The 127,257-nt window shown below is 46.2% G+C and overlaps 3 protein-coding genes and 1 long non-coding RNA gene across 4 annotated transcripts; 3 read left to right on the top strand and 1 right to left on the bottom strand.

Moving 5' to 3' along the window:
• The first annotated feature begins 10,289 nt into the window (after positions 1–10,289).
• LOC142768230 (uncharacterized) lies at positions 10,290–13,367 on the top strand. The gene is made up of 5 exons (XM_075870178.1): positions 10,290–10,299; positions 10,719–10,765; positions 11,469–11,660; positions 12,194–12,448; positions 13,254–13,367. The coding sequence occupies exons 1-5, from the start codon at positions 10,290–10,292 to the stop codon at positions 13,341–13,343; spliced, it is 594 nt and encodes a 197-aa protein (XP_075726293.1). The 3' UTR covers positions 13,344–13,367.
• Positions 13,368–25,244: 11,877 nt separating this feature from the next.
• LOC119165284 (sperm-specific sodium:proton exchanger) lies at positions 25,245–58,477 on the top strand. Its single transcript, XM_075870177.1, has 14 exons — positions 25,245–25,278; positions 32,125–32,214; positions 33,157–33,411; positions 33,994–34,188; positions 36,645–36,755; positions 40,783–41,044; positions 43,814–43,957; positions 48,693–48,858; positions 50,453–50,534; positions 52,021–52,310; positions 53,496–53,590; positions 55,101–55,161; positions 56,439–56,567; positions 58,466–58,477. The coding sequence occupies exons 1-14, from the start codon at positions 25,245–25,247 to the stop codon at positions 58,475–58,477; spliced, it is 1,926 nt and encodes a 641-aa protein (XP_075726292.1).
• Positions 58,478–60,048: 1,571 nt separating this feature from the next.
• On the bottom strand, positions 60,049–61,538 carry LOC142768430 (uncharacterized). The gene is made up of 2 exons (XR_012885281.1): positions 61,316–61,538; positions 60,049–60,207 (listed from the first exon to the last, which is right to left on the bottom strand). It is a non-coding gene; the product is annotated as an uncharacterized LOC142768430 (long non-coding RNA).
• A 523-nt stretch (positions 61,539–62,061) lies between these two features.
• LOC119183604 (sperm-specific sodium:proton exchanger-like) lies at positions 62,062–84,901 on the top strand. Its single transcript, XM_075870176.1, has 10 exons — positions 62,062–62,085; positions 62,574–62,759; positions 65,606–65,770; positions 68,034–68,159; positions 70,013–70,105; positions 71,722–71,910; positions 72,775–72,912; positions 73,949–74,143; positions 74,793–74,941; positions 84,595–84,901. Exons 1-10 carry the CDS (start codon positions 62,062–62,064, stop codon positions 84,899–84,901), a joined length of 1,572 nt encoding a protein of 523 aa, XP_075726291.1.
• Positions 84,902–127,257: the final 42,356 nt, after the last annotated feature.

Raw genomic sequence — 127,257 nt, 5'->3', positions numbered from 1 at the left:
AGTTGGTGTGTATTGTCACCAGGCTCGTACAGCGCATCCTCTGTTTTCACTGCCTGGGTGAACGCTCTCTTCAGGCCGTCAAACGCGCGCTTCGCCTCCACTACCGCTTGGTGGCGCTGTGTGAGTGGACTATATAGGAAGCAAACCAGTAAATTGACGGGTAAATACTTAGACCGATATGCGGAGAATCGGCATGATCAAGAAGTCTCCACTAGATATCTATTGAACTTTTCAGCATAAAATTGTCAAGGAAAGGATCTATAATAATACTCGGGGTAGCTCTCTACTGTTTGAGGTCAGGAGGGGAGTACTGCGAACAAAGGCATATCGGGCCAAATACGAAAGGGTGGACACGGTATGTAGTGCGTGTGGAGAGAAGAAAGGTACTGCACAACACTTGATAATGTTCTGTAAAGGGCTTCGCCCTGTAGTTAAGGATGATGGCGCAGAGTTTTTCAAAGCATTGGGTTTGAGGGACAGGGAGGGCAAAAGAGACTTTAAGTGGGTAGAATTAGCTAGGAGGAGGTTATCTGATTGGTGGCTACAGTCAAGGCACGAGTGAAAACACCTTCACTGCAAAGTACTTGTCCGCAATCTCACCATTTCAAAGGAAAAAAAAGATAAATATAGTTTTTGGTTCACTAAGTATTACGGCTTGGTGGCGCTAGTCACCACCAGATCTAAAGGGTGCAGCCATATCAATCCATTCATTCATCCATACGGGAAGCTGGTGCTGAACGGCCATGCGCTCGCGATTTCATCTTTTCACGCGAGTTCATTTGAATTCATGATTCTCGCCGGCTTTACGAGTACAGGGGAATGAAAAGCAACACGAACATAGCGGCTCGCCGTTTTCACCGGCCTGTGACATAGGCGGCAATAGAAAGATGCTTATGGTTTTTGTGACACATATGAATGTGTCTTTTTATCAATCATCCAGCTACAATTACTTAGAAATAAATGCAAAACCGCAAACGATGTATATATAGCACGTGCGCATTTCGTTTTGTACCCACTGTACGTATTCCGCCAGCAGTCTGTCAGGCCATGCTAGCAGTTCGATACTTGAATGGGAGCTTTACAACATTCGCGCTTCATTTGCTCTTTCAAGCTACAGCGACCTCATCATTTGCATGCCTCAGTGTACAATACTTTTGTACACCACCCTGCATATCTGACGGAAAAAAAATCACATTGTCTTTTTTTCTTTTTTATTAGTGATGACGAAAATACACTAATTTCCTCATGGATTCCCCATAGACTACAACAAGCAACAACTATCTCCTTCGTTTTCTTACGCGCGTATTAGGAAGCTCGCGGGTTCATGTTTTCACACGAGTTAACTTGCATACGCGTTTCTCGCCAACTTTTATGGGTACAATGCATTAAATGTCTCTTGCTTCTCTCCAGAATATTTCTGCGCCCACCATAGTTTCCTAACTGCCTCATGGAATGGAGACAAAGCTAGCTTTGTGCCCCTCGGGTCACGCGGCCCCCGTGATCCGCCCATTTCAACCATGCGAAGATGTGATATGATACCGTCAAGATATGTGCCCTTCAGACACGTCACAAAATTTTATTATCTTTGAGGTCATGTGGCGACGTCTTTACGTAATTTTTTGCGTCACTCAATCGTGTTAACGCCGCCGACGCGAGAAACTGGGGACGCTATCGGCGATCAATTTTCGCTTTTGATCAGGCATTTAAGGCGTGCTCCATAGCACAATAAACGCCTTCTCCTTAGCACAATCAAGGCGTTGGCACACTGAACGGCTGTCGTTCAGTGAATTTTCAGCAGCCACTGTTGTAAGGGCGAGAGTGCTTGCAGTACTTAGGCGGTATGAAGGCCTTTTTAATACTTAATACATATTCAAACTACACTCGAATACGTAGCTGCCATATACAACCGTAATATTAACCTTCACGTTTGCAAGCACGACAATACGTATCACTAAACACGACTGCGCACACGCGTTCACTTGTATCACATTGCCCACGGCCGACGCTCCATTATCGGTGGTTCGTATTAGGGATGAGTATTCAAGCAGTGTGCAACAAGCTGACCAGTGAAGAGCACGCGCGTATCACGCAGACGCCTTTTGCCGAGGGACCCTTCTCGTAATTCATGCAAGGCTTTAGCCACAAAGAAAAAAAAGAACTTGCAGATTTGTGGCACGCAGAACTAGCCAGTTATGGTAACAAAATATGACTGGTTATAATATATGAAATGAATATTGCAGCTAAAAAAACGTTCAGTTAGACCTACAAATTTAATTTAGAACTGCTTTGGTCTGATATGCAATGTTCAGCATCACCAAGGATTAATAGTAAAAACACATGGGTGCTGATCGAGATGGGGATAAGCACTGGCCATATTGCTCATGTGTCCTTAGACTTCGTCTGTGACGCTCCTTAATGTTGTAGGTTTTCATGTTTTAGGTGTGAAACACTGTCTCTGTTCTTATTCAGCGCGCATTTTATAGCTTTCACTAAATGATTGCATTACGATAGCTCTGCTATAGTATTGGTGCCCACATTATTATTTATTTGAAATAACGGATGCACATGAGTCAAAGCACATTACGTGATACTCGGTTCACAGCTGCGGCCTCGTATGACACTGCTTTTCCACTGCACTCAGGTAGTGCCCCAGGTGTTAGAACAAGCCCGCGCTTCTAAATTGCACGTCAATGTCGTAGCTTCAGTATACGGCAATAGTGACGATGCATAAATTCTCGGACGCCAACAATTCTCGCATAGCAGCGGGCAATACAATGACTTGCTTGCTTCCATTTATCGTTTAGTTGAATCACATGAATTATAAAACTATTAGTATAAATAAAAAAAGTTGCCGTAACGTGAGTAATGCCACTGGACGCTGAGTTGCAGTGGAGCTGATGTGGCATGTTTCAGTTTTTATTTTTTTGCTAATCATACGTACAGAATGTTTGGTGCCGGCTTACAGTCATAGAGGTTTTCTGTCTACCACATACGGCCAATCTTGGCCATCCCTGCTGGTCACGGTTTTTAGTAATTAATATTAAAATGTGAACTCTGCTATAACGTTGTGTCATGACATGAATGGAACAAAAAGTAAAGTGTGTTTTATATTTATTATTTAAATCAACTCCTATTTATTCCTACCCACTCAGCCTTCTTTTTCATAATTGTAGTGTAGATTGACATGTGGGGTTTAACGTCCCAAAACCACCATAAGATTATGAGAGACGCCAAAGTGAAGGGCTCCGGAAATTTCGACCACCGGAGTTCTTTAACGTGCACTCAAATCTGAGCACACGGGCCTTCAGCATTTCCGCCTACACCGGAAATGCAGCCGCCGCCACCGGGATTCGATACCACGACCTGCGGTTCAGCAGCCGAGTACCTTAGCTACTGAACCACCGCGGCGTGGCCATAATATGAGTGTAGATTTTGGAAATAGTGCAGAGTACCGATGAGTACACTGCCCTTGAGGCTTTAGGACGTAAATAAAAGCGTGGGTGTCGAACCTATGAGACCTACAGTGCGCGACCACGACGACGTGATGAAACTCGAGGTGGTAGAAAGACGGTAGGTAGTTATAGCGCGAGAACAAAAACGATGACACGGAGACAGGAAGGACACGAAGGACACTGTCTCTGTGTCGTCGTTTTTGTTCTCGCGCTGTAACTACCGTGATTCCATACCAACTAGCCCAAGCTGCCACACTTCCAAGTGGTAGGAAGATGTCTGCTCGCTTTTGCTTGCGCAACACGTGTGCGCACACGCTATGAAAATGCTATGCAGATAACGCAGCGCCGCCAAAGGCCACGTTCCAGTACTGAGAAGCCAGCTGTCGCGGGTGCCATCTCTGTTTTATTCAACAAGCCAGTTGGGGAAAGCTGTCTATGATGCTCGTCTCAATTCATCTGAGTAAAGGTACACCACGTTGATCTCTTACGCAGCCTCATTCGCAATTTACAAAAGGCCACTAAAAAGTGATCCAGTGCTACATTAACATAAAACGTTGAACTTCAAATCAGCAATTCGAGATTTAAGCAATTTTTTTTGTTTGTCAGAGTAAACAATGCCTGAAATTAACAGAGCTGCTTTTGCATGCAGCTGTAGCGCCTTGCCCGAATTAGTGTGCACACGTGCATGTTCACCTGTCACCTGTGCGAACTTGCCCCCGAACCACGTTTCGTAAAGAGTGTTCATTTCTTTCATTTCGCCGCACCGTCGCTGCAGAAAAACTACGCTGATCCCGAAACAACTTGCTCACTTATCCGTCTACGACCAACATACTTAGACAACCTGCATCAAACCGCACTGCTTATTATCTCTACACGCTGCCTCTTCACAATAGCAAAGCTATCCGACAATTATCCGAAAAGCCGCACTGCTCCTCTCCCCCCTCCCCTCCGGGCACGTCCGAGTTTCACGGCCGTCGGTACACAGTGGAGTCATGTTGGAGGGGGGAAGAGCGGAAGTGGAAACGGTGGTTTCACCTGGGTTGGGGAGAAAACCCTCCCGTCGCAGTGGCTGTCGCCCGTTCACTTGCACCCTTTCTGGCGGTGAAACGCTGAAATGCAATTCGGCACAGTGCACCTGCGTGGACGTGGGACGTTCAGCCAATTCGCCCCGTTACGCTTCTGCCGAGTCGCGGTTAAACAGAAGGACAGTTGGAACAAGAATTTTACCTGTCTAGTTTTTTTTTTCTCCTTTTCGCTTGACAAGTGAAAGAAAACACGAAAAAGTTCTAAAAAAAACGCAGAACTGGTGCAATAACTGAAATAACTATTAAAGTCGCACTCTTTGAAAATCCTCAGCACGTTCATATTGCTCTCCGGCACAATACGAAGAATGGCATAGCATTCAAGACGTGAATATTATATGTAAAACATGTAAGGTAGATTAACATGCATTGCAACGTGTCTAAGTTCTGAGAGATTGACACTCGGGGAGTGTAAATATGTTTGCCCTGGCATTATTTGTGACAGGTTCTCAAGCATGAGGAAGTCCCAATGGTCTTGTAGGCCCATGCAGGGCAAGGACGTTCGGCGTTCCGGTACCAAGTCATGAACAGCAGTGGTGGCTCTTCGACCCTGGGCAGTGCGATCAATAAGGTTTATTCATCCACACTTTCCTAAGGAATGTGTGATCACGTGGTTAACAAAAATAATTTTTCTTGCTAGGCCTACGTTTACGAAAATGACGACTTCAGTTACATGGACACAATAAATCAACTCATGAATTGATGAGGAGGCAATACACATTTACACAGATTTAAACACATTTACACTCACATACGAGTATTTCGTTATAAAAGATAGGTATACATATTCATAATTATTGATGAATTGATGAAAAACGCGAACATGTGCATTGTCATGCGTACAAGGCATTTCTGCCGACACCAAATAAAACATGTTTTAAGAGTTATTACCATGACTGATTTTTCATGACATGACATTTTTGCCGACACCAACCAAGACATCTGTAAAAAGTTGACCATACACTGATGTTGCATATGTACACGGCAATCTGGCCGACACCATCCGAGACAGCAGTTAAATGTTATGACTGACGAATTTTCCGTATTTACACGATACTGCTGCCACTATCAACCGAGACATCAATCAGATGTTATGACCAATGACCATCTTACCAAACATATGTTACATTTTATTAACTAATTTTTTATATCTACATGGCATTTCTGCCAATACCAATCGAGAAATCTGTAATAACAATCACCATGACTAATTTTGCATATTTTCATGGCATTTCGGCCGATACCAACCGAGACACCACCTAAAAGTTTGACCATGATTGAGAATGCACGACCACAACATTTCATTTCAGGGATGGTCATACCTGAATCACACCTATGGTATGACACCCCCTTTCTAGAGTTCACTTTTTTTTCTTCTGCCTCCAACGGGTGACACATGCATATTTTTACATATAACGCAACTTTGTATCGCTAATGACAAACAGAAATCATGCAACTAAAGTTTGCATGATGCCACTTTGTGACTGACCGGCAGCGCTGCCCCATGCAGACAGAAATCACAAAAAATCAGCTCTTATTCAAAATTTAATTCTAGTTTATGATGAAAATTTTAAAAAGGCAAATGTCGCATGTTTCCCGCAAGTGCAACATGAACAAACGCCAGTTGTTCCGTACACCCCACCATCCCCCTCCCCAAAAAAAGAAAAAAAAGCACGAACATAAAACAAACGATGCACATCAACGTTCTATGCTCTAACTCGTCTGAAAATTCGTACTCGCAGTCACGCAACGTCACAAATGATTCTTTAATACATGGACCACAATGTATTCGGGTCAGTAAGCTCGCTACCAGAGTGATTTCTACGTTTGTTCGAAATAATTACCCACTGATAGTCGGTGCGCACCCAGACCAGTTAACATGAGAAGCCAAATGAGCACACCTTAAAAATTAGTCCAAGCTTCAGGCTTGTCACAGTGACATGCTTTCAAGTAAAAGCCACACGTAATGTTGCACAAGCATGCAAGTCATTTTTTTTTCTTGTTTTCTAGTGCTTTTGAAGGGCGATGAAGCTTGTTCTCGCAAGGATTCCTAGGTGGTCTAGTTGGTTCATGAATATTGCAGTAGGAAAGCCTCTTCCACAGCCGTCACATACGCAAGCCCAGCCAGTGGCTTGCAAGAACTGCCGTGAAAAAACCTCATCAACATAAAGTTACAATTACACGTCATACAGCAGAAAACTGCTACATACGCACCCAGAAGTCGAAGTCGTATTTTCTGTGCCCCACGTATGGAACGCCTTCTTCGGAACTTGCAACGGTGAACAATAAAATAATCGACTACTACTGGGCCATCAGGCAAGAAAAAAATAATTCCTTTAAAACAGCGCCAAAGTGAGGCTCACACGACACTTTGACAGTACGTATAGCGTTTCAAGAAAGTTTCCGAAAATCATGAAAAATAAGGGGCATTGAAGACTTGCTCTCTGCACTTGCATTACCGTTTCATTTAGTGAAACACATTTCGTAATGACAAAAAACAGCTATTTAAAGACGCTCGACACATTCCAAACTTTCAAATTGTACACAATGTCATAAACCTGTCAGAAAGACTGGCAGTTGAGGCCGGGTTAAGTGAATATTCAGGTGATCAAGTAATGGCAGAAACCTTTGATAGCAGGACTATGATGTAGTGAACGACGCAACAAAACACGCACACGGGGCAAAACAATAGTCGTTTTTATAATTTAGAGAATTTAATAGCGGCAAGAAGTCACTATCGCAAACTTGTGACACTTTGAGCAGTTCTTTTTAGCAGACTTCCGTATTATTATTATTTTTTCGTGTCGTTGCCTTTCAGCAACTCAATACAAGATTTCCTCCACCGCTAACAGGTTTACGACTTATGCAACTGGAGAAGACTGAAGTAAAATCTGCCCACTTTTCACATCGACGCGCTTTGAGAGAAAGACTTGACCAGCGCCAACCTTGGGTATCATCACCCTCCCCCGATTACGTACGACCACATTCAGTTTACTGGGCTCTGCAGTGTTTACGGATTTGGATAAAAAATAATCATTTGCTCAATTGCTTTTCGTGCATTTTCACCGTAGAATGTTAAGTAGATTGAAAACAGTGTCGAATATTCTGACAGATCCACATAGCTATCGTTTTTTTTTTCTGGTCGAAGTCCGTCTACATTTTGAATTAGCCTTTTGACTTTCTGTTCTTCCCTGGTGCGCCCTTCCCTGCATAGCAAGTACGGATGGTGGCGCGGGGAAAGGAGAGGGCGGCTGAAATTTTTTTTCCCGCTACAGCAACGCGCGCTTTGAACGAGCTTCGGCGCCAGCACAATGGTCAAATTGGTCTGTTCGGCGAACCTGCGACTGATCCCTCCTCTGTCCAGAAAGCGCCGGACGCAAGTAATGCCAGCCAGACCCAGCCTTCTCGTCAGTGCGTTCTGCTATAGGAAGCCTTTGCCTTCCGCTGCCTCTCTTGTCAACAGGACGAGCTTCTGCAGAAGCGGGCAGACAGAGCCCAGAAGCATTCAGCGTCGTCGTCAAAGCGCTTGGAATGAGTCATCAGTTGAACACAGCACAGGCAGCACACGGGACCCTTCCGAAAAGCGCTTCTCGAAAGTGGTCGACCAGGCAGGTACTACTTCGCCTAGTAAAAAAAAAACAAACAACAGCGAGAACCCCGGCAAGCAAAATTGTTCTAATGAGCAAAGTAGTGGTGGAGGGGACGGTTAGTTGAGACGCCTTTCCTACTCTTTTTTTTTTTTTGTTTCCTTTCAACCCTTTCTAGATATCCACAGAAGATTCGACATCTACTTGTCCGCCGAAGTTTCGGGCGTTGCAATCGAGTATAGCACAGCTGAAAATATACGATATATATGAAACAGAACAATATACTTAGCTCACGTAAGCTATAAGAACGAGAAAACGCATATCTTGTAAACGCCACAGCTCCAACCTCACCAGCATCCCATAGTCTTTACCTGATCGTGCAGCGTCTGTGCAGTTAGCATTGTTTTGATGAAGTTGCCATTCTTACAAAAAAAGTCTCCACTGAATGATGGCAACTTTTTCAGGTTAATTTAAAGTTTTTTGAATGATGAACGACTTATTTTTAAACGATATTTTGAATCGGGTTTCTGTGGTGGTGGGGCAAGTCAGCAGTAGGAGTACGAAAATACTTTCCAAAGACATTTTATAGTGTTGAGCAGAGAAACACGTAGCCTACGTAAATTTTCCGCACGCCACGCTTTGGCCGCTTTAGGAAGGTACCGGTGTATTCACATATAGACCAGCAGAGAGCGAATTCGCTTGCGCAACAAAATGTTCAGTTGCAGCTGAAAACTAGAGAGTTTTTCTGATGAAACCTCCATTATGGTTGGGATGACCTTGTGGTGGTGGCATACTTCTATATTTGGGATGTTCAACGCTTACTTTTAACAAAAAATACAACAAGGTAGACATAATTGTACATTCGGAGGTCCCGAGGGGAAAACTGTCACGGTCGACCTCTTAACATAAAATGAGAGGGTTAGAATTATCTCGGCACGTTATATGTATTGAAAAACTTCAAATAAAAGTTTGCTCCTACGAAAGGCACGTTGTGCTCTTATTTTTTCGTGTTTCAGAGGGCGTCACGGGTCTTTAAACGTCAGCAGAAACTGGCACCTCTTTTTTTTTTTTTGCAATGCTGATCATACTTGGGAGGCTTCCTAAAGCTAGAAACAGTGACGTGGCGTACTTCAATGTTTGAAAGTCCCACAAAAAAATTGTTGAACTCTAAGGAGATTGAAATGTCACTTGGACGGCTAAAAAAATGCTAAATTGGGCGACTTTCTCCCTAAGCCCATTCCACTGTGCAGCGCTCTGCCTTCCGTTTAACGGCCCGCTGACGAGGGCTGCCCCTCAGAACCCTCTGCTTTTCCTTTGTGAGCACGACCATGGGCAAGAATAAAACAGAATAGTAAAGGAGGAAGGGTTCGGTAAGTGACGTGGGGGACGAGAGCTAAGTTTGTGGTCTTCGTTTGGACCACAGCTGCGGGGCAGGGATCAAAGAGGAAAAGTATGTCAAGAAGTAAATGGTAGGGAAGATTCTAGAAGAAGGCTAGCAAGCAAGCAAGCATCCTCCTCCTTCCTAAAGCAAACAATTGTATTCTCTTCTGTTCTGAGAGAGAGGGAACGAATAGTCTCACAGGTCCACTCCCCTTGTGAGAGTACTTAAGGAGGGTCCTGGTTCCGGGGCGCGTCATACGTTCACGAAAAAGCGAACAGTGCCGCTGAGTGGATTTTTTGTACTCCAGGTGAGTGAAGTCTCTCTTTCTTGCTACAATGAGTTGTGCGGAATTGACTAAAATAAGAAATGAACACCGCGTGAATTGTCAATCAATCGATAAGGCACAGTGGCGACAATACCTTTGTTTACAAATTGTACTGAAAGCATTGTCTTCAGATCCTAGTACGTATGCCTCATTGCAATGTTTCTGTCCGAGTAGCGTTTTGCCAACTTGCTCCTGTTCTGATTACCCTCGTTACATAAGTCAAATTTGTAGTACCTAAAATTCTCTTTGTGCAGGGAACTTAATGTCGGTGAGTCCCTACGCACCTGCGTTCTTTTGAACATTCTCCACTTATAGAGCTGAGATAAAAAAAGGAGCCTCTTTTTTATGCGTCCTAAACATTCAGATGTTACGAGATAAGCATGGTTTGCTCGGCTTTTTATATTCATTTTTACATATATAACCTTCATTCTTTTTTCTTCTTTTTCAGACTTACCTGCTACCATGAAGACCGGTGAGTGAATAATTTTTTTCTTACGAGGATGTCAGCCGAAGGCGTCAGGATATTATTCACCTCGGATGCGACTCTAACATGTCATGTTTTAAAAGTATCCGGGAAATTCAAACCATTTTCCACAAACTCCGCAATAAGGAGTTCCCGGGGCAGGCATATAAGGCGCTTCAACTGAGCGTTTTTTGTTTCGCTCACTTATGGGTCGAGCAAAGAGGCAATTTAGAAAAATGGATCGAACAGTCAAACAGGACTGCGTAATTGCTGTACTAGGCAAAGACCAACACTGGCTGTACACTGGTAGCGTAACCGAAGAAACACCCTTATTCAGTGAAATCGACTGATGTTCTCGTATCTAGCAGACAAGAACCCGAGTTGGTGCTGCCAGACGTTTATCTTTTGTGTCTCTGGCCTGATTGCAGTTGCCGTCATTGCGTTCGTCCTCTGCGCCGTGGCTGCTCAGCCTATCGTAAGTACACCCTCTATAACAATTGAGCATGCTTGATTATTCACTATTTCGAGGCGTTCTAACCGGACTACCTGCGACCTCTTCTTTTGCACACGTGCGTTAACGGGACTTTCTTTGATGATGTTTGATGTCTTGTGGCGCAAGGGGCATTTCATGGCAAAGAGCGACAGTTCATCATTGGAGATATGGACATTGATTGTAAGCGACTTAAAATTCCTCGCCCTAAGGCGGGTAAACAAATAGACGACTGGGACTTTCTTTAGACGAGGGGATCCGACAGTTATATCCGACATAAAAAAAATAAGAAAAGTAGCGTTTCAGGTAAATGCAGTGTGGTCCGAGCTGGGTGCCAATTTTACGTTGCTCCGCTCACCAGGATCTGCAAGAAGGTTCTAGTTAAAGATGAATATAAGGTGTAAATTTAGGTTATGGTGCACTGCTCGCTCATTAGCCACGAAATCGTATCTACAAATAAGTGCACTCACGATAAAACAATGCGTCTCTGGAACACTTACATCGTCCCAGATCGGGTCTGCGAGGTTGCGTCAGGCGCCAAGTATACCACGTGTATTAGATTGCCGTAGCCCAGCGTCCACGCACAATCTCGATGTGGTAGCGCGCCAGGCATATTCTGCTGACGCACACGTCGCAGTGAATGCTGGCCTTAAATCGATGCTTCAACTGCTCCAATACGCACGATTAGGAGCAGGGTCCAGTTCAGGCAGAGTCCCCGGAGTCTCGCTACCTGGGTCTTCCCGCCGGAGCGGATGGCATCGTTCGCAAGATCGACATCTCCTTCAGCTGCGCAGACCGCGAGCTTGGCTACTACGCTGACATCGGCAACGACTGCAAGATCTTCCACGTCTGCAACCCAATGGTTCTGAGCGATGGACAGGTGAGCACTTTAGTTGACCGCGTTGGCCGTTCACGGTAGATAAGTTTTCCAATGCATCTCATGCGTAGTTACGTAGATTAGCCCATGGTGGGTTTATCCCATTAAGGTCCAGCGGACCATGGTGCCCCATACTTCCAATATTTACACGTATGACTTCCAATATTTACACGTATGGGCGCTATGCTGGAGAAATTCTATGAGCCGACACTCGATGTTCACATGCGTTGACGTGTTGTATCGGTACAACGCCAGTTTTCACTGAGAGTGAAAAAAAATGTGTTTGGTGAGGCTCTCACCTGCAACTGGTAAAAAATTTTGCACAGACCTAACGTAGAAACTTGGATGAATTATCGTACTCTGCTTTCACTTGTTTGCTAGATAATTGCACATATGTACCCTTCAGTTCAATTAACGTGAGTGAGCTGTCAGAATTTGCCTTACGGGCTCTGTGCCAAATGACCTGCATAAGCATGCACTTCTACGATTCCGTACGCTGTTGCTTGAAATTTCTGTTCTCGTTTCTCTTCCTGCAGTTGGCCACTATGCAGTACAGCTTCGTGTGCCCCAACGGAACCCTGTTCGACCAGCAGACTTTCACCTGCACCGTTCCTCCCGGCACCGCACCCTGCGTCCAGGCTGAGAGCTTCTACTACCTGAACCGTCACGTTGGCCAAGCTGGCCCTGAAAGCGTGCCCGTCGCCTCACCCCCCGTCCAGGCCCAGCCCGAGCTTCAGCGTCCGGCTGTGGTACCAGAGCCCAAGCACGAGGCTCCCGTCCACCAGCAGCAGGTGAGATCATGTTCAAAGGCAGCTTTCGCTCGACGGCCATTGCTTGCAAGGCGGCTACTTGGGCTTGCACTACCGTTATAGTGTTTCATTCAAGGGTTCCCAGCCCTAAAGAAGGCCTTTCCTTGTCATAAACAACCTTAGCAAGTTTTACTTCGGAGGGTGCAATGCCATTTATTGTATTCGAAGCGCAGCTTGAATCATTCTGCAGAAACATTGTTCCGTTTCTTTTGATTTTCAAGTTTTATGCCAATTTATTTGTGATTCGTTGCTAGGCTGCGTGATAGATGCTCAAGCGATTTGTGCTCGCCTCATGAATCATCTGTTGCACTGTGTATGCGCTTACACCCAGCTAAAGCTTCCTAGTCTAGTGTCTTACGTGTATTTTTTTTTCTGTTATCTGGCGTGAACGGGCAAGTCTCCGTACAAGGACCTTCTCAAATGTTATCCGTTGTTATGATACGACTTCACGTGGGATGTGAGCGTTTAGTCTAAATCAAAGGTGAACATTTCGCAGAAGTCTGCCTTTTTGTGGGGGTAGGCAACTGCAATCGAGAATAGTAATCTGAAACCCAACGTTTCGAAGAGACGAGTATTTCTTTCTTCTACTAGAATCATTGTGTCGTCCAGGTATGTGCTGGTATGGGCTGGTAAAAGTGCTCGCAGCAGTAGGGCAAGAAAATGCATGTACTTTTTTGCCCGACTACTGCGGTGGTGAAATTGTTGATATATTCCACAAACAATAACCCGCCGCGCAAATCGCTTGTACAATGCGCCTCGCTCATGTCGTGTTTTTGCTTATTTACAGCTCGCCCCTCCTGCCCCATCCAAGCCTTCTGTTGGTGACAACAGCGTCGTCAGGCCCGCGTCCTACTACAGTGGCAAGAGCAGCAGCTAAGCAGTCAATGTTTTTTTAACACCCCATTGTGTACAAAAGATTTATTTGTACTTCACACTCGTTTGTCCAGCGCCAAACGAGCGTCAAGACTTGACGAGTTTCCTGAACAAATGTACGCCAAATAAAACTGATATCAATAACATCAATTGGTTGGTCATGTATCGCCTTTTATAAACCACAGGAGGCACCGTGCTGCCTAACATTTCCAGTAGGAAGACATGTACACAGAAAAAGTAGGATCACCCAAGTCCTACGTTATCGATAAAAGCCATATTCAGATATACCGGGTGTTCAAAATTAAGCTTTATGATTTTTTTAAAATTAGGCGCTCGAAGGCACGTGAGAACCACTTGTGCAAATAAGTTAAGCGGCCAGGGGGACAGAAAGTTAGATGATAATTATCGCTGTCAGCAGCCCAATTAACTAAAATTTAATAATTAACTTTTTACTGGCTGCGGTAAGTTGGCATGTTTATATTGAAAAAATGTAGGCAGTGGTGTTTGTACACAGTTTCAGTTGGAAGATTTTTTCTAGCACGCCTGTGTTCCGAGATATCCGGCTCCAAAGTTTAATTGTCTTTCGCACGATTACGCATGCAAGAGGGTGAGGGTCCGCGCAAAGCTCCTCCCTAAAGTGACGCATCTGTTGCGTGTGGTGTTTAGTGTGTGAAGAGGGTGGAAGCGTAGGCATAGGTGATAGCAATTACCCTTGCCCTCTTCGGCCGTCGAAATCAAAAATCGAAGAACGCTTGCAACCAGTGTCGTAACACGCAACTGCAGAGCCTCTAACGATAGTGGCAGATACCATGCCGAGATAATGGTGCGAGCGGAGAATCTGGATGCCAGTGCGCGTGCGTAATAATCACTAGAGAAGCATGCGTGGTCGTTGCCTGGGCTACGCGAATAGCGTGACTGCTGATGTCCGAGTACTGTAACTTTTATTGAAACAAGAGCAACAACTCCACCAATAATAACTGAAACAGTTTTATCCTTGCTAACGCATATTTCCTGCTGCTACATAAGCATATTTCGGTCATGCACAAATCTCATCGAAACTCTTCACCTCTCAAGACGTCAATGCCCCAAAAAGTGTTCAAAATGCCTGCCTTCGGCAGCAACGCAAAGCATGAACCGCTGTCGCGTCGACTCGATGACTCGGCGCAGTACTTCTGCAGGAATACTCGCACAGGCAGATGTTATCCTGTCCTTCATGTCATTAACATCGCTGGGCTCTGTTACGTAAACTCGATCTTTAACGTAGCCCCAAAGGAAAAAGTCGAGCGGAGAAAGGTCAGGTGATCTTGGTGGCCAAAACATCGCTCCTGCGCGCCCAATCCACTGTTGTGGAAAACGTCTGTCCAACCAGTTCTTCGCCCTGGTAGAAAAATGTGGTGGTGCTCCATCGTGCTGAAACCATACTTGGCGCAGGTCATTCAGGGAAAGACTGCAGACAAGATCATCAATGACAACACCTAATATTTCTTCTGTGTACATCTTTCCGTTCAAGTTGTCCTCAAAAAAGTGAGGTCCGATGATCCTGTCCCCGAGTATGCCGCACCACACATTCACACTCCAGCGAACTTGATGCTTGTGCTGCCTCAGCCAGTGTGGGTTTTCTTGTGCCCAATAATGGGCGTTGTGAAGATTAACACTTCCATTTCGGCAAAACCGAGCTTCATCAGTCCAAATTATTCTGTGCAAAAAGTCATTTTCTTGATCAGTTTTGATGAGGCCCCAATTGCAGAAGTCAACTCGCCTTTCAAAGTCCGCCTCATTTAGGTCCTGATGAAGGTAAACGTGATATGGATGGAACTTGTGCTTTCTTAAAACATTTGTGACTGTTCCGATGCTGCGACCGCACTGATCGGCAATCTGTCGGATGCTGAGCTCTGGCATCGAGGTTACGCACGCGACAACGTCGATTTCAAAGTCTTCATCGACGATTGCCTTCCTGGTCCGTCTCGGAAGGTGGACAGAGCCTGTTGTGCAGAAGCGTCGAAACAGGTTTGTGAAAGTGGGCCTTGTTGGAAGGGGACGGTGTGGGTGGCGAGACGCGTAAAGCTCCATTGCTAACGAAGCGTTGCCATTCATTTCAGCCATTGCAAGCACCACGTCTACTTTTACTTTGGTAGAATACCTCACGCCAGAAGCAGCCATATTAGCTCGAAAGGACTCCACGTGGATTTCCTTGGTAGACCTTCAATGCAGAGACGCTGTGCTCTAACCGGAGGCACCCTAGTGCAGGACGGTCCTGCTAACGCGTTCACAAGAAGATGTCTCAGTGTGATCTAAAGTCACGAAAAAACGTCGCGAAAAATGGTCTCCTGTTATCGCGTTCATCAGGATCATGCGTAAGGCTCATGGCGCACCGCGCTGTCACATTTTGATTTCGCCGGCCGAAGAGGGCAAGGGTAATTGCTATCACCTATGCCTACGCTTCCACCCTCTTCACACACTAAACACCACACGCAACAGATGCGTCACTTTAGGGAGGAGCTTTGCGCGGACCCTCACCCTCTTGCATGCGTAATCGTGCGAAAGACAATTAAACTTTGGAGCCGGATATCTCGGAACACAGGCGTGCTAGAAAAAATCTTCCAACTGAAACTGTGTACAAACACCACTGCCTACATTTTTTCAATATAAACATGCCAACTTACCGCAGCCAGTAAAAAGTTAATTATTAAATTTTAGTTAATTGGGCTGCTGACAGCGATAATTATCATCTAACTTTCTGTCCCCCTGGCCGCTTAACTTATTTGCACAAGTGGTTCTCACGTGCCTTCGAGCGCCTAATTTTAAAAAAATCATAAAGCTTAATTTTGAACACCCGGTATATTCATTCTTCGCATCAATGGTTTCTGCTAGTGAAAATAATTGGGTGAACGTCCCAATTTTTTTCTTTTGCAGCATGTCCACTGCGATTATAATAGCCTACACATAACAGTCGCTAATTCTACAAAGTAGTGTTTCATCAGCTAGGATCATGTAAGAATTCATCTTACTTTTAACATTTATCTAACCTATTTATGCACTGCTTTTCATTTGCTGGTGAATTCGAGTGATACAGGAATTGCAAGCGTGCGTTCTTCTATGGTTGTAGCAAAATGTGAGAACTTCTGTCGGTGAAAATGTTTTACTTGTTTCAACCGGACACATTTTGCTGAACTTACACATAAACATGGGCACGCTGCAGAATATTAGGTTAAGTGGGTGAAACAGAGTGAAACTGCCTCGCCTTGCAAATTATGTTCGGCACAAAAAAACAGCAAAAAAAAACAAGAGAAAGTCGGAGTATAGCTTCGTGTGCCCCAACCGAACCCTGTTCGCCCAGCAGACGTTTACCTGCACTGTCCCTCCCGGCACGCACATCGTAGAACAGAACGACGACGAAGGGACAAGGACACGAAGGACACTTTGTCGTCGTTCTGTTCTCGCGTTATAACTATCGTCATGTCATACCAACTGGCCACACTTCTAACCAGCTAGCCAACTAGATGCCACACTTCCAAGCTACAGCATAGCACCGGGAGGATCTGGCTCTTGCGTTAGCACTACGGCCATGTTTGTGTCTCCAAGCAAAGCAGGAAATGAATTTCAAGCCATTGCAGAAACGAGCGAGCGCGATATGACTACGCACCCTGCTTGATAGGAGTTTTTACCACATCATGTGCCACATTTTCACGTTAACACTTTTGCCCCTTCACTCGCTCTCTTTCCTCCTTTCGTGAGGCTCACCAGATGCCACCTAATAAACATTTGCAGGTAGTCATCGGTGGCATCTGTTCTAGTTGCGTTCTTTTTGCTTTGTTTTTCTGTGCATCCTTTAGTGTGCGCTTCATTACGTCCACGCAGCGCGAAGAGGAGTTGAAAAAAATTATAGAACGACTCCCCGACACCATGCGTCGCGAATTTCGCTCTCAGATAATTGGTCTGTCGCAAAAATCCACCGTGCCCCTCCCGTCTCCCCCGTCCAGAGAGTCCTAGAAACGCTGTCTCAATCGTTGTCGGCCTATGCACGTGGCTACGCACTAACCTCTTTGGGACGCGTGTCGCCTCGTTTGCTGAGCGGCTCGGCAGCAACAGCCCCGAAACTGATCGCTATCTACTCAACTGCCACGGTTACCATTCCCGAAGGTGGTTTCCCAGAAAAGTATCGCAAGACGAGGGCTGGTCTGCTTCCAAAGTTAGGTAATTTTTCTGACATCAGCAGTGAACTTGTCGGGCACAGTGTTACTGTGTAAACTTGCGAACCCATCATGACTGGAAGCTACGTCACGGCACTGCGAAAGCTACGCATTACGTGGTATCATGGACGTAGAATTTTGCCGTAGGGACTGCATAATGGCGGGTTTGATGACAAAGAAAGTACGGTTAACCTGCGTGCGATGAATGGATAACATTTTGAGAAAACTTCACTGCAACGTTTTGCACCCCCCCCCCCCCCAAAAAAAAAAAGGGTTTTGCTGGAAGAATGCATTACCAACCAGCCCAAGCTCCTACACTGACACACAAGTTGACAAATTTATCAGCAGACCTTCACGTCCATCAATCATGGTTTTTGCTCGCGCTAAACCTCAGCAATCACACTCATGTCGAAAGATCGAACTTGAGAATGACTCGTGAAAAAAGTTGCAACGATTCAAAAAGCCCCATACTTCTTCCTCTCTTGTGCCCGAGTATTCAGTGCCAATCTTTTGACAGGGATGCAAGTAAACTGCAGCATCCAGTATCATTGACCGCGTGTAAACCTAATTGAAAACTCATCATATACTTGCAGCCTTATGCTGTCGCGCAGGCGCATACCGGAAATGTTAACTACGAATTTAATTTGAGACAGTAATTAGGAGATGACGGTGTATGAGTATACCAACAGACACCTCAACCTATAGAACACCGTTTGTAGGTATAAACTATTGATTGATTTGTAGGGTTTAACGTCCCAAAACCACTATTTGATTATGAGAGACGCCGTATTGGAGGGCTCCGGAAATTTTTATTACCTGGGGTACTTTAACGTGCACTCAAATCTGAGCACATGTAGGTATCAACTAAAGTAAAACGCACCACGCTTGTTTTGTTTATCGTGCGGCGTCAGACAAGTGTATCTCACGTGCTAGGCAAGTAATGTGGTGAAGTTCACAGTCGCCCTTTTTAAAAGAAGACTGTATTTTCATGGGAAAAAATTGAATCATCGCGAAATAAAATCAGGCGTGTGCCACATTTTCTACTGTCTCGCTATTTTCCCAGTTGTGGATTTTCCCACACCTTACTTTTTCATCCACACTGCAGACATTGCCTCCCACTGAAGTTTCAGTAAAGAGTTAATATTTAAACTCTCACGCGTAAACAGATAACAAACCTGGCATCAGCGAACCTTTTGTCTCTTGTGTTAGGCAATTGTAACGTCTATAGACCATCTAGTGCGAACGACAAGGCTGAGGCGCTCATTCGTAATAGTATTACCACATTACCTCGCAAAACAAAAATATCCAAGTAGTAACATTCAGCATATTTTGTGCAGACTATGATGAGGTATATCGAAGCAAAACAGAAACATTGAGCAGAATATGAAAGAACTATTTCAATGCGTCCGCAGCAGTGGAGCAGTGGATATTTATAGTGCCCGGCTAATCACTAGAAGGTTGCGAGTTCGACTCCAGTCAGTGCGTTCTCGCTGTGTTTTTTTGTTTTGTTTTTGTGCGTGTTAAAAGATCACTAGTCAGTGCGTGTTAAAAGATGACCTGATGGTCAAAATTTTCAGAGCCCTTCAGTTTATATCGTGGTTTCGGTACGTAAAACACCTGTCCTGATCTTATTACGATGGTAGGAAAACCCAGTAGCACGCAATGTTGCCACAATGTATAGGCAACTTTCTTGACGTTGCAATCTTGAGTGCGACTGGGGAAAGAAAGTTTTCAGCCCACTAGCCGAGACGTACAAACGAATAAGAGCGTAATAAAGTGAAACGATGCAAATGATGACATAATTAGGAATTGGGCTTGCGACATTATTTTGAATCATTCATAACCCAGGCAACTGAACACACCGTTAATCGCAACGATAGCAACTTGTTGCCCAGTAACTGAAGTTCATTTTCAATTTGTTTCACTGCAACCTCTTCCCCCCCCCCCCCCCGTTGGCATTCAGCCATAAAACTCTTGACTTCAGCAACTGTTCTTGTTATCCACATATATGTTTTGCGCGTGTGTTTGTGAGAGTGTGTTTTAACCTCTCTGTCTTTCATTCCCACTCTTTAGGCACAGGCGTGCCGGAGTTGTTACCGTTTTTGCGTTCAATATAATCACAAACAACACTCGCATTCATTAAGTTGATGATGATGAGTTGTGGTGCTTTTTGGCGCAAGGGCCAATTGATGGCCAAAGAGCGCCATTTCAGTGACTAAAGATATGAACAATGATATGGTGCGTGGCTGTATAGGGGCCTTAAAATTCTTCCTGCTAACGCGAGTAAAAACATCAGTATTAAAAATCATGACAGTTGCGTGAAATAAGTGCAGTGAGAGAATGTCTAAGGCGATGATAATAAGACTACTGCGGCGATGTAGTCACCAGTGGTCCTGCTACAGATCACCTTGAAATAAGCAGTAAAAAGTTAAAGCACCCGGAGGTTCCTGCATTTCGCTGATGAGTCCCCCCATGACCAAGCTTGTAGAGCGGGCATGGCAAAGGGTGTTCTCGAAAACATGCAGGTTACTGTGTAACTTCGCCGCTCACTTCCGCCCGGTGCCTCAAAAAAAAAAGACAAACCACGTCGGCACCTACAAAGGCAGTGCAGCGTCCAGCTCGAGCATGGCTCGGCTATTTCGAATGGCAAGGACCATACGTCAAAAGAGTCGGACAAAGGTACAAAGTGGGCCTGCATGGGAAGCAAGCAATTGTAAACGACGAGAGCCTTGACGGGAAAGAATGTGAAGGGAGGCAGTACTTTGGGCCGTTTTGTCATTCGCTGCGCGGAAGGAGTACGCTACCCATTAGCCCAAGACTGACAGTCTGCTGCAGTGGTGGTGCCTGCTTGACCGTAGCGCCTGCAAGGCATCTACACGCGCTGTTCAGCCGCTGCGGCGATTTTATGGTTGGTACGAGCGTTTCCATTGTAGAAGGCTTCGGTTCCGGTAGTTGTAGGATGAAGGAAGATTATCTGGTGGCTGTTCCCAGTCGAGCAAAAAGGATTGACGAAAAAAGGAAATGTTGAAGTTGCGGCGAGAAGCGATGTCTTTTTCGACTCGTTCTCTTCCACAGGAAAATATAGTGGAGAAAGAAAAAAATAGCTAAAAGTGCGCTGAGAATGATAGAAAAATGCGTGCATGCACGATTCTGTTCCAAAAGTACCGTCTATAAGAGAAATAGAAAGAAGCGTGTTCTCTTTCCTCTCGTAATAAATTTCCACTTATATTCCAAACTTACTAACAGCTGTGGCTTGAACAAACTTGTGAGAAGGACGGACAGCAGAAGGTCAACTGAAACATTGAAAGAAATTCTACAACATGAGATGCTCGCACGGTGATGGCCACAGATTAGGTGGTGGGGCAAAAATAAAAAAAAATATTGCAAGGCATAAAATTTTATCACCTTGATCAGCGAAGACTGCGTGGGCTTGAATATTAGGAAAGCCTTCTCAGCGCTGAGGATGCAAGACAATTTGCTGACGATAAACACAATAATTAGAGTAGTAATCGCATGCCATCACAGCACATATCAGTGTGAACAAGATGAGTTTTCAGTAAATGAAATGAAGAGAGACGCACAAGCGGAACAGGTTTTAGATCGATTGAGCATTAATTAGGTCATAAATATTTCAAAAACGATGCAGTCGTGTTCTTGTAACGCTATACGAGGGTATCTTTCTTCGTTTTCTATGGTGTTGAATGTATAAATGAAGCTAGATTCCCGTTCTTAATTTTAGCTGCTAGTACCAAAATCCTTTTAACAACGTACCTTAGATGATGCCACGGTTGTGCCTTCTTCATGCTTATGCTTCTATAGGGCAATGCCAGGAACCAGCATGTCCATGTTGTGGAGGTGCTGACAGCCCCTGTAAAGTTGTTTGCGCTGCGTGGTGCACCTGTCTCGCCCAAAAGCCGCATTTCGAATTACAACCACCGGGCGTTAAGCGGTGTTGTGTTCGCGAGAGTTGGCCTAAGTATCACGGCTTGGTGGCGTTAGCCACCGCCCGATCTAAAGGGTACAGCCAAATCAATCAATCCATTCATCCATCCATAGGCCACCACTATTGTCATCATCAAGGTGTGTTTGTCGTGTTATTGTGTTTTTCATGTTTTGGAGTGCATCGAAATATTGTGTACGGATGCCCTAGCGTGTTTATTACGATCGAGGTACCGATTCGGCGCCGTCTAAATTAGTTAAATAAATGTATGTGGTTGTTTGTTTGTTTGCCCCGACCGCGTTTACTGTGTCCGTTCACTTCAAGAGCGTGGCGCTTGCTCGCCAATTAGAGACATCACGCCGAACGTGGGGCTCCAAGAGCCCCGAACGAGTATTCGCGGTTCGGTACAAGGTTTTGTTTTAGCCGGGGAAGAGTAGGCCTAGGGGAGGACTTCTTTCCTAGTGCCGGCGGTGTGCTTTCTTGAGAAGCGAGGAGATCGGTATTTAGGGCGTGTTTGAACTTGTTGGCACATGGAGTTTTTTTTTTCTACTCGCAAGTTGTTCTTTGGTTGGTGTTAGTTTTCAAAACCGTCGTTGAATTGGGGCGAGAGCCACGCGGTCTGCATCCTGGGATGAGCAAGGCCTAGAGCACTTGGTTTGTAGACCAGGCCCGAAGCGAGTGAGTAGGGAAGCTTCGTGGGTGGTACGATTTTCTATAAATAGCTTCTTCTATCTCTTTGGGTTCAGGGAGCCGGGCGTCGTTGCTGTCTTGTATTGCGGCTCAACGCCGGGGCGTCATGACACCGCCCGGGGTGTCGTGACACCGTCCGGGGCGGTGGACTCCGATCGCTCGGTAAGCTGCTGTGTGCTGCGAGCGATAGGGCCACCTCACAGAGTGGATGTCCCCTCGCGGCTGCCTCTTCTGCGCCTGAGCTGGGTGCTGGGTGGATGCTGGTTGTTGCCTAGTGACTCATTAGGCCTAAGGCTCTGCGCAGCCACCTGTCGCACGTGGCAGAACTAGGTGGATCGTGGCGTCGAGGTGTTGCACTCTTCTTCCCTCGCTTTTTTTTATCTTGCGATGGACGAGCTAGCAAAGAGTGATTTCTGTTTTATTTCGATGGGCGTCTCGGCCGCCGCCGATGTATTAGCTAGCAGTACTGACCATCGTACCAGATGGCTAAAAAGCCCGAAGCTCCCTTCCTTAAGCCCTGCTCCATTGTTTCTGTCGAGTGTTTTGGAATGTACGCAGCTGGAGTGTTGTGATCCACGGCTGGCTGTCTTCTGCACATCGTAAGCGCCGTTGGCCAGGAATGTGGTCGAGAGGTCGGGCGATAGAGATGCCTGGGACCTGGGCAACTGCCTGAAGTCCGGCGCCCTCGTGAGTGCGGGTCGCAACCGGCAGACGTGTCAGCGCTAGTGACGGTTTGTCGCGCCGATGGCAACGTTGCTATTGCGGGACTGGTACTGAGGCAAAGTCGAGTGGAACAATGCAGCAGTGTCGACCAGTGGCGGTGTCGTGCTGCAAAAACATTATGAAAGGACATGTGTCGATTTTTTTGGTTAGAGCTTGTGTTGCTGATTCCTTTGTTTTTTTCGGAATATGGTTTTAATTAAGGTTGGGGGGATGTGAGGGTGTTGACAACCCTCTGTAGAGTTGTGTGCGCTGCCTGGCGCACGTGTCTTGCCCAAAAGCCGCATTTTGAGCTACAACAGCCGGTATAGTGTACTAGAACATATACTAGTACACTATACCGCCGGGCGGTAGGTGGTGTTGTGTTCGCGAGAGTTGGCCACCACTATCTTCATCATCATGGTGTAGCACCGTCGGTGACCCCTGGCGGAAGCAAGCCTTGGTGGCGGGCGAGAGTTGAGCGAGTCTCTTCTGCGCGTGGCGGTTGCCGCGAACGGTTGTCTCTAGGGTGGGTCCTCGGTGCGTGGTTCCGCGGCCTGCGCGCCGGGGGAGGGGGGGGAGGGGCACGTGGTAAGTCAAGCGTTGGCGACGCCGCCTTGGGTATGTTATTGTGTGTTTGTCGTGTTATTGTGTTTGTCATGTTTTGGAGTGTATGGAAATAGTGTGCACGGATGTCCTAGTGTGTTAATTACGATTGAGGTATCGATTCGGCGTCGTGTGTGTGCGTGTGTGTGTGTGCATGTGCGTGTGCGCGTGCGCGTGCGTGTGCGCGTGCGTGTGTGTGTTGTTTCGTTTGTACCGACCACGTCTGCTGTGTCCGTTCACTCCAAGTGCGTGGCGTGGCGCTCGCTCGCCAATTTCCGAGACAACACAATGTTCTTGACAACTTTTGAAACTTACTGCAGAAAGTGGGGCTAGCTATAAGTTGGCGTGTGCAGGGCTCCCAATTAAAAAAAAAAGAGGGTGGGGAACGAAGCGCGAAGACTTATCTGAGCGTCGCTCCCCTGCCGATGGAATCCCAAGGGCATGTTTCACAATGTAAAAATAAAAATGAAGCCTTTGCAAGCTTCTGACAATGGTCTGCTTTTGGTCCCTGACATTGCTGAAGTAAAAATGGGATTGGGTTGCAAAATCGTTGGTCTTTGACTGCCATTATTGTAAAAAGAGTTGTGTGGCCATAACCCTGTTTAATAAAGAATGTCAAAACAAACCGACTGAATAACAGTACACGACTTTACGCCTCCCCTCTCTCCCCCCGTGCGCGCGAATATGCGTATATCTAAGAGACGGCTAATGGTGGATTCACACGAGGGAACAGAGGAGAAACTTTCGCAGCGGACGGCGCATCACGTGACGTGGTATCATCGAAACTTGCCGTCCACGCTTCATCCGCTCTTTTCCTCTCGCGGCACGGATGGAATCGCTTCGCTGCTATTTCGATCTGTCTGATGGTCGTCTGCCCTTGATCGAGAGGAAGAAGTGCCAAATCTGTAAACATTGGTCAGATTGGCGTGGCTAGGAAGCCGGCTGCCCGCTTAAAGAGCAAAGTGTTTTTTAGTTTTGTGGCAATGACCAAATGGGTTCCGGGTGACAGTGGAAGAGGAGAGTGGTTTTCGGTCGCATAAGCACGCTGCATGAGCATAGGAGTCGAAGTATGCACGAGGACTCCGTGAGCGTAGCTCCGCCTTTGTGCATGCGATGTCTCCGCTGATGCGCCGGCTTAAACTAATCGCGTGACGATTCGGTCCGCGGAACAGGATTTCGCTCTCGCGTCTGAATCAAGCTTAAGCTGCGAACAGTTTCTCAAAGAATCCTTCTCCTACTGCTTCGAGCAATGCAGGTAGCGAATGTGCACTTTTATTCAGAATCAGAACTTTCAACCGACGTTTTCTGCTCCCTTAACTTTTCACTCATGCCACTAGCCATGAAAAGATGTGGATTCAAAAGGTAAGGCTGTAAACGTAAACCCTATCCGGCGAGTACAGTTACCGACAAGCTAAAACCCTTATATTCTTTTCTATATGTCTTACCACCAACTGCACCGATATGTAATAAGTGGAGTGCGCGCTTGAAGTTTACGCCTTAAAAAAGTGTGCGGCAAGAAAAAAGAACGATGATTTATATGTGGGGTTCAACGTCCCAAAACCACCATATGATTATGAGAGACACCATAGTGGAGGCGTCTGGACATTTCGACCACCTGGAATTCTTTAACGTGCACCCAAATTTGAGCACGCGGGCCAGCAACATTTCCACCTCCATCAGAAATGCAGTCGCCGCAACCGGGATTCGATCCCGCGACCTGCGGATCAGCAGCCGAGTACCTTAGCCACTACACCACTACGGCGGGGCTGGACGTGCAAGAATGGTGGCCGAGCTAGAAGACTACGAAGGTGAAGGTGCGAAGTGCTAGAGCGCGTGGACGCGCGGCGAAACATCAATGAAATAAGAGGGAAGATATCCGATGAAAACTGCAGCATATCTATGGAGTGAATCATGATGATTGGGACTAGGCTCTGGAAGGTTTTATCGGTAAAGTGTTCATCGTCTATCCGTGCATCCATCCACCCGTCCATCCATTCGTTCGTTCATCTGTCCACGCCGTATTTGGGTACCATTCAGTATTCTTTCGTTTTTCGATGCAGAACCCATTGATATGGAGTAGCCGAGGCAATATAGATCTCAGCCTCTCCACAGCAAAACATTTATAACAGAGCAGAACAGGTAACTTGTGACATTACCTTCCTCGTCCCTTAAAGGTTAATTTCGGCCTGTGTCATGATAATGGTGCTTCTGTTTTTATTCACACTCTTGTCACGCGCCCAGTAGCTGAAATGCTCCACAAATTGGGAAATAATGTTTTCATTACCGAAAAACCACGCAACGGAAGCTGAAACCCAACCTAGTCACTTTTACGTGTGACGTGATCAATTTCCCGAACCTGCCTGACTGCGCACAATACCCGCCAGGTGGCACTACCTGCCCATGCCATCTAAGTTTGTGGCTGCAGCAATCGGCTGAAACGCTTAAGCTGTTATGGTGAATATGTGGCAAATTGTTTGTCGCCCAAAACGCTACACAACTTGCCACCTATCGCACGCCCACCAACACGTGAAAAGAAAATCACATGCTCAGTCAAGGAAGAGCTGGCAAAACTCACAAAGCTCATAGAAGACAAGCAGACGCTACAGTGGCACTTCAGTTCCGTCATTTCCGCAAGGCGAAATTCACCATCACACACAAAATGTTGCCTTTAATTCTGGCAAGTGAAGTGAGCCTATAAATTCAAGCTATAAAGTTCATTTGATAAGAATCGGTGAAACTCTTAAGCCTGAAAATTTGCATGAATGGCGCGAACGTGCAAATGAACGTACGCTATGAACTTCATTGAGCTCCATTGACCTCGAAAAATCGTCGGAGTTGGCCTTATTTGCGTACATATGATTTTCGCCTATGCACAAGTTTGCCTTGGTAGCGTTTAGACTTCTGCTGCTTGTCACAGCCTGCTCGGTGCTTTCGATGTTATACCTTCTTATGTCGGCTAAATGAATAAATTTCCACATAACTTTCTCGTGAGTGGTGACCATTGCAAGTCTTGGACGCTTGAGAAGGACCAGAAAGGAGAGGGATAAACTCCCTGGCGACGTTGGCTCTTGCTGTCCCGACTGGCCTCCTCAAGGATGTCGAATGCATCCTTCTAACCCATGGCCACTCGTAAAAAGAAAGAAAAAGAAAACAAGTATGATTATGTGCGATGTTTATTGGTGGATAGGCCATTTGTTGGAGAGAGAGCACCAGTGCATGATTAAGAGTGTGAAAAATGGTTATGTTAAGCGGCTATATAGAGGCCTAAAATTCCTCGCCATAATGGCGGGTAAAATATGTAGGGAATAAAATCCTGAGCATGAGCCATAATGTGTGCATTGAAATTGAGCAGCCAACAGTTATAAAAAATAAAATTATGACGGGATGAACAATAGCACGGGTACCTCCTCAAAGCCTTTGTGGTCCAAAGTGGGGAGGCCAGTGCTTTCTGTAATTGAGCCACCAAAGCAATTACCTCTGTTAGAGGTCATGCTGGGGATAACCAGGGTAGAGGACGTGAAACTAATGAGCGTCATTGAAAAACTAGAAGAGTGAATGGAGTTTAAAAAGCGGATCTTCAATAATAAATTTCGCGGGATGAAGAGGCATTTTCTTTTGGAGTAGTAATGAGAAAACGTTCTTTCTGATTTTGTCTTGTTCACTGAATTGTATCAAAATATGAAGCACAGTCAGTGATTTGCCACATTTCTCACACATGGGCGGGTCACCACCAGACAAAACGTATGAATGTGTTGTAAGTGTGTCCGATTCTGAGCCTTGCAAGTGTAACTTGTGTATGGGGTGACTTGGACACTGGCGGCCATTTACCAAGTTGCGGCTTGGTAACGTGTAGTTTATTTTGTGTGCGTGATTCTCACGTGCTCTGCCAGTAAGCGCTCAGCTATTTTCTAAGAAAAGGTTTTAAGTCAAGCGCAGGAAGAGCTGCAGACGTATCGGTGTTTTCGTTGGCGGATTCTGATCCACCAGCACGTTTTCTTGTATTTCGCGGTGCCCTGGCACCCAGCACACAACGACATGGTTTTAAGTGAGCAAACTGTGTACAGGAGTTCGTAGAACTAGGCTAGGATGAGGTTTTTGTGTTTTTTGAGTGTTTTGTGTTTTTTGAGTGTCTGCGCGTTCTTCTGTCTTAGGATTTTATGTTCTTAAAATTGTCGAGGTTCTCGACTGTCGGTGAGTTCTGAACCAACCTCCATGCTTTATTTCACATTTTCCGAGCATTTCGACCATCACTGTATCACCAAGGCAGGCGTCGATTGGCGGACAGTCCAAATTGTGGAATAAACTTTGTGGTAGCATCAATAAAAAAATAGTCGACAGCTGCATCTAAGCTTAAGGCACACAAGTCACTACAAATTAAAATTGCATATTTTTAAACTGTTCTCAATCTGCTTTCTCAATCTACCACTTAGGAACATGCAGAAAACATCTATTTCTTCTTGGTACATTCAAAACTTAAAAAATGGTCGCTTTTGTAGGAATTCGCAATAACTTTCCAATTGAGTTGAAGAATAAGAGTTGGAGAAATAATGATGAGGTCTGTAGCCGAGTACGTTTGATTTGCGAAGGAATAGTATGTTTGGTTCTTTCCTATTTAACCTCGCGCATCGCAGCGAGAATCACCCTATAGAGTGCTATGTGCGTTCAGGTACCCTGTTATTGTGCCTACTTGAAGAAGAGACTGCTATCTATTGTGCATATAATGAAATTCATGTGCGGGAAAGCATGGGGAACTTCTGTGGCCTCCATGCTACAGCTGTACAGGGCCCTATTTCTGGGTCCATTGCGCTACAGCTTGCCAGTACTGACTAACACTTTCAAATCCAATACTCATTCATTGGAGAGTTTGCAGGGTCAGGCACTGCGTATTTGCCTCAAACTGCCCCGATGCGCTTCTACTTATGCCACAATCATGCTTGCCAAAGACCTACGGTCAGGACATATAGAGTTGTGGATTGCCTCAGAGCGCGCATTCGACATGCTAGCCGTGTCCCTGACCACCACTTGGCCCTTCTACCCCCCGGAAGACCACGTGCTACGTTTTCAGACGTCATAGCCAAGCACCTTAACAGCATTCCATCAGGATATACGCCAGCTGCGAGAATGGCATGTCCTTTGTGGTGCCTCGACCAGCCGCAAGTACATCTAGAAATTCCGGGTATCCAAAAGAAAAGCAATCATTCCAGAGTAGCATTGATGCAAGCAACACTGCTATTATTACAGGAGTTGTACTTGGACCGAACGCAGATATACACTGATGGGTAGTGTATATCTCAGCTCATCAGGTGTATATCTCAGGTAGCAGCTCATCAGCTGCCGCTGTAATTTCGGCTGCAGCAATGGCAATCAAATTTAAGTTGTCGCATATGACTACATCTACGGCATCAGAGCTTGCTGCTATAAGGGCAGCTTTACGATATCTCGTTCAAGAACGTCCAGGAAAATGGGTCATATTCTGTGATTCGAAGGCAGCGCTTTAGAGTTTGCAGTCTGCCAGACGTAGGAGGAGTCATGACCAATTGGTACAAGAAATAAGACATTGCTATCTTGAAGCTCTAGCACGAGGGCATGATATTATATATCAATGGCTGCCTGGACATATCGGTATTACCGGAAATCAATTAGCCGATGATGCAGCCCGCTCAGCCCATGAAGGAACCCGTGTAGTCCCGATTCCTCTATCAAGGAATGATGCAGCAAGACAACTTTACCTGCTCGCTCGAGATCTCACACGCACGTTCTGGTTGTCTACCAGCTTCCAAAGGTGTCAATTTTATGAACTGGATCCTTCGCTCAGGCTAAAGCTACCATCACAACTTTTCCGCTCCGATGCGACACTGTTATGCCGCCTTTGGTTGGGTGTTGCATTTACAAAGGTGTACTACTTTCGCATTGGTATGGCAGACACTCCTACATGCGACTACTGCGGAGCTTAAGAGACCATCGAACACGTCCTGTGCAGCTGCGCTTGCTACGACACACAGCGATGCCAGCTCCGGATGGTTTTGAATCAACTTGACCCCGGACCATTTTGCGTGCAGAACATACTAGGACCTTGGGCATCTGCCTCAGTTGCGCAGAAAGCGACTAAAGCGCTGCTAAAGTGAGCGTTTCATGTCGAGGAAGTCATAAAATGAAATGTAAACGTGCAGAGAGACTGTGAGGCACTAAAGCCCTCCGATTTTTTTTTCTCTGTTTTCCTTATGTACTGTTCCTAGCACAGTTGTCAATAAATGAATTTCGGTACGTACACTACTGCACACTGCAATGTGTAATGTTTTTTGGTGAAAGAGTGACAGGCCTAGAGACATGGAATGTGAACAATGAATGTGTTAAGTGGCTATATATTGATCTTGAAATTCCAAGCGTAAAGGCAGCGCTAAACCATTAGTGGTAATTTCACAAGAAATATAGTGGCTGCAAGTGAGGAGTATCGAAAGCATCGCTAAATGCTTTCCTAATCATTTTCGACTAGAACAGAGCATGTTATCTTCTCTTACAATGTAACAATTACAATTTGACCACACAAGGAAAGACCAGTGCTAAACACAAGTTAACCCGGGTGTCATAGGTCTTTCAACCTGCGAAATTTCCATTTTGCTTGTAAGAAGTACATGAGAGGGAGAATGAATGATAAAAAATTTCAATTTTCTTACTGAATTATCATTGGTTCTTAAAACAAGTACATATAGTCTGACGCCCTTAATGACAGTCAGGTGATATTGGTTTAGTTTATTTTCAAGAGGGATATTTCCATACTTTATGCCTCGCCTTACGCACCGTAGGCCGATATACCACCCATTCGGTTAGAAATATACTGGATCACATTTTGGCCCAGCAACACAACGAAGCATAACAATATTTTTGTTGGTAAACAATAGTGCAGATATCATCGATAGGATACTTTTTATTTGCTTGGCCGATCCCCTGAGTGGGTATGTATCATGGTATCTAGGCTACGAACAAACAAACGGTGCAGGTACCGGGTACCAAATCTAAATTTCTATAAACACAGGTCTGCTCAGGAACTTTCGCCACTGTGCGTGTTCTGTGATGAACTTGAAACAATAGATCAGGAGGTTTAACACATTACAAAAAACCCTTTTAGGAATACCTTCACGGGGTATTGGTATGAATTTATCTGTGCCTGTCTTTTTGTCTTTTGGAGCTTCCATTTCTGGGTTCTCTAATGCGACAGTATGCGCGGCCACCCAAAAAAGACTATATTGATGAAAATAATAGGTTGACTATTCTGTTCCATTATGTTAACGTATCAACAAAGTTATATACGCATGAAAATCAGATTATTGCTCTATTCTAAGAATAAATTCGTTTTTTTCTTTAAATAATAAGATGCATTAGATCAAGCACCACAATTTTCTTGGTCATTGGTAATCTTTATATTATATCTCGATTATTCTAAATCTGAACAAAAACTTTTAAAACCACTCCATTCTTGGCCAATATCTCATAGTGGGTATGCGCCAGGGACAATAGGTGAACAAAAACAAGAATGAACTAGAGAACAACTGGTAGAAGAAGAAGAAGAAACCATTACTTGCTACCTGCTCGATCCCTGATCCCTGCGCAAGGTAAGATAAAGCGTTCCGCCTGGGTTTGTTAGGAATTGCTTTAACTGCCCTAAAATGTGCACCCACTATCCTCGTAGCCAGCATTCTCTTAAGTGCGTTTCGGTTTTAACTCTGTAATCTTCGCAATGGCAGCCTCGGGATGGAAGTGACTTGTCCGCCATTTTGGGTACCACACTTCCACGCCTTGAACAAAAGGGGATGACTGTATTGAAGTGTTTGTACTTTACAAGACGCAACTGTATGAAGCCAACAGACAATAGTACTAAGGAAGCATTATCCTTTAAGGTAATTGACGCGATGCCAATTATCGCATATATCCTATAGATGTTACGCGAACCCCATTTGAGAACCAGTGCTTCACTTAATGACCTAAGAGGGCTGTCACGTCAGTTGAACTTTTTGTTAAAGAGAGACAATAGACAATAATGCCACGGGAAGTATATGGGTAGCGTTATTAGATGTAATTGTAATGTAAATGAGAAGAAAGAAAAGTGCCAGACATCTTGAGCATGCAGAGGCGAAGAGCGTGAGTGTATTTTTCTCATGATAACTAATCAAGTGGTATATAACTTATACGATAAAAATGACATTGCCTGATTCTGAACATAATATTGTGTGAGGCTGCACGTGAGCTGAACTACTTCCCAACTTCACGCATTTTTTCTTCGTTTCCGAAATGTTATGGTTGGTAAGTTTGGTAACTGCTTTTAACTGGTAACTGGTAAGTAACTGCGTTTAACTGGTAACTGGTAAGTTTGGTAACTGTAAACGTCCCGCAACGATAGCCGATGATGGCATTCATAGCCGAACCAGCTAACCTACTGATCTTCCTCTTCCATGGCTCATATAGCATGGCCCAGCTTATACCGTAGCAACATACTAAATAAGCTCACAGCATGTATTTTGTTTGAAAGTTTTATATATGCTACCCACCCATATGGTAGACACGTACATTTTAATGTATCACGTGCCTTTCAAGTGTTGTTACTTGGTGAGGAGCTCTACTAGGAGGAATAACGCAATGCTTACGCAAATTCATTTGCATTGCAGAAATGGAGGATCTGGCTATTAGCACGGCAGCTTACGAGAGCCTTCCGGAGTACGGCACGTTGCTGATACTGCTCGTGGTGATAGTGTCCTGTAAGTTCGATACAGACCTCACATTGCGTAGCAGAGCTGCCCACTGAACAAAAAAGTTAGCAGTCACATTCTCGGGGAGTAATAGCTAAGGTAGTGATGATGATGATGTGTGGTGTTTCATGGCGCAAGGACCATTTGATGGCCAAAGAGCGCCAGGTCATGGGTCAAGAGAAGCGAATAATGGTTATGATAGGTGGCTGTATGAGGGCCTTAAAATTCCTCGCGCTAACGTGGGTGAAAACAAAGAAGCATTAAAATCATGACAGTGACACGAAACGCGCAATGAAGATCATAATAAAAGCATGGCGGAGATGTAGCCACCGCAGCAGTGACCTCAGTTCAAAGCGAGATCGTGCTACGGAAGGCCCGGATATATGACATGAATAGTAAGCACCTAGGTCTCTTAAAGATCCTAACAGTGATTTATGTGTAAAAAGTAGTTCCTTGCCGACAAACATTGCCGGGTGAACCGCAAACTTTTGGGGAAAGTGTTGTGGCGAAGGTGGCTCAGTGGGCAAAGTCAATAAGGGGAGACGCAAACTGCACACGGAATTTCCATGTCATGTAACTGCATTGTATAATTATTGAGTCTTGTAGAAAAGCTGTAAATAGGCAGCTGTGATTTAAATAGCCTCACGCAGCTGAGAAGTATTGCAAAATAGAAAATAAATAAGCATGATGATATGGTTAGCATTGTTTTATGGCACAAGGGCCATAAGTGGCCAAAGGGTGTCATGTCGCTTATGTGGTTCAAGTATTGCCAAATGAAAAACAAGAAAATTTCATGATAGCTAACTCTCAAGCACCTAAAGTATATGGTTTTTGAAAGGTAAAATTCTAGGGGAACGTTTGCGAGAGGTGCAACCATGAACAGAAAAAGGGTCAGGACCCCCTTCTCCACCCAAATGAGTTACGCCGGTGCTGGTCGTTCTACTCGCGTAGCGGTGCTGCGAATGGTGAAGCGAGTGATAAACCTGCCAGTGGTGGCCATCACGGTGGCCTGGGGATTTCTCGCCGGCTGGCTCGTCAACCGGTACGGAGACAAGGAGACCTTTCTGCCCGTAACAGACGCCAACGTGGGCGAGCTCCTGCACCTGTACATGCCCGTGCTGGTGTTCACGGTGACGCTCAACGTGCGGTACCACATCTTTTGGCGCTGCTTCTGGCAATGCGTGCTCCTAGGAGGCGTGGGGCTCGGTAAGCCTCGATATTTCATTTCTTTATTAGCCGAGCTGTTACAAAACATTTTCCAGTGGATCATTGCGCGAGTACAGCGAGAATCCAAGCGTCTTATAAATAATTTGGCGTATTTTCAGACATAAAACTCAACCTCTTATGGTTTTTATGGAGTCGCTGAAAGCATCGCTGCGCCCGTTAGTTACATAGTAGAGCTTTCGTTTTGAATGCTGATATGACTGATATGTGGGGTTGAACGTCTCAAAGCCACCATATGAATATGAGAGACGCCGTAGTGGTGAACTCCGGAGATTTCGACTACCTGAGCTTTTTTAGCGTGCACCCAAACGTTTTTAATGCTGTAGGTAACGGGTTCTCTTCTCAGTGCTTATTAGAAACCCACCCCTGTTTTCTAATGAGGTACGTTGTCAACCTCTTAGCCCAGGAGAACACCACAAGAGGAGCACACCAAACTGGCGCGTGATAGTTCACAAGGTGATGGAAATCTGTGAGGCGATTCATAGGATGAACCACAATACATCCACAGCCACAGCCCTCTCACACACGCCAAAGCCTGAGTGCATACACTTGATTCTCTTACAGTGCTTAGCGTGTGCATGTTCGTACTGTACATGACGTTCATGGTGCCTTCGAGCAAAGAAGGCATCGGTGGTCGGGACCCCTCGGGCAGTGACCGGGAGAGCCTCGGAGACAACACTGCCACGTCGGCGCTCATGGGCTTCCTAGTCTGCTGCCCGGAACCGATGTACTACACGGAAATTCAATTTCTGACCACAGGTAGGCGAATCATGCGGGCAATTTCCACGGTCACGCTTCCCCTTTGCATAATGAAATCATGCTTACCATCATATGGATGAATGTCTAATGTACATGTAAGATGTGTAATGATTTATTACACCGTTAATGGTATATTTGCAGTTTGCATGTAGAACAGAGCCCCATTTCAGTAAATCAAGCAGTTCTAGTGTACATTACAAAAAAGTAATGCTACTTTTTACCACTTACATAATCAAACATGTAAGAGGTAAAAATGGCAGAAAAGGTACCCTAATGTAAGGCAAAGTGCCAACCCGTCCCGATCATCGAACCACCTATACAGCAGAAATGTATACAGCATTTACAAGAACGGTAAGAACGAAGCACTCTAGTGCAGTTAGCCTGTGCCATCGTGTTACGCACAAGTGCAAAGAACGTTCTTGACGTCATCAACTGGAAGAGCCAAGATGGAAGCGAGGCGAGCCGGCTCGGAGAGACGCTGGTGTCACCATGTTTACCTGCGAAATGACCTTGCATCGCTGCTCACAATCTCGCTAACGCTTCCAAAACTGGCATTATCTAGCACAAATGACACACTTCAAATACCACTTCATTCAATCGGGAATAATTTCATGCCTTAATGGAATGTACTCGATGTTTATGACGCCGCCGCAAGCAGCGATGTCAGCAAATGCAGGCTCACTCCACTCCATCGACTCGCCTTGCGGACACTGATGGGAGCGGTGACAGGGCGATGGCACTATCGGTGGCATGATGACATACTTCTCCCGAGCTGTCATTGGCTGCGGTCATGCGACTTTTTGACGCGGTGACGAAAATACGTGCCTGACTTGATGCACGCCGAACATGGGACGTGGCATTGCGATGCCACGAACCGTAGTGAAGCGTCACATCTCCGGCCGCTGCATCGTCGCGCCACACGCCACATCACATGCAAAATCTTTCCGTTCGTTTCCCTCTACATGCTTGTTCAAGACATAAGCTACAACACGGCGGCTTCTGCGAAATACGGACGAAACATTCACTTGACGCCCTTCAGAGGACATCCTCACAAAACATCCTCTCTCTCGTCCACTTGAAATGTATAAAAGAATAAGTGTACTCGCTAGCGATACCGATACTTAGGCAAGTGCCTTATCAAAGCCTGCCCCTCCCATGATCTCCTCGGAGAACACAAACTCCTGTATTCGCTTCTAGGTACTCATGTTGGCTTTTTTTACATCTAGGCTCCTATTTACAGTGTTTACGTCATTTGGTTACAGAAGCAGTGTCGTCGAAATGTTTAGGAGTTCTTTTGAGGTACCTAAAAAGCGCCACAATATTCTCCCGCTTGTGCGAAAGTACAAAAGTAGCACAACTTCCTTCTTCAACAAAAAAGTTGTGATCGTGTTACTCGATTGATATATAGTGTCTTGGCGCAAAGGTCATGTGATCGCTAAAAAGCGCCAGTACATGGGGCAGAAGATGATGGCAATGGGTATTTTAACCGGCTGTATATGGACCTAAAATTAATTACACTAAAGGTGGACAAAACAGAATAAATAAAATCATAGGACTGGTACGAAATGTGTGCAGTGAAGATGAGCGGCAAACGGTTGTGATAAAACTATGAAGGGAAGGACAATACCATGGATACCTCCTCAAGCCATGGTCGCCAAAGGCTGGGAAGCAGGAGTGTGCTGTCATGTAACTGCTGCAGCAACAACCCTTTACAGAAAATCGTGCTGCAGGTTGCCTGGAGAGATGACGTGAAAACTATGTACATCCTTTAGAAATGCCAACAAAGATTCAAATTTAAAAAGTGGGTCCTTACCAATGAACATAGACGGGTGCATAAGGAATTGCAGTTGGTAAAGTAATGAAAAGTGCTCTTTTCTAATAGCGGGAAATTCATTGCACTGTGTTAGGATGTGGAGAACGGTAAGTGGTTCTCCACATCTCTCGCTGCTCGCTAGGTCACCACCAGACAGAAGATATATGCATGTGTGCTGTGTGTGTGTCCCATTCTTAACCTGATAAGTGGGTAGCGATACCTCGAAACTGATGGCCAGTTTTCAGGAGTTGGCTTGATAACATGCCTATTTTGTGTTTGTCCCATGAACATTTCCAGTATTTTCTCTGAGCTTTCGTTTTAGGAATCGTTCTAGGTCTTGTGCCGGGCCGCTATGGATCTGTTGGTAGCACTTTCATGGACGCATGCAACTAGTTAATTCGACAACACGTTTCCTTCAATTTTGCGATGACTTGGCACCATGAGGCAAAACACAGCCATACCACCGTAACTATCTTGTTGATAGACGGATAGTTATTAACGATAATGCATCTAACTGGTCGTTGGGCACTTGAGTTTCTTGGTTCACTCTTGCTTTATGTTTTGAAGCTGTATGTGTAACGATAGATAACATTTATTGCCCTTCTATGTTTGCGTATGTTTAATTCTTCGTTTTCTCGTGCAGCCAAATCCCACATCCTCGAGACTCTGGTGATGGGCGAGTCCCTGGTAGGCCTGTCGTTCTACTGGTTTATCTACAACACTGTTGCCGTCCTCAAAGAGTTCAGCTTCTCTAGTAAGCTTTACATCACTATTTAAAAAAAGTACAAGGTAAAAGATGTAAAGCATTTAGTACCCTCGGCACGTTTACCACATTCCGCGCACGTTTCCTCCCGTAGGCGTAGTAAGTATTGTAATATTGTAGCGAAATTCTATGTGGTATTAGATGCAACTATTCCCTACCTGAAGCTATAGTAATCTTACCACTTCTAGTGGCTTCATTAGGAAAAAAAATTGCCTTTTCATAATTTCGTTGCAATAAAAAATTCTGCCTCATGATGGACGTATGTGAACATAAGAAAGTATAAAGAAGCAGGTCCGAACATCAATCTAAATCTGAGTTGACGGTTAGCTATCTGTACGACGTATGCTACACCAAAGTAAGGCTATATGCACCTTTCCGGTTGCTGTTAGTACATATCGAATGAAGGCATTTCAAACCTTCTGGCGCCTCTATGAGTAGCCTCTTTCATGGTTCGGCCATACCTCAAAGTAACTTGGTATTTCTTGGCGGGTTGCATGAAAATGTATAAGGTCTCACTTTTCGCATTCAGCTTGTCGGGGTAGTAATGCTACTTTTTATTACTTCTTCCATGCTGGAAGTAACCTTAAGTAGTATTGTATAGTAGGTTTACTGATTTGACAGTTGCTGTCTAATTACTACACGCGTAGTAAATTGCGACAGGAGCATAACACCAGAACGTAAGTATACCACTGTGTATACCTTTTTTAAAGAGTGAAGCATACAAATACATACAGGGCGTAAAACGGAACTTATTAAAGGCGGTGGAGAGGCTGACACTTTGTTGTTTTATATGAGTGGATATGTGTCTGCTTGTTTGGATGCGCGTCTACCCATTATCATGACTCATGACCAAGTCAGGCAGAGGAAGACCAAGCAGCACACCAGCTGGCCCAGGATCGCGAGCGGTCCCTGTCTGCTTCCTTGCAAAGGCAGAGCTCGACCACTAAACTTTGTGGCTCAAGTCGCCTGTCTGTAGCCACGTGGCCCGTCGGCAGCGTGCATGGGTCCCTTCATCATAGGAACACTGTCCACGCTTCCTCGACCATGGACTTCACCACCCGATCGCTGCGGTAGCTACCCACTGAATCGATCGCGGACGGTGTCAATGCCTTTTCAGTGGTTCTAAAGTATGACTTGAGACAAACCCGTTCGCATCCAAGCAAGCCTGGACAGCGTTCCTTGGCGTACCCTGGCGTCGCTAAGAGGGTGCACAGCCTCCTGTTTCCCGGGAACGCTGTTCATGCTTCCAGCGGCAACAACCTCGCGCTAATCTTGACATTCCTGCTTATAATGGGCGCTACCACAGCTCCGCCTGACAAAGATCCCGTTCAAGTGAATACAGGGATTGTCTCCTTTTCCTCGGGCATACCCACGGGATACACGTGTGATTGGCTGGACAGCGCTACGCAGCTGTGGCGTACCATAGCACGATTATGCTCGCCAATCAACTCTTTAACGTCGAGCCCTACGCTGCTGATCCTTCCGGCTTTGAGTGCCGCCAAAGTCATGCTGAACGTTGTCCCGTCACATGATCTAGAGGCCAGCCAACCTGAGCAATGCAGAGAGCCCCGGGTGCAGTCATGCAGCTATCCAACCAGCAGGTCTACTTCGGGTTGGTTTCTCTGCGATTTCTCCTGGGGTCCCATCGTCACAAGTGATCACAAGAGTTCCACGGTTTCGAGAACAACGCTGACGACTGGGTGGTGACTGTCAACGCTATATAGCAGTGTTTGAGGCCTTGTGTAACCTCAGATATTGTCTGTAGCTGAAGACCACCTTCGAAATGGGGCCGCGGCGTGGTATAAATACGAAAGTGTGCGGCAGCAGTGCTAGACAGACTGGAACTGCAAGCTCAAGGCTGCCTTCGGCGGGATTCTTGAAGGATAAGTTAGACTTGTACGACTCATAAGATCCGGGGCTGTCCCTGTCTGCTTACTTACACCATACATAATTGAAAATTATGAGATAAATTTTATCCCCAACATTCCCTCCTGTGGTGATGACAGGGGCTATAGAGTTTAAAAAAATATCCGCACCAGAAGACGGAATCTCATTAAAAAGACTGCTTGTAATAACACAGAAGTCCTTCACGGTGTTCGGTATAATAGTGAAGTGGTCGACAAAGTGCTGCCATGTCATTCAGTATAAGCGGCAGCTAGGTGTCTTTTCTCACCAGAACTTCTCGAACTAGTCGCATCAGAAAAATGGTAATGTTCGCGGATACGCAACGTCACCTACAACAAATTCATTCGTGTCTTGATAATATCATCTGGGGTGTTACGCCCCAAAACTGGGACATGATTATTATAGATAGTGGAGTGATCCGGAAATTTCGACCACCTGGAATCCTTGGCGTGCCCTGACTTCACACACAGGGCCATCCCCTATCGTCTCCATCGAAGTGCTACCGAAGTGGGTGCCATCCAACCCGTGACTTGGGAATAACAGCCAACCCATCCTAACCTAACCGCTATCTTTGTATGTGTCAAGGTCTTGCTTTATCGGAATACGTTTGACAAGAGGCGTCATGTGCCACTCATCCTGAGCGTGCCATGATTGGGCGATAAGGATACAATACGCTACTACTACTTTATAATATTGTTTTATTGCGATAGCAATTATATGAACACTTCCGGCTGAATTTTGCCACCGGCGTTGGCGTCGATGTAATTCACCGTATATGTATACGTATCTATATATATGAAAACGCAAGAAAGAAAAAAAATCCAGAAAAACACTACGGTGCGCGGAATCGAACGCGACCTCTGCGTCTTGAAAACGAGGTGTTAACCACTGAGCCACCCCGCAGCACATCCTTCACTGTTCAAACGGCAAGCTACTTATATCTACCACTTACCGCTGCTCACGAGTATCTCTAACGGAATTGTGTTTTCAGCATTACCAGCAAGATGGCGCAAAGATCACATCGCGTGGTGGCGCCCGCTCTAATCTCCTACACGTAGTTCGCCCAGCACGATAAGGGTGCATGAAGGAGAGACGCTCCCCCACGCGCCCTTATCTTGCGGCGGCGAGGAGGGGAAGGTCGTACGCCTTGACTGGCCTCGAGCTTTAACCGGAACAAGTCTGCTGTAGTTACCTGGTGTACAAAGGTCACTGTAAGCATTGCAGTCTCCGTTTGCAAAAAGCGCGCGCTTTTCAGACACAGCGGAGTAACAAATGAGACGCTTATTTGCGTGCATCTGTACCTGTACGTTTTGTGCGTTAGGAACGCGGGGCATGTTTCGATCTGCTTTCAATTCTGCGCGTGATCTTTCAATTCGTTGCTATCGCGTTCATTGCTTCACTTTTCTGGCAAAGCTGTGACTTTTTGTTATCAATTTTTTCACCCCTATTGGTGCAGCATTGATAGAGAAGGTAACTCCAAAACCACCATCCAATGAACAGGGTCCTCAACCCGTGCACGTATACACATGTGACAGGAGCAGCGGTTCAAAAACAAGACGCTACGCAGAAATTAGCACCAATATTGAACTGAACAGTAAAATGCGTTCACTAATTACGGTTCATATGGATGAGAATAAGGCAGGTCATCCTCTATTAAAAATTTTCTGAGTGCGAAACAAGACATTCACAAGAACGAGACAGGACGAGCACCCATTCTGCCTGCCTTGTTTTTGTGAGAGTCCTGTTCTTCCCTCCTAAATTTCCCACTAGTTATGCACCACCTCGCCAAATTGCAAATATGAATTATATCATATGCAATACAGCGCCCGCCAGAAATAAGTCATCAACATAGTTCTGAATGAAACAGTTTTACATGGACGGAGACACATTGGTAGGTGCACAGACATAAGGTGTTATGCAGTCGTTATAATCGGAAGTGTTAATTCGAAAAGGACACCCACCTACACTTATAAGGTGACTAACCGATGTGGTAATGTACTTTTACCATTAACGGCATTTTAATCAGTCAATTATTCAATCACGCAATACGCTCTGAAGGGTGAAGAACTCTTACTCTGTGGACGTAAGAGCACGGGCTTCATTTCTCCCACAGACTTTGGCGTGTTCGTGCTGACCACTCTTGTTCTGGGCCCTCTGTTCGGAAAGCTCGTGGGCCACCTGCTGGCCTACCTGCTGATCGCGCTGTCTCAGGACGTTTCAATCACTTACCTGGTCTCGCTGTGCGCCGTCTACCTGACCTTTCTGCTGGCCGAGCACGCGTTCCTGGGCAGCGGCGTGACGTCGATCATCGCGCTCGCCCTGACCGCCAGCGCGCACAGCGCGTCCACCATCATGGACCCGATAGTGCTGCGAAAGTGAGGCCACCATCACAACGCTTGCCTGCCTTGTTCCACTTAAAATTGGCTCCGAAACGCTTTTCCAAGCAATCGTCGAATAGTCTCAATAGAAAAAAAAGGTTATTGTTTCATGAATCGTCTACCGCAAAATTTTCGGAATTCGACTGCTAGCGTAGTTACAAGATAGGTCCACGCTGCTAGAGCTTCCTCTCTCCTTTCATACGAGTATGTGCACTCGAAGCTACGTTCAGAGTGGGATCACAAGGGTGCAAAAAGGTTGACCCCTTTGCCTGCGCACGTCATGAGCCTGAGCAATTAGTTTTTTTATATATTTTTTTCAAACGCATGGCTTTCTCTCAGTGTGATCGTGAGTGCATGCTTGCACGGGCATGTGGTAGCATCACGCGGCGCCATGTGCTTCAAGACACTCAAATGAAACAACGGCCATGGACTTCTGGCTTATGGTGTCATTTTTCGGAAAAAGAGGGAACGATCTCTTGCTGACTCAGTTTCAGAACTATTTGAAAATTTCGGGCCGCGTGCTGCGCTGTACTGCATGGCTCGCATCTTTACCAAAGCGTCGACTACGGATCGGGGGCACTTTCTAACCTTGCTAAACAGGGGTTGTAGGGCCGCTTTATTTGAACACTAGAGTGAAACAATGAAATGGCCTCTATTGATAGATGTGCACCGAGTGGAGTGCTCGGTATTATTAGCGGAGGAGGTCAAACTTCAACCTTTTTTTAAATTTTGCGCCGATATTTACGCGCGTTACGTCAAAAATTAAGAAGGGTCATAAGTGCAAAATTGGAAAGTCATGCATGTAAACGCAATGAAACACACCCAAATGACGTGGTATCACTCTCTTTATTCTGGCCCCATTGGCTCCACATAATTCTCTCATATTTGGTGTGCTATGTCACGTGACAATTTAGTTCATTTCTACCGACTAGGAACTACGAAATACCTTATAGACACAGTCGAAATCTATAACGCCATGGCGTTTGATGCGAGAATTACAAGCTGGTGTCCCGAACAGCTTGTATATTTTTATTTTAGCTTTCAGTCTTGTAGCTTTGCTACCAGAGACGTTACACTGTCCAGTGCAGTCGTGACAAAAGCCGAGAAAGCAGTGATTGAAATCGGTGCATACCTTGTCTTAGCGGTTGCCGCGATGTATCATCTATATTCTAGATGGCTAGAGCAGCCACCACAAGAGGTGTACAATGCGCTAAGCGCCAATCTGGTGAACATTTGTGCGCGCATTGCAGTTCGTTCCTCAATTCAGCGGATGCATGTACGTTCATGTAGCGTGAGAGTGTGCAGTGTTGCGTTCATGAGTTCTTTACGGTAATGATTCTGTCGTGTAATTGCATGCATCATTAACCTCATCATCAGCCTATATGCCCGAGGACTTTTTTTAATGTCGTCCCTCAGCAGAAGCTGAGTGACGACTTATACCCTATGGAGAGCACATCATGGATTCATTCTTTTCGGATGGAAATCGTATTAATGCATGTTGACGCAATTTAGCGTTTACACGTGTGGCAGCGGCAGGTGCACCACAAGCATCAGCTTTACGGTGTAGTGGCTCAATGAATTCAATTTTTGCGCCATGACTAGGCCACATTGCCTTTTCGGGGGGAGGGGGGGAGGGCTCCAGAAAACTTATCCTGCAAAAAATAAAAAAAAATAGGCCGTAATGATGATTTTTTTCTTTTTTTATGCGTTGGCACAATATTCTTGCACGGCATCGGACCTAGTTTTTGTTTCCTTTTCTCTATAAGACGGCTGTAAAGGTTTTGTCGCAGTTTTCTATATATGCACGTGACGACAATTGCATGTTTGCATATTTGAGGAGCTAATAAACCTGTTTACAGACCACACAACTTTATTGTCAAGCAGTCAAGATTGAATAGGCACAGAATTTCATTTTAACCATTCTTTGTAAGAGAGAAATGAAAGGAAATGATTGATTTGTGGGGTTTAACGTCCCAAAACCACCATATGATTATGAGAGACGCCGTAGTGGAGGGCTCCGGAAATTGCGACAACCTGGGATTCTTTAACGTGCACTCAAATCTGAGCACGCGGGCCTACAACATTTCCCCCTCCATCGGGAAGGGAAATGAAATTGACCACATGTACCCGCGCGCCCCAAAGAGCACCGTTGCGTGATTAAGAGTGTGAAGAATCGTTAAGTGGCTGTATAGAGACCTAAAATTTCTCGCCATAAAGGTGGGTAAAATATATGTTAAAATCATGAGACGTAATGTGAGCATTGAAAATGAGCGGCGAATGATTACGATATTAAAATCATGACGGAATGAACAATAACACGGGTGCCTCTTAAGAGCCTTATTTCCAAAGGTGGGGAGGCCAGTGCTTTCTGTAATATAGCCATCGCAGCAATTACCTCTGTTCAGAGGTCGTGCTATGGATAACCACAGCAGATGACGTGAAACCAATGAACGCCATTAAGATGAGCGTCTGTTAAGCTCATATATACGCTACAATCTACGGTGCCTTTGCGTGCAACGGGATCTTCGAGAAGGTAGCGTTATCTTCTGACAAAGTTTTATCCATTCATCACGCTTCACTCAGTGTTTGTCGATCATAACAAATTAAAATCTGCACTTTTGAGAGTGGTATTTAGGTCTCAAATGAAACCCAAGGCGCACATCGCTGGACTGAACGTTTGTGAAAACAAAACAAGAACACATACAAAGTTAAGAACACTGGAGGGTCCGGCAACAGCTGTGTTACTGTCATTTAAAACATTAACAGGTTCTGGATGCTGTTTCGGTACACGTACGATACGGTCATCGTGTTCCTGGCCGCCTTCAAGGTAGGCCGTGACGCTGTCAGTTATCTGGACGCCGATGACGTCATCCTCTTGGGCCACACTTACGCCGCGAAGATCATAGTCAGGTGAGTGGAGACCAGCGTTCAGTACATCAGGTTACGGCAACTCTATCTCCCTGCTTAACCTACTTTCCCGCCTAAACATCTTTAGCATTCACCTACGACGACCCGAAGCAGAGCACATCATCTTCTTGATCTTCGTATGAGAGAACAGGGAACACGAGCTATATTCTTTACGTGCCACGACCACCCGCCATCTTTATTTTCATGTCTTGACGTCGCGCACCCTCCTGTTGCGTTGGGTGCCCACATTAGCCCGCTAGAACGGCATCGCGTCACGTTATGTCACGCGTCACACCGGTATTTGCAATGACAAGATGACTTCACATTTTTTTTCCAATGTGTGGCATTGTGATGCCGTCGTATGGTGACATGATCACTTCAGAGATCGAAAAATTGGTGATGACGTTACGATCACGTGTTGACATCGCCATTTAATTTCATCAGGTGATGATTTTTTTTTCATCTCTGGTCCCCGACGCCGGAGCATGGTCGCCATTGACGGTCAAACTACCCGTTTGATGAACCATGAACGCTATTCGCTTTTATAAGAAGGCTGCTCCTTTGGCTTACGCTGTACGAATTCTTAGTCCGAACCGGCAACAGGCTTAGTGAAAAATGTGCTCGTTGGACGCGCATTTCAGGCGGTGGCTGCAACTCCAGATTGTCCAGATTTCCAGATTGTCCAGTGATGGCTGCAACTACAGATAAAATCACGCCGCAGTGGCGTGCCGCGTGGCAAGCAGAAACGCTATGCAGACAGGGCGGGGGGGGGGGGGGTAGAAACTCCCTGTACCTTTTATGCATTGGTGGTTGCCGGGCACCTTACTAGATAATAAATCACGAACTGAAAAGTTCATAAAGTCACTGGTGCTGTGCCCAAATAGAGATAAAGGTTGCAAAATTGAGAGGAAGAGGGTTGTCGAGGAAGCCCTCCTTTCCCACTTCCCACGCAAGCATAATACGCTTGTACCTTCTTTCAGGTCCGCTGGCCGTTTGAGCATTGATGATAATATGTGCGGTTTGACGCCTCAAAACCAACATATGATTATGAGAGACGCCGTAGTGGAGGGCTCCGGAAATTTTTACTACCTGGGGTTCTTTAACGTTCACCCGAATCTGATCACACTGGTCTACATCATTTCCGCCTCAATCAGAAATGCAGTCACCGCAGCCAGGAGTCGCTCCCACGACCTGCGGGTCAGCAGACGAATCCCTTACCGCTAGACCACCGCGGCCGGGCACCGTTTGGGAAATTCCTCATAAAGTTTTGCTAATCTGTTCTTTTAAATTTTGTTCGTGTTTTTTGAAGAGAGGAAATTTAGATAGCTGATTTCTCAGTAAGACGAAACTTGATCGGCAAGAATAAAACGAACTTTTTTACCGGACGTTTTCTATAAAAAAAAAAACACGTTGCGTTGATTGATTGATATGAAAGGTTTACCGTCTCAAAACCACCATATGATTATGAGCGGCACCGCAGTGGAGGGATTCGGAATGTTTGACCACCAGGGGTCCTTTAACGTGCACTAAAAACTGAGCACACGGGGCGCGATGCAGCCGCCACAGTCGGGATTCGATCCCGCGACCTGCGGGTCAGCAGCCAAGTACCTTAGCCTCTAGGCCCCCGTGGCGGGGCACACGTAGTGCGAAACTGTCAATCTATAAAAGCAGCTTCAACTCGCAACTGACATACGGACATAATTAGCAGATGGTAAACCCAGAGAATATTCGAACCAATGCGAAAATTATCAACAATCGTGAGTATAACACGTCGTATTTGACAAAATAGCGTTTGTTATGACGGCGCGCATAGTTCCTTAGAGAGATCGAGTACTAAATCAGACAGAAGTTGAGGCACGGAGAGGCTTGAACCGATCATACGTTTTTCGACTAAGAATGTCTCTGGAATCATTGTTTCGGCAAGTTGACTGGTCTTCGTAAGGGCCACAACGTTGCCTTGAAGAAGAGTTCATTGGCCAAGAAGTTGGCTTCATTGATATTTTCTGTAATAATATTTAGAAGCATTTCGTTCGTCACGTGTCTTTGAGTGACAAAATTAGAAGTAAAGACTCGCAAATTTTGAAACCGCGGCGAGAAGAATTTCATGAGTAGGAAGCAGCCTACAAATACTTGAAATCATTTGAACTACTCGCCAAAAGTAAAAAAAAAAACTAAAACTATGTTGCCAAGCCAACTCGACAAAAGCCTTCCAATAAACGCATTTTTTCGGCAGTACCTTGGCTGCCGTCTTTCGCAATCAGTCAAGTGGAACTGCACTTATGTCAGCCAAGTCAGGCTTGCAGAAAACTGTGTTTACTCATGTAGAGAAGCAAAAGCAATACCTGCACAAATAATGCGTCCGAATTCTTACCAGTGGCCTTTAGGAAACGCTGAAGAACCTTCGCAGAACTAAAAATTCCTGGGCTAGCCCTAAGCATTGCCGCGGAAAACACGCGTTCCCCGAATAAGCCATCTTCGACGAATGCATGGGGAGACTTGTCCGGCATGGCTAACTGCGGCTTCCGTTCACTATACGCCACAACTGGCTGTCTATCTTTTCCATGGCTGATACGGGAACCGAGCGAGATAACTGAGCGCGATCCAACTTCGAATATCGCTGAGCGCAGGGCGAGAAGGTGTAGAGGCAAGCGCTGCAAACGGCAAGTGAACCACTTCCCGCCCTTCGCCCGATTTAGCCCCGCCGCCGTGGTCTAGTGGCTAAGGTACTCGGCTGCTGACCCGCAGGTCGCGGGGTCAAATCCCTGCTGCGGCGGCTGCATTTCCGAAGAGCGCCAGGTGGTCTAAATTTCCGGACCCCTCCACTGTGGCATCTTTCGTAATCATATGGTGATTTATCTGATATTAAACCCCACATATCAACCAATCAAATCGCTCGATTTAAAATTCACAAAAAAGGAGAAGTACGAAAATACATATAAACGAAAGAGAAGTTCTTTACATGGGTACATCTTTTATTAGTAATAGCTTGTGAAAGCGAATAAATGTGAACATTCACATCAACCTCACTCCGTCAACCGAACCTTAGGCAGCGCGGCAACCGCTACGAGTGCGCATGTTCTTTGGAACCGACAGTGAGGGAATATATGTCGGCTGGCTTTCAAGGTGAAACGCAAGCACAAACTCGCAATCCGGGTTCGTAAAGAGAGGAACAAAGCTATCGCCCCGAAGCTTATCTGTACGCACATTTTTTAAGGCGGAGCATTTATTAGCGAACTTCCGGCTTGGAGCACATCTCTATCTATCTATCTATCTATCTATCTATCTATCTATCTATCTATCTATCTATCTATCTATCTATCAATCTATCTATCTATCTATCTATCTATCTATCTATCTATCCATCTATCTATCCATCTATCCATCTATCTATCTATCTCTTTATCTATATCTTTGTCCATATCTTGGTCCATACCTTTGTCTATATCTATCTATATCTATCTATCTATATCTGTCTATATCTATCTATATCCATCTATATCTATCTATATCCATCTATCTATCTATCGCTAGCTCTAGCTACCTAGCTAGCCAGCCAGCCAGCCACCAACAGCTACTAGCTCTCCTGACCATTTAGATAATGGTATCGATACCGAAATTGGTATGGCATAATTGGATGATTGTATGACGAGCATAAAATTCAGTAGTCATAACATAAAAATCATCACATGAATGTCATGATTTAAATGTCATGATTTTGCTGCTCTTGCAGTGGTTTTATTCACATGACATTGTAAAACTGGCATGGTATCACATGACTGCACAGCTAACACAAGTAACAGGCCATAACGTGAAAATCATGACATGCATGTCATGTAAGTCATGACTATTCACAGAGCTTATAGTGCGCTAGCAGTCGTTTCGCTATCTTCACGTATACCGAATTTGGTATTACTTGACACCATTGGATGACGAAGGTAAATTACACGTCCAAACATAATAATCATAATATGCATGTCATGTAAAACATGAGTATATGTTACGCTCCTAGCGTGCCCATGACTCTTTCGCTAGCTCCACAAATGCAAAATTCAGTATCACGTGACGTGAATAGACGACGAAGGTAAATGACACATTCACGCATAATAATCATGACATGAAAGTCATAAACGGCATTATTTACGTCCGCCTCGTGACGTTGTGCCGATTTTCAAGGGACATGTCCAGCTCCATCATTTGCGCTTTGCATAAAATCTATTTGCACCGTAGGTGGTATCTGCCCATTTTTTTTTTGTTTTCTGGGAATCCTCGTTGTTCTTGTAAGTAAGCTGCTTCTGTCGCTCTTTTTATGTGCCATTTGGTAGCTCTATACCCATAGGGTACATTTTGTATAAATAAAAAGGTAGTTGGAGGTTTGTCTTTGCTAGGTGATCTAATTGTGAATATATTATTAGGAATTAAAAGACAACTTGCCTCGGACAGTGGCCAATCCTACAACACTTCGATCAGCGACGTTCGACGTTGGTTCATATTTTGTGTATTCTAATGAGTGCTAGGAACAAAAAAGCCCGTTTTAGTATTTCGCGACCACTAAGCTATGACGGTTGAATTCAACGCCATGATATCAAATTCATAAGTAGTTACACCATTGGTCCATTTTTTTTCAGTCTGTGGCCATGTCAGGTTTCGGCAATTAAGAAAGCACGTACATAAACTTGTGCAATAAAAATTGAAGTTCCAGGGCGTAAAGGGTTAAAATGGTTCTTGCCACTACATTCAGGGGCCTGATGGTGCTCGTGTTGTACCCGGTCCTCTGCTCAACCGGTTACGATTTGAACTGGCGCCAGTGCGTCGCTCTGATCTGGATCAACTTCAAGAGCGCCGTCGTCATGGGATTCTCACTCTCCTCGTGGATTTCTAACATCAACGTCAGCGTCGCTCTCAGGGTAGGCCGTATATACGCTCAAATGTGCTTCAAGTGTAGCCCGAGATATTCAGCAACAGAGACGACGGACCAGCTAGGTCAATTACATCAAATACGAGTGCTTTCTAATGCAACGCAATATTGAAAGCAAATAGTGTCGCTTGATAAGTGACACATTTGTTTGAAACATCACCTAATGCATCCGAGAGCTTCCTTTCACTATTTAGACACCTAAAAAGAAAGAAGTTTGCACTACCTGTGTAAAGCTTGGAGAACAGGTTAGGGGCTTACTTGGCCTTCATTACTGCTGCTAGCTCTTTACTTTAGGTAGACAAAGTGTCGTTAAACCAACCCCTGCCACAGACCATGCAAAGTATGTCCAAATTACAGCACCAAAACCAACGTGCGAAGCTTGCAGTGGTGGTGGTAGTGGTTAGAAGAGGAGAAAGGCACCTAATTTCTGCAGCCCAGTCGGGAGCACGGCGTAGTGCCTGCAGTGGCACTCCCGCTAGAAGCGTGCACCTTTCACCACGCGTACGTGGCATGAAAGGTGGGCCAACTCGGCGCGGCACGTGTCCAGACTGTCTGGATCGATGGGAGCAGCTGATAGTTAACAGCGCGTGATAAGCAACACCGCGAAGGGTTTGCGCGAGCATCTTGACGTTTTACCTCGAGGTTTAAGAGCCTGGCTCTTAAGATGTCATATCCTTATGATTTCACCAAAGGCGGCTCAAAGGCGAGAAAAATCTGCAGATTTGTTTCGTTTTAATCGACTATACGGATCCCTCCCCGCCTTTTCCCCGAAAGTTTTGTGCACATAATACAATCTTGTAGTGCCCCAGGATAATGGGACGTTTCATATTTTTGCCCCTTACTTTGTTAAACAAATGTTGTAGTATATTCACATCTAAACAAGTGACGACGTCATGTAAGAGCGTCAATATGAAGACGTCGTAAGTCATGTTAAGTTCCTGTGACGTTCTGATGAAGCCATCTAGTGTTGATGTTCTTTATAGTTTCTATCAATCTATGTTGAAGCCAATGCCAACGATCCCTCTTCGATTTTGATGGGCCGTCCAATGTGTTTGCCTTAAACAGAAAATACAGCCTTAAGTAAACCGGGAAAGGAAGCATAATTTGGGTTGTTGAAATCCAATAGAATATGACTTTTCAGCATAACCTCTGAGACGGCCTACAGTAATGGAAGAGTCGCGTTGGCAGATTTTAGAGGCGATATATGGTGAGATGTGTGCAGTGCTCATTGACTGCCTAATGCCACTGCGGAGGCTGCTTATACGTTGTCGTAAGTAAAGTAAATGTTTAGCATCAAGACCTGTACGTTCGTCATGGATTGTTCAAGAGCAGTTTCCGATGATGTAAACGAATGAGTGCACACACTCATTCTTTTACCTATACTGGCTAGCGGCCACTAAGTATATAGGTTATCAAAGCTTCGTTCTTTGGGTCTGGCCGTGCGAATGACGCCATCAACGTGTAGTCTTGCCAAAAAGAGGGAACTTATATTGCAAGCATATGTTGCAGTACTCGTGTGCATATTTCAGAGCTACAGTTTCTACAACACGCGTCTTGTTGTTTTTTTGTCATATTTATTGCAGGAGGATGCCATACGTCTCGGCTTGGTGTTTCTGGTACAAGCCATAAACACCCTCTCTCTACCCCAGCTAATGTGGGCATTGGGTGAGCAGCAATTTTATTTTTATATTGTGTTAACAAACAAGGTAGTGGTTACAAAAAAAAAACACGAGGCCTGGGAATTCTGTAGACGAGGTCCGTTTCGCTTGACATAAGAATTGTGTTTAAAAAATCGGCCCCGCAAACACAGACCCAACAGAGAAGTCAAGAAACCACAAACGCCGACTGAATCCTGAGGAAGACTCACAGCAACTGAAAAGAAGGTCTACACATAAATGGTATCCGTCGTGGCCAGTTGGTGATCTAGCATGTTGCGTGGCTGCAGCAAAAGTTCTTGTTGCAGCTGCCCGACATACACAGGAACCTATGTGCACCTGCGCAGGCAAAGGGCGAACCTATCTCTTACGTAGACCACCATAGGTGCCGGATTGATAACTGCTCGCGCACTTGACTTTGTAACGTTGGGTGCACCTACTAGCAACCTCAAGTCTCTGTTAATTTAAGCGGGAATTATGCATATACATCCCTATTATCCTTGTGATGTAGGCAGAATAAAGGTACGCGCAATCCGGAAAAAGGTTTCTTTACTGCCGTCATGTTGTGCTCTGAACACTTGTGACAACCTTAAAGGATCCTAAATTGATTCATCTAAAATAAAAGAAAGCGAAAGCCATTTTATTTGAAACGAGGTAGGCTGGTGTATTGATTACCCAGCACCCTCTGAAAGCTTCCTGCAACTAACGTCGTTTTGCGATGCCTCCAAGATAAGAGACATTGCAAGCTTTCTGCATCTTACTTGGTTTCGTGATCGAGCTTCGCTTGGCAAGCGATAAAGTTATGTGATGACTTTGACATGTCATGTCAAGTTAGGGAACCTTATGACATTGTGATCTGTGACGTTGCAATATCGTCGCATCTGACACCATCACGTGGTAATTTTTGCGCCACGCGTGTACGTCCGCGAGGCATCTTTCTACTCCTTGTTGATCTATTACGGACTTCGCCTTCCTACGAGTGACGAAATTGCACTGCCGAGTAGTGGCATTAGCTCTTGTACTCAAGAAGCCCAGATCTGCTTCATTCCTCCAGTGAGCAGGGGCTTATAGGCAACAAGGGCTGATTACAGAAAAAAAAAACTTCTCGCCATCCTGATTCCCTCGAGTTTTTATAGATCCCTTTTTTTCTATGAATCTACATAAAGAGAAAGTGGAAAGCACCTCGTGGTTCGCCCTGTTATGGGCTTTTGCAAAAGGACTCATTGAAAAGTGCAGAACAATACGGAGAAGGCACTCATCGTGGAATAGCGCAAAAAACAGATACAGGCGCTAACTTTATCTTCTAGTTGAAAGTGAGCGCCCGTGTCATTTCACTTGCCTGTGTTACCGGCTCTTTGTTGCGCTATTCCACGATGTCCTCATACCAAGTAGCTCCACTTTCTTTACTACTAAAGAAGGTAAACAGGGCAGGCAATGTGCCGTCTTTCTTTTGCGAGCTTTTCAAATAAACCCGCCCTACTTTCTGGTCTTGTCAGGCCTAGTGCAGATGTCGGAAGCGGAGAGAGCCAACATGAATGTAGTGGTGACGGCGCTTCGCAACACGGCCAAACAGTCGACCAACAAGCAGCGTCGCGAGAAGAACTTCAGCGGCGCCGACTGGAAATGGGTCCAGCTGCACACCTTCATCGAGAATCCATACGCCGACGTGGCGGCCGCCGGGACGGAACGTAGCGCCCTCGGTCCGCGCCTCTCGCTGCAGCGCCGGGATGATACGCTAGCCGAGGCCAAGCACAACGCCAACACCAACATACTGAGGTTGCAGAAGGTACAGCCCTTGTCAAAACTTCCCAGGCCACGCTCCCTTAGAGTTATGGAATTGTGGACTAGAAAAATTTAACCCCCCTCTTCTTCCTGGAACATGCGGTGGTCGGTCGTTAAAACTGCTGGCGATGACGATGCTGATGAGGGCGAGTCGTTCGTGGTGCGTGGGGACTGCATACGGCAGACCACCGTTCATTTTGTGGTTTGTGATGGCACCGGAGGTGGCGCGCGTAGCAGAGGATAGAGCTGGGCAAGCTTGCTTGCGTTTTGAACGATTGCAGTGCTCCGTCGACTCTAGCGGGAACCCCGGACTGACCTACTGTTTACAGAGTACAGTTATACCTTCGTGACGAACGCTCTGGCCCCTCACCATTGACTTTCACAAGATGGCGCAAGGCCTCAGAGGGCGTCTTTCCTAACATCAGAGATCCCTGACACCCAGTCTGAGGCGACGCCTTCATAGACGAGTTCCCGACGAACGACGTACTCACCCAGCGGAATTCCCTACTTCGAAATTTCGAAATATGTAGATCTTGGAGGCCATGTCATAAGGCAATATTACCGCGTTCACTGAATTTTTGTTATTTAGGGGAGAGGCAAGTGGACAATGCACTAGAGGTGAACAAACACTAATATTTCAACAGGTAGGGACCTCGAATAAAGATGGCCGTCTACATCTTTAACCTGGCGCTACTGATCAGTAAATTGTTCATCTATCAGTCATTGCGTGTGTTTCGTATCTGAATACTGCAGTAAAAAACAAAATGGCAATGCTAGCATGAACCAGCAATACGAGCCACTCATGTCTTGTTGATTATAAAACTTCCAGAAAACTACGTAAAAAGACTGTGGCGCCGAGATAGCAGACGCATTAGGAAGGATACAAACAAGATGTGCTTAATTTTCGCACTGATTCGATCAAGCAATCTGTGTCTTCCGCTTTTTACTGAGCGGTATCTTTTCAAATTTTCAAGCGCTCATTTTTAATAAGTAGTACATTACTTGTGATGATCATGATGACGATGATTGGTGCGCCTAATGACGATTGTTCATTCATCCAGACACCGCCGTGCTTGCTTAAAAAACGTTATATATATTATGAATTAAAACACGGAAACACTGTACTTGCACTTAGCAACATACATGAAACAAGTGACATGTATTGTTTGATTTTTCCCTTTTTCTCCAGGTGTGCTACAACAAGCAGTACGAAGACGGCATGATTCACAAGCGCACGAAGACGACCATTTTAGCGGCTCTGCAGTACCCGCTTGAAAGAGAGCTGTAAGTATAACCCTAATACCTCAGATGTTCGAAATTAGAGCTTAGCTTTGGGTTCTAAGACTTTTGCTTTCGGTGAGTTAAGATGTGAGCCATCTTGAGATTACTGCTGACGTTATGCACTCCAAATCTGATTAGGCTTGCAGTCTCCTAATCTCTTTGGGATATATGTGACCTTATGCGACCTCGATAAGCGTGTTTGAAAGCGGTTATCTTCGCTCCATTCTCATGCGTTTATCTCAGTTACTCGCAAAGCTTCTCAGTACTATCACTTTCTATGCTTATTTAAAGTGACGTGCAAACGCAATGTAAGAAGTGCTCCCGGTGTTTTTTGTGGCATTGCGTTGCAGCACGTGTGGCTTGCAAACCACTTTTCAATGACACCGTGATTGTTGGAGAACACATAAATAAAACAAGGAAAATTATCGAGGCAGAGATGATTCAAAGATTAGAGCTGAACGGCGTCAGCAGTTCCTCTCTCGGGCTTAGTAAAAAAAAAAAGAATGTCCTTCCTGATAATGTAAGATTTTCGCGCATAGCATTGGTCGGCTTCTTGACTGTTTGGTTTGTTTTTAGAATTTTGAGCGTACATACGTGTACGCTCTTTGAAATAAATCTTTTTGAAAGTAGGCGCTCCCCGTGGGCCCTTTCCTCGTCCCGTGCTCGACATTTTTTGCGCACCGTGATCAGCTACAAAAGAACATTGCTGATTGCCGTAACTAGTGATGCAGCCAGGGAGGGGCCCACTGAGATCGACCCCCCTCACCCACCCAATTTTTTCTTAGTAGCATACTGGGGGGAAAATGACAATCATTTCAAAAATTGCCCCTCGCCCCCTCCCCCCACCACGAAATTAGGGAGATGCCGCCCTCTCCTTGAGATGCCGCCCCTGACCGTAATGAATCTTTGTTTTGAGAGTTACCACACTCTGTAGAACACAGTATTATTTTTTCCGTAGCTTTGTTACAGTTTTGCTAAGTAAAATTTTTAAGCTCACTTGACTATCTGCCCCTTCTGTGTATTCGCCCCCATTCTCGCCCTGGAATGCCTTCCGGCACTGCGGGCATATGATGTGTCTACGTAAATAAATAAAAAACAAAAAATAAAAATTTTCATTTATGAACTAGCCTTAACAAAACTCGTTGCTTCCCTGTTTCGCTGAATATAAAACGTAAAAGAAAGCGTAACTTACACATCTGAAAGCGTGATACGAGTTGACAGGTAAAAGTTCTTTAACGAGGCCAATTCCCGCCGCCTGGTGGTATCCCTCAAGTTTAAAAAGCTCAACGAATGAGAAGAACGCAAAGGAAGACGGCCAGAGGCGTGACGTGCACGTTGTTTTGTGTTATGTTGCGCTATTTTTGTGTATTTTAGCATGAAAATACCCTCAAGCACTCCATTGAACTTGCAGAATGGTGTTATTCAGCGATAACCAATTATAAAGTTGCTTCTTATTTTACTGAGTGCAGCTGTATTATTCTTATTTACTGAAATGTGAGCTTGCATTTTGCAGGTACCTGAACATCGACATGATGACACAGTACATCACGGTGCCAGCTTGGATCTATTCGCTGGTGAGTCCAGTGGTTGACTTCGAAGTAATATATTACGCTATTTGCAGTAATCATAACAAAGTCTCACGCTCCCTTGTGCGTTTGCTCAAGATGACTCGATGGCAAAAGTCACTGATCGTGACATATGACATGTGATATTTCGTGGTTCAAGGGCCACTGTCGGCCAAAAATCACCAGGCCATAGGACTTCGGATGTAGTCACATAGGATGCGATCAACGGTAGTTTTTAGCGGCTGTATAAGAGCCTAAACTTCAGTGAACTAAACAAATCCGTAAAACAAAGTTAAAAAAATTATCAGTGACATGTTACATGCATAAAGCAAAACGGACAATCAAGGTCTAAAAACGGATAATTAAGGTGCTAAAAGAAGGAATTACATCATTAGCACGAGTGCCTCGTCGAAACCCTTGAATCAAAGGGCCGGAAGACCAGTGTTGTTTTTTTTTTTGTTTATTGTTAATGCCGTAGCACCAACCTCTTGTGAGGGTCCATGCTACGGAGTTCTTGGGCTATAATCTGGAAGTTTCGTACATCTTTGAAAAATTCCAAGTTCAAATTGTGACTAACAACTTTTTTTCCTAGAAACATTACTTATAGGGCAGTATTTTTTGTTGATCGAGTCTGCTGCAAGAGATTTGTTTTGTGCGTAGTTTAACAACAAAGATTCACCGCTTGCGTGCTAACTATAAGCAGACTGCGGGTTTATGTCTCTAATCAGCGCCCTCGCCGCAGGTGTTGCAGCAGGGCCAGGTAGGTCAATTTGCACCTACGCGTTGGCGTCACACTCTCCCTCATCACGAGCAGCTTCCGGCTCCTCCACCCGCTTGCAACACACTTCTGTATCGCTTCACTTTCTCCACCACCCGCAACACTCGACCGCTCGTCGAGTAGAAATACTCCCATTTCTCTGCGCTGAAACTTGCACGAAACCCAACCCGCCTTCCGTGTCCTTGCGTTTCAAACAAGCATTAACTCAAACTGTTCTTACAGCAACCGCGCCGATGCCCATTTTAGCCGGGTGAATGCTGTGCGCATTGGTGCTGCTTCGCATCCCATCAGGGTTACCTACGGGGAGATGGTAAATTTTTCTGTGAACGCTGTCGTATTTATTAACGACTATGGTAACTAGCCCACCAGTGCCTTAATGCCTAAATACGAAAGCAGGAACGTAGTAAGTGCGACGTGAGAACTCAACACATTTCTCATAATTTCTCTCACAGAGAAAACCTCACAAGCAGTTTTCCCTCATGTACTTTGTTTCCCTGCCCGTGTACAGAAAAACATTCTCCAAAGGTTTGCGGGCACCGAGGTCATCGAGCGTCGCAGTTCGGGCCGCGTCAGCGCCCGCACGGAGAGCGAGACCAGTGTAGTGGAGATGGACCTTCTCTCAAACTCCATCACTCAGGTGGGCGAAAAAAATTCATGGAGTTATGACCTTTTTGGGAAAAAATCACTTGTTTTTGCTGTCAATTTTTTCCACTTCTTCCTTTTTTTCAATCTTTTTTTCTATCCTTTTTTCTTTTTATTTACTTTATTTCTTTTTTCTTCGTTTTCTCCTTCTTTCTTTCTCCCCATTTGATGGCGAAAGAGCGCCAGTTCATGGGACTAGAGATGTGGACAATTATTGTAATATTTTGCTGTATTTGGGCCTTAAAATTCCTCACGATAAGATGGGTAAAATCATAGAAGTATTAGAATCATTACCATGGCGAGAAATGCATGTAGTGGGAATGGATGACGAAAGTTTGTGATAACTAAGGTGCAAATGTATGGCATTAGCACAAGGGTCTCGATCGTTTACACTTTTGCGTCCAAGGGCTGCGAGGCAAGTTCTTTGTTCATTGTAGTCACCGCAGCGGAGACCGCAGGTTTAGCTACAGAACGCCCGGTTATATGACAAGAACGCTACGGACGTCTCTTTTAAAAAAAAGCCAACAATGGTTTATGTGTGGAAAGTCGTTCTCAGCCGACGACGAATATTGCAGGGTGAAGTGGCATCTGTTGTCGGTAGGGTAATGGAAAGGTTTTGTCTTCTCAGCGTGTGTAATTCTTCACGCCGGATTAAAATGTGAAGTACGGTGAGTGTTTCTGCGCATTTGTCACACAAAGGTGGATCGCCACCAGACAAAAGAAATGAATGTGTAGTGTGTGTGTATGTCCTGTTCTTAACCTTGTAAGTATGGCTACCAATACAGTAGTTATATGGTTTCACCTGAAAAACCACATTTGCAGATACTTTACGTATCCAGGGAAACAAAGTTACACAGTCTATAGCGATAGCTGTCAGCTGACCAAATAACTAAGATTGCATAAATAAATCATCAGTTATTGTAACAAGCGGGTTTTACGTACCTCAACCATGATGCGATTATGAGGGACACACTAATGTAGCACAGTACACGGGCGTCAACCATGCACTTCACGTTTCTATAGAGTTACACCTAAAAAAATTCTAGCACGGTGATACTTCGAGATGTCTCGCTGCAAATCCTGATCACAGTTTGCATGATTAGACATGCAAGACACTGAGCACAGGCGCAAGACTCTTCTAAGATGTACCGCTGCAGTTGTGTGCGGCGTTTAATCTGACAGCGAGTCGAATGCATAGGCAAAGGCGGTAACTGTCACCATTGTGCTACCGCCTGGCAATAGCAACTGTATGTCTCATTAATGACAAATAATGCGCCGATTAACTCTGCCATGAATGCTTTAAAGTGCAAACCGAAATAAAACTGTGCAACGCGGGATATCTTGGACCACCAGCATAATAGAGTTTCCAAGTAACATTGTATTCCAATATTTGATTCCAAGTAACTAATTCCAAGTAATATAATTGATTCCAAGTAATATAATTTGATTCCAAGTAACTTTGTACGAACTCGAATGTCTTTCACCTTTGCAATACAGACATGCCCGGCCGCCACACTCAATAACAAATTTAATATTCGTTTTTATAGCTATTCGGGCATGTGGCAGCAATAATTATTGTTTCACTTTGTGCCCCTCTCGACGCATAACTTGTTTGCAAAGGTGGTTTTCACACTGAAACACAAAGCGCTAATGACAACGTGGATACAAGAGGGAAACAAACACACATAGCACTGATGATGGTTTGTGTTGCTTATTGGCGCAAGGACCATTAGAACACTGACCTTGCAACACTTTATTATATGATTATTTCATACAGTAAACTGTTGTAAGTTAAGCACTGTGTGTTTTTTCTTCCTGTGTAACCGTCGTTATTCATCATGCTTCGCCAACAAACCCTAGTTCGCACTGTTGTGGTTTTCACATTCTTCTCAGAGTGGAACGTGAAGAATACCATAAAGCTGAACTTTGAACACTCGGTATATATTTGTAACAACGAATCAAAGAGGCTACCTGGCGGAAGGATCCCGATTTGACCAACTAGCGATATGCGAATGACAGTGGCCATTCGATGGTTAAGAAGATAGAGGCTAAGTGTTACATGAGCGTTACAAGGCCTAAGAGTTAGCAGAAAGTGCACACAATGTGCACACAATGTGCACACAATGCAGTTTGAGCGAGTGAGGAATCAGGGAGAAACGCTGAGAACCATAAGCCAGTTTTGCCTCAAGGGTAAAGCGATGAATGTGACAGCAATCAATCTGCGTGCTCTGCAAAGAAAGACCAGCGCAAAACTCGTTTGGCATGCGACATGGCGAAACTCAACTAAACACAGCCGCAAGGAGATACGGCTGCTATATTGAGTGAAGCTAGCTTCACGTTTTCTATCTCTTCAGCGCAAACTGTGGAGTGAGAGTCACGCGCAAGTTTACGATCCATCTGCTAATCCCTGTCAAAATACAACGCACCCGATCACGTCGTATTAGGTACGTAAAATACAAGAGAGGTTTTGCGTTTCTCTCTAATTGAAACGTGGCGGCTGTGGCGGAATTCGAACCCATGTTTTTGTGCTGAGCATCGCGACACTATAGCTCCTAGAGAATTCCGGCATTTCGGCATCATCAGAGCCCCATAGATTTGGCCAGAAAGCTTTGGCACGCGATGAAGTCACAGGCCTTGGTTGCCTCATCAAAACGTGAAAAACCGTCAGTGCCCAAACAAGTGGTGAAAAAAAATCATGCGGTTACGTTACCTTATGAAACCATGACGCCACGGGTCGCCGAAATTGAGATGTCATCCTGATGTCACAAGATGTCGCACCATCCGACTTCCCAAAATGACGTCATCACATGATATCATCGCTTGTCCAAAGGTGGGCCGTTGCCGGAGGAACTGGAAAACCACTCGAGGCATAGATAGATTCCAGTGCCTCTGTTCCTGGAGGAAGTGCTACACCTCGTTAGATGCCGAAACTCTGCGGAGGAAGGGAGGAGTCAATGCATTTGACTGAGAAAAAAAAAGAGGAAGAAGATTGTGACTGGCGCATTCCTTGGTAAACGCATAAGGCAGGAGTCTCAATCTCGCCTCAGCCTACGGGCGGCAGTCAGGCAACTTAGTCCAGCAAGGGCCGGCTCGTATAGGAAAAAAGTTAAGAGGGGGCGAGAGGCATAGACAATTCTTTCGCATAGGCAATTTTTGAAAGAGATAGGGCACAAGCATTCCAACAACATGTCGAAAGCAACCGTCAAAGTTACTAGATTCCTGACACCTCTTCCGAAATGCGTTTTTTTTTCGTTCAAGTTTATCTTTTCGACATTTTCTGACCACAAGGGGTGCCTCACGAAAACAATCTTTTAACGCAGTCATGCCTGTTTAGCTCGCTAACATACCTATTCAGAAAAAGAAATGGGACAAAGGCAGCCATATGAGGGCCGCGGAACACAAGCGAGAGGTTTGCGCATAGCCCGTGGCCCGCGAGCCACGAGTTTAAAATCCTTGGAAAAGCGTACCACGTGACGTTTCCTTTTCAGGGATGGTACCACGTGCTCGTGGGCCTGGTGGCCGTGGGCTTTGTCTTCCTGCTCGGAGGACTGGCGTTCTTCACCCAGTACAAGATGAATGACGTCATCATGTCAGTCGTGGTCAGCGTCCAGGGCTTGTACGTCCTGCTGTACGCCCTGGAGATACTCCTCGTGGTGAGTGCGTGCGTCACCTCACCCTTTTAGCAAAGCACTTGTGCAGACGTAGGTCTCCGTAGGAACCGAAGTGGTAACGATGTCAGGAGTAACCTGAAAAGTGACAGTGCAGCGGCTACAGCAAACACGGCCGGAATGTTCGTAAAGCGAGCTTTCGTAGTACTAACTAGTCTAAGTCAAGAGACGCCGGTAGTTTCGAATTTGCAACCATAGAGACGCTTACAATAGAAACACTCACTTCACTACTGACTTTATCAAACGATATTTTACTGACTAGTCGTTGTTCAATAGCAAATGTCAAATAGACGCTGTTCCGCATATTTACATGCTTTTCTATCCGGTGTATGTCTCAAGTAAGTGGCAGCCACTTGAAGGTATAACTACAAACAAGCCCAAACACAAACTCTTCTAGATGTCATAATTTACAGCATTTAAAATATGGGATGATGACGCTGGCGAAACCACTCTGCAAGCTATCAACATACATGACAGCCGAATTGTGCACGTTAGCTTAATAAGGAAATTTTACAAAATATTTAATAGCCAGAAATCCGTCGTCCGTTTTTTATTCGACAAATCATGAGCCTAATGTTTTGCAGGTTTAGCATGCGAAAGAGAAATGCAGGGCAGTCAAGCTAGACTAGCTTGACTGCCCTGCATTGACTCAACACCTGCGCTCGTAACTAAACGTGGAACTAAACGTTGGCATGCTTATATAAAAATCTTTTACGCATGGTTTCTTCCAGGATGGACGTGTCGAACAAAATACAGACGCTAAGTGGGCCTGCTAAGATATTCTGCCCTATTTCAGGTTGCGAGAAAAAGAGGGGGGGGGGGGGCAAGGTGTGTTACGGTATCATGTGATGACATCGTACGCAAAACTATAACTTGCTTTACAGCTTCTTCAGCCATTGGGTCTCTAAGCTCTTGCGTTATTTCGTACTGTCCACCACTTTCTTTCATTCTCAAGCCTTTCGAAATAAGAGTACGGAAAAGCGCAGGTGCTTGCCTGCTTTGAACCTTCTGATAACATTACCAGGTGTACACTTATAGAAACTCTGGAACGGATTATAGTGGCAGAGTCACCCACATTATACTTTCTCTTTCCTTCTGACAGGTGTACTCGATGGGCATGTTCAGGATGGGCCGAGATGTTTGGCGCCAGCTAGACCTGATAATCTTCGTCCTTGTGGTGTCCGAATTCGTGCTGACCAGCTTCGTCTCAATAAGTATGAACGAAAAGCAGAACAAGTGGTACGCCATCTTCCTTCAGTGCAGCTTCATACTGCTGGTTGCCTGCCGCACGGTGAAGACGCTGCAGAAGAGAGCAGTGAGAATCTATTCTTCTGATGGTTCTTTTAACCCTTTGTAGGAACCGTGACACAGATGTGTACCACTGTCTCTGCGTGTGAAACACCCCAAATAAACATGGTCGAAATGGGCACTGCTCTTATTGGTGGAGCACCTTGTAACGAAATATAAATGCGAGGAGGCTATTTTAAGCCTTTGCTGCACTGCCTGTGGGCCAGACAACAAAATGCATTTCACACGCGTCTTGATTAATGCTCGCTATTCGATCAGTTGCCGAAATTACCACCTTGAAAACATTGCTTCACCATGTCTGAAGTGTCCCATTTCACTCGTTCCCTCAACAGAGCCTAGCGATTAACTTGCAACATGAATAGTTTTGCTGCGACGATCATTAAGTGTTCTTCAACGAATCATTTTTGTGCTTGATTTTCACTGATGGCGTTTGCGAGGCAAGCTGCGATAAAAATCAATGCTGGATGAAATCATACTCATTCTTTTCACCTGACTCGTAGCTCTCCGACAAATATGGCTGAACGTCCCAATATTCTGGTAACCTACCTCAAACGTTTATATGGATTCCACGTATTCAATAACCTCGTATGAACACATAGAAAGGGTGTTTTCTCGTATGTTCATTGACGAGAAGTACTTCGGTTAGGGATAGTTGGTGCGTAGAACTACAAAAGCGCTCTTTCTCTCTCTATTGTTTTCTTTTCCCCTAGTCTTTGCACTGCCCTTTTTAAATGATTATAATCGGCGACCATTTGATATATCATATGCCTCATATGACATACAATTCCACAAACCTGGCGTGACATCAGCGGATTGAGTTAGCCTTGTAATTTAGCCATAAAATACGTTAACTTTTTAGTGGTGGAAAGACTCATGATAAATTCACCTTTTATTATAGTCGGCGTACATAAAACGAAGGATGATGATTTTTGTGACCGGGGTAGTCTTCAAAATGAAAAAATAAAGAAAACTCATCTAGTGATATCTAATGGGCTAATGGTCCATGACCTTATCATCCGCCCCAGGTCCTGTTTGTGTGGCTGTGGGACCTGATGGACGGGGTGCTGAACCGGAAGCTGTTCTACGCGTACGACGTCAGCTGGGCCTATATCACCGCCGAAGACGAAGCCATGGCCAAGGCGGGCCGCTTCGTCAAGAACACCCAGCTTGCCAACAAGATTCGGGACCAATGCGGGCGGAACAAACTTCAGGTGCGAACGCCCAGTCACGTACTATGTGGATCAGTCACCAAACCTTTCAAAATTCACGTCGAAGGAACAAAGCGAAAAAATAGTACCATTTAAAATGGCGGCCTTCAAGGGGGGCGGGGGGTCAGCATTTATCAGAAGATCCGGTCCACATCCTGACCAAGGGGTCGCAAAACGCTCATGTACTTGCTTTAGTGGATAGCCTTTCTGTAAGTCCATCAGTGTGCGTTTGTAGTGTTATTCATCATGCAAGGGCCAATGAGTCATCGTAAAGCTAAAAGCTTGTTTAGGTGTGAAAAATGTTTTTTTCATACTACTTCATGGGCTTTTAAGTAACTTCATGGGCATCAGCAAACGGTAAGAAGGTGCAAGAGGGGCCCTTGCCCACCTCAGGCCATGCCAGCATTTGGACCCTCAATAAAAAAACTCTGCCGACACCCATGAGTAATTTCACTACATTATGAATTCGGTGTTTTTGTAAAATATAGAGATGTCATGGCAAGAAAGATAGCGGTCACGTTGTATTTTACTCTACGAAATCTGCCAAATCTGTCATCCTGCTGTGTCACATATGCATCGTCTACGCAAAGGGTAGAGATGCAATTCCATGGTAGATATGTATGCTGTCAGAACAGCTCCAACCTTGCCAATTTAATTTCCCAGCGGTTAATTTGTGAGCGGCTTTGTTTTGTCAAAATTATTACAATAGGGAAGTGAACACTTTCATGCCAGGTTTCCAATAACCTGCCATTTGAGATATAAAACTAGAGTACTTGTTGGAATGCCTAAATGAATGGATGAGTATGTTTGGTGCATTGAACTGAAGTGTGTGTGTTTGTATTTAGCAGACATGCACTAGTAGAAAAGAAAGAATTTCTATCAGTTGTCCTCCCGCATGACAACGACACTCTCCCCACTGTGTGCTATGTGCATTTATGTCAGGGACTGACTGCTAAATATGGTTCAGGAAGCTCGTCAATTAGGTTTATGAATTAAGTTTTAGCACATCTGTACCCAGGGGGTGTGTATAATGAGACGACAATAGTGAGCTCTGCAAAAAGCACCGCGTAAATAGCGACTGCTTCCAGAGGTGTCCTCAGATTGAAACGCCTGCAGGCGACACTACAATCCACAGTGGTTGCCACACCACTGGAAGAAGCGACTGCATCGTCGCAATCTCTGCAAAATATGGCGTATTGTCTGAGGAAGTTAGTGTGTGTAGGTTTACGATGCGTTTTTTTAACACTCAGCACTTTAGGGCTAAATGTACGCAGGAGCTCTGTTACGTCTTCTAGATTATGCAAGAGACCTCTCACGTTCTACTGCTGCACCTGCGTAGCCATATTGATTGGAAAGTGAAGGCTGTGTGTTACAGAAACTTCAGGTTACGGAGCTTTATGCAGGCCTCATAATAGGAGCTTTATCTTTTTTGAATTAGTCCTTAGAGTCACGCCGTTCTTTTGGCGCATATCATGCCACCTGGACAAGAGTTGTGTTCATGACCTCAACAGAGGCGTTGGGCACCCGCTAAATGTAGAGGTGTGCTCGGCGGGACAGCCTTGCTTCTTGAGACGAGGCACTCTGACCCACCTGTGGTGGGTCAGAGTGGCGGTGAGTGGCGGTCAGGGTGGGGCACTTGTTGCAGCAGCACTTAGCAGCAGCAGTGGCAGCAGCAGTGGCAGCAGCAGTGGCAGCAGCAGTGGCAGCAGCAGTGGCAGCCGCACTTGTTGCTGCTGCCACTGTGGGGAGGAGCGGCTTGGCCGCCGGCTCACTGCGCGCAAGCATGGCAGCTGCTGCCAGCCGCTGTGACGGTGCTCCGTCACAGTTACATCGGCAAAGAAGTTTTAGGCATGTGGGTCATACACCTCCATGCCTCTTTGAAGGCTATATATTCTTTAGCTTTGGTGGTAAAAATGTTTGTTTTGCCGCAAAGGGCAGGGCCGCGAGTATGCGGCATGCTCCCCGTCACAGTTCACACAATGGGACGTATTTGAGCAAGTTTGACCACAGTTGTGATCTCATAAGCGCTTCCACTGTAAAAAGGCGACTTCCGATTTGCCCGGAGTGAGTCTGCCCATGAGTGCTGTCTACGTGAAGCTGGAAGCGACGTTGTGTGTTGCCTCTGCCCGGGGAGCCTTAAAGGTGCAACCCCCCGGATCCCCTTTTACCCGTACACGGCTTAACCACGCACGGCTAGGCGTGGAAAGAGATCAAAATCCGCCCGTTAGCTCGGTTCCCTGGTGTCACCACACACCAATCGCCAGATCGCGCAGACGCCCCTGCGAGGCAGGCCTGCACATGACGTTCTTCGTGCGATATGTGTATTTTTTTCTTCTTTCTTAATACGTGTATGCAAGAGCTACACAGACACAACTGGACTCGAGCTTTTTTTTTTTCGTCAGGGAACCAATTCAGTCTGTTTACCCTATATAAAACATCACCTGAGAAGAAAGGCTTGACATTGCACAGTTAGCGTTAAAATTTAAGTGAGATGAGGGGTATTCTATGGCGCAAGCGCCCATTGATGGTCAAAGAGCGCCATTTCAGTAGGCTAGAGATATGAACAATCATATGATTCGTGGCTGTAAAGGGGCCTTAAAGTTCCTCGCGCTAACGAGGGTAAAAACATAGAGGTATTAAAATCATGGCAGTGGCGTGAAATATGCGCAGTGTAAGTGGTTTAAGGCTGACACGAACTTTTGCTGAGGGGGGGGGGGATACTTTTCAATAATCTTCACTGTACAAGACTATCGGGAGACTAGATTTTGTGACTTCCTCCTGCTCTCTGATGAGAGTTTGACCCCTGCGTTAAGCTGACCTTTCCTTTTTTTTATGTGCGGGGTGCACAGACGCTGAAAAACGTTATCGACATCCAGCAAAAGTACCCTAACATCGAAGTGGCAACGAAGACGCGTCAGGCGGCACGCAAGACGCTGAACAAGGCACTGGACGCTCTGCACGACCTGCACGACGGCGGCCTACTAGACGACAAGCAGTTCGGCATGCTTTACGAGGTGACGTTTCCATGACAATTATAACAAGGCGAAATCAATGCTGTTTGCTAACGCAATGTGTCATTACGTCCCACGTGAAATCGTCATCACTACCTATGCGGAACCAGCGCTGAAGTTTTCACAGACATCGGGCGCCACACTGTCGAGCGTGGTCGCAAACATTCGGGTGCACAAACAAATACTAACGTAAACCATTGCGCCATGCGAAATGACTGGACGAGGAAAAAGAAGCTTCTAGACCGGCGTTATTGTTGTATTCACGGATGCCACAAGCACAAAAAGATTTCAACAAGAGGAAAAATACAAAGCATGCGCAGTTTACTCTCTCCCACGTTGATTTACAACAATGCGCGGTGCTCTGAAAATGTCAAGTCTTCAAATTAACACTCGCCTTGAAATTGTTCAAGGAAGCATATGAAAACTTACGTTGCAAAAGCTTCGTGCCGTATATTACACACACACGCTGTATTTACTCGATTGAAATACAATTACGATTGTAACACGAGGGTTAACATCTCAACACGTATAGTAGAAAAAAATTTTCGCTATTTGGTACGCGAGGTTCGACATAAGTAGCAAAAATCAGTAAAACAAAAAGAAACCTCGCGTAACATTCGAGTAAATACAGTATTATGTCTGGTTGTTACGCGCACAGTTGTAGACTGGTTACAAGAGGATGACTGCTAGAAAAACCGTGATGATCAACGTATGATGCATTACTGACCACACACTGCGGGTCAACTACGCAACCACCTCAAAGTCAATAACACTAGGTTGTTCAAAGGCATTCTTTTTTTTAAGTGTCAGGCTTAGATGACGCAAAGCACTGGCTTGCGAATAGTCTGCAGACGACGGTGAGTCGATTTCGTTAAAGCACGACCACTGCGATATGTTTGCATTTTCGCTAACACCACTAATCTCCGCTTTACACTGGTCTCTCATGTGAAGGTTGTCTTAGACATTCATTTCACGATTCACCGACAGCTTAAAAAAACTTCTCTGAAAGACTGCTATCCGAGCATTTTGTGGGTTAACGCTCGCCATTAAACACAACATAAACGAGGGCGTGGCTAAACAGCTTCTGTAATATATAGTACGAGAGTGGCGACAACCAACTACGTAAATGTAATGTTCCCGCTCAAAACGGTTGTAACTCAAAACGGCTACATGCTACCTCAAAGCTGCCTTAGAAATTCCTAATTTTCATCAAAGTGCGCACATAATAAGCAACCTGAACACTACGTCGAGCTTCGCAAGCGCAATTCAAACACACTTACCTGCTAGTTTACGCCGTACAATGCTTGGCACTGCGTCAAAAGGTCACACTGTTTCTTCCGTGTCCCAGACGTACTTGGCATTGGACAGCGTCCATCCTTTCGACAACACAGTCTCGCGAAGGCATTCGATCGCGCACTGCACATCATTGAAACCGTAGCAGAGAATAATACGCTGGCATCGTTGCTGGCCCACTGCGTCGCACTTTTCAGCGAAGTGTCCAATTCTTCACTGGTCTTGCGTGTTCCAAAGTACAGGTTACAACACGACGCACATCAGGCAAAACTGGCGGCACTGTCACGCGGCGTTCACCATGCGTTTCAGCACGCGTGACGTGTACGAGGGCGCATTGAAACGTTCCTGTAGTACACCTCGCGACGGCTCTTTCCCACTGGCTGATTCTGAGACAGCTCGCCATATTGGTGCATCGTGTAAATTTTAGGCGTGAATAATGAAAGAGTAGGCGCGCCACCTGGGCACCACTAGGTTCCCATATGGTTCGTCACCATGACTTCAGAAGTCGTAAAAATTTACAACGTCAACATCACTTCTTTACAATATCATACAAGCTGACATCATATAAAGTCGCATTGTTGCTTGGTCAAAGGCGTAGAGTTTTCTGAAATTAACTAGAGAGAACTTCAGTTAACCTCATAATCAGGTCGTACCAACACACACAAAGCTTACAGTCTTCTACGCCCTCATAAAGATAAGCATTGTCTCCATCGACATTTCCTTTTCGACAAACGTCCATCTCTGTGTCTTCGTGTGTTCGCGAACTTTACTCGTTTGGATAATGCCAGTAACCAACTCAACAAGCTTGCGCAAGGGAAGTACGTGTCTAACAATGCTGGTCTTGAAAAGTAAAAAGGCAGTTGAGTTCGCCGCAAGTCTGATACGACGTGTCTCAAACTAGCCCTGTCAATCGGAAGTGTCATTCCTTTATGCAATATCGCCTCATTTGCCTTGCCTTGGCGATCACTCCCAGGACCTCACGTGGATGATCCACCGCGTGGACGGCATGCCGACCAACATCATCGTGGGAGACACGGCACACTGCATCCTGCTTAGCATTCCTTGGCTGCCTAGGGAAGAGGTCACCAAGTTGCTCAAGGTACTTCTCGTTGGTATGCCTGTGAACACTCGAGCGTAATTGCAACATATGAACGACTGGAATCACGTTACTATGAGGTTGTCGTTATTGCCCGAATGTCACTCAAATATGTCTGCAACGAATGAACCTATATATCGTATCTGTGCAAAGAAAACGTTTATAACAAATTGGTGCCTACACTGATCATATGCTAAATCTCGGAAATCTTGCATTATGTGCGATGCCTTGGTTTCATGTTCATAACGCGATAAAATGAATTAAACGTGAAACCAAGGCATCGCATATGATACGATATTTCCAAGATTTCGCATACGGGCCATGTAGCCGCCAATTCGTTACAAACTTGTTGTTGATGATGATGATGTATGATGCTTTGTGGCGCAAGGGCCGTTTCACTGCCAAAGAGCGCCTGTTCATCATACTAAAAATATGGACAATGATTGTGATAAGCGGCTGTATAAGGGCCATAAAATTCCTCGCGGTAAGGCGGGTAAAAACATACAAGTAATAAAATCATGACCATGCCGTGAAAGGTGTGTGTGGCGTGAATAGATGACAAAAGTTGGTGATAATAAAAAAATGATGGTGGACACGTATGGCATTGGCCCAAGTGCCTCACTCGTTCATACCCTTGCTTCCAAGGGCCGTGAGGCAAGTGCTTTGTTGTGTCATTTTCCTGATCTTGTCACCGTCAATGATGATCTCGCTGAGCAGCATGCATCTCAGGAATGCTGCTTCATCTCTCTGGGTGCCGGCGGAAGATCTAACCGCCTCGACAAATTGCGACACAGCCTTCATGTCCAGCATAGCCGGGAACTCAAAAAACCGGCTGGCTTGAAAGTCCCCGATTGGCTTGCTGAGCACGTCAGCCATGGCGCGGTGTCTGTCGGTAGTCTCAACTCCAATCACACCTGCCCTCAATTGTCTGTCGATACGCACGTTGCGTATAGGGCACGCTTCCGGCCAAGAGGTGCGATTGAGGCGGAGTGGACCGTCTCCTTGCGGCCATGACAGCACCATCGGTATGAGTTGGTCTGCCCAGCTCCAGGGAGTGATATCCCTGGGTGTCTTGGCCACGGTTTGATACATCATCTGGTCAAGACATGGGGGACCCCCACGATTCATGTCCATTACTTGAGGGAGACTCTGCTCCCAATACGCCTGATTGATTGATTGGTTGATATGTTGGGTTTAACGTCCCAAAACCACCATTTGATTATGAGAGACGCCGTAGTGGAGGGCTCCGGAAATTTTGACCACCTGGGGTTCTTTAACGTGCACCCAAATCCAAGTACACGGGCCTACAACATTTTCGCCTCCATCGGAAATGCAGCCGCCACAGCCGGGATTCGAACCCGCGACCTGCGGGTCAGCAGCCAAGTACCTTAGCCACTAGACCACCGTGGCGCGGGTTCCCAATACGCCTGGGCGATCTGCAGTGGAAGGGACTGGTTTCCATCTACTCGTTCCTCATTTTGTGACATCTTTCGTATTGAGGGTGTAAGATTTTATGTGGAGTCCACCCACGCTCCACAACTGGCCAGGCGAAGGCTCCAGAACCGTACTTTTAGGCCCAAAAAAATAATTTTCTAATGCAAAAAAAGTAATTTTTTCACAATTCTCCCAACTGAGAGGTGCGCCTGTCACCTCTCCGCCGAGATACGATATATAAGGTAATTCGTTCCAGAGATTTTTTTTTAGCGACATTCGGGTAATGACGACAGCCCCGTACTAACGAGAGTCTGATACGTTATCTGAGTCAGTTATTCATAGTAACTTATCCCAGTCACTAGCCACACAACAGGCTCTCAGATGTTTATATATATGTTACTGCGTTGCCTTTCACATTGCAGTCGTTCTTCGTGACCCAAAAGAAAGGGAATGTGCTCTCCTTTGTGGGCCACGAGCACGAGCGGGTTTCAATCATCTGCTCCGGAATCGTGAAGGTAAGTTATGAAAAAAGTGCAGAAAAATTGAAAAATATATGCTGACATTGAAATGTAAAGCTTCGCTTCAATTACAACCTTTGAAAAATAGAAATTGCTGTGTCAACAACAGCAACTGCAAAGTTAAAAATGTCACATATTCCGCTTCCTTGGGGTGGCGAAAAAAATATTCAATGATAAATATCATTTGAAACCACTGCAGAGTTGACGGTGACGTTTACGCTGATAAAGTTAGTAGTCTTCATTAGATGTGATACACGTGAAAGGTAAACACTTATCAGTACACGTAATACACGTGATAGGTACAGTACCAGACTATCTGTGAACACATTCCTTGTAATTCGCTCTTAACCCGCTGTTTCAGCCCTTTGTGCTGTGTACTCGCTTAGCTCAGCTATCCAAACCAACCAAGTACGATTTGGTAGGATGTAAAAAGCTAGGCAGCACAAAAGCGGATACAGTCAGTCAAGAAGTGAGTGCGACACCTCATTGAATGAACTCACGGAATCGAAGATTGTGCTAGTTAGCATGGATTCATACGTTGGAATGTGTAGCGCCCACAGAAAAAAACCATGGACGAAAAAAGGGCACGCGATATTCACTGTGCGAGTGCATGACATCACATGTCGCCTGCACTTCGTCCCATCTCTTTTTTTTGTGTGCGTTTGATCACAGCAAAGTCCCAAGTTCAATGAACATTCGTGCACTTACTAAGCTCTTACTTTTATGAAAACATAGAAATGGGTATGAAAATCTACTCACTTTTACAAAAAAATAGGTACAAACAGCAAAGAAACCCAGCAATATATGCAATTATAACAATACTGTAGTCAAAACATTAAGTAGCTGCCCTCCTCTTGGACGATTCATTATGTGTATAATATAACTTCATACATGGGCTTCCATGGCGCGCTTGTAGGCGCGCCATGGAATTCCAGGCATGGCGCGCATGCCGGGAATATTTACGTCAAACATTATCCAGCAGTGTGTTGTATTGTCCTGGAGTCAATGTCTTGACCTTTTAATGCCTGATTTTATGAAACTGCCTAACAAAAAGTTTCCATCTGTGAGCTTTAAATAGCTACTTTTAAATAAATCCACAGCAAAATTATCTAAAATGCAACTTTAATGCATACTTCTGTGTATGCCGCGAATTCTCTTGCCACAGAAGCCAGGACCTTGCAACAAAAAATGTACTTCATAACTAAGCAACATGTCGTGTATGATCTCTTGGATGCGTACACGCCAAAAATAAAAACATTATTGATGTTAGAACATGCGTCATCTTGGCGAGAAGAAAACGATGAAGTTAAAGGTGTTGCGTGCGCTCCGCGCTCTCCGCCATCAGCTACAAAATCGGCTACATGTAGCTAAATTGTAGGTACATGAGCTACAATTTGTTCTAGCATATAAATTAGGCGAGATGACGATAGATTTTTCATGCTGAAATCTTCATTCCCCGTTAGTTTTTATGACTGAATTGTTCAAAGCTTCCGCGAATTCGCGACACTCAGCAGTAAGGGGTTAATCAATTTATGCATCTCGCGCGTCTTCACCACCGCTCCTAATCTACTGTATTGTTTCATGCCCTCTTGTTTCGAATCCGCTTTTGCCAGGTCTACGGCAAAGGAACGCGACAAAGTACAGACACAGAGGGACGCCTGCAGAACGCAGACTCAAACCAGTACTTCTTCAGCGAAGGCGACTTCAAGGACTACTTGGTGTCTCCAGACTGCATAGGCCTCATCGGCTTCCTCTCCGCAATGCCGTCGGTATGCCAGGCGGTCTGCGAGACCGACGTCGAAGTGAGTGCGAGGAATAGCAAAGCTGTTCCAAGTGATCGAAGCATTCCATGTGGTTGCCTTAAAAGGGACCATAGAACAAAAGGGACCAAAAACGCCGTCGAGCGGTGTTTGACAGGGGCTTCGTCAGAATTTGTGTGGGGGGGGGGGGCGATAGGGTTCAACCATTTTTTGTGTGTTATGTATGCTCCAGCGTGCATTTGTATGTTGGTTGTATATATGACAATGATATAAAGTGTTTATTGGCGCAAAGGCCATATGCCGGCCAAAGAGAGCGCCAGTATACAAGCAAGCAAAGTTGTAAAATTTCGAGAGAGCTAGAGCTCCTACAACACCCTCCCCTTTATCTACGTGGTGATTACATCATCACCATGTAAGATGGGCGAAATTAATGCTGCGAATGCGGCTGAATTATCATAGTGAAGTTGGACCCTCGTCAGGTGTATTGACACACCTTTAATCCTATTCACTGAACATGCAGCTTTCGCTGTGCACAGATGAACAGCTCAGATGATATTGATTAATTTTTATTGGCAAAACATGATTAATATGGGCATGGGGTATAACGTCCCAGAATTACAATACCATTATGAGAGACGCTGTAGTGGTGGGCTCCGGAGATTTCGACCACCTGAAGTTTTTCAACGTGCACCCAAATCTGAGCACACGGGCCAACAGCATTTTCGCCTGCAGCCGCCGCAACCGGGATTTGATCCCGCGACCAGGTCAGCAGCCGAGTATCTTAGCCACTTGACTACAGCGGCGGCGCCATTGGTGAAACATGTATGAGGCATTTGCTCTGCAGTCTGCGATGGTTGCTGCTACTGATGATGACGATTTCTCAAACCTTGTATCGACCATTCGCAGCTGTGCAGCATACCGATGGAAGTGATGGAGCGCATCACTGAGCAGCACCCCGACCCACCGACAGTAATCTACCGCATGTGGTTCTCTGTGGCGGTACGCGTTGCCCTCGGCGTCCTCATCAACCACAAACGATACCAGGTGTGCAGTCCTCTTCAACGGCGTCAGCTAGCTAATAGGAAAATGACTATCGTTGTAACACGAGGGGTGACTTTTCATTAGAGAGTTTTAGTACTGCGTACGTGGCGGCGTTGTGTACGTAAGAACGCCACGTTCTGCGTAGTGCGCATGCGCAGACCGCAACGCGCACGTATCGCATTACGTACGCAGCCGCTACGTACGCACGCATGAGATGCGTGCGTGCGTACGTATGAGGTGATCGCGCCGCTCTCGAACAAGTTCGCGACAGCGCGAGACTTCGTTTTGCAAAATGGCGGCATCGAAGGCAAGCACCGACCGGCTCTGTGGCTTAAAATATGGCCATAATCTGGCTATAACACTTGGATTGGCTCACATTGGCTGTCAACAACACGTGCTTCTATTTTGATCTACCAGATGGCGCAACACGCTTCACGCTCGTTACGTACGCGGGTACTACGGCGTACTAAAAGCCGATTTAGTGGCAAACGACGCCACGTAACGCAAGGCGCTTGCGTGATGCGTACGTAGCACCATTCCGCAGTACTGAAACTCTCTATTGAATTCAGAAGCACAATATAGACACATGAATATTTTATTGTAACGCGAGGGTCGACTTTAGGTATAAAAAGCCTAAAAAGGTGCGTGTTACGTTAGCACAAACATCGTGATTCTTTTGGTTAATTCTGTCATTCCAGCGACGCAGGCGGCTCCATGTAGCCATGCTCCGAAGCTGTCACACGGTGATAAAACTGCGACGCAGTTTGGTCTCTCAGAAGTCACGAACCAAAGAACGCGTCTTCACGCTCTGCGACGCTGACGTAAACGCTCCCGACATCACCATCTCGTCCGCCAATTTGACCTTCCGCAGCGCCACCTATAGTCGCTGGAATGATCGAATAGACCGATGTAGTTGCTTGCCCGCAGCAGCCGTGCGGACGCAGCCAGCCGGCCATTCCCAATGGGAGGCCGCGTCTGTACGGCAGCTCCGGACGAGCAGCTAAACATGTCCAATGCTTCGGCTACATTGTCGTGACAGGACTGGACGCACGACAAACTGAAGCAGTTCCTAGAAGGCGGCATCATGCCGAACCTGTACTACGCCATCGAGTTCTCCCTGGACGAGGCTGTGCAAGACGTCATCCTGATTCAGGGCTGCGTCGTGTCAGCCGAAGGACACCGCTACTTCGGGCCCTGCTACTTGCCGCAGGCGCTGCGGCAGATGAAGCTGCCGGTAGGTCTGAGTGAATGTGAGAGAGTGATTGAGCAAGTGAGTGAGGAAGGGAGTGAATCGGCGATCGAGTGAGTGGCTGTACAAGCGAGTGAGTGAAAGGGTGGGCGTGTGAAAGTTTGAGTGAGTGAGGGAAAAAATGTGAACCGGAGAGCAGTTAGCTGAATGAATGGGTAAAATTAATTTCTTTCATAATATAATATAACTGTTAGGAGGAGCGCTTGCGCGTAGTGTAATATAACGTTTTGTATATTTTCATTATTTCTGTATGCGCTCTTGTTACTGATACTCAAGCGAAAAAGTAATAAAGAGAGCTTCAATAAACAAGCGGCCGAGTGGCAACCTTCAGAAAAACATTCCTGAATTTAAGTAATACGAAATGAAGGAAATGCCTGTGCGAACATACTGAAATGAAGGAAAACGACCCTTATATGCAAGCGCTGTCGTGTGCACCAGATCCCGCTGGTACGCTCTTCCTCCATAATTAACCAACTTTGCCAAAAGAAACTAGACATGAAGTTACTAAACGACTTGAGTCGTGCAGCAGGCTTTCTTACGACGTTCAAGGCGTGTCCATCTATACTTCCACTGTCCTGTAACCTCACGACGTTAGCCTGCAAGATTTGTAACGCGACGTCACCTGATTACACAGGGCTCGCCAAACTCGCGTCCTCGGCCGGTGATGCTGATCACGACCCTGATGCGGTACCACCTGCCCCCGGAGCTCGACTGGTACCACCAGCCGCTGCGCCACTACGACTACATGCCGCGGACCAGAACCGACGAGGAGTACGCACACTGGTGAGCCTAATTTGCTACATTCACGCACAACTTTACGCCATGCATGCCTTAGCATGTAAGTATTATTCAATAACGTTAAGAGCTCGTTTCGCAGAAATTCCAGCGTCATCAATCGCGGTGTCGGCGTTTGTGAGCAAAAAAATCGCAGCACATCCACAAAGTGAATGATGATGAGCGGTCGAAGCTCCGGAAGTACATCGGTAAATCGTGAAAACTTTCCCAGTTGATCGTAATGTGAAGACGCCATGAGCACTTTGTGCGCGTTTCACCACCACTTCGTGGGCTCTCAGCTCAGAATACTCTTTCCGACGCTTCCGTGCATCTTCGGCATCAACTTTCACTGCAGCGTGTGCTGCAGCCGCGTTCGGATCCCCCCGCTTCATCGATCATAGTCGAAGCATACGCACTGCCGGTGAAAGAGGAGATGCGCCAAAAGCGAACGCATCTTATAGTGGCGCCTCTAGCGGTCTCTTATCACACTATAGCACGCATCGGAGTGGAGTGGGCGCCGCAGCACCATCTAGTGAGCAAGCCGAGTACTACTGTGAGCGCCACAGCAGGATCCCCATAGCGGTGGCTATGGCACATGACTAAAAAATAAAAAGATGATGCAAATGAAATAAGGATCAGAATATTCAGGGTATGAGTGGAGACGAAACGCGAGTCGTTTGCGTGGCAAGCGGGTGTTCAACCACACAGCCACGCCTATGCTAGTGAATACATTGAAAATAACTTACTCTGCTTGGAAATGCAACGAAAGTAACTTCCATGCTTTTCAAATACACGCGTCCTGTGTACGTGTTTCACAATACAACATGAACCATTGCTGTTATATTGCGTGTTACAAGCGTACATTGCCATCGGGCGTCAGAACATGGGATTATCATAATGGCTTCATAGTTCAAAGCCAGTCATACTACAAAAGGCACAAACGCCAATACACCCTTAAGGCAACGTAGTGGGTGCACAGGAAGAATAAAAGAGATTTCATGCACTAAGTGGTTGAGGTACGCACTAGGAACAGAATATCACTATTTTGTTCAACTCTTAAAGGCGAAGCTTAAGGATCCCCTAATTTTTAGTGTCACACCGTGGTACGTATCAAAAAAGATAGTTTATAAGTGAACACTTCACAGCATTCTGCGTACTTGAGAAAGAATTATCGGTGGAACAGTAAACCAAAGCTCCATTAAACCATCTTCTACTTTTCAAAAAAGACAGACTTCAACGTTTCAGATTTTCATTCTTTAGCGAAAAGTTATTGCTTTTAATGAATACCTCTCTAGGCATCACGTTCTCATCAAAATAAAAAAAAACACAACAGGACTGCAGCAGTGTTGGTGCTTATTTTCTGAAGTAGTGTAAGTACTTTAGGCAGGCTGAGAATTCCGCTATAAGGCAAATGCTTCGTTCCTAGACCCGTTGGTGGCTCTAGCAGCCACAGAAGGTCGCTGCATCTAAGCAGCCCTATCAACTTGAAATGCCACTTTAAGCATATGTGCAAAGTGGTGGAGCTTTACACGCTACCTGTCCTCAAAAAATAGAGAAGGCCACAGTAACAAAACAAACAGCGGACGACGTTAGTGAAGATAAAATATCCTTTCCTACATGCGGTAGAGAAATGAAACAGGGAACATAGTGAAGAAGTGCCTTAGGCCAAGCTTCATTCCGACTCAGCATTCCTTTGACGCAAGTGTAGCTGAAACGCCCTGCCCTGATTCTTCAGCGCTCCCTAGTTTTTTTATATTTTTCCAGTTTTGCACAACAATGTCAGCACCTGGCAGCATAGAGTTTTCTAAATTTTACTAGAGAGGACTGTGGTGCTGCGATCGTTAAGCGAGCATGGAAATTATGGGTATGACGTGGCTTTGCCAAGTCTTCGTGCTTGTTGACGGTGAACGCACTTGTGGCTTCATTTATTGCTGTGTTTTGGTTTTGTTTCGAAAAGAGAACAAACCGTTCTTTCCCTGTGTGACCTGATTTGCAGTCAAATCAATTTAAAGTCGCTTTGAAGTCGATTTGATGTCGATCATTTGCCAATTGTTTCGTGACAAAGTAGCTTCAAGCCGCATGAAGCCAGAACGAAAGCAAAGTGCGAAGACCAGGCAAATCTACGTCATACCTATCATTCCCATGCTCGCTGAAGCACCATACGTTGCAGCTTCTTTAGGCACTAGCGCCAGAGTTACCTCTAGTGTATAATTAGGAAACTATGCGTGACTGTCAACATGATGTCATGGACTTCAAGGTTTCATTTCTGCTTATTGACAAAACTTCCTCAATATAATTTTTACAAGTTGCTTTTTAGATCCTTGATATCAATATGAAAGAGCCGTAATTCATTTTTAAGCATAAAATATCGTGCAGGTTATAGCGAACGCTTAAAATCTACGATGTCGAGGCAAGTTGGTGCGTGAACTTGTAGCGTCGCTACATGAACATCATTTCTGTGCATTTTCTTGTTCGATGCAACAGTGGTGTTTTTGTTATCGCGGAAAGGTATACAGCCAACTTCTACCGCTGAAGCCGTCTTACGCATAAGTGACCCTTTCGAAGCGACATTGTGCTAGAAATGGTGCATTGAATTTAATTGATTACCTTTTTTTCTTCTTTCAGGTGAATAGCACGAGAAGTACCAATTTTGCAAGACTCCAATTTTTCTTCGTTTTGTTTGTGTTAGAAATAAACATTTGCTTTTTCCTACGTGTGCTTCACTGTTTGCCGAAGGGCGCCATTGTGTGCTAGAGCACACCTTTCGTGGAGATTTGTTCACTTGCACAGCGAAGGCTTGTACATAGAAAGCATCAATTAGCTCACAAGTGGTGCTCATACAAAGACAACTAGGTAAATATTAGAAATATTTTTAGCTCATAAACGCACTAGTTGCTGATTTCACAAAGAATAAGTCTGATTAATAAGGTTGGGTTCACTCTATGGAACCGTTGCTATAGTCCAAACATGTGTAGCACAAAAAAGGTTTCACAATAGACTTCAACATAAACATAGGCTAAATATAGGGTGGGTGATCGCTGTTCCCAACAAAGATAACCTATCGAGAAGGGTGCTGACAATTTATCTCTACTAAAATGTGCCTAGACATTCAGGCTTCTCAAGAAAACCTGTAACATAAACGCACAAGTCGAGCTTTATATGACCCAAAAATTTTTCTGCTGTCCTTTCTTTTTTACTTTTCGTTCTGTGCAATGTTTCCTTCATACGTTGTCTTTTATCCATGCAGGAATAGAATACACCTTCAATCCCGTGCAACATTACTGTTGCTACATGGAGCAGCGACGTTCGTGTTTGAAACAATGAAATTCAAGAATCAAAGGAAGCGATGACATGTGGCAACGTGATCTAACAAGTGGCTTTGATGAAAATAGATCAGACAGCCACAGCAGAAAAAGCTGATAGCCGACAGCTGCACCACAGTTGATGATGCATGGGGGTTTATGGAGCAAGAGCCAATTGATGGCCGAAGAGCGTTGTTTTATACACGCGAGATGTGAACAATGATATGGTACGTGGCTGTATATGGGTCTTAAATTTTCTCGTAGTAACACAGGCAAACCATACACAAGTAATAAATCATGACAGTGGCATGAAATATGTGCACTTTGTTTGAATAGCAAAAGGTCGTGATAAATAAACCACGGTGAGGAAGTAGCCACCGCAGCCATGACCTCAGTACAGAAATCATGCTACGGATCAGCTGCTCGGTCGGTATATGGGGTGAAAGTCAAGTACATAATTTAAAGCTGTAAACAGTGATTCAAGTTTACCAAGTGGATCCCTACTGATTAACTAACTGCTGAGCTTGACAGGATGTAATGGCAGCTGCTGTCGCGTAGTGTCAACTGCTGATATATGCATACATACTCGGCGCTGTGGCGTGATTCAACGCAAGTTCGCCATTGATTGATATGTGGGGTTTAACGTCCCAAAACCACCACATGACTATGAGCGATGCCGTAGTGGAGCGCTCCGGAAATTTCCACCACTTCGGGTTCTTTAACGTGCACCCAAATCTGAGCACACGGGCCTACAACATTTCAGCCTCCATCGGAAATGCAGCCGCCGCAGCCGGGATTTGATCCCGCGACCTGCAGGTCAGCAGCCGAGTACCTTAGCCACTATAGACCGCCACGTCGGGGCGTAAGTTCGCCACTGCCAGAAGGAAGCGTACTACATCCCCGTCATTAAAACTCAGCGTTGTCGGGATTTGCGTATGTCCTAATAAGGCAGATATTCGACGCACCGCCATGCCACGAATACTTCCAGCCCAAAAATATACAAAACGAGATCTATCTTTTCCTGTCGCCACAACAGCGTCGGCTATCAGAGAAGTCACAACATAAATGCGGAGCCAGTGACGCACTAGGGAACACTGCGCCGAACGAAGAAAATCAAGTGGCAACTGTAATTTTCATAGTGGACTTGCAGCACAGCATAAGAGTTTCTCCAAAGCTATGGTCGCTCAACATAATGGCTCATCTGTGCGCATGTATCTGACAACATCCATCAGTTGAAGCCTCGCATGTTTACCTACGAGAAAAGCTACATATTGGAGACGTCGCAAAGCAAAGCTTAAGCTTGCCCCATTGTTGCGGTTCACAAGTGCGACTAGGGTTGTTGGCATATGTTCCGGGCCGGCTGCGCTCGCTAGACGAAATTGTCGCGTATGAGTGTAAGAGGTCATCAAAGATGCATCCGACCACTCCTCATACAATTCCGGTGCTGTCTTCAGCGCTGGCAACCACTGCGACGAAGCACGCGCTACTCACAACATCACGACGGAACCAGTATCTGTCGTTGATACACCCATGTAAAACAGCCGATTTCGTCCACCAGAGCCCGACGAACGGGCGTTGTATGTTGTTTTGTCCATTACATTGGCGCAGCCTATCAAGTTGCAGCTAAAGACGCCTGTCCATGACCTCAAGGGTCATCGGCAGCGCGGGTAGCGGCTCGATTATAAGAATGCCGCCCACGCTTCCTCCATCATGGACTTCACGACCCGACTGCTGCTGCAGCTACCGCGGATGACGTCAATGCCTCTTCGGTGGTTCCAGGATGTTGCAGGATGAAGTGTATCTATTGTCGGTATATAGGGTAATGAAAAGTGTTTTCTTTGTTTCTCTAATTCTTTACACTGGATCAGAGTGTCAAGTACGGTAAGTGCTTCCCCACACCTATATCACACAAAGGTGGATCGCCACCAGACAAAAGAAGTGAATGTGTAGTGTATTTACGTCCTGTTCCTAACCTTGTAAGTATTACTTCTATGTGGCGTGATTTTGATACTGGTGGCCAATGACCAAGTTGCGGCTTGATGACATGCATTTCATTACCTGTGTGTGTGTCCCATGTGCTCTGCCAATAGCCCATGACCTTTCGTTTTAGAAAAGGTTTCATGTGGAGTGCAGGAATTGGCATCAATAAATTAGTAGCGGTTTTTTTGGCGGATTAAGCTTGCTGGTCCACCAGAACGTTGCTTTGTAGTTCGCGGTGTCCTGGCACCCAGCAGACTACAACACACTGTTTGGATAAGTAGACTGTGCAAAAAAAGAGAATAAAACGAGACAAGGTCAGAGTTCTTGTGCTTTTTAAGAGTTTTTAGAGCTTTTACTACGCCTATGGAATCTGTATATATTATTGCATTCTGTAGTTTTATTTTTTAATATGTCTAACGGCCGCAAGTATCACATATTCCGCAGCCGCCGCGAAAGGCTCCCAGGGCGGCTTACCCGATGATGCAGCACTGCCCATCTGCACTGCCACGCGCCTGTCGCTGTCGCACCAATTGGGCAGCTTGGTATCTTCTAACCGTGGCCTGCGTAAGTTCCGGGGTCTTTACAGTTTCCGAGGAGCCCGCCCTTAGGCCCTCGAGTTCTTCGCGCAACAAACGCATAGACGTCATACGGACGAAATCCTCGCTAGCGAGAATTTCGTCCTGTTTTGTTGAGGGAACTCGTGGATCCTGCCAAAGCTCGTTACTATCAGCTGCTGTATGGGAATTACAGGAGCTCTGTGGTTTTGAGGATGACGTATTCCTGTGGGTCTAGACCGTAAGCTCGCTCGGCACCCTCGATGGCAGGTCAGAGAATCGCAAACGGCTGGTGGCCGTCGATAACCTTCATGATGCCGCTAAGATTTGGCATGTCTACGAGCGCGCCAAGCAGCAACCCTGGTCGGAATGGTGCGCTAAGTTACCAGTCTATATCACCCACTTTCCACTCACTGCGACTACCTCACATCCGCTAACTCGCTGTAAACTGCGGACACCGGCTGTGCGAAACACATCATACACATACATAAGTACTCAGGCCTCTAACACTTTCCTGCCTTGAGACGGATAGGGACTATGCCGACACCTACAGCTGTGTCCTGCATCAGCGTTCTCCCTCTCAGATACCGAGTTCCCGAGGGGCACTGGCGTGGCGGTACATCTATGCCCTGCAGCGAACTCTCCGTAAGCTTTGCGGAACACCCCGTGACGGAAACACACAAAGGCCGCTAGGTGGGTTTCACACCTGGCAACCCGAACTCCACTTTGCGACCCACTTCCAGGCTGGGCATGGCACAGACCGAAACTGCCTCCAAGTCAACAGCTGGCGAGCCAGCTTTCAAGTTGACCAGTGCGAGAGTGCTTGAACGCATCTGACTACAGTGTTGCCCTTAGGTAAAGACCGAAGGGCATCACTTTAAAGTCGAAGAGGCCGTCCGGTGTTATAAACGCAGTCTTCTCTCGGTGTCTTTCGTCGACTTCAATTTCCCAATAGCCAGTCTTGAGGTCCATTGACGAAAAGTACTTGGCGTTATGAAGCCGATCCAGTGCGTCGTCTATTCGTGGGAGAGGATACACGTCCTTTTTTGTGATTTTGTTCAGGCGGCGATAATCGACGCAGAAACGTAGGGTTCCATCCTTTTTCTTCAATAACATTACGGGGGACGCCCATGGACTCTTGGACGGCTGGATGATGTCGTCCCGTAGCATTTCATCAACTTGTGTCTTCACGGCCTCGCGCTCTCGCGTCGAAACCCTGTACGAACCCTGACGGAGTGCTCTGGCATTTTCCTCGGTTATGATGCGATGTTTAATGATTGGAGTCTGCCGAATTTTCGACGACGACGAAAAGCAATCTTCGTTTTGCAGGAGCAGGACCTCCTAATTTCTGCTTAAACAGGTCTGGACTGGTGCCACTCCTCTGTGCTCAAACTGTAACGAACCTGAACATATCGACCATATTCTTATCACATGTGACCGTGTCAAAACAACAAAGAAAAAATTGTTTCGAAATTTTATTTAAAAAACTAGGAATATCACCTAATACTTCCAATATCTTGTCTTTTGGGGCCGATTCATTGGGAACCCCGCAGGAACATCTGCGGGGTTCTCTGCGAATTCCTATATAACACAAGAAGATTACCTTGCTGAGTCAGTGATCAGCTTCCTAATTTTACTAGTCACACTACCATTTATTATTTAGCTGATACACTGCAATGATTCAACTTTCAGAAGAATTTCATATAACGATTACACCTCAGATTTTATTATTTCTCTACTCCCCCCCCCTTTTTTCTTTTTTTTACATTGCGCCAAATTAATTTCACAGTCAAAACACAGTAAACATATTCCCCTAGTCTAGAAAACCTAGAGGTATTGACTTGCATTAACCACCGGCATCTTGGCCAATCCCCCTTAGTGGGTGAGAGCCACAAAAGAAAGGAATAAGCAAGCAAGCAAGCAGGGTCTTGAGTTGTTCTTTTATTGTTCGGAAGGCTGGGATTGACGTCTAAAGCTGGGGGAGGGGCTTGGTTTCTCTGAGCAGGTTCCGCAGAATCGGCGAGGGCGAAAGCACTGGTGGCGTCCCCAATTTCTTCGATGTATGCGACCGTTGTTCCTTTGTTCACGTGTTTGTATTCATTGCTGAAATTCGTGAGCATTACCGTTGCTTTGCTTCCCCGCAGCTCTGCAATTTCTCTTGCGACGCAAATATTGCGGGTGACCAACAGATGCTGATTGCCTTCAACGACGCCTTCCAAGTCAGGTGATCTCAGTGCACCGACTGAAATAATGACGCTGGAGCGAGGCAGAATTGTGAATCGTTCTTTCAACACATTCAAGACGTGGTTCCCTGACGGCGGCGGTAGTGCTTCTTCTGTAGATAACGTTATCGAATTTGTTAAGAGGATGAATGCGCCATAGAGGCATAAGAAGTTCATGCCAAGGATGACATCTCTCGAGCAATGCTGTAGGGCTACGAAGTCTGCAGGATAAATACGGCCGTTAATGGTGACTCTCGCTGTGCAGATTTCTCCTGGCGTTAGGAAATGACCTCCGGCTGTGCGGATTTCGGGGCCTTCCCAAGCTGTCCTAACTTTCTTTAACTTCGTGGCGAACGACCCACTGATTACGGAATAGTCGGCTGCAGTATCGACCAGAGCTGTCACACTGTGGCCGTCGATAAGAACGTCGAGGTCACTAGTTCACCGTCTCGCATTACAGTTAGGGCGTGGCGTCGGGTCACGGCTGCGTCGGCTTGTTCCGCTGCTTCCATGTTGCGTCGTCGGGCCACCTTCGGTAAGTGAGCTTTCGCCGTCAGGGCTTTGCCAGGTTGGCGTACGCAGATAATCAAACTCGACCGGCTGCTTAACGAGGCCAAACGCATGGTTACCGGACTACCAAGGTACACACGCCTGGATGCGCTCAAGAGCTGCAGCAAGCTCAATAATCTGACCGAGCTCATCGACATGCACATCCACACACAGGAAACGAGGCTTCGCGCAACAAATGCCGGGCGATACACGCTTATGCTTCTCGGGTATGACATCAACACACTGCCCATGCTGCCTAACAAAACGCCGCCTTGGGAAATCACGGTACTCACCGACGGCAAGCCACTTCCGTTGAATATGGACCCTAATCAGCGAGCACGGCGCCTTAACTACGCCAAGAGACATGCTAGGGCCACGAGTTCACTCCCCATGACTGAACGCGTCGTATACACTGACGCTGCACTTCCTGCAGACGGTACCAGTAACACTTGTTATGCCACTGCGTGGTACGACCAGACAAACAGAAATCAGAGCCGACGTTATCATGCTTCAGCAGATGCGATGTATAGCACTCGAGCAGAGCTAGTGGGCATCTTAGACTATTTGGAGTGGGCCCTCGAAATGTCACCTCAAACTGACCCTGTTCACCATCGTGTGTACACTGATTCCCAGGCTGCCCATCGGGCATGCGCTAATGTTCTTTACACAGATCCTGTACTCCAGAAGATCCGACACCAGACGCGCCTGCTCCGCGAATGTGGTCATGACGTTACCATCCACTGGGTCCCCGGGCATTGCGGTATCCCCGGAAACGAGAAGGCTCACAGATTAGCGCGCGCTCATCTCCTCACCGCGCTAGCCAGAGCTTCCGATACTCCTTCCACTTTTCTGGCTACCCCACCCGAGCTAGCAGATCCGATAGCAGATAAGCACATTACCAAACAACGTCGCGCCGCCTACCTCACAGCAGTGGGTAATCCACTCTCGATACCATTGCTTCCTTCGAAGGTATTCACACGGAGAGAGTCTGTCCTGCTTCGGAGAATTCAGGCAGGAACACTCCTTACCCCTTTCTTGCTGAACCGTTTCCACAGGGGTGACACGCCACCACCCGTGACAGGTCTCTGCTCCACGTGCAACTGCCGGGCTGATCTCAACCATTTGTGCTGGGAGTGCCCTGTGTACAACCCGCCTAGGCTCCGTGCCCTGGCCACCATAAAACGGGGACCCTGGCCTTCTTCTCTCCGGACATGGGCCTGCCCGGAGCCTTCGCCCCCTGATCGCGCCATCGAGTTCTGGCGAGCACTCATCATGTTCCTCCAGGACCCGGCCGCGCCACCGGTTGGCGACCAGCTCCGCGACAGCCACAAGATTCAAGCCATTCAAGCGGCCCCCACTTAGCTGCCTCCATGACGTCCGGTAATAAAACGGAGGCAGCTCTACCCCCCCCCCCCCTGCTATAGTGCCCTGACTGTCCACCGCAGCGCCTTCGGCGCGAACAAAGTGGAATAAACATGGTTTCATTCATTCATTCCAGGTTGGCGTTGTGTTCGGAAAGCTCCGTCGCGTCGTCGTCGTCGGAGGATCTTCGGTAGTTCGTCGCACAGCAACCGCACCTGCATCGGTTGCTGTCCTTAGTTTCCCGGATACGGGCTAGGAGACCGGCCTCGCGTTGGGCCAGAGTACTGACGGTGGTGCGGTGACATGCGACGGCTTGGCGACGGTGAACGGGAAGGACTTCGTGGTGTCCACTGAGTTCCTGTCAGGTAGTGGGCGATGTCATGTGGCCGTTCTCCAGGCTGCGAACATGGTGTATTGACGGCGAAGCCAGGCAGTCCCATCTGTCGGCACTGGCAACGGCGGTAAGTGTGCCCGGCCTCGCCGCAGTGGTAGCAGAGCGGGCGGTTGCCAGGTGCACGCCAAACGTCGCTTTTCCTCTGCGCGCTGCGCTGGCCCGCTGGCGAATGGTAGGACGTCGGTGGGGGTGGTGGCGGCGGTGTCGTCTGGCGACGGAAGTGTGATGGGGCGGCGTTTTGGCGTGGACGGGGAGGAGTAGCACTCTGCAGCGGCGTAGCTCATAGTTCTCGGCTTGGGCAGCGGTGCTTGGGGAATTCGAAGTGATTGCCGAACTTCTCGCACAATGTCGGCGATCGAATCCACTTGAGGCTGCGCTGAAGGCAACAGCTTGCGCAGCTCTTCCCGCACGATCGCTCGGGTGGTATCACGCAGGTCGTCGGAGTCAATGGCTTGAGCGGCAGCGCATTTTGGAGTCAGGCGACGATTATACTGTCTGGTGCGCATGTCCAGGGTCTTTTCGATAGTGTTCACCTCGGATACAAATTCTTGGACGGTGTTCGGTGGATTCCTCATGAGTTCCGCAAAGAGCTCCTGTTTGACCCCTCGCATGAGAAGACGAAATTTTTTCTACTCAGGCATGTCTGAGTCAGCGTGACAGAAGAGGCGGGTCATCTCTTCTGTGAAATTGGCAACATTTTCATTAGGCAGCTGAACCCGGGTCTCTAGTAACGCAGCGGCCCTCTCTTTGCGAGCGACACTCGCGAACGTTTGCAGGAATGCGCCGCAGAAGACATCCCACGTTCGGAGCGTGGATTCCCGATTCTGGAGCCAGGTCCTTGCGGTGTCTTCAAAATAGAAGTACACACGACGCAGCTTTTCGTCATTGTTCCAGTGGTTGAGGGCGGCCACACGGTCGTATGTTTCTAACCAGGACTCCGGGTCTTCGAACGATGACCCATGGAAAATTGGTGGTTCCCTGGGTTGATGCATGACCATCGTGGGTTGTGACGCTGCGGTTGTCATTGTCGCTGCAGTCGGGGTCATGGCCGTGGTCTTCCGCGCCTTGTCTTGTAGAAGCCCATACTCCGGTGGTAGACCTTGCTGTCGGCGGCTTGTTTGCTGCTTCTGGTTGTCGTCGGTGTCTTCTCAGCACCGTGGGCTGGGTTCACGGCTTGACGGCGGCGTCCGGTACATGAATAAAGCAGCACCTCCACCAGATGTCACGGGGTCGTGACATGGCCGAAGACAGAAAACTTTATGTTGGGAATTAACTGTTTATTGGGGCGAACTTGTGCCCGGTAAACGGAGAGTCTGATTACAATAGCAGTCTTGCACAGATAGCAATGAACGGAGCGCCGGCCGTCGATCAACGCCGCCACTGATCAACGCCGGCCGTCGATCAGTGGCGAAGTGCGTCGGCATTTATACTCTTGCCATCGAATGTTCTAACGTTATCGCTGGCGGTGACGTAGGTTCCAGAATAATCTGTACAGTTCACGGAGTGGGCGTGATCTTATCGAAATGATCCACTACAGTCCTGAAGCTTCTCGAAAACTGCAGCCGCGGTTTGCGCTGAGAATTGTGTAATGGGTTTGGGCGATACCAAAACTTGAGAAATGGAACGTGGCAATATTGTCTTTCGACGACATTTGCAGTGAAATTTCCAGATACAGGGCCAATTTTTTTTTGTGAGAAGGTATTCAAAAAGACCACAAACGATTGCAAGTAGTAATTTTCTTTAAGACAGTTGAAGCAGAGGCTATTAATGCCCCTGCTTTCCCGTGACGTACCTGCAAGACACGCGCATCAGCGTCGCTGGGACACACAGCCTGCGTCGTCTGCTGAGGAGCCCTCACAATGGCGGCAGACTGTAGTTCGCGTCCGTGGTGCTCGGGGCGCCTTTTTTCTAAAAGGGTCTACTGCGACGGGAAAAAAGAAAGCAACGTCAACGTATAGTGTGCGACCCATGCTACAGCAAGCCGTGTGCTGTGGCGACGCACTAAGACAGTAATTGTGAACTCTGATTGCAAGCAGCAGCTGTTGCATGCCCAGGATGCCCTGGGAACTAACCTGAACTAAATTCTGCAGTTTAATTGCTGCGTTCATCATGAAGTATATTTCAGAGGTGAAGTACACACAGCCTTGACAACACCCGCATCAGCAATGTTAACGACTAATGTGATGGATCCAGTGACCACAAAAGCTTCTTTCTTCAGATTAACATGCAAAACTCACAACGCAATTATGAAGGGTTTCGTAGTAGTGGACTTCATATTTGCTTTGTTTACTAAAGATAATTTAAAACTCATGCAGCTTCAAGTACACTGTGTTCTGACACTTTGTACCCATTGAATGTTGGCCTCTTGGAAAAGGCATCGAACGTGGTATTACAGCTGAGCATGGTGACATTTTACCTGCTAAGCTACCACGACAGGTATGTAAAAATATCTCAAGAGCTAGAGAAAGAGGACTATCATCAACGTGAAGCCCAATAATGCGTTGACCGCGTGCATTTACCGAACTTTGGTCAAATTTAATGTTATGCAAAGCAGAAAACATGCATCAAAACTACGCCGTCCCTGAACAGGTTCAAGACGGCGTCTTGAATAACAATAGCGCAAGGTATTCGACTACACATCAATCGATATGTCTCATTAGCAACTCAAACCCACTTTGAACATTAGGAGAGCATAATCTTTAGTTTTAAATGATTCTGACTAACAGGACAATAGATAAATGATTCAGTTTTGCCACTTCACGTGTCAAAATTACGGTAAGGTGGAGAGCAATGCCAGACTCGGGAAAACGGCCTATATTTTGACAATCTAGAGATTATTAACAAATGTCTTAGTCTGAGTGCATGAAAGCTATTGTATTTCACCAAAACGAAAATGCGGCAGCCATTGCCCAAATCAAGCCTATGACATCGTAAATAACATCGCAGCAATGAAGCCGCTTAGCTTTCAGCACAGGAAAGATGAACACTATAGCAAAAATTATAATTAGAGAAATATTACTACACAGGAACGAATTCACTGACGTGCCAGAGAATAACACTCACCTGAATGAGCACGACGTTCTCGCAGGTTGGGTTTTCGGCGACGCTGTGCTGCCACATGTCCTCCGTGACCTCCCACGTGGCGCCGTACACAACCTCGACAATGAAATTCGAAGTTCCGCTGCTGATGCGGTAGGCCCCGCCTGAATCAGCTATGTAGGATGGTGAAAGACAGTCATTTGCTTTCAAAAAAAATAGACAGAATGATGCCTCAGTGCAATCCCGCTTCGTCAGAATGAAAGTTAAAAGTGAGCGTGGCATCTACGTGTTTGTTCTGCCCATAAAACTTTTGCTCTCGTCCATGTAGGACTATATATGTATATATGCTATTGTTTTTTATTTTCTTTATTTGTATAAATAAAGTGAAAAGGGGTAGCGATCACCAAGTAACGGTGACAAAAACTCCGTTTATTTTCTATTCCAATAAAAAAATGCTGAATGGACATCCTGCAGTGGAGCGTTACAAAGCAGGGGCTGTTCGATATGGTTCTTTTGAACCTACAATGCAAGTGCGATTCAGACTGTACGCTGTCTTCATAGGCAGCCTCTCGTGACCCGTGATACTCGTACACGTCATAGAGGAGCGAATCAAAGCAACCTCAAACACCCCAAAAAGACGCAAAAGTGATCTGCGCGTGAAATACTGTGTTGTCACATTAGTTGTGTGTTGAATTAGGTGTTCGCAATTTTTCCTAGCAAAGTTAACGCTTGCAGTAAGAGCGTCTGGTTGATGCATGAAAATTTGGTTTCTAATATATTATGTGTTCTATGAAAAGCGTAATTCAAGTAAATACTCTGTTCTCAAGAGTTAACGCTGAGATCATTTATCAGACTAAAATTAACAGATTTTGAAATATCAATCTGTATCTGAGTAACAATGAAGAAAAATCTCCAAACTAGCAGCTCGGACTAAAAACATGACAATATCCACGATGTGAATAATGATGAGTAGGGCAAAACTTCGAAGGGTTTAATTGGTAAACCTTGAATCGTCGATTCATTCGTCCTCTGTCACGGTCTATATGTATCTATGCGATGAATAGGCGAGTTCGAGTATATGTGTGTGTTCGTACACATGCGTACGGGGCCGTTCATACGTGACAATGTTAGAATCACAATTGTTCGGGAAGTCGGAATTGTACCCGCTCGCCCACCCTGGAACCTCCAGTAATTTCACGTTAGCCAAACGATCAGGACCAGAGTTCTCAAACAATCCTCAACGAGGAGTTCGTCCTTCCATCCATAGAGTTTCCTAAATATACACGCGAGAGAGCTCTGGCGCTCTTGTCTATGGGAGCTGCAATGCATGGTCCTTCAGCGAGCATAGGAATTACAGTATATATAGTAAACTTATTTGCCTAGTCTTCGTGCTTTACGTTTCTTGTGGCTTTGCGTGGCTTGAAGCTGCCTTGTCACAAAACAATTGGCAAAAGTTCAGCAGTTGCGCTTCACCACGTTAATATTTTATGCTTACCGTTTCAAATCGGATCCCGATGTTCAAAAGTGTCTGTTCTTTCATTTGAAACGACATTGGAGCAAGCAATAAACAAAGTCACAAGTGCGATTCACCACCTGAAACTACGAAGATGAGGCAAATTCTTGTACTACCCAATATTCTCATGGTCGCTGAACGATCGTAGCAGAGCTAGTTCCCCCTCCAATTAACTTTAGGAAACTGTATGCTTCACATGACTCAGGTCCATGGCGTCTCAGGACCAAGCGAACCGACTCATGACCGAGTGTCGGCTAAACATGGCACAGCGCTATACTCACCAATCGCTGCCGATCATCGTTAATAGGCAGCGACCATTATTTGCGGAAGCGGGCACTGGAATACGCCTTCTCTAGTCGACAGAGTGTTTCAGCGTAATAACAGGGAAACACTGACTCTTGTAAGAAGCATTCAATGGAGGAGCGTTCAAGAATAGATTGTTAAATTTTTCGAATGCGCGTAAGGAAAAGGCGTGGCGCTGTTTTAATCACTTGAGAAAAACCGATGTGGCGCCGGACCGGCCTCTCATGCAAGAGGCCGGGACACTGTCTAGTGTAATCGCCTTCAAGCGGAAGGTGGTGCTCGCCCCAAGATAACATGACAAAAGAGCTGTGGTTACACCCAATCTCGCTTGAACGCTCCTCAAGCAGCCGCCGCGCAGGGCACGCACTCTTGTGTTCACCCTTCCATAACAATCCACAGTGTACGCGAACGCAAAATATTTTGTACAATATTCTAAAACCTCTCGACTCAAGGAAAAAGGATGAAAGGTACTTCAGGAATTCCACTACCGGACATCACAAGGCACGAAAATCCCGGATTTGGTCATTCATAGAGACCAACAAAGCGTGGTGCTGGATGTGCAGGTCGTGGGAACTCAGGTAGCCCTCTCGGAGGCTTACGAGTTAAAGCGAAACAAGTACTTCTTCCCTGAGCTCACCAAGCAAATCAACCCCAACTCCTCTCCGGTCGTGGCTGCAGTAACAATGTCCTATCGTGGCACATGGACCAAAAAATATGTGAACGTTCTGACAGACGTTGGATTTGGCTGTAATGACTTTAAAGTGATGTCCATCAGATGCATGCAGGGTGGCTTGAGGGCCTTCAGTGTCCACCAGGAATCGACGCCGTGGTGCGATCCCGTCGGTAGCAGTGGTTCAAACGGTCTGGTCTTGATCGCTAGTTGCGATACCCGTCGGTCGACAAGTAACGATCGCCGGGATTTGGGTTCCTTTGCCCTTTCTGAGTGGCCTCCTAAAGATGCATGTGCGGTGGCAGCAAACGCTGACACAAAGCTACAGGAACACTATTCAGGGAGTGCCTATTCAGATCGTAGGCAGCATAGCGGACCGTATCACAATAGCGTATGCGGGGTTATGATTCATGGGACACGATGCGCTAATGACGTATTGAAAACTTTTCAAATAGCGTACGTTATTCATTAGCGGATGTTGCGGGCGTAGCGTTTGCGCATGAGTGCCATACGAGTTTTCCAATGTCGTTTATCCCCCGCGAAAGCAGACGCACGCTCGAATAACTGCAAAGGGGCTTCGCGGGCCACACGCTATTTCAAATTTCCTGCGGGAGAACAGCAAACGCTAATTGTCTGGCATTATGGTTCCAGCGCAATGACAGCAACTGCAACAAATAGCGTACGCAAAGCTTGCCACAGTGGAGACAAGCGCTAACGCGAAGCCTTAAGTAGTTTGTTCTTTAACTATTTGGTATCACATTTCCTCGACATACTCGCAAAACCGAGAAGAGACGAATACAAAATCGCAACAACCACAGATAGCGCGTGCCACTACATACGGGACCGCGGCCTTCTCTGGCCAGTTGATAGGCGCAGATGAACGACTGCCCCGAAACACACACACCAGCCCCAAAAACGCCTTATGAACACGTGCCGAGACCATTTCACTCAAAGATGGTGGTGGTAGTGGTTAGAAGAGGAGAAAGGCACGTAATTTCTGCAGCCCGGTAGGGAGCATGGCGCAGTGCCTTAAAGATCCCTGAGTGCCGCCATAGTCCTCCCTGGGGTGTTCTTAGTGCACGTGACCTCCCCCCCCCCCCCAAAAAAAAAGCAGTGCCGAGGCTGTGACGTCGGCTTTTGTAGCTTCGTACAAGAGTCCAGAGAGAGAGCAATCCTCATCTTCGTAAAAAAAAAGGTTCATATGTGGCTATAAAGCCTAAAGCCACACGCACGCCGTCAACAAGGCGTAAGGCACAATCGCCACTGTGGGCGTCGTGGTAATCCGTGAAAAGCAGTGAAACAAGACCAACAAGCGGTTCGCGTGATTATCGTCCAATAATTACAAACTATTGGTAACGTATTCGAGCTCCCGACTGTTTATTTTGCAGTTACTTTTTTCTAGTCTCTGAACGCGTAAGCTCAACCTAATTAGAAATCTTTAGCATGTGGCAAGCATACACACTATTTAAAACACCAAGGCAGGCACACTAAGTGAGCGTCTCATTTGAAACTCTAGCAGCCGTCGAAACGAGCCGAAAGGCAGCACCGATAGACAAAAACAGCCCAGCTGTATGGCACCACTATAAATGCGCGTTCTTATGAACCTTTGCTATAATTGATACTGCTCGAAAAACGTCGCACAAGGCGATAAGATGGCTTGAAAAGCATGGAGTCATACTCACGGACCATTTCCAATCTGAAACCAACGAAGAAGGTCCTGCATAGGTTATTTGTATGGCTCGCAGCAGTGCATCGGGACAACGAGGCTTAGCAAGTCTTTCGCTCGGCGGGAGCTGCGTAGCGTCCTCAGCCTCCCTCAAACTCGTACTGCACGTCATCCCGTTTTGCACGTCTTCTGCAAAGCTCTGCACAACAGACAAATGCACTACATACACATTATTGGGCGGCGAACACAAGTTCAGGCCGCGACATGTCGCTGTCCTCAGTCGTTGCCATGGCAACGGACAAGATAGCAGACGGCGAGGGATGCGCCGGGAGTGAATCTTCGGATCACGCTTATCAGATTATGGTCTCAACGCGGCAAATGCATGGAACTGCGCGACTTCCCAGCCAAGCGTTTTCGCTTCTGTCTGGAAAACTTGCCAGGTGTCTAGGTTGTCGAAGGAAAGTTGCCGTATTTATGCGATTTTAACGCGCTCATTTTTCCTTCTGTTCGCTGTTACTCTCGAATTCGTGGGCGTGTTACAACTGGCTTCGAAAGCGAATCAGCATTAAATTAGTTTCGGTTTTCAATGTGTACGAATGTTTTCAACCCGTTAGAAACGCTGACGCTTGAGAATTGTGTGAACTTGGTAAGAAGCGTGCGAGTGAAAACCCTCCAAGCATCCACTGAAACCAGTGTAGCTTCCTATTGAGGCATTTGGCTGAACAATGTGAAGAATTAGAGCCAGGAAGGCAACGTTATTGCTCATTGGTATAATACTGCGATAGCGTCAAAGAGCCCGCTTCCTGGATGTTATGTTGTTGGCGTCGGTGGCGTCGCTGTTTGCCGCGAAAAATGAATGTTAAGTGTAGCGATCTCTGAGACCGTGTCACACCCTGCAAAAAAACAACAAAGCCTCAGTTGAGTTAGGAACAATGGAATCAGAATTGTACCCTTTGTTCACTCCCAAAGTTTTTTTCTTTTTGAAACGCGGCTTTAAGGACCTGCTCTCTTTTTTTCTTAAGCAGTGATTCTCTTGATAGCCTTTGCGTCTTTGCCGGCTGGCTGGGCGGTGGGCGGAGATTCGTGCAACAGTCACTTTTCTTTAATTATTATTTTACACAATCTTTCCCTATTTCTTTGTCTTTCACTCCCCAAACCTCAACTCTCTGCCAAAAAGTCGGGGGTGTCCTCGTAAGGAGAAACAGTTACGGGTCGACACTTTTTATTTTGTTTGTTTTGTGACCACTTCGAGAGTGTACGCCAAGCCAACCTAATGCGCGTCTGAACCACAGTGGCTCACTATCTGTAACATATAAATAATAAATGTCGATTTGTGACGTCCCGAAACCATGTTATAATAATACGGGACGCCCTGAGCAGAAGTGGACACGCGGACTCCTGTGGACACGCGGTCCGCATGTGGACTCATGTGGACGGATGTGGACATCATGATGTGGACATCATGATGTGGACATCATGATGTGGACTCATGTGGACTCATGTGGACACCATGATGTGGACTGATGTGGACATGTAGATTCATGTGGACACGCGGTCCGCGGCGTCCACATGAGTGTCTTCGCTACAGTGCTTGCTTGGGCATGTTGGTACGACCTATTGGAGGAAACAACGCGAAAGACGAGAAACCAGTCAAAGAAGGACACATACCACAGCGCTGACTTACAGCAAAAGTTTACAAATGTATTAGTGGGTGTGTTTTCACGAGAATAACTCGAAGACATTTTCTGAAACTTTGTAGGCTAGGTGAAAATGATGACATTGCTTGGTGACAATGCACTTTGTTTTTATCAGCTAGAGGCTACGTAGGACCCACTAGTAGGCGCGAGTAGTATGCGTTTATTTCAATTTGCCTCCTAAGTGGCTTTCACTTTAAAATTCTTGGCTCAATTTATGTGAAACACCCTGTATTAGCCACATTGCTCGGACACCTTGCCACCACCTAGCCTCTTTAACAGCAGACAGACCACGTCTGTTCTTTTGCCAAACGATAACCACGTATCGCGACTCTTTGCCAACATGCTCGACACCCTCCGCGAGGCCTTCGACTCCTCCTTGGTGCCTGAATCAATTGATTGATTTGTAGGGTTTAACGTCCCAAAAGCACTATTTGATTATGAGAGACGCCGTAGTGGAGGGCTCCGGAAATTTTGACCACCTGGGGTTCTTTAACGTGCACCCAAATCTGAGTACACGGGCCTACAACATTTCCGCCTTCATCGTAAATGCAGCCGCCACAGCCAGGATTCGATCCCGCGACCTGCGGGTCAGCAGCCGAGTACCTTAGCCACTAGACCACCGTGGCGGGGCTTGGTGCCTGAATCAAGCTAACTTCAGGTTAACAATACCTGGCATTCAGGAAAAAGCAGATATGTCGTCACCTGCTCTTAAGCAGCTACCTCTGCTCTTGTTATACGCGACGTACCAAGGCTGTATACAGTTATACACCAACGGCTCTGGTTTACAGAACAGTTCAACGACATCTTTTGTTATACCAATAAAAGCCACAACAAGTAAATTCACGACCTCCCACCTTACGACATCGATGGGAGTGGAGCTCACAGCTCTTCGCACCACATCGAAATTCATGGAAGATTTTCCGAGACTCTAAGGCGGCACTGCAATTTCTTCTATCACCTTTACGCCGAGGCCCCTACGAACAACTGGTGTTCGAGATTGCAAAGAAAGAACATGCGAAAGGAATTCAGAAAGGACATGAAATAGCATTTAAATGGCTTCCAAGTCGTTGTAGATTAATAGGTGACCGGTAATATGTGCAATAGCAGGGAACTGCGAGATACGACGGCTTCCAGTTCGACGCACCCCGTGGGTTAGCATCTGCACGCGCGCTTTTTTGTACCGCTCCGTTGAAAAAAGCACCTCTTCGTGCAATGTCAGTGCTTTAGGAGTTTTTTTTGTTTTTGCTAACCGTGACTGTGATGATATGACAAGCTACGAAAGCCGTGAACGGTAAGAAAACTTTTTTATTGCACTAAAATTTCTGCAATGCCTTTATGATGCTCGGGTATACTGTGAGTTTCGCTAACAGATCAGTCGATACTAAAAACGAGCACATAACCATGAGCACTTTTTTAGATGCGAAGCATTTCTTAGCGACCTTTGGTGACTTTGAGCGTATCTATCTATCTATCTATCTATCCATCTATGTATCTATCCATCTATGTATCTATCCATCTATGTATCTATCCATATCTCTACATCTATCTATCTATCTACATCTATCTATCTATCTACATCTATCTATCTATCTACATCTATCTATCTATCTACATCTATCTATCTACATCTATCTATCTACATCTATCTATCTACATCTATCTATCTACATCTATCTATCTACATCTATCTATCTAGTCGTGCGATTGAATCCCGGCTGCGGCGGCTGCATTTCCGATGGAGGCGGAAATGTAGGCCCGTGTGCTCAGATTTGGGTGCACGTTAAAGAAACCCCAGGTGGTCGAAATTCCCGGAGCCCTCCACTATGGCGTCTCTCATAATCGTATGGTGGTTTTGGGACGTTAAACCCCACATATCAATCAATCCAATCAATATCTATCTATCAAAATCACCATTTTATAGATCTCAAGGAATGAGGATGACTGTCGCAGTGTGCTAAGAGTTCATTTCGGCATCGCTGTTTGTCAGTCTGTCGGCATGAAGCGCAGCCCTTACTGAGTGCATTGAGATTTTTTTTTCTAGCCTTGAGTGCACTCTGAGATTCATCTCTTAGTCAAATCTAGATGCTTTTGAACGCTGATCTTGGTCAAGCTGATTGATATGTGGGGTTTAACATCCCCAAACCATTAATGATGAGAGGCGGCGTAGTAGAGGGCTCCGGAAATTTAGGCCACTTGGGCTTCTTAAATGTGGACCCATATCTGAGCACACGGGCCTACAGCATTTTCGCCTCCATCGAAAATGCAGCCGCCACAGCCGGGTTTCGATACCGTGACCTGCGGGTCCGTAGGCGAGTACCTTAGCCAGAAAACCAACACGGCGGGGCGATCTTTGTCAAGCTTCGCGGCACGGCGGCACAAAAACAATAGAGTCGGAGATAGACGGTTCCGAATAATCGCTTGTTTAACGCACTTTTTTCTTTGTGTGCCATCCCGGTGCACAGTTTAACCAAGATAAACGAAAATGGACTCGTCCACCGCTACGTGTAGACTTACGCTTGAGTGAAGCTTTCGCGGTTTTTTTTTTTTGTCATATATAGGTGCAATGGCCGGCGCTCATCTCGTAGGGCAAGTAGATTTCACCCACGCGTTCCTGTAATATCTTTGCTAGGCGCGCCTGCGCAACATTTCATTTCTTGATATAATATTCAAAGCAAATCCATGCGTAAACTTTTTTATTAGTGCGGAATACACTTGTACCTGCGATAAAATAATCGTCGCACACTCTGGCTTCAACGTTCGGTACCCAAACGCTACCTGCCGCTGGGGCTCTTTTCACAGCTGCGGCCCACCTCATTTTTTTTCTTCATTCCATGGAAATCGACACCTGCGGTTGCCTTTAACGCTCGAGTTGGAGTAGGCAACGGCTGAACAACCAACCATGATTTATCAGGACGAAGATAAACGGGTGACCGCGCACGCGAATCCCGATTAATCTGAGGCTTGCGACGGAGTGGTTCGCCGTCGTCAACTCTTCTCGAACCGGAAGCCGGCAGCAGATGGTATATCGCACAATTCTTCGCTTTTTTTACTTGTTTCCTATTGGCAATGAACGGGCCGATCGAGCTGCTCGTTCTGCCCGTACTGAAAGCAATCGAATATCAATTCCGCTCTCTGGAACTGACGCTGCACGGAAACTCCGCAAACTTGCTCGCAAGCGCACCGCGTCGCAGTGGAAGGAGTCACATTTCTTTCAGACATGAATACGTACCTTAGACCCAACTCTCAGTCTTCAAATTCCTCCAGAACTTCGCCGACGAGACGCTGCTATGCTTTGCAGATTATGGTTGGGCGTCGCTTTTACCAATGCGCACGCGTTCCGCATAGGAATGGCTGACACTGCTGCATGCGACCACTGCGGCACTGACGAAAAAACTTGGCACATTCTGTGTGAATGCTCACAATACTGCTCGCAGAGACAGTCACTCTGCAATGCACTAGACGAACTGGACAACCAGACTCTTTCGGAAGAAAGAATCCTGCGCTACCGAGAGGACTTTGTCGCAGAAGAAGACTGTGAAGGCGCTTCCTGCGCTTTTGGCGTTCATTCGGCCTTTCTAAACGACTATGATCGTAACGCCATGTAAGCGTGCGCATGTGTATTTTCTGATTTATTTTGTGGGAGCGGCCCCCGATCCTACCCCTATAAGACGGGGGTGGAATCCTTCAGGACCCCAATAAAAGTTTTTCATCCATCCATCCATCTCCGTCTCTATCCTCTTTCCGGCCTTTATCCCCCCCCCCCCCGTAGAGGGTAGAAAAGAAGTTCTAGGTAAATCTCCCTGTTCTTTCCTTTTATTTCTTTCTTTCTCTCGCTTATTGAGCGTCCTATCGCGGTAAATGAATGGTGTTTTCAGGTTTGGAAAAGTAAATGTTACTATATAGTACATGTTATTGTATATGTTACTATAAGTATATGTTTAATTGTTTTCCCCTTTAGTGTACCTTTAATGTTATGCACGAGCCAAGCTCGTCGTTCACAAACTGTGTCCAAACTGTTTTATGTTATTCGTCATTGCACAGTTTTTTCGCGACATTCATCTTCACACAGCTCTTCAGACATTCACATACCAAAGTTTACCTAGACAATTTGACGCGTTATACTCGCCGGTTTTTCTACGATAACATGATTTTGCGAATGTTGGAGAACACCAATAACAATAATATTAATAGTGTACACATTCGTACAAAGTGCAAAACAACGGGCCTGTAAGTCTCCGAGGACTTTTGCGACTAGGCCAGGCGGAGCCGGTGACAGCGATGTGTTGCATAGTCAAAAATTATTTTTTTGCCAACGAACACACACACAATAAACATAATTGCTTGCTTACACGCAGTGAATAAAAGGAGAACAAAAAAGAACCAATAGAATCTATTACATACAAGCACACCATACCCAATGAAGTTACACAGGTCAGAGAATTTCAACTTTTTTTTTAACTAGCTGAGAACAACTTCTCAGGTAGTTCTTTTGAAATGTTAGGCGTATATATCCTTCTGCATGGTTCTCTAGGTCTGGTAGAGAACTACGGTACAGTGAAACCCTTTGTTTTTTCTCGCAGTGGTCGACGTGCAACTTATAGCCTTTGAAGTCTTCACACCAGTTGTATATCAGAAATACTGTTATGGTAATGAAATCCTGGATCTTGCTAAATCCTAAATCATGTAAAATATTTTAACTTCTATTATACTACCGTGTAATGATATGTGGGGTATTACGTCCCAAGACCGACATACGTTTATGCGAGACGCCGTAATGGAGGGCTCGAAAAATTCAGACAATCTGCTATTTTTAACGTGCACTAACATCGCACATTACACGGGCCTCTAGCGTCAAATGCTACCACCATGGTCGAAATCGAACCCTCGACCTTCAGGTCAGCAGCCAAGCACCCTAGCCACCGATCATGACGGGTGGACGAAGACGATAATAGGCCACGAAGGTTTTATTTTTATTATGTTTTTTGCTCAATTACGCTTCATTTATTGCGTTCCTCAGAAGACAGTGTTCAAGGAATATTGAACGCAACGTCCGGGTCCCTAATCCTGATTTTCATGAAAATTTGGCGTGTCTGTGTCTCCTTTTTATGCTACTGACCTTGTTCCAAATTTTACCCTCATGTGAATTTATGTTCATGATGTTTGCAAGGTTCTCCGCTGTAGGAGAGTCCCATAGCAATCTGCATAATTCGTCTCTTGTGCGCATTTTGCCATTCATTGTTCCACCATGGGACATGTCGTGCGTGGCAAGTCCAGACGTTTGTGGGATGCGTTGAGCTGCAGCGTCTGTTAGAAAGGCCGTAAATTACTGCACTGTCACATCTATATGCTCAAACACGATAGGTCAGTCCAACTTAAGAAGGCAACCTTGTTAAACTGTCCCCAATTGATTTGATGTGATAGCAGCGATTTGATAGCGGCTTGATTGATAGCGGTGATTTGACAGTGGTGACCTTAGCACGACGGGAAACAGGCCGCTTCTGATGGGATGATAGATAACTTCCTACTGGAAGCAAGGACAGGAGTGATGAAGATACCATGCGGAGGTATATGAACAAGTACGTTTTGTTGGCGAGTTGTGTGTTCTTTCCGGTTCAATATACTTGTACAGAAGGAGAACAGGAACTGTTAAGTTAGGTGGCCTCATGCGTCACAGCGAGAATCCCTCCATGTGCATTCAAGTCCCCAAGAACCACACAAGATTTTGGTAGTTCATCTGTCAAGGGCGGGCATTCATGTTCTCCAAGATGATACTGTGGAGGTAAGTGAAGAAGGGAGATGCTAAAAAGTTTATTCACAAGAACTGCTTCAACAGCCACTGCATAGAGATGTGTTCGTAGTGATAGATGTGTACATGCTACACCTTGGTTAACTATGAGAGCCACGCCACCAGATGACCCCAAAAAGTTAACACGGTGCTTTCTAAGTGTAATATAATGGCCCGACCAGATTGTAGTAAGGTCCAGAAAGTAGGTATACGATGATACAATAAGGAAATACTCAACCAACACATATTTATTACCTTCAGTATCAGGGACTTACACCAATCAATTGAAACCGGCTACTGTAAGCTCCGTGTCACGCCCAATGTGCCAAATCCTCGATGTTTCTAACGCCAGCGCTTTGGACATGGATCGCTAAGCTGCAGAGGGCGCCCTACTTGTGAAAAGTGTGCATCGAAGGAGCACTCATCGGACACGTGGAGTTCAACAGTCTGTTGTGCGAACTGAGAAGGAGACTATCTTGCCTACTGGCGCGGTGCCCAGCTATGAAAAAAGAAAAACAAATCCTCAAGCAGAAAGACAAATTCACTCTGTCCTTCCTAGATGCGCGTGAATGGTTTGCACTCCATCAGTCCACTCCCTCCTTCTCTGATGTGACGCGCCGAAGCGCCGCGCCACGTCTTCCTGCGCCCGCAGACATTGCACACACTGTGATCGCGACCACGCCATCAGCAGCCTCAGCTTGTAGGGTAGCCTCTACTGCTCCGTCTCACTAAAAAGGGCCAGCAGAGTTAACAGTCAGTGGGACCCCGGACCAAATGAAAGTGCAGTTAACTGCAATTGCAGTTAGATTCAAAACTTGTGTGAACGTTCCTGCTGGGCAGGCACCATCCGCCATCTCACAAGAGGTGATAAACACAAGTCTCACTCCTCCGACGTCTCGAATGCCCAAGGATAGGCACAACTCTTTCGAGCGCATAAAAAAAAACACCGAACTACATTGCTTCCGAAAGGCCCTGTAACCTAAGGCAGAGACTTCAAGTTCGTAAATTCCTGTATTCCCGAAACAACCTATGCCATAATGAGGTTCCAAATTCAGAACTCCTTGCTCCAGGGGAAGGAGGGGAATATGGTGTGTTTTCTACACAGGGGAACGCTTCGCTATTCTGACAGTGCAACTTTAGAGCAAGTATTCGGCGCATAAAGAAATTATGGAGCTATTTGCATAACTTACCGCCACCTGGCTGGCCTCGGCGAAATAATTTCTGCATATTACTTAGATTTATTTATTCACGCCCACAGTGCCGTATATTAGTCTCTTTGATTATCTCAGCTGATAAATTGAATGGTTTGATATGGCCCTGGTTCCAAGTATTGGTAGGCCAAAAATGTGGAAATGCGAAATTCTACAAGCGTACGATGTCATCAAGTGTCAGAGAATTATTATAAATACTGCGGTTTAAAGTCGGCTATTCATTACAAGAGGCCCAGACGTTGCTACGCGTGTTCACTTACCCCACGTAGTGGGTGCATAACAAGCTTGAAAACTTTTTACAAGCACAAATGGTCACAATAGGCCTGCTTAGCATTACACAGAATGCAGTAACTTGCGAAAAAATTCACTGAAACGAACAATATTAAACTTCTCAATTACATTGTAGATATCCAGAATAAACCTTTATCGAGTAACTTTATACACTAAAAACTACGCTACATATGTGGTCAAAGTACGCACTATAGGGACCAGACATCACTAACGCGTTAAACCCTTGAAGGCGAAGCTTGTGGCTAACCAGTTTTCATAGCGAAAAATGTTATGAGGTTAAAAGAATGGTCACGTGCGCCGTAGTTGTCCGCCGCCGCCACCAGTGTGGGTAACCACTATAACGCAAACAAAAGGTAAAAAAAATGACTAAATAAAAATTGACAAATCCCGGGTAAAGTGGGAATCGATGACATGTGATGCACGAATTAGGAAGGTTAACATGTCACACTAAAATCAGCACAACGTTACGTTGCGAATGCAAATTATGCTGTACCTGACTTCCATATCATGACTATCATGTCTGCGCCTGGCATTTGTGTTTGTCGTCCATTCACGTCACGTAATGCCAAATTTTGCATATATGGAGCTATATAAATGGTCGCATTGCAAGCACGATACGAGCGTAGCATGTAGTCATGTTTTACATGACACACGTATGATTATTATGTTTGTACGTGTTATTTGCCTTCGTCGTCCATGGCGCCAGCTGTCGGAATCCTTCTGTGACGTATAAAACTACATCACGTGGTATCAGCTGTGTGAAGTGTTCGTTAACTCTTGTGATTCAGGCTGCTCTGCCGCGGCTGTTCTCGCTTCGCATGTGTCGGTTGCGTTTGTATAATCTGCGGAGCGATCTAGGGCATTCTACAAAAAAACAAACAAAAACAAATTCAGCGAGGCAACGTACGATCATTGCCACGCTGTGCGCTTTCAACAGAGCGCGTGCACATGGCGTCATAGACGCATAATGTGAAGAGGCACTCTGGTAAAAGGTGAGCTGTTGTGAAAAATCTGGTGATCAGTGAATCGAAGCATTCTCACATTGCGCGAACGTGTGTGTTTACAGAGGCAAGCCATATGGCGTGTACCTGTCTCTTCCTTTTGCGCGGAAAGTGCACGGACGCTAGGTAACATTTTGACTGTTGTTGACTGCCGCGCAGGATTTACGGCAACACCTACCTCTACTTAGTTTTCAGAGCGAGATCAAGTGGGCGAAGGGGTACGGACGCATCGGCTTCGGTCAAGTTCGCTTTACTTTTTTCATAAGGGTGTCTATCACTGTTTTGCCGCAATAACATAACTCGTCACATCCATATTTCACGTGGTCTGCTTGTTTCATCAGAGTTATTAGTGGACGGTTAGTTGTGGCATATTTCAATAGGCGGAAGTTCACCCGCATATGTTTTGTCTCCCTAATCCTCGCCTTCACTGCGCACGCTTCTCTGCGCGGGGTGCATTAACTGATGCGATGCGATGCACAAGCGTTGCAATAATACCTGCTCGCATCGTTTGCTCGACTAATAATTACAATTATTGTACCTTGTTTTCAGTGGCTAGTCTGGTCTCTGGCATAAACCGATTTGTTTAACAGCAGCTCAGTACTCCCAAATGTGCAAGAAACGTCCGAATATGCTAAGAAAAAAGGACGCATCTAAACCAAACATTCTTCCCCCCCCCCGCCCCCCACCCCTGAGCTGCAGACAACTGGGAAACGCCTGTCGGCCTGGCATCAATGAACTTCGCAGATTCTTATGTGTACCTTCCCGGAAAGTTCCACGTCATACTCACCAAATATCAACATCAACGAAGTACACAACATATTTTCGCGAAAGTACTTCCCGCACACGCGATCATCAGTTCTGAGTTGTTTCCAAGGAGGTATAAAAAGTGCCGCCATATCCACGAAGTGAATGATGATTAGTGGGCGAAGCTCCGGAGGTAAACCTGGTAAACCATGAATCCTCTGTACATTTTGCCCACTCAATTTTATTACATCGCTCCCCCTAGCGTACGTCGCCGCACTAAATCGAACGATTGCCTTCAACCATTGACACGCGCATATGTGACATCATTCCTATTTTAAAATATCTCGCGTCTTTCATCAACTACAAGTACCGCTTTCTAGTTTATAACATCTTGCATCTTTTCATTATCAGCTACAAGTACCACCATCTAGTAAACACTACAAGAACTAAACTAGAGGTGGCTACATACAGGAGACGGTACCGCCATCTAGTGAACACTGCAAGAACTAAACTACAGGTGGCTACATACAGGGGACGGTACCGCCATCTAGTGAACACTGCAAGAACTAAACTAGAGGTGGCTACATACAGAGGACGCACAGCCCACGCCCTAAGGAGCTTCGCCCCTAAAAAAATTGCTGAACTGAAAGCTCCCGCAAAGCTTTGCCAGCCGTAGTGAAGCGAAACTTTGCCCTTCAAATAAGTCGGAAACATGATATCTTCTGGGGGTGCCCACCTAGACATCAAGTGGCTTTCTATCGTTAGACTAAAGACTACTTTAATTATAAATTAAAAGATAATTGTGTCCGAAAGAGTAAGGAGCAGAGACTAGTATCGGTGACAAAATCTCGAATAAAATTTGCCTTGGGTTCCATGCTTACTAAAGAAAACCAGTAACACAAGGACGCACTTTGAGCCCCGTGTGACCCGAAGAGAGGTTGCCACGCTAAACTCGTCGGGCGTGCCATGAACCCCCCCCCCCCCCCCGAACGGCAATAGCAAATCATGCCCCTAGAAAAATGTCTGCCGCGGCCGACATATTACGATTGGCACAGCCTAACTAGTGGACAAGAATTTACACTCGGGCAATTGTTTTAAGCCTCCTTGGTTGTTTCCTCATTCTCGGCTTTATCGAACCTACAGCCCGCTGCTTCTTTTTTTAGCGTACGCACGAAAATTCAAACCAGGGCGAGACGTCATCATACGTTCATCATTACACGTTCATTTAAATACCAGGGCCGAATGAATGGTCGCTGTGAATCGGCACTTTGGGAATCGTTTTTTTTTCTGCCTGGGACAAATAAAGGCAACAAATTCCTATGCCTACAAATCCGCGAAGTACACCGTTATACATACCCAACATTGAATCTTCAATTTTAGACGCGACATCTTTGCGGATACATGGACGCCCAACGAAAAATGGCTGCTCAGTGAGCTGCACAGCAAAGGACAAATGCTGCGTTATTTTGCCAACTTCAATTTTATCAGTCAAGTGTATTGTCGCCGCAACGTTTTGGAAGGGCTCATTCACAATAAGGCTCATTCGATTGCACCCGGTACTGCGGCAGCCAGCCCACAAAAAACCTGGAGGTTAGAAAATGAACTGACTCGCGGTTCAAGCAAGTGCGCTTTACTGACGATGGCATATGTCAGGCACGTCATGTTTACCACGTCACAGCGACAGCAGCGCTGGCCTCTCCAGCGGTCGCCCTCACTGCCAATATGTGATGCCAGCGAAACGGCCGCAAGCGCATGATGACCCTGACATATAGCCATGTTCTTACTTGACGCGCATGCAAAAATTACCATGTTGGCGCCTGGCATTTGTGTTCGTCGTCAATTCATGCCACGTAACACCAAATTTGAAATATGTGAAGCTAGCGAAACGAACGCGAGCGCATCCGAAGCGTGGCTTGTAGCCATGTTCTTACATTACACGCAGGTCATGATTATGTTTGCAACAGCCACACACTTTCGTCATTCATCCACGCCCCATAAAACCGAATTTGATATATGTGAAGCCAGCTAAACGACCGCGAGCGAGTCATGAGCGTGGCTTGTAGTCATGTTCTTACATGACACGCATGTCATGATGATGATGATATGTGGTGTTTAACGTCCCAAAACCACCATATGATTATGAGAGACGCCGTAGTGGAGGGCTCCGGAAATTTCGACCACCTGGGGTTCTTTAACGTGCACCCAAATCTGAGCACACGGGCCTACAACATTTCCGCCTCCATCGGAAATGCAGCCGCCGCAGCCGGGATTCGAACCCGCGCCCTGCGGGTCAGCAGCCGAGTACCTTAGCCACTAGACCACCGCGGCGGGGCGACACGCATGTCATGATTATCATGTTTGCATGAGTCATACCTTCGTTATCTATTCAGGACGCGTAATATAAAATTTAGTTTTATATGCGAAGCTATAGTGTAACGACCGCAAGCGCACCAATAGCGTGGCGTGTAGTCATGACTTACACGACATGCATGTCATGATTTCCACGTGAGGGCCTGTCACATTTTTGCCATGCAATTTTGTCATACCATACCAGTTTCGCAATATATCATGTGAACGAAACCACTGCAAGAGAGCAAGACCATGACAAACTCAAGACATTCATGACATACATACGATTTTTATGTTGTGAATAGTGTATTTCCTTGCGGTATAGTCAAATTATGTCATGCCAATTTTCGTATAAATCCCTTTGTCCAACTGGCAAGAAGAGCTAAACGTCGTAAGCGGCTCGATACACAGATACGGTCAATGTAGCCGAAGTTTCCTGAGAAATGCTTCGCATGAAACCATCATTGGCTCAATATAAAGATCCGGGTCCCTTGTGGGCCACACCAGTATTCTACAACCGAGTCATGCCATTTCTCGAAACGCTGTTGTAAACCGCCTTAGACAGCCTTGTTGGCGGGAAACGAATCATGGTTATGTAAAAAGTGTCTTATAAAAGCAGAAAACAACAAGGCGTCACACAAAGTGAATTGTTTTACGATTGAGCAATCAAAAGCTCCAGCCTGCCATTACGAAAGCTTCAGGCATAATTCTTCGCCGTCAGCCAGGGCATCGAAAAATTGCACATACTGTCTTCCAAGTGGGCAACACGTAGGCACCACAATTTTCCGAAGACCAACGAAGGATACCATAGTAAATGCCTCTCTACTACACAAAAAATTATGTATAATGGCCTAGCGGGTACCCTGCTGGTGTGCTTATAGCAGTCGCTCAAAGTGTTTAAAAAAGGGTCTGGAATGCCAGTCTCAATTTAGTGTTTCCTTCGCCGCCATCAGAGATTGAACGACGTAGTGAATCGTGTACGGGTGGGCTTGATAGACGGGGAGCCACTGTTCACAGCATTTTTGTCTAATTAAGCCTAGCACCTTTCGTTGCGGCTGTAGCTTATTGACAACCTTACTTTTGGTACCACCCTCAGCAAGAGAAAAGGAGCGACTTGCCATCATCTGACAAGCATTAAGTTTGACCCCTACCTTCACGGCAAGCCTTTTATAGTTGTGAGAGATTGCTACGCCTTGAGTTGGTTAGCTAACTTGAATGCCCTTCATGTCACCTCACACGGGTGAGCCTAAGAATTCAGGCATTCGACATTACCGTCATGTACCAGTCCGCACTGAAGCACTTCGATGCCAAGTGCCTAAATAGTGGTCTCGCGGCCCAGTGCTGCTGGGCGACGAAGATCACGACTCTTTCTGGGGTACTGCTGACTGGCCGAGTTGGTGCATGATAAAATTGATATGTGGGGCTTAACGTCCCAAAACCACCATATGATTATGAGAGACGCCGTAGTTGAGGGCTCCGGAAATTTGGGCCACCTGGGGTTCTTTAACGTGCACCCAAATCTGAGCACACGGGCCTACAGCACTTCCGCCTCCATCGGAAATGCAGCCGCCGCAGCCGGAATTTGATCCCGCGACCTGCGGGTCAGCAGCCGAGTACCTTAGCCACTAGACCACCGTGGCGGGGCACATGATAAATTGATATGGCTTTAGCGTAGCCCAGTTTAAGCGGGAAGAAAAGGTACTATACCGTCAAGAAGAGAACATAAGCGCCACCGACTTCACTGAGTGACACCGAGCCAACCCGGTATTGATGAAGCTAGTGAAACATATGGAGGGCAGAAACCACCGTCCACTAAAATACACGCAGGCGCGAAATGGAGTCAATTTTTCCAAATGAAATGTGCCGTGTAAAGAACATCTCTCCCGCCCGAGCTAGCTACTTATCGTTGCGTACGACAAAACGAACAATAATTATGAAGGCCCTGCACAACAAACCAACGTCTGGTCATGCCGGCTTTTCCCGCACAATCGTACAGATACAAGGAAAGTACTACACTTGCCATGCTTCACCGCCGATGTCTATCGTTACGCGATATGCCGCAACTGTCAGCGAAGCAAGACGCCGCAAACAAGGCCAGCGAGATTTATGCAGCACATCGAACCAACTTGGTGGTAGTTCGATCAAATGGGTATGAACTTAACGTGGCCATCGCGGACGTCGACTTTAGGACAGAAATACATCATCGCAGCTACCGAGTATACCTCACCCGCTACGCCGATAAAAGGGGTTTGCTCAAAGACAGCGTCGCCGAAGTAGCAATGTTTTTCGTAGAGGACATTCTTCACGTCGCCCCTCAGGTTCTCTTTATGCAGGCAGAGGCGCGGCTTTGAGTGAGATTACCTCGGGCGATATTGAGGTGAGCCGAAAAAGCCACCACCGGATCACCGCCTACCACCCACAAATCTATGGCTTCGTCGAGCACCTGCACAAGACTATCACCGGCATGCTAACAATGTAAGTTGACGTCGAGCAAAAGACGTGCGATGCAATACCTCCATGCGCGATTTCGCATACAACTTGACCGTTCGATGAAGAACGCAAAAACGCCACGTCTGTCTGCTGGAGGAAGCTGGTCATGACGCTCGACTGCATGTAACCCAACGTCACTGACAAAGAAAACCCCGACGCGACTGTAGGGCTTCAGTGTGCTTCAGAAGCCTGACAACTCACCCACCTACGCATCAACATTCAGCAGAAGACAGGCAGCCACCGTTAAAACTTTCCACGATGTTTCGTGGAATACCAGCCTGGCACCCGAGTTAAAGGGTGTAGACGCTTGTATACCAGCATGGTCTTAGAGAAAAACTTCAGTGGTACTTTCGTTCATACATGTTGTTTTGACTTAAGAGCGCGCTTAAAGGAGATGTGTTCCTGCGCGGCATCAAAAACACTCATAATCTTTCCTGGTCACTCATTCGATTCCTGGTCACTCATTCAATAAACTAAGAGCTAGTATACTGGAATCAGGTTTCTCTTCACACTAGGATAGGAAACTGCGCGAGTCATTTCTGATACACAAGTTCAACGCGATCTTATCCGGTATAAATGAAAACCCAGGCAAACTGACGTTTCTTTCGGCGCAGAACTGAGTTCTAGTTTCATCACAGTCTGTTCATAATCACTGTACACGCAGATTTTCACTACACCTTTTCCATGCAGTGAATTTCTTAACTTTGTTATCGATTCTGTTTGCGCCCCCTGAAATTTTTAGTAACGCATCTTTTTCCATTCGAACGTTTTCTGTTAACTTTTTTGTCTTTTTTGTGCGTGTGATTTGCTGTATGGGTTTGATAGCTTTATTTTTGTTTATAGATATTACTGCACTTTTCAAACTGCTATTCATGTGATCTACTTGGTGTAAATACCATTCATGCATTCTCATTATCTTTCTCTGACATTGCTTTGACATTCTCTGCTCACCGTTCATTACTCACCACGTCACAGTAGATAGTGCATGATAGTGATGGTTCACGAGTCAGGGGCCCTTGATATACCATTCCTACTTAAGAAAAGCGCATTTTTGTATCGTGTTTTCTCTGATGAAGGCTGGTCCCCGGCTGAAACGTAGAAAAATAAAGAGTTTTCGTTTTGCTCGTCCTCCACTTTTTGGCGTTTTCCCACTGGATCCTAGGACGCCTTTTTCATACCATACGCCTAAGGATCCTGAACGGACGGCAACGAAAACTACACTGTGGAAGTTCCAAAAGGCAGGGGTTTCAACTGTCGTTGTAGGGGACTCCCAAACAAAGTACCTTTTCCAGCACTTCGACCCTGCTCGAGAAGGCAGTCCCGCCTTCGTCACACAGTGTGGCGCCAGCATCGACGACGTACGTGCGTTACTGGGCTTCGTGCCACCGTCAACAACGACCCTTATCCTCAGCGTCGGGAATAATGACCTCACCCGCAATACCGGTCGTGTGGCGTTTGACAAATACAGAGACCTGCTGATCTTCATTGCTTCGCAACGCCCTGAAATACACCGGATACATGCAAGCTTGGTCCTTCCCCGATGTACCAATCGTCGCCGTGGCAACCGCAACAGAGCGACTATACAACAGTGCAACCGAGAGGCATGTGAATTTAACCACCGCCTGAGACATGTTTTGCGCAACTCTCGTCTTGTATTTTTTCTGCACCACAGTTTCGAGTGGTTCCCATCTGCGCGTGTTCTCGCTGCTGACGGCCTACATCCCAGCTACGAGGGCGTCGCACTGATGGCGAGCCATATCCGACAACTCAGTCTTCGTTACATGCGCAACGTTATATCTTGCTCATGGCTTGATCACGCAACCAGCTTTTCGCGAAAACAGAAGTCCCTCAATCGACTGCTGTCATCCCTGGACCAATAACAAAGTCAACCCTCGGGTAGTCGACAGCGCAGCGCATCTCCGAAGCAAGCTTCGCTCAACCGCATACCATGCGAACAGACGCAATACACAAAAGGGCCCTCCTTCATTGGACAGTTGAATAGTCCCTCAAAGCAAGCGCACGCCACACGGCCGTCTCCCGCACAAGACCAGTGCACTGGTAACTCCCTTAGCGGGTGTGAAACAACAGAGCGCCAGTGTTCTCCAAACAACGCTTCAAGTTTGCAGACGCAGCCACCACAAGAAAGGTCCGTCACTCTTCCTGCTTCACAGCCATACAAACTTAGAAGTGCTAAATTCAGCAAGATCTCTAATAATTGACTAGTATCCCAACCGGCAGTCAATCTATCAAACTATTCGAGTTTTTGTAAAATCAGGAAGGTTATTGAAAAATGAATCCGCCATGCTCTCCACGCGTTCACACTTGGTACCTATGTAACTGCTTCCACGGTACCTAAGGGGCTTCGACTTTCGTTGAAACCAGCAACTTCCAAAATGTCGGGCCACAACAGCGACGAATGGAATGCAGTCTTAACAAATTCGCATTTAGATCTAACACGTGTCGTGATCGACCATTACACAGAATCCTCCAAAGCATTAGTTAACACTGAGCGACAACTACGCGCCTCGCATCCGATGAGTACTTCAGAAGTCAGGGCCCTCAACGAATACGAACAAAATAAATACGCTGAAATCCACTCAAAAATGGCTAAGAAGTTGCTCCGTGACAAAACACTTCCCGAGACGGCTGTAAAAGAAATAGCGGATTCTGATAATACAGTAGTAGATAAGTCCACAAACATTGTCATTATTTCTGAGGTTATTGTTTCCGAGCCGGAATTGGCGGTACTTGCTAGGGGTTTAAACTTCTGTCCTGCCACTGGTGGCTTTAACAGTTTCCAGCTGGCAAAGGATTTAAATAATTTTGCACGAAACCTATGCTTAAGAGAATTCTTTCATGGACGGCCATCTTCTTCGGACATGCCATCACGCGAGCACTGGACGCCTCCAACACAACGTGACAAGTTTCTTGATCTCTAAAACTCAGCAGTACAAGGCGACATTCTGGATGTCTATAAAAAACCCACGTCCTTCAAACAAAATCAGTCCATTTCTGAAAAAAGCCCTCCAAATGCTGAGAGATCGCGAAAACATAATTATCAAACCAGCTGATAAAGGTGGCGCTGCAGTAATAATGAATAAGTCTGATTATACTACTTAGATTCAAAGACAGCTAAATGATATCCATTTCTACAAGTGCCTTGATGACGATCCGACAAATCAGTTCAAGGAAATGGTTTCCAATATTATAAAAGACCTTGCAAAAAAGACAAAATCAACGAGAAAGCTATATGGTCATTAATCCCTCTTAGCCCCATCCCGGGGCGATTTTGTATCCTGCCAAAAATACACAAAGCAAATAATCCTGGCCGACCTATTGTTTCCGCTATTGGCACCGTCACTGAACCAATGTCTAGATTCGCTGATAATCTCATTAAGGATATCCTACCCACTTTCAATTTATACCTGAAAGATACAAACCATGTCTTGATCGACATCATTGACCTCGACGTGCCACTTGGATCATTGCTTGTGACACTAGACGCAGCCTCACTCTACACGAACATCCCGCATATTGATAGCATTCAAGCAATGTTGGAGGCTTATGAAAAAAACGTTTCTAACAAAACGGTGGACAGCAACACACTAGCATGGTTACTAGAACTAATCCTTACATTGAAAAATTTTGAATTTGATGGTGTGCAGTATGTACAGGTTAGTGGCACTTCTATGGGTACAAAAATAGGACCAAGCCATGCAAATATCTTTATGGGCCAACTCGAAGATAAATTCTTAGACGCATGCAGTCTCAAACCGTTTTATTATAAGCGTTATATTGATGACGTCTTTCTGATCTGGCAGCACGGAGAGATAACTTCTGTCGTTCATTGCAGACTTCAACAAGGCTCATCCCACCATCTCTTTTTCGGAATCATACTCAAGCACAGCAATAAATTTACTTGATGTCACGGTTACTATACGTGCTAATAAACTGACGACTAAACTCTTAAAAAAACCTACGGTTAGGCAGTCATACCTACATTTGAATAGTTCACATCCAAAGCACTGCAAAACGGCAATCCCATATCGTTAAGCACTGCGTTTTAAGAAAATATGTTCGAACAATTCATATTTTACAGACAGCTGCACCAAACTTCGGGAGGCCCTATAGAAATGAAAATATCCACCACAAATAATTAACGATGCTATTAAACGGGCTTAGGACATTGACCATAAGGAACTTTTTATTCGGAAGAAGAACGCCGAACCCCCAAGCACGAGCCTGGTTTTAACACACTCCGCATCAGCACCAAACATCAACAGCATTCTTCAGAAGCATCACAACATACTTATACGCAGTGATCACCTTAAAACATCTTTCCTGATCCCCCACGTGTGGTATATCGCTGATCGAAGAACCTACGCGACATACTAACCTCTTCAAGGATTACCGCCACCAATTTTTCTGGTTGTCATCCATGCAACGAACCCCGTTGCAAAGTTTGTAACCATTTGACGAAGACCACTTTGGTAAAGAGTACAGCATCAAACATTCATCTAAAAATTAAAGGGGATTTTGACTGCGACACAAGCAACATTGTGTACATGCTTGAATGCTCTGTGTGCAAACTCCAATACATCGGACATACTGAAACGCCTTTTAGACTGCGCTTTAATAACCATAAGTCACGTGCCACAAGCCTACCCAACTTACTTTTGTCTAAGCCCGTTAACATTACTGGTCATTCATTCAATAAACTAAGAGCTACTATACTGGAATCAAGTTTCCCTTCACACTAAGATAGGGAACTTCTCGAGTCATTTCTGATTCACAAGTTCAAGGCAATCTTATCCTGTATAAATGAAAATGCGGGTAAACTGACGTTTCTTTCGGCGCAGAACTAAGTTATAGTTTCATAAACGTCTGTTCAAATCACTGTACACGCAGATTTTCACTACACCTTTTCGATGCAGTGAATTTCTTCAATTTGTGTTATCGACTCTGTTTGTGCCCCATGAAATTCTTAGTAACGCATCTTGTTCCATTCGAACGTTTTCTGTTAAATTTTGTCTTTTTTGTGCGTGTGATTTGCTGCATGGGTTTGATAGCTTTATTTTTTTGTTTGTAGATATTACTGTACTTTTCAAACTGCTATTCATGTGATCTACTTGGTGTAAACACCGTTCATGTATTCTCATAATCTTTCTTTGACACTGCTTTGCCATTGTCTGCTCACCGTTCATTACTCGCCACGTCCACTTAGAAAGTGTATGATAGTGGTAGTTCACGTGTCAGGGGCCCTTGATATACCATGTCTACTTAAAAGTGCATTTTTGTATCGTGTTTTTCCTGATGAAGGCCGGTCCGTGCCTGAAACGTAGGAAAAATAAAAAGTTTTCGTTTTGGCCGTCCTCCACTTTTGGGTATTTTCCCACTGGATCCAAGGACGACTTCTTTTTCACACACACACACAATATATATATATATATATATATATATATATATATATATATATATACAGGCAGGCATTGTGGCGAAAGTGGCCGTAGCGTTGCATATAGTTAAGTGCCAGAATGCGCTGCCGGATCAACCGAGGGGTTCCTCGCCATTATTGGCAGATTATGGAGACCCGACAAGCACAAGACTGGCAAAAAAAATCGCAACATAATCACGAAGTAAATGATCATGAGCGGAGTGAAGCGCTGGAGAGTCGTCGCTAAAGCGTGAACCATCCGTGAATATCACCTGCTACATCGATACGTGACAAACACTTATACATTTATACAAGAAATGTCATGCCTTCTATTCTCTCTTCATTATAACAGCTTTATGGTCGTTGAAGTGGTGAATCGGTGATGGGGCATAGTGGATGTTTGGAGGGTGAAGTATATAGTGGACAGTTTGCAAAGGTGGAACTATAGGCGGTCACGCACATACAAGGGATGGACAGACCCATGCCTTTAAGAGATTCGCCCCTAATTTGATGATTTGTGTGGTTTAACGTCCCAAAGCCACCATATGATTATGGGAGACACTGTAGTAAAGGGCTTCGGAAATTGAGACCACCTGGGGTTCTTTAACGTGCACCCAAATCTGAGCACACGGGCCTACAACATTTCCGCCTCCATCGGAAATGCAACCGCCGCAGCCGGGATTCGATCCCGTGACCTGCGGGTCAGCAGCCGAGTACCTTGGCCACTAGGCCGCCGCGGCGTGGCTAGACGTCCAAGTTCTTGTGGATGCCAGGTGCACGACGTTGCATGAAACTTTTATGACAAACATCCATGCCACGTTGGAAAAGATTGTCCAATCAGCAATCCAAAAAACGGCCGCAAGCTTCGAACACAGAATTACCACGTTATATGCCAAGATTGACGGGATGGCTGCACAATTCAATAATTTTATTGCACACGTGAAGAAACCTTATGTCACCGGGGCACAGCTCGACACCTTCAGCAACCAATGCTAACTCATTCGAAAGAAGGCGCGGCCGAACAGCCAGAACGTCTCTCGCTCAGTCTCACTCACTCGCAATCACCTACGTGACGTTGAATCAACGATTACTAGCCGCTATATTAACTTAAAAAAACTGAATTCATCTTTACGCATATGGCAATGAAACTGTAGTTCGTACCATCTACGACATACGAGCCTACAAGAATTTATCAAGTCTAATCAGCTCCACATCATCGCACTCCAGGAAACCAATACACAGGACGTCCATCTGCAATAATACATGACCGGCGCTCAAACCCAATGCACTGCCTTAATCATCAAAAAAAAAACTTTCAGCGCAAAAGCATGAATTAGAGTAAACCCAAACGGAGCACACCCTAATAGAGCTTCTGCTGGAAGGAAAGACACAGAAAAGTCTATTGGCAGGCAATGTGGGCAGCCCCCCTTGAAACCAACTACCAGATTTGATGATGATGTGTGGTGCTCTATGGCGCAAGGGTCCATTGATGGCCAAAAAGCGTGATTTCAGTGATTAGGTATGTGGATAATGATATTGTAACGCACTTTTCAATAAACTCTTTTAAGAAGCTAACGTAGGCTGGGCGAACTTGTGCCCGAGAATTATAGCACAGCTAGAGTGTCTCGAGGATCGCCTTCTGCCTCTTCTTCTACGTTCTTCTTTTCTTTCAACCCGGTTCGCGCGCAGCTGGGTCCCGCAGGCTCGTGCATCGCAAATCATCTAGAAGGCACAAGTATTTGCTAGCGCGCGTAATTTGAAGTCACATTGTGTCATTGCCCCCCTTTCCAGAGTGCATCGTCCCGATGCTTGTGTCAAACTGGTTGCATGGCAGTCATTCACAAACTCTCGTCGGGGATGTCGTTAACGTCAAAGAACGTTGTATCTTCAGCGTTTCATTGCCTGTCGTGATATGGTTTCATCCTGACGACATGCACAGTTTCCGTGCGATGCCGCCGTCGGGATGAAATATCCTGTCCCTCTGGCGTAACTTCGTAGTTGAGCGAGCCGACGCGGCGGAGCACTCTGTACGGACCGAAATAGCGGCGAAGCAGTTTTTCTGACAGTCCACGTATTCGTACAGGAATCCACACCCATACTCTGTCTCCTGGTGCGTACTGGACGTCTCTTCTTCGCAGATTGTATCGATGCGTGTCGGTTTTCTGCTGTTGGAGAATGCGATATCGTGCCAGCTGTCTAGCTTCTTCTGCTCTTTGTATGTAGTCGTGAACGTCATAGTAATTCTCGGGCGTCTCGTCAATAGGTAACATTGCATCTAAAGGTGTCGTTACCGTCCGGCCAAAAACAAGTTGGAATGGCGTCATCCGTGTTGTCTCTTGCATCGCAGTGTTATAGGCGAATGTTGCATAGGGTAATATTTTATCCCAAGTATGGTGTTCTATATCAACGTACATTGACAACATATCAGCCAGCGTTCTGTTCAGTCGTTCCGTTAGACCATTTGCTTGAGGATGATATGCCGTCGTTTTTCTATGACTGGTGTGCGTCAATTTCATGATACATTTCATCAGGTCGGCCGTAAATGCAGTCCCTCGGTCCGTGATCAACGCTTTTGGAGCTCCGTGCCGCAGTACTATGTTGGAGACGAAGAATTCGGCTACTTCAACGGCTGATCCTTTAACTAGAGTCGCTGTCTCGGCATATCTGGTTAAATAGTCGGTCGCAACTATTATCCACCGTTTTCCCGATGACGACGTAGGAAATGGGCCCAGTAAGTCCATTCCCACTTGTGTGAATGGGGCTTCTGGTGGTTCTATCGGTTGAAGGAGACCTGCTGGTTTTAGCGGTGGCGTTTTACGTCTTTGGCAGTCCCGGCAGGTTCTGACATAGTGTCGTACAGAGCTAAGCAACTTCGGCCAGTAGTATTTAGTGCGGATGCGTGCTAACGTTCTGCTTACTCCTAAGTGTCCAGCTGATGGATCGTCATGGCAAGCCTCCAAAATCTCTGGTCGCAGAGGTGAAGGGACGACAAGCAGGAATGTCGCTGTATTGTTGTCAAAGTTCCTTTTATACAGGATGTTGTTTCGTAGGACAAACGCTGACAAGGCGCGGACAAAAGGTCGTGGAACATCGACAGACTGTCCTTGTAGGTACTTGATCAAGAGGAGTATCTCAAGGTCGGATCGCTGCTGATGTGCCATCTCTGATGGTGTCACAGCTCCCAAGAAAATAAAATCTTCACCATCCTCGGTGGACGCAGAAGCAGCAGGTTGAATCGGAGCACGTGACAAGCAGTCCGCATCACTGTGCTTGCGACCTGACTTGTACACAAGCGTGATATCATACTCCTGTAATCGCAAGCTCCATCGTGCAAGCCGTCCACATGGGTCCTTGAGATTAGCCAGCCAGCATAGCGAATGATGGTCGCTTATAACTCGAAAAGGCCTACCATATAAATATGGTCGAAACTTGCTGATAGCCCATACCACGGCAAGGCATTCTTTCTCGGTCGCTGAGTAGTTCACCTCAGCTTTCGAAAGAGTGCGACTGGCATACGCAATGACTCGTTCTTGTCCGTTTTGCCTTTGAAGGCACTTTCGTAGTTCATTGAAGGCATCCTCTTGTTCGGCAAGCCATACGAAAGGCATTTCCTCTTTTGTCAGCCGTGTCAGTGGTTCAGCAATTCGTGAAAAATTTTTAACGAACCGTCGATAATAGGCGCAGAGACCTAAAAATCGCCTAACAGCCTTTTTGTCTGTTGGCTTCGGAAATCTTGCTACGGCCTCAGTTTTTGCAGGGTCTGGGCGGACGCCTTCTGCACTGATGACATGGCCGAGAAAAAGGAGCTCACGGAAGCCGAAATGACATTTCTGCGGTTTTATCGTCAAGTCCGCTGATTTGATCGCAGTGAGCACGGCCCGAAGCCTTTCCAAATGTTGCTCAAAGGTAGCAGAGAAAACTACAACATCGTCGAGGTAAACCAGACATGACTGCCATTTAAGACCACAAAGCACTGTGTCCATCATCCGTTGGAATGTGGCGGGTGCTGAACAAAGGCCAAAAGGGAGTACCTTGAACTCGTATAAACCGTCCGGTGTCACAAACGCTGTCTTTTCGCGATCTCTTTCGTCCACTTCTATCTGCCGAAACCCACTTTTAAGATCCAATGAGGAAAAATACCTGGCATTTCGCAGCCTATCCAGAGTGTCGTCAATTCTTGGCAGAGGATAAACATCCCGTTTGGTGACGGCATTTAGCTTCCGATAATCAACGCAGAAACGTAAGGTTTGGTCTTTTTTCTTCACAAGAACAACAGGTGACGCCCATGGACTTGATGAAGGCTGGACAACATTGTCTTTGAGCATTTCTTTAACCTGATTACCAATAGCTTCTCTTTCTTTTGGTGACACTCGGTAGGGATGCTGGTGTATTGGCCTCACTGACTCGTCGACAATGATGCGATGTTTAGCGACAGGAGTGCGTCGAACCTTAGATGACAACGAGAAACATTCGGCGAATTCCCTTAAAAGACCCTCTATTTGCTCTTTTTCGCTTGGTAGTAGGCCTGGCTCGATGTCGATGGCTGCAAGGACAGACTTCACGTCTTCGAAATCAAAATCATTGGTTTCAAAAGTTCGCAGCTCCGTAACCTCGACAAAATCATTCAGACTGGCGACGACGGTTCCTTTTGCAACGTGCTGCACCTCATTTCCAAAGTTTGTGAGTAGAACATTTGCACATCCGTCACGTAACTTAACAAGGCCTCGTGCCATGCAGATCCCTTTTTGGAGTAGTAAGGCAGTGTTGTTGTCAGCAAATCCTTCGAATTCACTGAATGCTTTGTTGTTTACTGCGACAGATATGCTCGACCTTGGCGGAACCATGACGCCATCACCTGCAATACAAAGGTCATATACGTTTTCTTCCGTTTCAAAGGTACCAATCGCGTGCCTAGTCGAGAATGAGACGGAAGATTCTCGCAAGTTAATTACAGCGTCATTAGCTCCTAAGAAATCCATGCCGATAATCAAGTCTCCTGAGCATTCCGGCAGCACAATAAAACTGGCGACGTACGTGAAACCCCGTATTCCGATTCTTGCTGTGCATATTCCAGTAGGGTCGATGAGGTGCCCTCCTGCTGTGCGAACTTGTGGTCCCTTCCAAGGAGTCATCACTTTCTTTAGTATTTTAGAAAGTCCGCTACTCATCACTGAATAATCTGCGCCGGTATCTACCAGTCCGATGACTTCGTAGCCGTCAACGAACACACGTAAATCGGAATCAACGTCACTATCGAAGCACCGGTTTCTGAATCGGTCGTCGTTCAGAGTCAGCAATGGAGGTTTTTCTGCATTAGCGTCGACAGCGGCCTTGCCTCCACAGGTCGCTGACTCTAGTTTTCCCGACGCGGGCTTGGGGAACGAGACCTTGGGGAGCTTGCTGAAGGTCGGGGGCTAGGCGATCTATACCTCCCCGTTGTCGTTGCCCGAGGTTGGTGTCGTTGGAAGCCACTTGAGGTTTGACGACCTGACAGGTATTCTTGAATTTCGAAGGGACGTTCACCATTTCGTGGTCGAGGTGCATTAACAGGAAAACCACGGAGTCCTGCCTGGCGGTAGTGGCACGTTCGGTAGAGATGACCAGGCTCCCCACAGTGGTAACACAGCGGTATCCTGTCGGGAGTGCGCCAGACATCGCTCTTCCTTAGTCTCCTCTCTGGCGTTGGCTGCAGGGTGCTCGGCGGCATCGGGTACTGCATAGGTGTAGCCGCCGCGACGTCCGCACGTCCTGGAGGTCCTCGTAGTAGCACATCAGCATACGTCATTCTCGTCTTCTGTTGTAGTCGCGGCCCTGGCTGTGCGTTGCTCGAAGGATCGCGTACCACCTGCCTGACCTCCTCACGGATCACATCGGCCAGAGACGAAAGCATTGGAGCGTTCTGGTCAAGACGCTGCCTCTGCAGCTCTTCTCGCACAACAGACCGCACCAGCTCGCGTAGTGCTTCCATGCCGTTACCGAAGGCTGGTGGCAACATGTCCAAGGAAGTGACGATCGCATCCCGGTTGTATAACCTTGCTCGCTGTTGTAGCGTCCTTTCCATTGTAGTCGCCTCGGAACGAAACTCGGCGACGGTGCGCGGCGGGCTTCGAATTAGTCCGGCAAAGAGTTCTTGCTTCACGCCTCGCATCAGATGGCGCAGCTTCCTGTCTTCGCTCATATTTGGATCCGCTCGGTGGAATAAGCGAGACATTTCTTCCAGATACATGGCGACAGTTTCGTTATTGCGCTGATTTCTTGTCTGGAGCGCAGCTTCAGCTCTCTCTTTACGGTCTGTGTTCGGGAAAGCAGCGAGCAGCTCCCGTCGAAAATCATTCCATGACCGGAAGGTGGCTTCGTGGTTTTCATACCACGTTCGTGCGCTATCTTCCAGTGCGAAGTAAACACTTCCAAGTTTGCGCTCTTCCCCATATCCGTTAGCCTTTGCGGCGCGTTCAAAGTGCTCAAGCCAGTCCTCCGAGTCCTCGTAGCTTTCACCGTGGAAAGGCTTTGGTAGCATTGGCTGGTTTACGACAATATTGGCTGGAGTGACCTGAGCTGTCATGTCGGTTGCGTACCCGTTCACAGCCGTTGATGTTCTAAGCGAAGTCGATAAAGGTGAAAATTCAGGACCCTCACCACGTAGGCGTCGACTGCAGCGCTGATGAATAGGCGTCAGCTCGTTGGGTCGAAATCGCTGTGGTTCTGGACTGTGCTCCGTCACTCGAGAGGGGCTTGGCATCATACCCAGCACCTCCACCAGATTTGTAACGCACTTTTCAATAAACTCTTTTAATAAGCTAACGTAGGCTGGGCGAACTTGTGCCCGAGAATTATAGCACAGCTAGATTGTCTCGAGGATCGCCTTCTGCCTCTTCTTCTACGTTCTTCTTTTCTTTCAACCCGGTTCGCGCGCAGCTGGGTCCCGCAGGCTCGTGCATCGCAAATCATCTAGAAGGCACAAGTATTTGCTAGCGCGCGTAATTTGAAGTCACATTGTGTCAATATAGTGCGTGGCTGTAGAGGGACTTGAAATTCCTCGCGCTAATGCGGGTAAAAACATAAGTATTAAAATAATGACAGTGGCTTGATATGTATAGTAAAATGGTTGACAAGAGGTTTTGATAATAAAAGCACGTGTAAAAATATTTGGCACTAGCACAAGTGCCTCAAGATGTGTGGTGCTTTATGGCGCAAGAGCCATATGATGGCCAAAGAGCGCCATTTTATGAGACAAGGAATGTGAGCAATGTTTATGGTAGGTGGCTGTATAAGGGTCTTAAAATTCCCCGCACTGTGGCGGGTAAAACATAGCCGTAATAAAATTATGACAGTGACGTGAAAGGTGTCTAGCGAGAATGGGCGGCGAAGGATCATGATAACAAAACTGTGTTGATAATTGGCATTAGCACAAATGCCTCTTGAACGCGCTTGTATACAAGGGTAGGGAGGCATGTGTTGCGTTTTTTGTAATAACCGCAGCAGTGACCTATCTTCAGAGGTCGTGCTACGAGTTCCCTGGGTAAATCACTTGAAAATTTTGCACCTATTTTAAAATTGACAGCAATGACTCGAGTTTGAAAAGTGGTTCCCTAACGATGAACATTGGAGGGTGGAATGGTATTTGTTGTTGGTAGCGTAATGGGAAGAATTGTTTTCTAAGGGTGTCTAATTCCTTACATTCAAATAAAATGCGAAGCGCAGTTTGTGCTTCACCACATCTCTCACACAATGGTGGATCGTCACCAGATAAAAGATATGAGTGTGTCGTATATGTGTGCCCTATCCTTAGCCTTGTTAGTGCCACTTGTGTGCGACGCGACTTAGATATTGCCGGCCACTGACCGAGTTGCGGCTTGGTAACATGCAGTTTAACCAACTACCAGATTTTGAACACTTCGTACGAAAACTCGGAAAGCACACAAATGGACACCAGATTGTCATAGTGGGAGACTTCAATGCCTCGCACACGGCATAAGGCTATCAAATCAACGCGAAGAAAGGCTCTAGGGTGCACGATGTCACCGAGAACCACGGACTAACATAATGGAATGACCCTCTTCAGAAGACAAATATCGAAAACAGCGTCTCCAGGGACACCAATCCCTATTTCACCTTCACGGCGAAGGTCACTCGGGCAGAATGGAGTGTGCTGCCAGAAACTTGAGCCAGTTATCCCCAAATTATCTAACTTGACGCAGCGCAAACTCGCAGACAGACCAAAACACGAATAACGTGCTTAATGGCGTGAAATTTATACAGGAATGACCTCGCCGTCGAAACCACAATAGCCGACATTTGCGACAAGCTACAGAAGACTCTTAGCACAAAAAAAAAAAACCCGGCACCTGCTACGCTCTCTTATCGACAATGTCGTCGAGAGACTCGTCTTTCGACGACATTTACAGTGTAACATGAGGATTCGGGCCAATTTTTGATAAGTTTTTTTCCCGCAAAACTACGGCTAGAACAGGCAGCTCGATCTGTCTGTTTCTTGCCGATAACCTCCCAACGACTATAATTCAAGTGGAAGGCTATCTCATTTGCTAGTTAAGTGGTGCGTCTCAGGCTTCTCCAACCTGTAACGCCTGTTCGCGTAGGCCGAGGCATAGATGTGACAAAAGGAATCGCTCTGCTTGCACATAAGCAATACAGTCCCAGTACTTACCTGGATTCCAGTGCAGCTATAGAAAAGCGTGAATCGAGCTATTGTGACGCAAAAAGAGAAAACCTAAAGCATATCGCGCTCTGATGAAGTGACGGTTGCCATGGCGCAAGGGCAGTTCTTGGTCTAAGAGCGCCATGAACATTGATAAACGAAGAGCAGTGATTCGTTATTGAAGCGATATGAACCGCATGTTAACAATGGTGATGCTACGCAGCTAGAAAGGGGCCGAAGGTTCCACGCCTTAAGGTGGGTTTAAACTGAAAAGCATTGAAGTCATGGTAGTGACATGAAAGGTGAAAAGCTGGAATAAACAAGAGTGTTGGTCACGAGAACTACCGCAGCCGTGGCCTCTACTGAGGTCGAGCTACGACTCACTAAGAAATCCGGAGTGAAAACTATGTACATCTTTTAAAAACATGAACTGATCAGGAATCAAAACGCTGTTGTCTACCCATGAGCATCACAGGATATAGTGGAAGCTGCGGTCGTCGGGGCAATAAAAAGTGCTTTTTTATTAATAAAGCATCTGAATAACTACACTGAATTAGGATTTGGAGAACTGTAAGTGGATTAACATACCTCTCACAGATGGGTTGGCCACCGCCATACAAAAGGTATGAAATCTGTAGAGTGTGTGTGTCCTATCTGTAGCCTTGTAAGTTATTTGTGCGTAGCGTGACCTGGATACTGGTGGCCGATTTCCAAGTATTGGTTTGACAACATTTACTTTGTTTTCTGTTTTTCTATCTCACAGTCGCTGTCAGCACACACAGAGCTCGCGTAGTAGGAAAAGTTTCATATCAAGAGCATGGACGGCCATTGATGTATTGGCGGGTGCGTGATCACGCGCAGACGCAGCTATAGCTGGTCTGCCACCACGTTCGCAGCGATCTTTCGGTGCCATGGCACTCAGCACAATACATGTCGTTTGAGGGCGTAGATCGTGCATAAAACAGAGTAAAGCGACACAAGAACTGCATTTTTATGTTTTGTTTAGTGTTTTCAAAGCTGTTACGATGCTCGAAGGATCTGGGTATACAACCACGCATAGTAGTTGTAATTTCTTAATATGCCTGACAACCAAAGGTATCACAGACTTCAGTGGTGAAAATGCTTGTTTGGGGGAGCAGCAGTCCGGAATTCAAAAAAAAATATTGGCCAACAGCTGCATAGGACACACCGCAGTGTGAAAGTGACGCATCTGTGAAGAATTCTGGGAATGTGTACTAGTGTTGGAGTTCGAGGAAGTGCATGCGCATATGCGTAGTGGGCGCCTGTTTAGTTATTTCCACAAAAATACGTCACAGTCTTTCTATATCTTGCCACTTCCACGGTGGCAGACATGCTGTGGGAGCCATCAAACGGTGTCCTAAAAGTGGCACACCTGTTTTCTCAGTGAGACTTCTCACACGGATTGAGTAGGGCTCTCTCAGCAAAGAACAGTTGTAGAACAATGTAGACTGAGACAGATCATTATATGTGGAGTGGGTGGGTTGTTCTTCGTCTGCGTTTACCCTGCGATTGTATGTAAAAGACATAACTTTGCAGATGGAGGGGCCATTAATTTGATTCTGCGTAGAGGCTTTCTACGGGGCTTGTTCAAGAAGCAGCCGTGTAAAGGTGATTTCTAGATGGTGGACAGGATCGAGCATCTTTATAGCTGATGGTGTCGCAGACTGGTAGGTTATATTGCCACGCGCTTGATCTGCCAGCGTGAAAGAGGCAGACGAAGACGCGGTAATCCTCGTGCTCGTGCCTTTGTTTGGCCGTTGAAAATAAAATGCAGTGTCTGCGCAAGTCGATTATGGCACCATATTCCCGAAGAAAGTTCATTACAATTATCAATTTGCGAGAACACTTACGTAGCAAGAGGGCGCTAATAAAAAAAAAACGTTGAACTTCATAATTTCAGCCTGGCAGTGCACACACCAAGAGGCTTGACGACGTGTCCTCCTGCCGTACGTACGTGTGGCCTTGTCCAAGACATAATAACTTCTTTCAGTAGACTTGCCAATGTTCCGCTAACAATCGAGTAGTCAGTACCAGTATCTACTAAGGCTGTTACATTTCAACCGTCGATGAGCACAGGTATGTCCATAAAAAGGTCACCAGGCGTCCATACACGCATTGTCGAATTGCCGTCTGTCCAAAGTCACGTTGATTAGAGGCCAAGGTCTTCAAGACAGAGAATCAGTGGCCTCGCCTCGAGAGGTCGCTCACATCACTTTTCCAGGCGAGGGCTCAGAGATCGACCTTGCGACATGTCAACGCTGTCCGGACCGGGGACGGTGTGAATTCGCCGGAAAACCCTGAAGCCTAAGTCGGCGGTACTGGCACTCTCGGTACACGTGACCCGCCTCACCACAGTGATGGCAAAGCGGTCGTTGGTCGGGCATGCGCCAAATGTCAGATTTACGCGTGACAGGTCGAGTGTTTTCAGAATAAGGCACCGCCTGTGCAGACTAGAGCGTAGCATACTGGGTGGCTGCGGTTATCGGCGCTGGCGCAGGTGAGCAGGATCCAAGTATGTCGACATAACTGGTGTGCTGGAAGCCGCCACTTACCGGAGGTCTCACCGCCGACGGGATGGGGCCTCTCAGGGCGTCGGCATACGCCACGCGTTGAGGTTCGCCGGAAGGTGTGAACGACTCAAGAGGCGCACCAAGCTGAACAGGTGTCTCGCAACGAGGTGAGCCGAGTGCCTGCTGTACTTCGTCTCGTATTGATTTATATGTGGGGTTTAATGTCCCAAAACCACCATATGATTAGGGGAGCCGCCGTAGTCGAGGGCTCCAGAAATTTCGACCATCTGGCGTTTTTTAACGTTCACCCAAATCTGAGCACATGGGCCTACAACATTTCCGCCTCCATGGGAAATGCAGCCGCGGCAGCCGGGATTCGATCCCCTGACCTGCGGGTCAGCGGCCGAGAACCTTAGCCACTAGACCACCGCGGCGGGGCGACTTCGTCTCATATTATTCTGGATATGCAGCTAGTAATCTGCTGCTGCTGCGTCTGGTGCAGTTGTTGCAGCTCATCGCGGACGACTTAACGTATTAGCTCACAAAGTGCTTCTACGGCCGTCCGAAATGATCCTAGCCCGATAGTGTTGGTAGCATTCACTCGCTTATCACACTGGTTCCGCTGCTGCGGCGCCTTCTTCATCGTGACGGCTTCAGTGAGGAACTCCCAAATCGTCGTGGGCGGCCTACGACTGAGACCGGCAAAGAGCTTCTCCTTCACGCCCCGCATCAGGTGACGCAGCTTCTTGGCTTCCGGCATGTTTGAATCGGCTAGATTGAAAAGACGATCCATATCCTCCACCTACATGACCACACCATTGTTGGGCATGCGAATGCGAGACTGGAGAACCCATCCCGCTCGATCACGACGATCTCGGCTCGCGTACCAGTGCAGAAGTCTGCTACATAACTCGCACCATGACATTATGAGGCCCTTGTGGTTCTGTAACCATGTACAATCACCATCCAGAAGGCTGAAGTACACGTTCAGAGCTTCGCCACTTCGTCCCACCCGTTGAAATCCGCTACGTGCTCGAAGTTCACCAGCCAGTCTTCCACATCCTCAAAAAAGCCACCACGGAAGAGACTTGACATCTGTAGTTCTTGCAGCTTATAATAAGCGGGTGAAGCTGCAGTGGCCGCTGCAGCTGTGGCAGCAGAGTTGGTAGCATTAGCTCCCTCCATACCTGTTGAAGTTGTAGTCGTATAGAAAGGCACAAACTCGGGGGCCAGACCCCGAGTTCTCCGCCTAGCACGGTGAAATGGCGTACGCTCCCGGTTCTGGCTAGCGTTCCTGCTACTGGGAGAAGTCTCTTCTATTGGTGGCACTACCCAGCTCTTCCACCCATAAAATGCCACGTTGTAAACGAAGGCGAAGTTTATGGAGTGGGTATACACAAGGTTCGAGTCGCCCGAGAGCGTTCGGCACAGAACAGCCAAAACAAAAGCACGACCACGAGAACTACAGCGTCTTCGTGTGCCTCTTTCACGCTGGCAGATAAAGCGCGTGGTAATATCACCGTAATCTAGGCGCGTGCGCACAAAGGTCCTGTACAAGTTCACCAGGTATTTCCTGTCACAACTCCACGTAGTGCGTGACAACACTCGAAATATTCATTGATTTTAAGCTCCTGTTCTTTAAATACTGGATGTGGGGTATGACGGTTAGTTTTGCGTTTATTATTAGACCCAGAATGTTATGCTCGGACTGCACAGACAGACGTTTACCATGCAGGTAAATATCGGGATCGGGATTGACACCCCCTCTTCCAGCAGAACAAATCACATGTGCTGTTATGCGCGTTCAGTTTGAAACCGTTTTGATCTGCTCATCGAGAAACCTTGTTCAAACCTAATTGGTCCTGCCGTTCACATATTGAGTGGTTGCACGATTTAAAACCAACCTGTACATCAACATATGTGCAGTAAAACGTATTGCGCCGGATAGTGAAGCGCAAGGAGGTCATTTTGACTATGAAGAGTGTGCAACTCAATCCACCTCACGGTGGCACTCCTGTTTCCTGGACAAACGTTCCCGACATTACAGTGCCTAATCGAACACGGCATGTATTATAGGTCAAATGCCTTTCGACTATGATCTACATTCTTCTCTGTACACCGAAGTGAGAAAGGTCTCTCAGTATGCCAAAGCACCACGTAGTATCATAGGCTTTATCCATATCGAGGAACACAGAAAAAATATGAGCGTACGAATATCGCTCATGTATATTCCCAGTGCACGCTTTTAGGCAACCCACCGTTACCTTATTGCGAAGAAGCACTGTATGGATGTTATGATGCGAGAAACGTGATCTCAGATCCGCTGCAGAAGTGGTCGTAAGAAACCCCGAGAGCAGTGACATCATAGTTTACTGAGCAGCAATAATAATAATAATAATAATATTAATAATAATAATAATAATAATAATAATAATAATTACTTCGTGCAGGCGCATGCGAAAGTAAATCAATACAGAAAACAAACAATAACAATAAAACAATACAAATTTTCCAATACAGGCACTCTTAAAAAATATCAACTGAACTGTGAAAATACACAGCGAAAAATCTGAACAAAACAG

The sequence above is a fragment of the Rhipicephalus microplus genome, chromosome 8 (assembly GCF_043290135.1).
Source record: "Rhipicephalus microplus isolate Deutch F79 chromosome 8, USDA_Rmic, whole genome shotgun sequence".
NCBI lineage: Eukaryota > Metazoa > Arthropoda > Arachnida > Ixodida > Ixodidae > Rhipicephalus > Rhipicephalus microplus.
This window is presented reverse-complemented; position numbering and strand designations above follow the sequence as displayed.

Coding starts and splice junctions, on each gene's coding strand:
- LOC119165284 (XM_075870177.1), top strand. CDS start 25,245: ATGGTGGCCGAGCTAGAAGACTACGAAGGTGAAG. Junction 25,279..32,124: donor AGAAGACTACGAAGGTGAAG/GTGCGAAGTGCT, acceptor TTTGCATTGCAG/AAATGGAGGATCTGGCTATT. Junction 36,756..40,782: donor CAAAGAGTTCAGCTTCTCTA/GTAAGCTTTACA, acceptor TTTCTCCCACAG/ACTTTGGCGTGTTCGTGCTG.
- LOC142768230 (XM_075870178.1), top strand. Junction 10,766..11,468: donor CCGTGGCTGCTCAGCCTATC/GTAAGTACACCC, acceptor ACGCACGATTAG/GAGCAGGGTCCAGTTCAGGC. Junction 11,661..12,193: donor TGGTTCTGAGCGATGGACAG/GTGAGCACTTTA, acceptor CTCTTCCTGCAG/TTGGCCACTATGCAGTACAG.
- LOC119183604 (XM_075870176.1), top strand. CDS start 62,062: ATGGCTGAACGTCCCAATATTCTG. Junction 68,160..70,012: donor AGGTCACCAAGTTGCTCAAG/GTACTTCTCGTT, acceptor TTCACATTGCAG/TCGTTCTTCGTGACCCAAAA. Junction 70,106..71,721: donor TCTGCTCCGGAATCGTGAAG/GTAAGTTATGAA, acceptor CGCTTTTGCCAG/GTCTACGGCAAAGGAACGCG.